The sequence below is a fragment of the Nelumbo lutea genome, chromosome 4 (genome assembly GCF_056320005.1).
Source record: "Nelumbo lutea isolate HS-2025 chromosome 4, American lotus-T2T, whole genome shotgun sequence".
NCBI lineage: Eukaryota > Viridiplantae > Streptophyta > Magnoliopsida > Proteales > Nelumbonaceae > Nelumbo > Nelumbo lutea.
In genome coordinates this window covers 79,711,524-79,855,702 of record NC_142687.1, presented here as the reverse complement: position 1 = coordinate 79,855,702, position 144,179 = coordinate 79,711,524, and the positions used below count along the sequence as shown (strand labels likewise).

At 37.8% G+C, this 144,179-nt stretch overlaps 5 protein-coding genes and 2 pseudogenes across 16 annotated transcripts; 3 read left to right on the top strand and 4 right to left on the bottom strand.

Moving 5' to 3' along the window:
• Positions 1 to 3,221: 3,221 nt before the first annotated feature.
• LOC148861245 (3'-5' exonuclease-like) lies at positions 3,222 to 3,864 on the bottom strand. The gene is made up of 2 exons (XM_088985026.1): positions 3,511 to 3,864; positions 3,222 to 3,302 (listed from the first exon to the last, which is right to left on the bottom strand). Exons 1-2 carry the CDS (start codon positions 3,862 to 3,864, stop codon positions 3,222 to 3,224), a joined length of 435 nt encoding a protein of 144 aa, XP_088841152.1.
• A 32,847-nt stretch (positions 3,865 to 36,711) lies between these two features.
• On the top strand, positions 36,712 to 45,181 carry LOC148861244 (Zinc knuckle (CCHC-type) family protein). Of its 3 annotated transcripts, none has more exons than XM_088985163.1 (6): positions 36,712 to 37,125; positions 38,552 to 38,891; positions 40,531 to 40,978; positions 41,353 to 41,651; positions 44,157 to 44,518; positions 44,896 to 45,181. In XM_088985163.1, exons 2-5 carry the CDS (start codon positions 38,589 to 38,591, stop codon positions 44,496 to 44,498), a joined length of 1,392 nt encoding a protein of 463 aa, XP_088841289.1. In that variant the 5' UTR covers positions 36,712 to 37,125; positions 38,552 to 38,588; the 3' UTR covers positions 44,499 to 44,518; positions 44,896 to 45,181. The 3 variants fall into 3 exon arrangements, with proteins under 3 accessions (XP_088841289.1, XP_088841287.1, XP_088841288.1); XM_088985161.1 differs by having other exon boundaries at positions 36,742 to 37,125; positions 38,527 to 38,891; XM_088985162.1 differs by having other exon boundaries at positions 36,822 to 37,125; positions 38,543 to 38,891.
• A 26,609-nt stretch (positions 45,182 to 71,790) lies between these two features.
• QQT2 (P-loop containing nucleoside triphosphate hydrolases superfamily protein) lies at positions 71,791 to 83,926 on the top strand. 2 transcript variants are annotated; one of them, XM_088985423.1, is made up of 8 exons: positions 71,840 to 72,009; positions 72,544 to 72,671; positions 72,786 to 72,924; positions 73,047 to 73,273; positions 74,656 to 74,738; positions 74,868 to 74,946; positions 82,362 to 82,567; positions 83,286 to 83,926. In XM_088985423.1, exons 2-8 carry the CDS (start codon positions 72,630 to 72,632, stop codon positions 83,563 to 83,565), a joined length of 1,056 nt encoding a protein of 351 aa, XP_088841549.1. In that variant the 5' UTR covers positions 71,840 to 72,009; positions 72,544 to 72,629; the 3' UTR covers positions 83,566 to 83,926. The 2 variants fall into 2 exon arrangements, with proteins under 2 accessions (XP_088841548.1, XP_088841549.1); XM_088985422.1 differs by having other exon boundaries at positions 71,791 to 72,009; positions 74,656 to 74,946.
• A 2,045-nt stretch (positions 83,927 to 85,971) lies between these two features.
• Positions 85,972 to 92,111, bottom strand: LOC148861242 (cytidine deaminase 1-like; annotated as a pseudogene).
• A 1,938-nt stretch (positions 92,112 to 94,049) lies between these two features.
• LOC148861241 (uncharacterized) lies at positions 94,050 to 104,122 on the top strand. 7 transcript variants are annotated; one of them, XR_016113210.1, is made up of 5 exons: positions 94,053 to 94,363; positions 94,864 to 95,457; positions 103,154 to 103,453; positions 103,548 to 103,645; positions 103,945 to 104,122. XR_016113210.1 is itself a non-coding variant. In XM_088985869.1 (5 exons), exons 2-4 carry the CDS (start codon positions 94,932 to 94,934, stop codon positions 103,603 to 103,605), a joined length of 879 nt encoding a protein of 292 aa, XP_088841995.1. In that variant the 5' UTR covers positions 94,120 to 94,363; positions 94,864 to 94,931; the 3' UTR covers positions 103,606 to 103,645; positions 103,945 to 104,122. The 7 variants fall into 7 exon arrangements, 6 of the variants coding, with proteins under 6 accessions (XP_088841996.1, XP_088842000.1, XP_088841995.1 ...); XM_088985869.1 differs by having other exon boundaries at positions 94,120 to 94,363; positions 103,154 to 103,448; XM_088985870.1 differs by lacking the exon at positions 103,945 to 104,122 and having other exon boundaries at positions 94,050 to 94,363; positions 103,154 to 103,448; positions 103,548 to 103,860.
• A 2,777-nt stretch (positions 104,123 to 106,899) lies between these two features.
• On the bottom strand, positions 106,900 to 127,005 carry LOC148861240 (uncharacterized). Of its 3 annotated transcripts, none has more exons than XR_016094978.1 (3): positions 126,689 to 127,005; positions 126,411 to 126,559; positions 106,900 to 107,124 (listed from the first exon to the last, which is right to left on the bottom strand). XR_016094978.1 is itself a non-coding variant. In XM_088941582.1 (3 exons), exons 1-3 carry the CDS (start codon positions 126,792 to 126,794, stop codon positions 122,440 to 122,442), a joined length of 522 nt encoding a protein of 173 aa, XP_088797708.1. In that variant the 5' UTR covers positions 126,795 to 126,998; the 3' UTR covers positions 122,268 to 122,439. The 3 variants fall into 3 exon arrangements, 1 of the variants encoding a protein (XP_088797708.1); XR_016094979.1 differs by having other exon boundaries at positions 106,900 to 107,192; positions 126,689 to 126,998; XM_088941582.1 differs by lacking the exon at positions 106,900 to 107,124 and adding an exon at positions 122,268 to 122,706 and having other exon boundaries at positions 126,689 to 126,998.
• A 6,587-nt stretch (positions 127,006 to 133,592) lies between these two features.
• LOC148861239 (putative glycerol-3-phosphate acyltransferase 2 pseudogene) lies at positions 133,593 to 141,791 on the bottom strand (annotated as a pseudogene).
• Between the last annotated feature and the right edge of the window lie 2,388 nt (positions 141,792 to 144,179).

Here is a 144,179-nt window from a genome sequence, read left to right as displayed (position 1 = left end):
TTTTGCAGGCGTCTGTTTTCAATGTAAGTTTTACACCAAAAATTTATGTAAACTCCACTCACAGGGGAGTTTTACATCGATAACCGATGTAAAGACTATCGATTTTATTGATGTAATTTTTTCCATGCACTAATCAATTTTTTATACTTTACAACAGCTCACTATTTAAATCAATTGATGCAATTTTACATCGATAAAAACTTTACACCAAAAACAAACACAGCGTTATGGAAAAAAACCAACTTGGATTGTTTTGGGAGCATAGGTAAAAGAATATTGTAAATTATTTTTTAGTCAAGAAGACAAAAAGCAACCTGAGCATGTTTTTCTCAAACAATTAGGAAACAGCCCAGCATGTTTTTTTCCAAACAAATAAAGTTTTTCCAAATCTATGATGGAAAAATTGCTCCATGAATAAAAAATATAAGGAAAAAAAAACTGAAGTAGTATAATGGTTAATGGTATTCTTCACTATTAACATCTTTAATCTTGTTATGAACCGATGAAAAGTCTTTATTCTTTGATAGAAATAATTAAAAACTTTAAATAAAGATGTAATAAGTCCTAAATATTCATTTATGTTATATTGGAACTCCCATACTTTTTCAAAATCTAATATTACATACATACATTCAGCGATTCAATATTCTATGCATGAAAAAGTTTATCCACATCAGCAATTCAATTATCCTGTCTTGTGGTGGATCTCCAGTTCAATCGTCTAGGCTATCACATCTTAAATTATATAATAAAAACATAAATGTAGATAAAATGCAAATAAGAAAAAGGTGCATAAAGTTTTACTGCCCTTCGTATTATATGATCAATAATATTAAAAAAAAATTGTAAAGGAAGATTATTGTTGTTAAAGATGAAGGTGGCTAAAAATAAATATGTAAGCTATGATCCATTAACCAAGCCAATGACTCATGGACTAAATGAACCCATAAACATGGGTTGTTAATGGTATTATTATATGATCAATAATATCGAATTCGAAGATAATGTGAATCGATTCATTGGTTATATATTGCATTTATAATTTATAAAATAATAAACAATTCAAGATAATGAAACGATTTTAAAGCACAAAATGTTTGAAATTATTAATAAAATAAATGTTTTAATAATATATTTCTAATTTGTTTTCAATGTTTAGATTTGACCGCACAAAGGTTTGAATTTATAAATAAAATAAGTAGTTTAATGTGTTTTTATTTATTTTAATATAATTATTTCAATTTGTCGAACTTAACTATCTCTTTAACTATCTATCAAAAAAAGTTTCTCTTTAGACGCAACTTGGGCAGGCTGGCATGGGTTTAAGGCTTAAGTCAATCCCTAACTAAGGGTGTCAATGGATCCATTTTGGACAGGGTTGCGTTCCATCCAAAATCAATTTGGACAGATTGGATGAATCAATAGGGCATATTGGATTGGATCAATCTGGTTCAAAATGTTATTAAATTGGACTGGAGCTGGTCCATCCATAATAAATTTATATTGGATTCAATTGGATTAAACCAATATCCAATCTATTGATATAAGATAAGAATATAAGTGTCAATGAATCAGATTTGAGTTGAAACCAATCTAAATTAAAATGAATTTGAACTGATTGGACAGTCCAGCCATTAAATTGAATGGGTCCAAAATGGTAAAAAATATTCATTGGATTGGATAGGACTTGATCCATTTGTAATGGACTCACATTGGACTGGATCAGATTGGACCAAATCCGATCCAATTGACACCCCTACCCTAGCTAAGCCTGATACATACAACTCAGGCCAGCCAAAAAAAAATTGTCCCATCGATCACAGATAGGGGTGGATTCGAGCCAAGCCGAGCCGAGCCGAATAGTATCAGGTTCAATCTCGGCTCGAGATTGTTCTACAAGGCTTGAACTCGGTTCGAGCCAGAACCTTGAGCTCGATCTCAGCTCGAGTAAAAAATTCATAAGCTCGAGCTCAGCTCGAGTCTTCTCGAGCTCGATTTTTAGAAAAAATGTTTTATGAAAATAAAATTATATATAAAAATATTTTTTATTTGATATTTAAAAATTAAGAATTATAATAATTAATACTTGTAATATTTTTATTATATATATATATATATATATATATATATTCGAGCCAGCTCGCGAGCCGAGCTCTAATAGGCTTGAGCTCAGCACATTTAATAATAGAGCCAATAAATTGGGCTCGAGCTCGAACTTGTTAAAACCAAACCAAGTCAAGCTTTTCATGAACCGAGCTCGAGCATTTTGTGAAAAGCTCGACTAGTTGCCACCCCTAAATTATACCTATTGGTCTCAAAGTATTGAAAAAGTTGTACACTTATTTTACGTCAATAATAGCGATTAGAAAGGAATTTTGTGTAATAATATGTAAGTCCAGCCAGGAATTTTGTGTAGTACAAATTGTTGCGGATTCAGTACAAATTGTAACTTTGTATGTTTGGACTTGGGAAGCACAAATCCTGAAACTTATCCGAACGCACCCTAAGGATCCTTTTGGTTTGTAGGATGGAAGGGAAAATATGGAATATTTATCTCTTCCCATGTTATGTTTGGGATGTCAAGAAATGTAATGGGGAAAAGGTATTGTAGAATGTAGATCCCAATTCTTGGGATGTGAAAACCACCGGGAATGTAGGGGAAAATTTGTTCAAATTTTAAACAACAGAAAACACTAAAGAGTTAATATTAAACTCATGACTCAAAAAAAATTATCAATTATTTAATAGCATATTCATAAAATAATTTAATAAAAATAGTTTATTAATCAATTAACAATAATTTAATAATTAATTAATTCTTCAAAATAAAATATTTAAATTATTAATTAATTCACATGTATTGATAAAATAAAAATAAAAATATTATTATTAATTAATAATAATAAACAAAAAACTAATTAATTAATTCATTATAAACAAAAAAACTAATTAATTAACAATTCATTAATTGATCCTTATTAATAATTTAATTAAAATAAACTAATAAGTAAATAAAAAGAAACAATTAGTGACATAATCGATAAAAAGGAATTTAACGAATTGTTAATAATTAATGGACGTAGAGTATGGTCGTGGGTCGTGGCAACTGGCGAATCCCCAAGATATCAAAATTATCTAATGGATGAAAACCATAACAGAAGTATTACCCCAGAATCGTTCGACAGTATGTATTGTGAAATGATTGAGGAAACCAGTAAACTTTACATCTCTAAATCTTCAGAAGCAACGATGGCTCCAATACCCAAGTAACTCAGAACTGATTGAACCCATAGATGATAGATCTTTAATTCTCCCCAAAAGTTAAAACAAAAACAAAAAGAACAAAAGCTTTTTCTTGGACAGGCAGAACCCACTACAAAAGGCTATCAAGATTTACATTCTAATCCACCAGACAGCAGAAACAAGAAACCCTAATAGTTCCAACCTTCAAGAAAGCAAAACCCTCCCAATCTCGAAAGAAAGAAAAGCATCAGCGGTAGCATAACACACCTGAGCCTCAGTAAGGAAATGAGCATCCCAATTGCTCAAAGTAATATGTACTGGCTTATCAATCTCTACCTTGAGAACCTCCCATGCCAACCGCTTCAACCCCGCATTCCAAAGCTCTGGCATATCAAACCGGTACGCAGCCAAGCTCCGAAGATCTTCCAGAAAACTAAACGAAAAACTGTAGTTCCTGGAAAGCTTCTGCACGTCCTGCTGAATTCCGACTCCGACGAAAGTGAATCTGTGGTCTTCCAAGAAGTTGAAAAGCGAATCAGGAAAGTAGTCTGCATGAATGAGTTGGAAGATGAGGCATCTACGTCCCACGCACAGTTGTAGAATGGCGACTGGATTAGACATACTACGATTGAGGCTCGGTCTCCATTCTACATCGAAGCCCACTATGAGCTTATGAAGTCGCCAACGGTGGATGTAAAGGATACCGCGGATCCATTGATCGACAATGGAGGCCTTGCAGGTAACCGTGGTTTGGATGATTTCGTTGTTGATTCGGACGGTATACAGGGTCATGGTGGTCTTTGTGTTTTCCGATCACGGAGAAAATCGTCTTCTAAGTTTACGGCTTTCGGCTTTAGCGCTGCAGGGCGGATGAGAATGACTGAATCTGAATGAGATAGAGGAATTAGTTTCCTCTCCCGTAAGAAATAATACCGCGCATTTTCTTAAAAATCGAAAATTCTCCGCCAAATAAAATTTGGGTAAAAAACTTTTAAACCTTCCCCAAGATTTCTTCTAAATACTGAAAGGATCCTTCATTTTTTAAATTTAACTTAGAAGTCCTTTATTAGCGGACAAAAACCTCCCATCGTTAACTGTCCGTCTACATCATTAACCATATTACATTATAGGTATTTTGAAAAACCCAACCTTGACGAACTCGGCTTCAGTGCAAGGCCCATTCGAACCTTAATTACCACCCCCTTCGCCTTCCTTTGTCTAGGCTAGGGGTGCAAATGGATGATCCGATCCTATTTTGTCATACTTGAATATTCTCATTTTGAATTTTATACAAAAATCCAATCAGAAAATCGGATTGAATTTGAATCACCCCATTTGATACATATATTTATTTTATAAATTTGTTATATTTTTTTTATAAAAATACATATATATATATATATATATGATGAAAATAATTGAAAAGATATTTATATTTTTTTGTTTTTTTATTTAAATTGTTATATTTTATTATTTTTTAAAAATTAAATCAGATGGGATCAGACCCAAGTATTCCACTTCTTCATCCAATTTGAACTCAAATCCATATTTATAAAATCTGATCAAATCTTTGAATCTGCTCGTAATAGTATCGAATCAGATTTAGATATACCTGATTTGACTCCAAACCAATCTATTTACATCCCTAACTCTAGCGTAGGCAAAAATTCCCCTTTTCCTACAACTTCCTCCACAATATAATATTCCAATTGGTGAGGGTGATCAAGAACAAATGGACAAAAATGATCATGGAGAAGGAGACGATGGTGGCTTTGATGAGGACCAGTCCCATGTTTCATTAATGCTCTGCTAGAGTTCTACCTTAGCAGGGTCTGATAATCTATCAGTTCAAAACTATTTGCAGCTTGCAGTTTGGGGGTGATGTTTGTAAAACTGAAAAGCCAAGTTCCTGTACCATCAAATTGTTGACCCATGATATTGATCATTTCATTTTTCTTGGTTCAGTAATCCACTCCGATCTCGATCTAGTTTTGGAACATTGATTTGGTGAGTAGTGGAAGACAATATTTTTGAAAAACTTTGGAAAATGTATACTGAGATTTACACATTTTTTTATTTAACATAATTGATCTATTGAATTCAATAACCCCTCGCTGAACTAGGGAGTAAAATATTATAAATTTTTGTAAAATACTTAAATCCAAAGACACTTTGATGCCCAGCAAACCTATTCACGGGTCGGGTTTTGCCTTACATTAACAGAATATGTTTAGGCCCGAGCTTGGATCCGGTTTGACCATCAGGCTTAGGCTTAGGTTTTGAGCACGAGTCCAACCAAAAATTTAGAAAAAAATATTTTTTATTTAATTAAAAACTATTTTATTTATATTGAAAGACCTCAAAACCTAAAAAACAATGAAAGATCTCACTATTAATTACTTGAGAAAAAAAGAAGAATAATAAAGAAAAATATTATATATATATATATATTTATTTATTTATTATATAATACATTATCATTCAAGCTTGAATTCAAACTGAACTTTTTTGAAAAAGCTTGAACCCGACCCGAAAAAAGGTCAGGTTTAATGTTTTAAACCAAAGCCCAAACCCACGGGCCTAAAATCCTGTCCAAACCTAACTTGCATTGGGCCAGGCTGGATTGGCCCGTCCATGAAAAGGTCTAATACCCAACTAAAATAGTGTATATCCAAATTCGAACGGTACAGAAATGATCAGATGTTTTATCAATGTCATAGAAAACAATTAATTTAAATAAGTAATTAGAATGGCATCATTCTATATATACATGGAAAAGGTTTTGTCAATGTCACCGGTTCAACTATCATGTCTTATGGTGGATCTCTAATCCAATCGTCTAGGTTATGACAGCTTAAATCATATAACAAAAATCTAAAGTAAATAAAATGCAAAAAAAAAATGTTGAAAGTTTTGTCTATGCCATTAGTATTATATATTCATCAAATTTTGGTAAATGAAGATTATTGTTATTAAAGATGGAAATGACTAAAAATACATACGAAAAGAATTTAATATGTTAATTGTGACCCATCAACCAAGTAAGGTGTCAACTACCTAGTTATGCTTGCAAGGTGCCAATAAGTTGGTTGGTAGGGTTTTGGACAATTGAATTATTTTCAATTCCTATAAATAACCCTATACTCCACACTAGCCCATCATTCTCATCACACCAATTCAACAATTCTCTTCTCAATTCTCATACTTTCTCAGTCTCTCACCTCAATTCTCATACAATCTCATACTATCATACTGTCATACACTTAGGCAATTAGGCACTTAGTAGTTTAGCCATTTAGGAGGCTTCGAGAGGCTTCAACCATTGAAATCAAGTTAAAATTCTGAAACAATAATCCAATTGTCCGAGTAAGTGCAACTAAATTAATTTTTATTTTTTAGAATTAAAAATAATGGTTAGTTCCTCTTCCCGAAATCAATTCCCTAACGGTAAGTTCACTAGCCCGATTTGGAAAATATTTAAAAGAGAAGAGGTTGAGGAGAAGGGAAAAATAGTTGTTTGTCAAAAATGTAGGATTGACTTTAGCTTCAGTAGAAAAGGTGGTACTGGCCACTTGGCCAGAAATTTGCTCTTCCATGAAAAACAAGAAAAATATATCTACTTTAAAGATTTTTTGGATGCTAAAGATAAATTACAAGACAAGAAGGGCATGACATTACTACACCTGATGAACTTAATAATTAACGTCAAGGAAATGGAGTAATTTTTTCAACTTTATTTAAAATATTTGTTATTTTTTCAGCAATGTAACTTTTTATTTTCAATTTTTTATTTTTTATATTTTAAATGAAATAAAATTTATGTTTTTTTTTCAATCTGTTGTCCATTTTGTATTTTGGTAAGTATTCTTTTCATTTCTTTGTTAGATTTTTTATTTTTTCAATTTGTTCCCAAAGCGTGCAAAGTTCAAAGGAAAGTTAGCAATAAAGAAAAAGTCTAGGCCTTTCTGGCCCGGTTCGGCCTAGGCCCAAGGCCTGGCCCGTAGCCTAGCCTGACACAGGCTAGGCCGACGACACGGCCTGGCCCGGCATGGGCCTGCATTGGCTCGGTTCATGGGTCGTGCCGTGCCAACCCCCCAAAGTATCCCAAGGGAGGGAGGCACAGCCCGACTCGACCCACAAGATGGCACGGGATTGCCCGTACTATGATTTTTTCTCATTTTCCTATAACTATGTAAACTACTAAAGTGTGTAAGAAGAAGAAGAAGAAGAAGAAGAAGAAGAAGAAGAAGAAGAACCTCTTGTAATTGTTTAAACTGCGTAATTGTGATGCTAGAATACATTGTAGTTAAAACTATAGCAAAATCTTAAGGGAAGACCCTTCAACTCCATTGATGCTCTATCTCCAACACCGAAGACAATTTGTTCATTTGAATTGAAAGTTGAAACTATAAATTTAAATAAACCATATAGTTCGCACTTGATGTTTTTGTTTTTGTTTTTGTTTTTGTTTAGAAATAAATAAATCTAGAACTCCATTAATGCTCTTGCTTTTGTTTAGAAATAAATAAATCTAGAACTCCATTGATGCTCTTATTTTTGTTTAAAAATAAACAAGTCTGGAACTGAACTACTGTTATTCATTAAATAAGCTTGGAAGTTGGAACAATATGTTATGGATGCATTCGTAGGAAGGACATACCGTCGCCGCCAGCAGCAGCGGTGAGGAGGGGCCACACAACAACTTACTTTATTCAATTCTGTTCTTACTTATCTATTAGAGATAGAGTAAAGTTCTGTTCTTAGTAGGAGTTTGTTTACCTATTAGAAGTAGGAGTTTGATTTAAAGTTGGATTGTCCTAGCTTATCCGAATGGAATAAGGAGTCACCTCTTGTAATCTCCTATTTAAGGAACTGTGAATTGGAATAAAGGCATTCAGTTTTTCAGTTAAGAGAAGAGTGGAAAGAGTTCGGGTGGTCTCTTGGGCAAATCACCCATTCGGTTGCCACAATAGGGTCTACACGCAAGGGAAGGCGCAAGGGGAAGCAAGAGGTTCTCCCCGTGGACCGACCCATGACGAGATCCTACGCCCGGGCCCATACATTCTGGTATCAGAGCCTACCGTCATGGGGGATCAGGAGCCGCTGCCATCCAGGGTCCACGAATGGAGCATAGGCTCATAGAAACCAGCATGGAGGTTCGTGAAGTCAAGGATGATGTCCAGGAGTTGCGACGCCTGCTGGAAACATTCCTCTCCAGCAAAGAAAGAAACTCCGAGGGAACCGCCACCACCAATAGTCGCCGTCTAGACTGGGCAGAGACGTCCAACAAATAGCAGATCGCTGCCCCGACAGTCGTAGTTATCCCCAAGTATAGTCGGCTATAATTTCCGTCTTACAACTGCACCGGAGACCCGTTAGGATGGTTGTATCTCTGCGAACAGTTCTTCCATAATCAGCGCACTGATGACAAAGACAAGGTCAGTCTAGCCGCTTTCCACCTATCGAAAGAGGCACAACTCTAGTTCTACCGTCTAGAGCAGGAAGAACCCGGGCTCAGTTGGGGTCAATTTAAATCCTATTGCCTCCTCAAGTTTGGACCTCCGTTGGCAAGCAACCCGCTAGGCGAGTGAATTAACCTCAAGCAAATTGGAACCGTGGCAGAATACCAACACCAGTTCCAAACCCTTCTCGCCAGAGCAACCTCGATTCGCGCAGATCAGCAAGTCGATATGTTCACCGCAGGGCTAGCAGAACCCCTAAGGGTGGATGTGGAGATGCCACACCCTCCCAACCTGGTCACAGCGATGAACCTCGCACGCGCCTTCGAACGGAAACTACAGCTTACCCACGGAACCCTCAGTGTAGGTCGGCCAACAACGACCTAGGCTCCTTCGAAGGCAACAGGAGTTCCTCCTTCTTCAACCGCCAGCAGGGAGTCAAGGCTTCCTACCGGTAACCCTTCCAGATCGGCATCAAGTATAGGGAGTAGCAGGACAACAACCCCCATTAGACGACTATCCCGAGCCAAGATGGCAGAACAACATGCAAGAGGGCAGTGCTTCAACTGCGATGATCTGTACTCCTCCGGGCGCAAGTGCAAGAAACTATTATGTCTTCTAGTAGATGAACCCAAAGAGGATGAGGATGAACCTGCAGCATCAGACCCCAAGATCTCCCTCCATGCAATCACGGGGATCAAAACCTCACAAACCATGCAACTAAGGGCACTGTAGCAGGGAAACCAGTACGTATTCTCATAGACTCCGGTAGCACCCACAACTTTGTTAGTGAACAGGCTGCCCACCAGTTAGGACTACTGATGGAAATCAGGCCGCAGTTACAGGTAGCCGTGGAAAACGGGGAAAGAGTTCACAGCCCCGGAATCTGCAAGGACACCAAGATTCAAGTCGGATCAGAATCTTTCCTGCTGATTTATTCGTACTCTCCTTGGATGAATTCGACATTGTCCTGGGAGTCAGATAGATGATCACTCTAGGACCAATCCTATGGGATTTCAGCACCCTGACTATGAGGACTATAGAGAGCTTAACAGCCGGATGGTCAAGGGCTATCCCCATCATAGATGAGCTGTTGGGTGAACTCCATGGCGCCCAATACTTCTCAAAATTAGACATCAGGTAAGGTTACTTTCGGGTCCGGATGACTCTCGAAGACATAGAGAAAATGGCCTTCAGGACACATCATGGCCATTTTGAGTTTCTAGTCATGCCATTCGGCCTCAGCAACGCTCCTTCCACGTTCTAGTCATGAATGAAGTATTCCACTCCCACCTCCGCAAATTTGTCTTGGTATTCTTTGACGACATCCTAGTCTATAGCAAGTCGTGGGTAGAACATGTGCAACATCTACAAATCGTTGTTGAACTCCTGCGACAACACCAACTCTTCCTTAAGCGATCCAAATGCTCTTTTGGGGAACGACGGGTCCTTTACTTAGGACATGTGATCAGCGGGCAAGGGGTCACTGTGGATGATTCCAAGATTCAGGCAATCAAGGAATAGCCCAAACTGCAATCCGCCAAGGCTCTCCGGGGATTCCTAGGGTTGATGGGTTACTACTGCAAGTTCGTACAAAATTACGGACTTTTGGCGGCACCACCAACCAATCTGCTCAAGAAGAATGCTTTCCACTGGGATCATATAGCCGATGCAGCCTTTGCGAGTTTAAGAGAAGCCCTCTCCTCCACTCTAGTCCTACAGCTGCCAAACTTTGAGCTCGAGTTCACAGTCGAATGCGATGCATCTGGCACCAGAATCGGCGCCATACAACAGCAACAAGGACATCCAGTCACCTTCTTCAGCCGCAAATTGGCTGACCGCCACCTTAAATTACCCGCCTATGAACGGGAACTGATTGGGCTGGCTAAGTAGTGTAGCACTGGAGGCCATACTTATGGGGAAGGTCCTTCATCATCAAGACAGACCACTATAGCCTCAAATATTTGTTGGAACAACGGCTTACCACTTCGCCGCAATAGCATTTGGTCAGCAAACTACTGGGTTTCAATTTTCGGGTGGACTACAAGGCGGGAACCTTGAACCGTGCAGCAGATGCCTTGTCTCGCTGAGCAAAAGAATACAGTATGCTCCTCCATGTGATCTCCCAACCCCAAGCCACCTTGCTGGAAGACACTCGGAACACGCTGCCACAATCACCAGAGTGGAATGATCTTGTCCAGAAAATACAATCCAGAACGACCAACCCAAACTGGTCCATGCACATCGGGTTAGCACTCTCCAAGGGACGGATATATCTTCCAGCCGACTGTCCCTTAATCCCCTCCGTCATCTCCAGCATACACAACTCCACGCATGAAGGTATCCAGAAAACGTTGCACCGCATCCATGCCGATTTCCACTAGCGGGGCATGAGGGCTTCGGTGCGGAACTTCATTCAGAATTGCTCTATGTGCCAACAACAAAAGTGAGAAAACTTGCTCCCAATAGGCCTTCTCCAACCACTTTCACTCCCAACTTAGATCTGGGCCAATATTTCCATGGATTTCATTGAGGGCCTACCCAAGGTTGGCGGGAAATTGGTCTAATTCATGGTGGTGGACCATTTTTTCCAAGTATGCTCATTTCCTTCTCTTATCCTACCCATATAGCGCGGTCTTAGTCACCCACACCTTCTTCACCCATATTTTCCAACTGCATGGGCTCCCGAATCCATCGCCAGTGACAGGGACCCGGTTTTTACTAGCACCTTCTGGAAGGAGCTATTTCAACTGCAGGTAACAGCCCTAGCCTTCTCCTCCGCCTACCATCCACAAACAGATGACCAAACGAAGCTGGTAAACCAAACAATAGAGATGTACCTCTGTTGTTTTGTCTGAGACCAGCCACGGTGTTGGGTGGAGTACCTCCCGTGGGCCGAATACTGTTACAACACATCTTATCACTCCTCTCTTGGCATGACTCCCTTCCAGGTTGTTTATGGTCAGGACCCTCCCCGTCTAGTGTCTTACAAATTGGGTTTGACACGGTTGGAAGAAGTGGATCGAGGCCTGCAAGACCGTGATGCCATCCTCGCCGAAGTCTCCCTACACTTACAGCAGGCTCAGACATGCATGAAGAACACCTACGATCAGCACCACAGAGAATTAACCTTTGAACCCGGACAGTTTGTATGGTTGAAGCTCCAACCCTATCGGCAGCACTCCCTCAGACGCAGAGTTTCCCCTAAACTAGCCCCCAAATTCTACGGGCCCTTCAAGATTTTACGGCAGATCGAGAAGGTTGCATATCAACTCGAGCTACCAGACCACAACAGACTCCATGATACCTTCCATGTGTCCTTACTCAAGCCATTTACATGGACTCCTCCTGAGAAGATACCTCCCCTACCACCCTTAAAGGATGGCAGACCCATTCTCCAACCTCGGGCTCTTGTCCAGTCCCGCGTCAATCGAGGGACCTTAGAAGTGCTAGTAGAGTGGGACGAACTACCATCAGCTGAGGCCACCTGGATTCCCTAGTCTGATCTTCACAACGCCTATCCAGATCTCGAGTTTGAGGACAAGCTCATTGCCTAGGAGGGGTGTGATGTTATGGATGCATTCGTAGGAAGGACATATTGCCGCCGCCGGCAGCAGTAGTGAGGAGGGGCCACACAACAACTTAAAGTTGGATTGTCCTAGCTTAGCCGAATGGAATAAGGAGTCACATCTTGTAATCTCCTATTTAAGAAGTTGTGAATTGGAATAAAGGCATTCAGTTTTTCAGTTAAGAGAAGAGTGAAGAGAGTTTGGGTGGTCTCTTGGACAAATCACCCATTCGGTTGCCTCAATAGGGTCTGCACGCAAGGGAAGGCGCAAGGGGAAGCAAGAGGTTCTCCCCATGAACCAACCCGTGACGAGATCCTACGCCCGGGCCCATAACACAATAGAACTGGAATAAAAGGAAAAAGAAAGCCAAACGTCCAAGGATGACCAATTGACCATCCCCAAACCAGGCTGACCAAACCGACCCTTCATGATTGAATTACTTGTTTATCAAATTGACCAAACCAGTTCGATTAAGCAATAAACCTACAATTGGCCCAACCTGACCCATGAACACCCCAAGTATTTGGACTCACTAGTAATGATTCATCTTTATGAAGATGGATGAATTATGTTATTAGTATGTTGTAGATCAAATTTTAAGTAAAGATAGCATCTACATATTTCACACAAATAATCCATCTTATGATGAAACTAGAAAAATTTTAAATAGATAAGCTTTTATAGATATAAATTATGTGACATATATTCAAGTTCCTATGCTATGAAATAATGCGTAGTGTCCAAGGCACATAAGGATCTGGTATCTGCAATTTGTTAGGGCCACTGATGTTTAAACACTCCTTACTCATCTTATTCATTTAAATTTTCATATTCAGTTTTTTTTTTCCTTTTTTGACAAATAAAGAAGTATTCATTTACACAAGAAGAGGTTCACTACAACTGGGGGAGTATCCCACCAACACATGAGCAATCTGATTTCCAAGACCTAGTAATAAAACTAAAGTTAAGAACTGAAAAATAAGACTACAACGAGCTAATCAGATCCACCCAAAACATAGATTCCTAGGTGAGCTTAACAGAACAAGAGTTTAAACAGTTAACCGCATTTTGAGAATCTGACAGAATGAGGACTGATTTTTAGATTATTCTCTCACTTCTAATTCCTCTATGCCAAAAAGGAAGAGAGGCACAAGTTCTTGGTAACCCAACGTTGGCTTTAACTTTTAGTTAGGATGGGTTAAGCATGGGACCTAGAATTTAGTGTTGGGCCTCGATTACTTTAATCCTAAGTTCCTAATCCAACCCACTTGAGTTCCATCCCTATTTGTAATAGTCCATCCCCATTCAATACACTCAGTAGTAAAATGGCATGGAGAATAGTGACCCACCATTTTGAAACAATTACTATACTAAAAATAAACAACATATAAACAGAATTTAATCCCAAGCTTTCCCCAAATAAAATGAGTTAGAAGGTTAGATTTGCATATGAGGAAGTTTCAAAATGAAGTTACACATATCCTTTATCAGTTATATAGAAAATATATCAAGAAGAGTGAAGTTTCTTCAAATCAAAAAGGGGAAGCTTTAAGTATAAGGCTATGGATCGAAAGGATGGAATCCTCAAAAACAAAACTTGAGCATTTCGGTAATTCCACTACTATTAGTTTTAATCTGGCTTATATTATGCTGCCACTACTAAAGGCATAGATGGCAACTATTCAAGTTTGTTTTGGAGGGGGGATATTATGTTGGTTTATTCATCTTGACCCACCCAACCCCTATTAGGCAAGTTTTCCATTCCCTTAACTATGTCAAGGGCAGGTAGGTCAGGTTCAGAAAAGACTGATATGCCATTTAGGGGTGAATTTGAGCCGAATTGAGTCAAATATTTGGCTATTCAAGCTCATCTTGATAATAAAATACAAAGCTCGAATTCAAGCTAGAGCTCAATTCAAAGTAGAAATATCGGTTGGAATTTGGCTCAAGTCAAATACTCTTATATTCGAGCTTGGTTCAGCTCGAGCTCAATAATGAACCGAGCCTACTCGAGCTCGAATCTGAGCTCCAAATATTTGCCCAATTGCCCTGCTTGTCTAACAATTAACTTTGTTGTCCTTAATCCTTGACTTAGAACCATCAAACGCCTTTACAAATACTTACACATCCAGACCCCCTATCATAGCTAGTTAGCTACTCTAAGTTCACATACATAAAGCATGTAGGCCCAACATACTATGCGTCTCCTCTTTACAAATATGCATATACAAAGATAAGTCCTACAAATTTTTTTAGGTTAAATTTTAAAGATGGTTGAAGCATTGTAATAAAGGTTCTTGTTTATAAATAAAAAGACAAAAAAAAAAGATAGTTGTCAAATTTTATAGTCTTTCCCTAGTCCCTACAAAACACCCAAAAAAAAAGATGGTTGAAGCATTGTAGTAAGACTTCCTCTACAGCTCCAAATTTAGCTTCACTGGTCCCTACAAAACACCCAACTTCCCACCTTTACCCAACAAAAAATCCTCTACTCTAGTGCTTCCAATTCTATCTTCCTTTCTACATGTCAATCAAAGAGAAACAAAAATTGGATTAGTATAGTCTTTTCTATTTACAAAGAAAAATATGTATTGTGTAAATACATATGAATTTGTATTTGTACTCCTTCCAGTTTGGAAAGAGTATAAATACATATAAAATAATACAAAATATAGGGTTTTGCACTCTACATATTTGCATTTGTATTCCTTCCAAACTGAGCCTAAATGTCATTTTGAAACGGAAAAGGTATACTTGGCACTTAATGTTAGGTATATATCAAACAAGCATGTGCTTAAAAGAAAATAGGTCTTTTGCACAACAATATGCATTTCAAGAAAAATTAAAGTAATAAATTTGATAAAAAAATATAATACCAACAAAATTCAACAAAGATAAGTACCACACTTAATATTCTTTAACATTATGTTCCTAGCAATTAGTTTCAAAAAAGCTTCAAATAATAAATTCCCTTTGTTGGACCAAAACTAATAGTTTTTGTTTCCTTTTGGCATAGGTGGGGTGATAAGAGATGGCAAAGGGAAGGTTGTGGGCCTTGTGGGATTAAATTCCGGGTGATTCTCTAAAAGCTAAAGGCAACCCCTCCGGCAAGGACTGAGATTGGCAAGACAACTAAGTCTCCAAAAGATTGTCAAATGTATATTGTTGCTCAAATTCTTAGTTCTGCAACAATAATATGTAGCAACATAATTGAAATAAATTTCTAACAAAACCAAACAAGGGGAAATTGAAGGTTGAGATTTCAATTATAGACAATAGAATACTCGCATGAAGTTCAATACAAGATAGATCTCTATTATCTGAAATGAATTTAATAGTGATCTTGGGTTTTGTTTCTTCTCCTAATATATATACATATTAGAACTGTTGGTAAAGAAAATAAGCAATTAGCATTTAATAATCAATTGGACTAAGAAATTAAGAAAAAATTAAAAATAAAAATAAAAACTAATAGAAGAATATGGTTTGCTAACCAACAGTCCAATACAACATCATAACGCATCATAAGTAATTTAATTAGTATTCAAACACACTAATAAACTCCTTGTCTACAGTTGAAACCTTGTCAAATTTATTCTTCAATGCAACCACTAGAAAAAGTGGGGAAAGTTGGGTAAGAAACGAGTACATTTCTTGATAAAATAATCCTTGGAAACCATAACTCAACAATGCAAACTGCAGGTATTCTAGCACAATAGCTTTAACACAACAAAACTTATAAATCTAGGAAAGTTTGCATTTCAGGTTTAAGGAATAATGAAAAATAAAGAAGAAATCTGATTCAGACATGTTGTCCCTTGGTAGACAGAATTCATTAAGCTACAATAAATCCAAACTCTCTCATTGAGATGATGAGTAACCAAGAAACAATGCAGCATTTCCATGAAAAAGGGTTACCTATATGCACACTTCCAATTTTAAAACTTGCAAGCCACTATCCAGAAATGGGTAAAATTATCTCAATTTGTTTTTTGTCCACCTGCAAAAGGACAACATTTTAATTAATGATAAATAAATGAAAGTATAAATGAATTACCACTAAGCAATAATAAATAGAAATTAAATGTAGCATCCCTTTTGTTTCTTCATCACCCATGAAGGACATAAATCCAATCCCCTCCACAAATCAAAGCTTGAACAATCTCTGGAGCCAAAGATGCATGATAAAGTTCAATTACCCTACCACCAGCACTAAATGTAGCTTCTGAAGCTACTATGGATATTGGAATGGCAAAAATCTCAGCTATCATCTTTAACAATACTTGATATTTCAAATTATTAGCCTTCCACTATTCCAAATTATTGAAGTCATAATGTAACATTTCTTCCTCACAAATATATACACCATCCTCAAGATACATATCTAACTCTTATTTTGGTGAGGGAATGGTCTCAACTCTCTTCACATATCTCATCAATTTGATCATCCAAAACTGAAAGGATGAGAGATCCATCCCATGGACGCCCAAAGATTGCGGAATAAGGGGCGAATTTCAAAATTTTTTCTCTCCCTTCAACTGGGAATCACATTCCCTATTTAGAAAATCATATTTTCAAAGATCAATCTTGAACCTTAAACTGAACCAAATCTGAACCAAAAGAAATGGGAGAGAATAATACCTGATACGGAGAAGTAATATCTCCCGAAGGTGTTCACGCCCAAGGAAGGATCCAAAGACTGCTCCCACTGAAGATGGCGCAGTGCAGGATGGAGCAGAATCAATAGTGTTCTTCCCCAAGAACTACGTGAGCACAGCTTCCTTTTCAATCCTTTCTCAAAGAACTGATGTCAAGATCCAATCTTGACTTCTCCCACAACTGGAGATCGAACTGGCAAACAGGGCGGCAAGAACAGGGAGGCGGCAAGAGAGTATTCGCAGGGTGCAGAATTATCTCTTCTTGATTTCAGCACTAAAGAGGATTTGATGTGTTTCTTGGTCTCTCTCAAGGCTGCCGCCCCCTCCTTCCTTTTGTTAACTTGAAAAGATCAGCTCCTAATCCCATTAGGAGGTGCTTATCCAAATCATATTTGGATCAGCCTTCTCTTCTAGTGATAAGGTTAAACCCTTATCTTATCTGCAAATTAGATTAGCTTTATCCTAATCCCATTAGGAGGTTTCTAGATCTGAATCACATTCAGATCTGGACTCTCTGAGTGGATAGGATTAAGACCCTATCCTATCTGCTAATCCATCTCAGAATTCGCCCCTTTAATTAACTAAATAAATAGCCCAGTTCGAAATGGGCTTCTGGCCCATCAAGCTTATGTGCTCACTTAACCTTCCTAAATGCTACCCAGTTGGGCTTCCTTGTATGGCGTGGGACCCAAGCATTGATCTAAACATCATCCACATGGGTTCGGCCCAACCTTTGTTACAAGGCCTGGTCGAATACATTGTTAAAGACAGTGCACCCCCTGAAACCCATCGAATGGGCTCTATGGGCCCAACACTTACCCTAAGTGGTCCCTGGGCCAAGCCACCTTGTAACACCCAGGGACTGTGGGCAGATGCAAGATTAGCCCATCAGGTATTATCCTCAATGGTCTTACACTTAACCTCTCAGCCCTTAATGATCATACACTGCCCGACAAGAGAAGACCTCTCTCTCGGCTGCAAGGAACAGTGTTGCACTCTCCACTTATATGGATCCCGGGAATTAAAACCTTTTTGCAAACATTTTAGAAACCATAATGTATATACTTTTATATCTCATATAAAATATACTTTGCAAAACAAATTTCAACGGTTGAAATCGGCTGCCGGCAGTCTTGGTTTCCAACAGTGAGAGTGCATCCTCGATCATTACCTTTGTCCGACAAAGGGGCTGATCCTGTCACTATGATCACCCACTCAGATGAATTCTCGGATTGTCCCAACATACACAGGTTTTGACCCCCGCTAAGGATCTCGCTGATTGGTACATCAAAGACACCCCGATCCGACACCTAGTGCAGTATCATAATCGAGTCTAGGGGTCGGGTGTAACTTTCCAGTTTTGCCCATCAATCTCCAAGGTCCAGGGCAATACTAGAAATCTGGTCCAGTTCAAAGATTCAATTAATCCCACACTATATGTGCCTTGGGTCTCACCCCGGTAGCTGAGACAAGCCACCCCAACCGACTTGATGGCACCACAGTGTCAGCCTTGTCAAGATAGGTCTCCCCAGACCGACCCACTGGCTGTGAACTTTCTAAAGTAACACGAGTCTCAATAAGTGTCCAGTTTAAGGGTATTACATAGAAACATACCAAGGGAACATGAATCAAATATATACTTTTATTCATTTACAATAAACTCATAAAGTACATCAATTTTGATTGAAGCTAAGGGCATACAAAACTGTCTAACAAAAACTTGATAACTGAGAATTATAACTAGAACTTACAAAAGATTTGTGACTATCATTCCCTTTAATAGAGGATTGCTCACTAGTAAAAGCATTATAAACGGCCAATGTTCTTTAGTAGAGGAATTAGAACTCATCATAAAGTTGCCATAAAGCACCTCAAACATGCTCAATGTTCTTTCTATATAGTTTCATCTTCTAGATATATTTTTATAAAACACATTTCAACTAGCATCAATTCGCACTTTGGATCCAAAACGAAAGCTACTATGATTAATAGATTACATTTTCTCCAATATTTATCAAATTTCTCCTTCATTTTCCTAACCATTCGTCGAATGAAATCATTTTAATCCATTGATTTTAAATTCAGAAATTCCTTCACCCTATAGATCTCACTAGTGTTGTGTTTGGTTGCAATGGAATTTTATTTGCACTAGTATAAATGCAAGGGAGTGCAAATGATAAAAATGCAAATTCTTGTTTAATTTCGTTATGAGTTTTAATTTGGCATACTTCATGTATTAATTTACTTTTCATTTATATTGCAATCAAATAAAATAAGCTAAAATTTGAAACAAAAACATGTCATAATTTACACTTAAATCATTTGCATTGTCATAATTTTGCACCAGTGCAAATTTATTTGCATTGTAACCAAACACAACATAAGGTACAAATTAGAAGTAAGGTAATCACTACCAGAAATAATGTCAGTAATTACACTAAAAACTTTAAGTATTTCATACACCATCTTCACCTTTTCAAGATTTGGCAAGTAATCATAGTTTGACTCCCTTTCTTGAAACCTTGCTAACACATCTTTGAATTTCAAATCACATGACAACATCTCAAAAGTTGAATTCCAACGGGTGGGCAATCAATAACCAACTTCTTTGCACTAAGTTGTAATTGTTGTACAATTTCAAAAAGAGTTTGTTTCCTAGCCTCAGATTGGATAATGTACTTTATACTCTCACATACATTTTTTATAGTGTAACCAATCTCATCAAGACTGTCTTGAACCAACAAATTTAGAATATGTGCATAATATTATACAAGAAATAATTTTCCATCAAAAAGCAACTTCCTATTTTTAAAAATATATCTTTCAAAAACCACAAGCATGAATCATTATATGATGCATTATCCACTAAAATTGTAAACACCTTATTCTCAAGGCCTCACTCCTTCAAACACTTGTAAATTGCATCTACTATATCAAACCCTCGACAAGGTAGAGGAACATGAACAAAGCTAAGAACACGCTTCTGTAACCTCCAATTGGCATCTACAAAGTGAATAGTTTTCACCATATATTTTACCCTTTGGTTTTATGACTTCCACAGGTTAGTTGTTATGCTAATTTTGAAAATACTCTTTAAAATATTACTCAATTTCTTCTTTTGGTCCTCATACACAGCCATGCAATTATTTTTTATTATCTTTCAAAAGAATTTTCTCAAAAGAAGGATTTCACATCTTCATCATGAAGTTAAAACATTCTTTTTCCACTATAGTAAATGGATGGTCATGCATAAGCACCCAATGAGCAACCACTTTCCTCATTTTGGAATGATCATACTTGCCAACAATAATAGGATCTAGAAGAGGAGGATCTACAATATCCACATCAACATTTGAATCTACTAGTTGGAAATTCAAAGTCATTTGTTGCTTATACTACTACTTTTCAACAAATAATGCAAGCAATGGGATTCTTTGCATTATTTGTTGTTTGACTGGTCTCATTTTGAGAGGACTCATCAATAGTGTCAACCGTGATGATAAGTGAAGAACTAGACACAAAATGAAAGTGAGGATCCTATAGAGGTAGAGGGAATATTTGTTGATAATATATTGTGATCATAGATTGGGGATGATGGCATTCCTACACAAAAGGAAACCTTGTTATAAAAATTTCTCTAATAAGAATTAATCTATTAAGTGATATAACAAGCATATTACACTATATGTCGGTCTATTCCCCCAATAGTCACATATTAAACATCTAAATAATTAGGACTAACCACTAAATTAATAATAATTTGTGCTGATTTTAAGTTAGAATACTTTTGAATTTTGATAAAATGGACCATCCAACAACATAGAAATACATCGGGTTTTACTTGACATGTAAGTTGAGTTTAATTCTTTTAAGGATATTTTAGCATTCTAAAAATTTTTGAACACCCAAAATTAAATATATCCTTTTTCATAGCTAAGCTACTTCTTTCCTCAAAATTCCATAATAAAGCATTAATCAAATAGAAAAGGCCATCCATAAACATAATTAATGGAAATATTCATTTCAATCCAAATAAAATTTCAATTTTAATAGAATTTTCAGAAATGAATATTTTAGTTCATAATTATTAGATTTGGGCAAGCTATAACAAGAACTAACCATGTTTGAACTAAAAGAACTAAGATTTAGTTCATGTTTGAAAAGAATTTTGAGTTGGCTCGAAGTGGTAATTATGGCCATTAGGTGGGTTAATAAACTACTAATCCACATATCTAAAATATTGTCGATTCCAATAATATTTGTGGGAAATTCCAATATATATATACTAACATATATAAAAGGGACAACAAATACGCTGTCACTTCCTACCTCTTATGCTTGAAAGAAAGCGATCATAGTCAATCGGTCATGTGTTGGGGAAGATGTACAACTCCACAAATTGCACCTTATTCTGCTTCAAATTGGGCAATTTGACTAAATCTATAGCAAAAGAATTGCCTAATGGAATGACAATTGTTAGTTTGGTGAGCACTGACATGCTTGTTTCTTGCTTTGGTAGTTCAGCTTCCTTATACGAGACACTTGAAGCATGGGGCTCCAAAAGCAACTACAATGATACTTAACCTTACAATGGCAGATAATAGGACTTCTCTCACAGTTTGATGACAACAAATGATTAGGAATGGCAACAGGGTGGGGCGGGGATGGGGAGCCCTCTCCATCCCCGCTAACGGGGACAAGGTTATCTCCATTCCCATGGGGATTCCCACTCCCCATGATTTTGTATAATGTTAATCATTTTGTTTTTGTTTTTGTTTTTGTTTTTATTTTATTTAAAAATAAAAATAAAATAATTAAAATTTACAGTCCTAATAGAAAAGATTCAACCATATTTTTAAAAATATTAACATATAGATATATGTTTACATATATACATATATAACATATGAATACATACATACATACATATATCTATATCTATATCTATCTATCTATCTATCTACGAGGGTCGAGATCCTTATAGGACGGGCAATGCTCTCCCGGTCCCCGCTAATGGGGATGAAAACTTCCCCATCCCCGCCCCATTCGGGGGGAATTTCCATAGGGATCGGAGAAATGGGGAAATTTTCCATCCCAATGATCAACATCTCTAATCTTGTATCCACGTATACATGTACAACTAATGCAAGTTTAGTGATAGGCTGAGGGTTTTATTCAATACAAATCATGACAATAGGTTGTGATTAGACCTGTTCATGGATCGGGCCGGGCTTTCACTTGTCACTAAGGGAAATATGCTAGGCCCGAGCCCGAGCCCGAAGCCCAACCTAATAAAAAATAATAATTTTCCCTATTCAAATTAGAATTAAAAATTCATATAGTTTTTTTCCTATTTAAATGAACAAGGGCCTACAAGATGGTTTTTTCCCCTTTCTTTTATATTTTAAAACACAGTTTTACATTCTTAAATCAAAAAATTTATTCAAATGGACATAATCACATTACTCACTTTAAGTCTAATATTAGGTCGGACCGGGCTATTTTGACAAAACCTGAACCCGGCTCAAATTTATTGCAGGCCAGGATTTTTGGCTTGAATTTAAGCTCGTGGGCCTATAACTACATTCAAGCCCGTCCAGGGGTCGGGCCGGGCTGGGCTGGCCCGTCAGGCCACTCGGCCCATGAACAGGTCTAATTGTGAGATACCCTTTCTTGTGAAGACATAAATTATCTTTTCTTATAGATTTTTTTTCTCTAGAAAAACAATAATAATTACAAATATGATATAGTGCTTCTTTTTGAGTCATCAAAGCTTTGTCAAGCTCTTATAGCCTTTGTAATTTCTATAGGAATCACTATTAACTTCTTTCTATGTTGTTAGTTTGGATTTTTGAGCACTTTAAAATTCATGTTTGAAGGAATTCTAAATAGCCAAATCTGAAGTAAACATTTGTCCTATTCATTGAATCTGATGTACTAAAACCACAGTTTAGGGCATTAATGTGAATCTTTGCAATTGAAATGGTTGGGGAAGGAATGGATATTGTATTGAATGGAGGCCTCAGCCTATCACTAAACTTGAACTAAAAAATATTGTTTTCAACATTAAATACCTTTTAATGGTGTGGATGCAAGATGAACTAAAAATCAATGCATAATACCGATCTATAGCTTGACTGAAAGAGTTAAATGTCGATTTGGAGCTTGACTGAATGTGTTTCCTTGTCTTGAACCAAATCAATAATCAATCCAAGTTGGTCCCTAAGAAAACTAGAAGGAACATGAAATCATAAGAAAATTAGAAAAGGAAGAAGAACAACCTAGATCGAAAGGTTGGAATTAGGGGTGTAAATGGATCAAATTCGAATTGAATCAGGCAATATCTGAATTTGAATCCGATTAAAAATTTTGATATTTGAATTCAATTCGCGATATCTAATGGATATTGAAAATTATATTCGAATTTGAATTCAATTAAATATTCAAATATTCAATTTGATTCAAATTCAACCAATTAATTATTTTAGGTTACTAATAAATATATAAAATAAATATTTTATTTATTTAAAATATTTAAATATATTAAATATTTATATAATTTCATTATTATATATATAAATTATATAAAGCATTTAAATATTTTATATATTATATATAAGAAGTAAATAATCGACCGAACTCGTATACTTATTGAATTGAATTATGCCATATCCAAATTTAAATCCAATTAGCTATTCGATATGAATAGGATATTCGAGTTCAACTGATTAGATATTCGAATTATTTGAATTCAATTCAATTACGTTGAATCTTGAATTCAAAATCAGATTTTCGAATACCTTTGGCACCCCTAATTGGAATCGATTTAGAGCTTGACACCTTGATTAAACAACTTGGAATCGATTTGCAGCTTAATGCATTAACCGAACGACCTGGAATCGATTTTTCTAGGGCTTTTCTCATATGAACACTAAACTAAAGCTTCAATGATTTGCAACGACCTAGAATCAATTTGCAACCGAATACCTTTGGCACCCCTAATTGGAATTGATTTAGAGCTTGACACCTTGATTAAACATCTTGGAATCGATTTGCAACTTAATGCATTAACCGAACGACCTAGAATCGATTTTTCTAGGGCTTTTCTCATATGAACACTAAACTAAAGCTTCAGTGATTTGCAACAACCTAGAATCAATTTGCAACTTGCCATTGATCGTTGTTCTCTTCACTCTTCAACTCTTTATGACTCCTCAAACCTCAATTCCTTCAATCGAATGCCCATCCCAATACAACAATATACAATAGGGATCATAGTATAATTGTGTTTATACAAAAAAAAATAAGGGTAAATCTCTTAAACTACCCCTACTATTTACAAAATTGACTAACTCCATCCTACTGATGGTTGCGGCGGTGTCATATGTTGATCATGCGATGCAAGTCATCTCCTGTGTGCCCCAACTGCAAATTCATGCACCCACCAAACCAGACTCCTTCAAGCCAAGGAATAGGTTGTTGTGTTGCAAGGATTAATTAAGCCCTAATTATTCTACTTTCAGCCAGTTGATCGAGCCCAACTTATACAACTTATATATATAGTACCTTCAGTCTTGTCTTTTCGTAATCTCCCCACAAATCTCACCTTTCTCCTGTAAGGAAAAACATAACCAAAACAAAACCAGGCAGAAATTAGAAAGTAGGAGAGAAAGAGAGGGAGAGCATAAGTTCTGACCGGTGATGTAAATTTACAAGCAGAAATGGGTTTTGTGTAAGGATTGATCTAATGTGAAAGAAGGGGTCGGGCCGGTCAAGGGAAGGTGATCGATGGTGCGATGAAGAAGTAGCCAATATTCAATATTTTAGTGGATAAAACTGTGTACTTAGTCTCAATATTAATTAGCAAGTTTGGTTTTAAGAAGATGATCGGTTGTATTGTATTTGTTATTAAAAAAGAGACTCGCAACCTGTGCTTGTTGCGTTCCTAACTGAGTCTGGGTCAGAATCAGACTACACACAGAACCTTGCTAATAGGTTTAGGGCACTAGCCAGGAAATCCATCTTCTTCAATTCCTCGATCCTTACTAACATTACCTTCATGACGGACCTCTGTAATCACGACCATCTTCCATTACTGACTCACTCTGCATTTGAACCTCGGAAGTCGTTCCTTTACACGGGGAGCTGATACCGGAAAAGTTCCAAACAGTCGAGTATGTTGGATAAGCTTGGCTCTTCCGCTCAGGTCGTTTGTGATAATTCTGTTTCCATTGTTCTTTGTGTCTTCATCATCTCCCACGAAGAGCAATGAACCGTTCTACATAGTCAGTTGGGTTTTATTTTAAAACTTTTATGAATAGTGAAGGACAAATTTGGTATTTCATTTTTTCTATTAGTGTTTAATGACGTGTCAATTGTAAAAAAACTTAAGGGTACCGCAAGACAATATATAAACAGTAAAGATACAGTTTGTCAGTTTTGTGAACAGTAGGGATATTTTAAGAGATTTATCCTAAATATACACAAGCTTGAATAGGCTTGCGAGCCTAACAAGCAAAATTTCATAGTATTTGGATTTGGCTCGATTAGTAAATGAGCTTGATACTTAGGCTCGATTTGATTCAAAGCTCGACCTGGCCGTAGCTGAGCTGAGTTTGAAAAGATCGTGAAAAGCTTGATTCGTGTGCATCCCTGTTTTTTTTTTTAACAACAAATAAGATTTTTATTGATTCACTAATACTAATTAAAGTACAATCTTTTTAAAGTATCAGCATTGTAGTGTCCCAAAATACAAACAATGGCTTAGCCCAGAATAATGTAGGTTTATCTATTCCTTGTTTAGCTAGGAAATCCACCAAGCCATTTGTTGTCCTTTTTACCCAACCAAACTAAGAGTTAAACCTCCTCCGCTCGGTGAGTTTCAAGCCTTGTAGGAGAGCCAAAGTTTCAACTTGAATTGATTCACCAATGCCTATTGGTCCTGAGAACAGTGCCACAATTCCCTCTATACATGCTCTTCTTGGGCTACCAAAAGAACTCCCATCTAAGAACATGTTAGTTCTTAGACTGCAAAAAACTATCAAATTAATTGTCAAATCACCAATGGCCACGTATATTATAAATTTATAATTAATAAATAGTGCTTTGGGAGGCATTTTGATCATTTATTTCTAACTCTATGCAAATCAAAGAGAGGGAATCATGCCTCCCTCCCATTCAACATTTTATTTAGTCCTTCCAAATTTATTTTGGAAGAGGTGGGCAAACATAACCAAAGGTCAAGCTACAAAATAGTGCATCAAATCCTATATTTTTCCCATTTCATTGCTAGGTGTTTTTTGTAGCTTTTTATATATTTGTCTCACCATTGGTTAATTATATGCTTATTTCCTTGCTAAGTTTTTCCCTCTCTATTTGCAATGAAACTAGGAAGATTATTAATGGTTATTATTCAAAATGGTTTTGTAATTCAATCCCTAAATTTCCCCAGATGAGAAAACTTGAATTGGATGATGGTAAACCAACCTTGACCCTACAATTACAAGTGCTTGTGTGACAATAGAAGAACATTTGTTTTTTGAAAGTGTCACATTGAGTAGATGCTCTATTGATTGATAAATCTTTACTAAACAAAGAGAAGTAAAAGGTACATCGAACCATATATATCAGTAGTTGTGAGCCCTATTGGTGAGTCATTGAGAAAATTAGAAGGTATAGTTTTGCTAAGCTGAAAGGTGGGTGCACAATTAATAATATCATAATGCACTTAAAATCTTTCCCATGGATCCACGGTTGCCAGGTTTATAAACATATCTACACGTTTCATGAATTGATTCACATCAATAGTTTTGAAGTTCATGAACTGGTTTATTGGTTGGAAATTTGGGGCTTCCAAGATTTTTCAAAAGATGTAAAATTCTTGGCAATCAGATATAGGATCAATGCAATCTAACTTGCCACAACTGCAAACTTTGCCATCGCAAGGACAAATTGTTTTAACTATTGAGCCATCGCAGAGATCTTGCAGACTAGCTTCATAGCTATAATGATGATCCTTTCGGTTTGCTGGTAACACCATGGCTGGAGATCAAAGTCAGCTTTTAGTACGGGTTAGTGTTTTCTTCTTTTTTTGAATACTCTTTTGTCTTCTATGAATCTGTGTTGCAATCACATGTTGATGCATGCCACATATTTAATAACACCCATCTAGTGGAATCTGATTTCGGCAATTATATAGAGAGAAAAACACGTGTTTAACCCTAGTTTTAGAGTTTGCCCATCTCATGTATGGTTTATATGCTTGGTTTTAAGCATGCAAACCTCCATTCATGATTGAAACCATAGTTATGTGGGATGCTAGACAACTTGACAGCATGAACGATGACCTAAGTTGGTCTTTCAGGCCCTTTTTATCTTCGATGGACAGAGGCCTATGGCAAGAACTCCAGAGTGCACATTAAAGGCAATTGTATACAAATGATAATCAAGGAAGAAGATCACCCGATCCTTTTTTTCTATATGATGACCATAGTAGACCATTTGATCACTTAGTGCATAATAATGATGGTGCATTCTTTAATCTTAATCGTGCATAGTAACCTTGTATACCATCCAATTGTCGACCTTCATGAATAGTTCCTTGTATTAATCCCTTTATCTCGTTAGGCTAAGTAAGCTAGTAGCATGACAAAAAGGAGCTTATCTAGGGTCTTTAAATAACATTGAGAGAAAAAAAAAAGTCTTTTGTCTGGTCGGCATGAGCCTAAACTATGAACGAAAAAAAAAATCTTTTGCATTGTAGTGCTCCTTACCTGCATGAGCCTAAATTATGAACGGCTTAAAATAAATTTAAACATAAAGGTTTCTTTTTTTTTTAAATATAGAAAAAGGGAACTCTAACTTTATTACTCAACTACACCATTTACAATGCAAAAAGGAATGGGGAATTGTTTCTCTTAAATATTCTATTGCTTGGGACCTTGGTGAATCCAATATGCTTTCGAGAAAGCCTTGAATGCCTCTAAAAGTTCAGCCCTCATCTGGTCTATGTCCTGCACTTTTTCTTTATTTGTAACATTCGCTTGCTTCATCTCATCATATCAAGCCTTTGCAGCTACAAGTGCCACCTCAGCCTCTCGTTGGTCTTGGGCAAGAATACTATCTCAAGATAATAAGGAAGAATATTTCTCCTCTATATTTTGCCTCTCATCCTCAAATGCTTGTAACTTTGCCTCGATTTGACATTGTGCATCTTCAGCAATGGCAATGTATGCTTTAATCTGATTCCTTTGATTACTAATAAAAGATGTGTTCGACTCATGTGCAGCCACCTTTGCAAATAAAATTGATAATTCCTTCTCCTTTTGCTTTTCGGTTAGAGCATTCTTAATGTTATCTCTCTGAGTAAGGTATTCCTCTACATGTGATAACAATTAATGAATTGACTTCTCGAATCAAGAGAGAAGTATTAAGGTGGAAAACATCCTCAAGGGCCTCTACAATCGAAGGAAACTTGGTTGTCTACCAGCCCTTCATGTAATTGAAACATTTCTTGCGTACATGCTCCAATTCCCACTATATTCTCTATAGAATCTATGCCGGTAGTGTCGTTATAAGTAGGGTTGTTCATAAGAAGGCCCAACTCGACCAAACCGACCAACCTGGACCGACCCAACCCGAGTCGTCCGGGTTTTCATCAGCACGGGTTGGTTTCGGGTTGTGCGAATTCCTAAACCGATTATTCGGGTCGGTTTCGATTTTCACACAAGAAAACCGAAATCGACCCAAACCGAACTGACTTGTTCCTAGTTCAAACATGAAGTTCCAAAGCCCATTAGGCCACCTAGTTTTTGAATAGTTGCAAGAAACTTTGGATTAGTGAATAGTGATTAATGAACAACTTTTGTGATTAACTTTTCATTTAAATTTTATCATAGGAGATGGATGAAATGATGTTCAATTTATGACAGTTTTTAAAATTAGAAAGATTTTATCATAGGGATGAACTTAGAACCGAAACCGACCCAAACCGATCCAGCTCGACTCAAACCGACCAGCTCGGTTTTGCTTAACATTGGGTCGGTTTTGGTTTCTATGTCAAGTAACCCGACCAGGTCGGGTCGATTGGAAAAACCGTAATAAATCGACCCAACCCAACCCGTGAACAACCCTAGTTATAAGGTATCTCTGGGAATGGCTCCAAGTGATGATCCTTCGGCACAAGAAGAAAGATTGCAAGATAGAGAGGCTACATTAGTGAAAAAACTAAGGAAACAAAAACAAAATCAAAATATAAAGTATAGATCTTACCATTAGCAATGGTACGAGGGGACAAATCTAAGGGAGGAGATGAAATTAGAGAAGGCGGACTAATCACTGATGACTGGTTAGTTACTGCATCAATAGGATCCTTACCTTTCTCTTTGGCTCCCTGAAGAATGTTGGAGAGACTACGCTCCAATGACTTAGCTTGTTGGCGGGATTGATTAATACCTGCTTCAGTCTTCTTGTCACAGGTTGCTAGTAGATGAAAAGCTTCTCTACTTTCTAGATTCTAAGAAGCATCAACATCCGTGACTATATGTTTTTGGGATGTTCTTGATGTTGGTACCTCTTTGGGATCGCCATCAAATTCAATTACATTTTGGGACCATGAGAATGGTGCCTTAGGTCCATGTATCTTCACTAATTTCTGCCGATGATGTTTGATGGGTGTCGAATCCAAACAAAGATAAATGTCCTTCTCAAATTAAATATTTTTGTAGATAGTGATGAGCAAAGTCGTCTCCACAGGGATTGGGTGGATTTATTTTCAATAGAAAATAAAATAGAGGGTTGTTATAAAAGCAAAGAAAAGAAAATAAAATAAAATAAAGCAAGGATTAAATCGATGGGGAGATAGCTTCTGGTTGAAGGGACAAGTTCAGCCTTGATTCTTATCATTGATCATCGATGCAAGGATAAATTCGTATGTTTAGGAATAAATTGGTTATAGCCATTAACAAGTTCTAACAGCCAGCCTCTACTCGTATTTCTCGGCAACCAAAATAAGATCTTTGATTGCTTATCTTATTAATAGATAGTCTTAAACAAGCTCTTAGGATTTAATCTATTAATAGCATTAAGAGGGGAGAGACCCAATTCTGGTTAACAATTTCACAAGCTCAGACCATTTAAACTAGATCATATATCCTCCTAACATAAATCGAAAACTTTTCCATAATCAATTTATGTTAATTGCCACCATGATTAAACCTACTAATCATATATGAAATTGGAGGTTCAATCGGCCATAGATTATTTTCATTGAATGAGCAAGGGATCCTTTTTGCTTAATCAATAAAAATAATTCTCACAAGAAATCGTAGAAAACATATGAATACCCATAAACAATGAACTGAAATAAAAATCAATTAGATCTCACAATGTTTAAGAATCAAATCTTCTCTAACCTTTCAACCAGAAATCAAAAGATTACACACACTTCATGTAGAAATCGCAGCTTCCAGATGAGGGGGGCGTATTCTGCTTCTTTTTTCCCTTCTTTCTGAATTCTTGTTTCCAAGATTTTATGATTGAGTGATGCCTCCTTGCTAGTCCGCCCCCCTTTTTATAGCCTTAGGGGGAGGAGTTGCTTCCAACTACTCTTAGGAGTTCCTTCTCAAAAATAGAAAGTCGTATCTTCTAATGGGATAAGGCTTAATTCAGATCTAATCTTATCCTTATCTCTAAATAGAAACTCTTAACTAAGTTGGACTCTAACTCTTTTCTTTCTTTAAGATTACAATAAAAATCAGATCTAATTATGACTCTTAGTTGAATTCTATTAGGAATGATGAGTGGGCCCTACTAATGCATGCCGAATTGGGTTGGTCTTCTCCAGCAAACTTGGGCTTCTCTACAAATTGGGCTTTGTTGCAATCTGGGGCTCTTTGCGAATTGGGCTTCTCTACGAATTTGTAGAGACTTTGGGCCCAATTTTGACCTTGATGCAGTTCGAATCTATCAAAACTCAAAACATGAAAGTTATAAAGTTTTTCCTTATCTTTCCATCTTGAATCATCTCAATCGGAGTCCGGAAGGAAGAGTTATGCCCAAATTACCACAAGGCACCGAAATTGTGCAAAAATACCCGATTAACCTTATTTTTCACCTAACGCCTCCTTTCATACCCTAAATCAAAACATAAGAATAGTGAGTCCAATTAGGCACTAAATAAGTATAAAAGACGAAATATTAAGGGATAAAGATATGATAATTTTCATTCTCATCAATGTTCATTGTTAGGAAGGGAAGTGGCAATAGGGTCATATTATCATGACCTCTCTTTAAAGGATGACCAAGAGGTTGTTTGTTTGGATTTATTGTCTTTCCTATCCCTGCAATCTTTTTAGGCACCTATACAACTTTACTTTGTTCTATTGTTCCACTTAATTCACTCAAATATAAGGTCTTCATAACAATGTCCTCTAACACGTTTCCTGCACTTTGCATCCACCAACTAAAATAATTAGGGTCGCACTGGCGATTAATATGTCCAATAAGCCCTGGCATATAAAATGTAGCCCTGGTATTCACTTGAGTAAGGGATAACAACAAGCTATAGAGCTGGTGGGGACTGGCATTATAAAATAAGTGCTTTAGAGACCTCTAAAGCTTTGATGGAAACCTTGTTGACGAGTAAACATGTGTCGGCTATACATTTCCAAGCAACATTGAGACCCTTGACACAACATCACATAGCCCGGGCGAATGCTGAACATAAATTCTCTAGACTCTGTGGAGCAAGAATCATCATCTAAATGATTTCCAGTATTTTGAACATTATATTGCAATTTTCTGGGTCTCCAACTAAAGTCATTCTCTGACATGGCTCCATGAAGGAGGTTTCAAGCTGACTTGGTTTCTGCCTCATAGAAGAAGTAGGCATTCAAGAGTGCTTGAAACATCTCAATGAGAGGTCATCCATAAGTCGACAGAACATCAGCGAAGACACCTCTAACAAAGTATAGTCCAACCCAAGCATACAGGTAATGTCCAACAAATGCAAACGTCGATGCCCCAAGGAAGTTAGATGACCCCTTTACTTGCACATAAGTGTTTGAAAGACCTTAATAAATGCTTTCTAACACAGGAGAAAACAAGCTATATGTAGTGTCATGAGCCATTCGTGATGCTACCTTAAATGTTCTAGGACGAAGAATGTTGAAGTCATTTGAGGGCAAAACAAAGCGACACAACCACAAAGCTAAGTAGGCTACTATCTAGGCTTAATTCTTAACTACTTGATCCCTAGGAAATCCTAACCTGACAAATGTATTTTCTTTGCACCTCTTAGAGCTGACCTTCTTTCCTCTCATTTGCAAAGGCCTATCAATTTTCCTAAGTGCATAATGTTCCTTGATCATTTTGTTGAAATCATGTCCAAACTTGGCATCTCTGTAATCCTAGAGAAAGTGAGGATTCAAAATCCTTTCATTTGTTGTATACCAGAACTCAAGCCAATCTACATGAGTAATTTGGTCAAATCTTTTTTAGAAGGCAAGTTGAGCATAGGCTTTGAACAAATTTCTAGCATGCTCGGTGCGAAGGAAGACAAATTAAAAAAAAATTGCAATAAAAAAAATACAAGGGAGTTGAACTCTCTTTGATTTCTGCTCGATGACGTGAGCAACCTCTAATTAATGGACGGATTTGGTGAAGACAAGGGTCGTTAGCGTGTTTCACGTACTTATTGAAGTATTGATGTAGATTCCTTGATTTTGGTGCTTTGGCTTAAATATTCACATGTCTATAGCATGATAATAAACAGAGTAGGAATACTTAACACTGGCATTTCGGTGCAACAATGATCAGAGGAGTAGGGGTGAGTGGTACAAGAATAGTAGTAATGGCGAGCTCACATGCAATTGTAAAAGAAAAAGAGTTTGTATTAGGGTAAAACATAAAACATGGGATCAGTGCTAAAGAGTTAAAATGGTGTAGCGTAGATGGGTCCACAAGAAAAACCCGTGGACAAGAAAATGGGTTATGGTGTGGACTGGTTTACGAGATAGCGCGGATCAATCCACACCGCACCACAACCGAACGCACTATACAGGACTGGTGTGGATTGAAACGCAAAATGTCGTGGCCCATCCACACCACCTAACACCACCTAAGTTTATACTTGATTGTCGTTAATCATCCATTGGTTCAAATACCTTGTGCATAAGACGGGCCATTCTACTAGTCTTGTCTAAATTTTTTTTTTTATTTCACCACTACCTTATTCTATAAAAACTGGATGTCGTATCTCCGCCCTCCTCACCAAGAACTCAACACTATGCCTTAGCGGTTCACTATAACAAATCAACAATTCGACACCATCATCTACTAGTTTGACAGTGTGCCAATATACCTTTATAAATACTTGTCTTTTAAGGTTACAATGGGTTCCCTTCTTGAGTATACAACAAAGATTACAACTCAAACTATCTTAAATAGTGGCACACAAGTAATGAAGCTTATCTCCATTCTTCCTTAATCTATTGGTTTCTAGTTTTAATGCACTTTCACACTTTTTATCTTCTTTTTCTTTGTTATGATTTCCAATTAAGCTCTTATTTCATATTGTTACTATTCTCAAGTTTAACTTTTTATATTGAAGAGAAAATATAATTATTTGAATCACTTGGCTTTTATCCATTTTTTTGGGTTAATTCTTTTTCTAAGACAAAATGCTAAAACAACTTTGAATATCCCTATAATCTTTCATATTTTATGTTTAACTTTTGAATCTCACTTTTTGCATTTTGGATAAAAATTTAATAGAGTCAAAAGGCATTAAGCATTCAACATGTTTATTGTACCATCATTATAAGGCACATTAAATAATCAACATGCTTGTTATACTATTCTTAGAAGAAGCATTAAATGTTTATCATGTCTTTTTGGACAACCTTATAAGAAGGCATCAAATGTATTGTACAAACTTCATAATGTCAAAACATCCAAGGGGTGTCTAATGTACTCATGGGATGTCTCTTGTGTTCCACTTCCTTAGAATGAGATGTCCCTACAATGGGATTGTTTCTATGGTTCACATTTGTCCTTTTGGGATTGCTCCTACATTGGGATGATTTTCAAGGGATGTTTCCTGCCATTGAATCTCATATTTGTCCTTTTGGCTTTAGTTAAGTTGGTTTATTAAGTTTTGAGCCAAACTAAATTTGGAGCTCATTATTTGTGCCATGTATTAAGTTCACATAAATCTTGATTCAATACTCGAAGCTCATCATATTTAAGTTGCATAGGTTTCCTTCTTTAGGGAATTTTCCAAACTGTAGCTTTGGGAAGTTTGTATTAACATGTTTTGACATTCCTTTGATCGAGATAATTTAACTGATCATGTTGCAATACTCAATTCCAAATTATTACTTATAATGTGTTTGTTATCAGCAATGTATAAAATTGTGGCTATTGAAAACAATGTCAATGGATTCGAAGAATGAGAAAGGGCATTTTTCACAAGTATCTTACTCATTACCACCTCTAACTTCAACTTAGGGTTTGAGGATCTTGATTGAAGGAAGGCTCAACAAACAGTTCATTTAACTAATCCATTATGGAAGTGACTCCCTAAAAAATTCTACATACATCTTAGAAATATACAATTTTCTTATATTAGAGAGAGTACCACAAGTCAAGGTTCAAAGTATTGTTACATCTTTGTGTATCAATACTTTAAACCATACTCTTTTTAGTTTTTTTTTTCAGGTTCTAGCTTTAAACATATTTTTATATCTATTATTTAAAAATGGGTCCTCATAAACACTTGTAAACAGATGCATCAAGGACCATCATATCGATATTTTGAACCATGACGCAAGTGTTAAAATTCCAAATCTTGTATAAAATATAGATGGAATTTAAAACTAGATTATTTTCCATTTTCAATTAAATTGGACTGTATTGGATTTTTAGGGCTGTAAAAAAATATTCAATTGCCTTGTTTGATTTTGAATTCATTCAAATTCGAATTCAATCACATTAAGAGAGATCCAAATTTGATCTATTTATAATTGGGCCGAATATATATCCACCCTATTAAAATCAATAATCCAATTTGAATTAATTAAAATTTATATTATATATAATATATAATTAAAATTTATATTGTTTTTTATTTAATGCAAATTTGAATTAATGTTTTTCATAAAATATAATATCAAAGTCACTTTTTAATTCATTTTATTAAAACTATATTATCTTATGGTATCATAAAAGGTTCCTACAATTGGATATTGAATGGTATAAACAAATTAAACTAGTCTGGATCTACTAACCACAAAACATTGCTAGCCACGTTCACCGGTCATACATTGGGAACGTTTCTTATACTTTATATTACATATATATACGATGCGTGGCTAGATGAACACAATCAAATGTTTTTTTTTTGGTACTTAATACAACAAACACCAACTTCAACGTAGATGATAATAGCAGGATTCGAATCCACGTCTCTACTGAGCCTACCTAGCTAACATGCCAACCAAGCCATCACTTAGGGGGTGTTCTTTAGTGTGGATGAGAAATTGGTGGGTGTGGATTAGTCCACACCACACCCTGTGGCAGGTACACCACACCACACCTTGTGACAAATACACCACACCACAATCCACAATTGTTTTAAATTGTTGATAGATTGTATGGATTGGACCAATCCACACCCACGATGGCGTTTTTGTAGGTGTGGTGTGGATTGGTCCACACCATACTTTTTGATTCCATGTATATCATGTACATTTTATAGGAGATTTGCATAGTCGATTATAAATGTCTAATTTTTGCATTTTACATGATAAATAAATTAAAAAAAAACATCAATATGTAGACAACAATTGTATTTTTTTAAATAATTAAAAAATATTATTGTAAATAAAAAAAATAAATTTTCTTTTATTGATAAAAATATTAAAAAAATAATATTTAAATAATAAAAAATAATTGGGAAGGAGAACCATTAGACTTGTTTTTGAATTAACATTAAAAATTATTATTTTATTGATAAATTATTAAAATTTAAAATTTATTAAAAGATTAAATAAAATAAGAGTAATTGGACCAATATAACCCATGTGCGTTACACTAAAATCTTCCCATAAATTGTCCACATAATAGTGTGCACCATCCATAAGAAAATAATGTGGATGATAAATTGGAGCATGGTCCATTCCTGTCAATGCTATTTTGTAGACAAGGACTGTCTACACATAACAAAACACCATATCTTATCGTGGACAAGACAAAAACAGTCACGTCCATGCTATTTACACACTATGCCACCTAAATTGGTAGTAACCAACAATGTGTCGTCTAGTGGATCCGAACTCAAATTAAAGCAAGGGATATTGATGGATACCCGTGATTGATCATCTTTTTTATGATACCGGTTGATAGGTCATACAATTTTCCGGTATCATGTCTTCTTGAATTTGGATTCTACGCTTTTTCTATTTAGCCAAGTCCACAACTTTTGGGTAAGTTTGGAAGAAGTACAAATGCAAATTTATATATGTATAATGCAAATATATACAAAATAATACAAAATACAAGGCTTTGCACTCTTCCAAGCTCATCATTTGAGCGAGGCCTGTCTAGAAATGATCACCTACTCAATCTTTCTCCCGTTCAAAAAATATATATATATATATATTTTTTTTTCAAATTTTTATTATTGATTAATTATTTCAGGGAAACCGGTTCAATCAGTTCCTAAAATACGTGCCAGTAACTCAACTGCACCAACTGGCCCAGCAGATCGCGACTCCTTCCAATGATTCAAGGGTTGCAGACCATTCACTCCTTGGATTACGTAGCTCAGAGATTCGGTGACACTCGCATGACCAATTGATGTATAGGATAACCCTAGTCCCTAAATTTTCAATTTTTCATTCAAAAAAGGGACGGGAGAAATAGATACGGGACAAACCCAAAAGGCCAAACCACACGCTAACTCGCAACAGGAGAGGAGAGCAGCGACGCCCTACTTGGCTTCAAAATTAGGGCTTTACCAGATACTAAACTTGGGTTGGGGCTAGCTTTTCAGAAAAGATACTGGATAGCCAGACGGACGACTAAGAACTCTCTGCGTGATTTGGGTAAAGCACACCATATCGGAAGACAGGGATTAAGGAGAAATGGGGATAAATTAGTGGTATTCGTTAAGACCAATCATCGTAGAACGAGAAGGTTAGTTCAGTTCCTTTCATTTATGCATTGTTTTTTCTCCTTATGTTTCTTCTTTTTTCATCCATCAAGAATCATATCTTTTTAGGGTTTCGTAATCTCTTCACGCTAAATGGCCGTTTTCATGTTCTGTGCTTTTTGTATGAATTGGGTTTTGGTTGTTTTACCGTTCTGTTAATGCATCGAAGGTTGATTTTTTGGATGGATTTTCTCACTATAACAGGATGCATGTCTGGTGCCCTTTTGATTAATTTTTCGCTGTGAAGATCTTGCTGCAACAAATCGTGTTAACTTGTTTATTCTTTCTCTGCCACTGGTTTTGTGCTTGTTTGCTTTCTCTGCACAGAAGCTCCTCTTTCTATATGGCTGGCGTTCTGAATTAGGGATTAACATTTTGTAATATGAGTTCTGACTGCGATGGAATTCTTCCTTTTTGTACATTATCCTTTTCCAGATGGTTCACTGGTTTTGGTTATTTACATGCGGGGAGCTGAAATAGGGGTCTTTACTGCTATATTTCAACTAGCTCGCATGTGTTTTGCTTTCAAGTCCATAAACAGGGACTTGGTTATGTAATTACCTTCTAGAATTTCAAATCTGTTTTAATTGGCTTTTATTTTAGGTTGTGAAAAGTTATGTTAGCCTTGTTTTAGTGCTGCATAGACACGGACACGAGAATCAGAATCCAATGCGTGTCCGGGAGTCTGTCTTGGCAAGATATGGACTCGCGGACATGTCTATTGGCAAGTTTAAACTATTAAAATACTCCTCATTTTGTTGAATTTTAACGTTATAGTCCTTGAAAAAAGTTCTTAAAACTTTTGTTGATAATCAATATGTACATTATTTCATTTCCATCAAATAAACAATTGGAGAAAGAAGATGTCATGTAGAAGATACTAATAACTCCTTCACTTGTCAATATATTTACACACACACACACACACAAAAATGAAAATTTCACATAGAAGTGTCCCAAGAATCCATCAAGTGTCGGTGTTCATGCATGTCTGACAGACACCTTATCCATTTTGAAGAGTCCATGCAACACTATTAGAGCCCTTACTTTCTGGTTTGTTGCATGATAGTTCCATTTGCATCTTTCTCTTCCATCTCTAATTTAAGGGTGGATGGTGTTTATTGGGGGGCGCAAATACATTTCTGAGGTGGACTGAACTCTAAAAAGGCCTTCGAATTTTAACAATTTCTCAACCCGAGCCCAACCAAGTCATACCCCTACTCTTAGTGTACTCTATATTTTTTAGCATCTTGCAATTTCCTTGTTAATGGAAAATTTACTGAATTACATTCTACTTACTAATAATTAACTGGTACCCAACATGTATGAACTCTAGCTGATTTTTTTTTTTTGATAATTAACTCTAGCTGAATTTTCTATTATAGACTTCTATACTTGAAGGTGATGCAGGTGTGAATCTCTCTACTCATAGTAGGATTTTTTCAAAATGGCAAGGACTCCCTCATCTGATATAGATGATGACTTCAATGAAATTTATAAAGAGTATACTGGTCCACCTGTGTCAAACGTCACTAGTGTGCAAGATAAAACAAAAGGAAACAAACGGCCTCAAGTAAGTTCTGATGAGGAAGAGGAGCCACGTGATCCAAATGCTGTCCCAACTGATTTTACTAGCCGAGAAGCTAAGGTATGGGAGGCTAAATCTAAGGCCACTGAGAGGAACTGGAAAAAGAGAAAAGAAGAAGAAATGATATGCAAAATATGTGGAGAATCAGGTCATTTTACACAGGTATGGTATATTCATTTTGCTAATTTAATCATAGTTATTATCTCATAGGATGTTTATTTGTTTTTTTTTTCCTTCTATATTTTCTTTTCTTATATATTAGCTCCTGTTGTATTTGTTTTTGGGTAGGTAAATGTATATTTTGTTATTCCAAGGAGGTAAGGACAATTAAAAAGAATTATGTTTTTTTTTTTCAATTTTCTTTTAGTTCAAGATTTTCCAATTTATATTTTTTTAACCAAATTGATGGAAAACTCTTGTCCTTATCCTTTTCTAGGGCTGGATAATGTTTCCTATGATATTAGCTAGGAAGGAAGGTTCTTTTCAGAAATTTACTAGCAATGTATTATGAATGGTAAAAGCATCATATGCATAATACTTATGAGTACATGAAAGGATGTCAAGTGACATACAATAGTATGGACAAACAACAAGAAAGTCGAGTTTTTAATGTTAGCATGCATGGCCTTTCATTATTATAATCTCTTAATCGTGACAAGAATGATACTGCTAAAAAATGTGATAATTCTTTCAGTTTCTTAACTTTCTAGTTCGTTGTGTGCTGTAAACTCTACTTTTTCGTGTAGAGAGTTTTTCAATTTTGTAATTCATAAAATTTCTTGAAGTGATTAGCTCCAAGTGGACTATTTTGGGGAAAGGATCTCAAGGACTTGTGCCTTTGAAGGACTTAGTTATTAGTAAACTTTCATAATTGAGAAATCCAACACATCAAGTAAAATTTTAATTTGGAATTTTTACTTGCTTGAAATAGCTTATTAGCTATTATCTCGGGTAAGTTTCTATACTATTTCTCTTATGTGGGATCTGACCATTCAAACGAGTATCATACTTGGAAAATCTGGTATCTGTTAAATACCGGAATGGGTTGTGCTATGTAAAATACATGACTGCTAAAAAGGATTATTTTATTGAAAGATAAAAGTGCACAACTGAGTTAAATAAAAGGGGTGGAAATTATATGAAGTATTCAGGGAAGCAATGGAAAACCACCAATTTGATTGCATGCTTCAATCAGAAAATTGAATTGGGGCCTTAGACATGTAGATTAACTACTCCGGTCCTGCATCTGAATCTGATACTAAAAAAATCTCAACTGGTTAACTCCAATTCTGGATGTGCAAGTAATATGTTACTAACGTTTGCAATAACAGATTCACAATCTTCATTGAATATTTTTTTCCATTTTGGTAAAAGAAAGACGAGACCCAAATATTAGTGTGCCAATTTTGTTTTGGTTTCTTAGGAAAGATTCTCATTTACCTTTTATATGTTCTAAGATTATTATCATCAAGCCTTATCCAAACCATATGGGAAAATTCTTTTCCAACTTTTTCACTAACCATACTAGTGCCATTTAGTGGTAATCAAGTGATAACCTTGTTGACTTGTTGCTTATTATCTTGGCAGTGGGGGAAATGTTATAGCTTGGCCACCACTTGCCTAGGGCATAATCTAACTGAGGTCTAGGCTAGGTGAAGGAGTGACCATAGCTATGCAATATCTTCACCTAGGTTACCATTTGTGACCATTAACGTCTTGATTTCCACTATTTTTATTTTATTTTAGTTTTTTTAAATGGTTTATTTATCTTGTTCTTCAACATAGGCAACATATTTTGCAGGGGTGTCCATCCACTCTTGGAGCAAATAGAAAATCTCAAGATTTCTTTGAAAGAGTACCTGCAAGAGAAAAACATGTAAAGGCACTATTCACAGAGAAAGTGATCCAGAAGATTGAAAAGGACATTGGTTGCAAAATTAAAATGGAGGAGAAGTTTATTATTGTCAGTGGAAAAGATAGGTTATGCTTGGCAAAAGGTGTGGATGCTGTGCACAAAGTGATTAAGGAAGAGGGTAACAAAAATGGTTCTTCTAGTTCCCATAGGACCAGATCTAGGTCACCTGAAAAAAGCCCTGTTGGTTCGCGTGTGGGACGTTCTGAATTGCATAGGTCTCTTTCTAGTCCACGAAATGGATCAGGGTTCCAAAGAAAATTTGGAAGGCAAGAAAAGGTTGTGGAGGACCGTCTACGGGAGGATCTGAAACAGGTGTCAAGGGGTTCTCCACAAGGTAGGGACAGGATACTATTTGTTTACAGCATCCATGTAAAGCTGGTAAACCCATTTTTGCTGATATTAGGTCTACTGAATTTATTTTGTTTTTTGTCTTATTGAGTACCTGATATTGTTGTTTGTTGCTTGTCATTGTGTTTGCAGCAAGAGGTAAGTTCGTAATTCAAGCATTGTATGTTCGAATGTGAAGTAATTTGGGGTGGGTCTGAACTGGTTGGATTGTCGTTAAATGAAATCATTTTACTGAAAGAATACCTGGCCTTGTTTACGTTGGATGGATTTGAATATAAGATAGAATATATACTTACGCTACCACGTTAGACATCTGGAATGAAGTGGAATTTCACTTAACATGTTCTTCATTTCGTGAAGCTTATGGTAGTGATGGAGCTAGAGGTCGACCAAGCCGTTCGAAATCTCCCGCAAGGCCTGCTTTTGCTAGCAGTTTGTATAATTCATACAATGATCATAATCAGAGTATTGGGGCTCAGAAAGGTGATGGATGGGATGCTGAGGGACATGGGCCTGACTTGCATTCTGGCCTTAAGTTTGACCACCCTGGTTACCCACAAGCATTGGAGGAATTAGAATTGGAATATAAAAGGGAGGCAATGGAACTTGGAAGAATTCGGGACAAGGAAGAAGATGAAGAGAATTACAAGCATCGTGAGGTATGTTTATTTATTTTAGCATGTTCTAATTTAGTTCAAGTGTTAAGCGTCTGACTGCAAAGGAGTTATAGTTTTCTTATTGCCATCCAGTCTACCCCTCCTAAACTTACCAAAAAAGTCCAGTCTAACCCTCCTTAGACTTCAGATAGCTGGGACCAAACATTGGATCGGTCTTTTATGTGCAAGTTTGTATATTAATAATAACTTGTTTTGCTATTTTCTTGCCCATGACTTTAACAACTGCCATTACAAATAGTTACTTCTTGGTCATCTTACTCGTTAAGCATTGGGTGTTTGCCTTTCTTGGAATTCAATCAACCCTGTTTTACTTCTGTCATTGCAGATCTGGGGAGATTATGTTGATCCAACATACATAGTTTTCTCTTGTCAATTGAGGTTTTGGACTTCGATTTTTTTGGTCTGAAATTCCATATGTAGAATTAGATAGTGAAAGATAATGGAAGTTTATGAAACATTGTAAGCTTCTCTGGGTCTGTGGATGTATCATGAAATTGTCAGAAATCTATGATAGAATCATACAAAAAGAGTAGGCATCAACATACACCTACTTGAGTAAATGGTTTGGAACTAATGTGCCAGTTTTATAGTCTATTTTTTTTTCTTAATTTCCAAGTTGAAGGATCTTTCTCCCCCCCCCCCCCCCTCAAGTGGCTGAGCATCTCATCAGCCTGACATGGACCATCAAGTTAGGCATTTGGAGGTGTTGATTGGTAATCTAGCACCCTGTCTGAACCTTATTCTGGACAGTCTTGTCATGCCTCAATGCCTAAACTAGGTAGGTTAGTTTATGTGATTATTCTATGTTCTATCAATAGCAGAATTTTGTTAATGAGAACAGCATGACTCAACTCAATAAGGTATTAATGCCAACTTTGTGGGTTGACCACATGAATGCTGTCTCTCTATTGCATTGCTAAGATCTTGCATGTCCTGTGTTTTGGGAAATTTAAAAGGGCATTACTCAATGCTATTTTCAGCTAATCTGGTTGTTGAGGGGTAGACTGGATATTGACTTTCCCTCGTATCAATTGTATTCCTATGTGTTTGCTCTCAGAATTGAACATATATTCTGAACTGGTCAACTCTAGATTTTACCATCACACCAAGAGATAGCCCTTCAAGTCTGTATGTTTAATAGGAGAATAAATAAAAGAATAATGTTGGATTCGAATAAAAGTGAAAAACTAAAATTCAAAAGAATGAAATCTTCCTTTGCCCCAAGTATAAAGTAGCTAACAACTCATCATGACAATCAATTCCTACTTCCTGAAACTTTTTCCACATTCTAGAATTACCTACTATAGAGATTGTAACTTAAAAAATTATTAAAAATTACCCATGAATAGAAAGTATCCAGTTTATGCATTTGTAAGAAAATTATAATTCTACCCTTAGATTCCAAAATTGGAGAAAGCAAATTTCTCTTTCAGCTTTAAGAATCTACTGTTATTTTAGGCATCACCCCCAAGGTTTTTAAAGTACTTTTTCCTTCTCCAGAATCATCTGCACATGTTGAGATTCCTCTGGAGCTATAACAGGCTCAACACCATTTCAACTATTGACACGTTAACTGTGATTTCAAAATGTCAATTGATTTATATCTGTTGCTCTTTTTTCTTGCTCCATTCTTGTATGGGTATGCTACGTGTATAAAAACTGATTGCATCTTGGAAACAATAGCTTGCATTTCATTCTGTACCTGTGGGACATTAATCAAGAGTAGGTCTTTGTTGATGGCTAACAAATACCTTTAGGTTTGGTCTTTGTTGATGGCTAACAAATACCTTTAGGTTTGTCTTTCAATATCATAAGAATGATATAAGGGAACTAAATAAAATATTGAGCAGGAGAATTCAAGAAATTGAAAATAGCCTCTAATTCTAAACAAAGTGTGCAAGTTAAAGAGTTAGATTTTGTTCTTAATCTAAGCATATCTAGCTTGATACAAAGGTCCCGTTCGCCTTTTGGATTCTGAAGGGGCAGGGGGGAGTCGGTCAATGGGATTGTGGTTCCTATTGACCGCTTTTCCCATTTTTTTATTTCACGTTCATTTTGGACCCATGGAAAAATCACTGTCCCTAGATTTCACTTACTTGCACAAGTGATGCCCATCTCCCAGGTGGGTAACTTTTACATCTGGAGAAAAGTTGACAAGATGTGTAGAGACAACTTTGCCCATTCTAACAATGATTTTTTATGGATAAAAGAGCCATTGTATAATTTACCTCAGAATCAAAAGAACACAGGTAAATTCACTTACCCAGGTAAGTGTTTCTCAGGTAAATAGCTTTATGAAAAACGAACAAGGCCAAAACCAGGTGTGCGTTTTTTAGGAAAAACTTTCCCTTTTACTCATAGTGTTTATTTGTATTAAACTTTTTCTTTGCTAACGAAGTTTGCACAACTTTTCTGCATTCATGAAGTTGTGTGATTGTTGGTATAATATTTCTTCTCCTGAAAAAACTTTATTTTTTCTATTTACAGGCCATCAGAGAATTAAGGGAAAACTACATGAAGAAACTAGCTATCCAAAGGGGCATGCATGCCAAGCAGTGGGAGGAGTTTCTTGAATTTGATGTCCAAAGGCGTCAACGGGCTCGACAGCATATGTCTGCATCAGGGTTTGGTAGTTATAATCACCCTGGTTATTCTGACTATGATCGGCCATCAGGCAATCTGTCCTATACAGGGGCCAATATACCTATCGATTCAAGGGGTAGGTATCCATATCCTCTTGAAAATTATCCGACTAGGCCTCATGATACTTACGGGGAGTTCCAGCGTCAGAGACATGAAGATTTTGGGAAAGCATACAACCGATACTAGATAAAATTGTTAAGAGTTCGGTGAGTTATCTAACCCCATTTTGTATCCAACTTTTAAATCTAGATTTGTTCTAGTAAAATCTATGGTCACAAAGCACCTGTTGTCCCGCAATGTATCTATCCCACATTTGGTCGAAGTTCACATGATGTGGACGGGTCTTGGATAGATGGGAAGAAGAAAGTGATGAGACTGCCTTGCATAAAGGCATTCCTAGATCCCAACGAGCAGTATTAGTTTGCTGAAGTATGCAGTCTAAGTAGTTTGGTTGGTTTCTAGTGGGATGTTCATTTTGTTTAAGGGTGGGGTGGATTTAAAGATGAGGGGAAACATATTTGGGTATCAAAGGATTCTTTCTTTTTCAGCTTTCAGCTTAAAATTTTGTTCCAAAAATTTTCAGGGCCCAAATGTCGATTGGCTATGGTTGTGCAGGGAGCCTGAACTCTGGGTAAGTGCATAAATTATCGATTCTGATAAAAAATCAATGTTTGGCTCATGGACTTGGGAGCACTACGATATTTACTACGTTCTTTTTACATTTCAGACTGGTTATGGTTCTGCATTATTGCAGATCTTTGTTGGTAAACAGAAGCTTACATATGTTTTGGTTTAAAGATTAGGAGCAATGCTACATGGTTATGGATTTTTACTCTTAAAAAAAAAGCCAAGGATTGCTTGCAGATAAATTTCTTAGGTTATGACTTTGTTGCTTCAACATTTCGTACATGTTCTTCTAAAACCGAACAGGTTAGAATGGCTGACGTCTTTACCGGTGAGGGTACAACTAGCAGAGCACGGAGCACTACCATGCAAACTTGTGTGTTTGGTATAGCTTATTAACATTTGTACTAGATTTGTCTTTAAAACCAAGTATTTGATAATCGGAACAACTAGGTGCCATTAGGCGTCAGTGAATAAACGCTTAACCATTGAGGGAATCGTTAAAATGCAGGGCCTGTTTGGTATGTCTTTTTGTGTCATCTTTTAGTTGTTTGCAAGCTGAGAAGACCGAAAATCAGTCTATTTTTGTTTGGTACCCAGAAGATTTAGCTGCCAAAAGACGGGACACAGAAATGACATGAGAAGTCCATTTTTGGTGGATTTTGAGGAGCTTCAAATGAAGCTTCTTGCGTTTTTCTTGTTTTAATCTCGTGCAGAAAGATTTGAAACAATGTGCAAAAAGATGCATATCTACCAAACGATTTTCGGGCTGCTCGGATCTTGTGTCAAAAGTTCAACGTCTTTTGAGTATCATAGCTACAAGATCTTCTCAAAAAGACTTTCTAAACGGGCCTAAAGATTTTTCCAGTGGTTAGTGTGTGCATAAATCAGGGCCACCTTTTATCTTTTCTGATGCGCATGCTGATTTGGCAATGATATCACTGTTTATCAAATAAATGGAATCTATACCAAATACTGCTTTAGTCAAGCTTGTTTGACGTTTGTGGGATATATATGGTATTTGATTAAAAAAATGTCTTTTAACCAGGGGCGGACGTCGTATTTAACTATTTGCTTGCACTCTTCTGCTCTGACTAGTGGCAACCTAATCGTTTAGGTCATTTCTTCATAACTACTAAGCACTGATTTTACGAGGGTATTATTATAAAGTATTAACTATTACGAGAAGAATGATAAGCCGCTGGTCTGCTCAATCCGGAGCAAGATTGAACTTAGGCAGTTGCGATTAAAAAGACTAAAATTGATGTTGTACGAAATTTCACAGCCTACACTCATATTGTGAATCATGATGAAGTGATGAACTATAATATTATATGTGAAAAACTTGAGCAAATCAAGACTTGAAAAAAAAAAATCAAAGAAATCTTTTATCTAAATCAATCATTCAAGTGAGTTGTGTCAAAGAATGCCTGATGTGCGGTTTCTTCATGGTACATAAAACATCTGAATTTGAAGCTAGTCTCCCACTCAGATGCCCGGGTTCCTTGGGGGCTTGGGGAAGATGGACACCATTATAGATGTACCACTAGGCAAACCTGGATTTTTCACATTTGGTGAAATCTGAAGCATCCTTGAAAAGCTATTCAAACAGACTCGTTTTCTCATCCAAAATCTCTGAGCAAGAAAACTATTACTACGTAGCAGGATCAAGACCAGGAGGATAGTCCTCTTTGTCCTGTTGACTGTTGTGGTAGAGAAGAAGAAGTGGGAGAAAGTGGGAGGGGAGGAATGAGAGAGAGAGAGAGAGAGAACATTAGGTTTGGTTGTTGCAATGTTTTAAAAACTGATATGGAGGCTGAATCGTTTTTGCCTCCATGTTGTGGGGCATTGGTATCTAAGTTGAATGTGATACATCGTTGCATGTCATCAATTGTACTTTTAGAGGAGTACCATGTGTATTTATTAAAATATTTTATCTTTAATGATAGAACATTGACATTTGGGGTGCAAATGGACCAGATCATCTGATCTGAGATCCGTTTCTATTTGGTCGGGTTCATATCACCCCTGTTTGGATTTTCAGTTTGGATCATACTAGGTTATGGGAACCGATCAGATTTGGATCACTCCCCTATTTGATCTGAAAAGATTCGATCCGATATATGTTATATATTTATATAAATATAAATAATATATTTATATTATTTATATAAATAAAAAATAGATTTATATATATATATGATATTTATTTATTTATAAATATATTATTTATATTATATTTTTTGTGAATTTGTCATATTATTTGCTTTTTATAAAAAATATGTATATATATGATGAAAATAATTTAAAAATGCTTATATTTTTTGTTTTTATTTAAATTGGTATATTTTATTTTTCTTTTAATAATTTATTAATTTTTAAGGAAAACATATCAAATTGGATTACATTTGAATATCCGACTTTCCGATCGGATTCAAATTTAGATCCTTACCTATCAAATTCGATTGGATCGGATTCGAATATGCCCTGATTTCAATCTGATCTGATCTGTTTGCATCCCTAATTGACATGGGGCTCAATTGAGATTTTGAAAAGTTATGGTGAATCTAAAAGAAATGTACAATCGTCATGGTACATTTTAGATAATATCTTTTTTTTTTTAGTTGAAGTTCACTCGTTAATGTTATTAGAATTGGGCAAAAGCAACTTTTGAATTTGAATAACAAATCGAGTTAAATCTATCACAATATTAAAATATCAAGCTTATGTCGATGATCAAGATCGAGAAGAAGATCAATATTCTATAGAGACTTGGAGCCATTTTGAAAGAATGCGACAAGCTTGTAGAGAAGCTAGATCTTGGAACTGCGTACTTTCATGACCGCGAAGCAAACTAGGATGCGGATTGGATGGTGCATAAAGCTTTGAAAGCAAACTCCCCTATCAGTTTCAATCCTTTCTCCCTTCTTAGTCATTTAGAATTCATTTGTTGGTGTGACCTTTAGGGCTGAGCTACCCCCAGGTTTGTGTAGCTTCTTCTTTATCTACCCAAAAAAAAAACTTGTCACTTGCCACTCTGTTGTAATATGATGTGATCATTTCATATTTTGATTAAATCTTTGTAAAATCAAACCCATCACTCATTTGCTGTCTCCCAAATTCATTATTCATTAAGAAGATTGTCCTTAATGGGTTTTCTAAGATTTACTGCAGATTGGAAGTTACTACATCTCCCATGGCCATGTTTAAATCAGTAATTTGATAATAATGGCTCTTGCTCCCAACTCTGTATTTGAGAAGTTCTCCAAAGGTAATATGAATAACAAGGATATTTCTTACAAGGACTTTCTATCACTAATGGTCTTCGGCACAAACACCTTCGTGTGTGTTTGGTAAGATTTTATCAGAAAAAAATCTGGGTAGAGTTAACGCTGAATTGATGGAGTCCATCCATTTCAAAACTTCAACAAGTTGCTAGACTCTTGCTTCTTATTGTGTTCAACAAGATTGGACATAATTTTGTGACCCATCATTTTTAAGGTGTGGCCCTTAGATAACATAGTTGATGGTGCATTGCTCCTTGGAGGAAGATTGTTCTTGTTAAATATCATACATGTATTTTATCCCAAAAGAGAGAGAGAGAGAGTAGCTTTAATCTTTATATCCTTTTTCTCTCTCTTCACATTCCTAGTCTCTCCTTAGTTTCAACCTTGAGAAGAGGTTGTTGGTGAAAAAAATATTATAATAATAACAATAATTAATAAAGAAGTGAAAAATATATGATGCCAAAAGACATGGTAACGAAAGAGTTTGGACCAATTAAAATCTACTTGTGAATTTTGATAAACACCATCTAATTGGTAAATACATTTATGATACCAGTTGATTGGTCACAGGTTTTTCGATATATGTCGTTTCGGTACTATAGTTAAACCCATATAGTAAAGGCTACAAATAAATAAAAGAGGGAGAATTTATGGATTTACCCAGTGATTTGGAGATAATGAAACTAAGGATTCAAGCTTTTGCTTGCAATAAAGAGTTACCTCTTTTCAGATTCCAACCCTTAAGTTCAATTGTTAGCAATTTTGTTAGTGAAGTAGCAAAAAGATTTGCAAGTGATGTCATGTGCATATTTAAATATCTCAAACTTTCAAAAACACCATTTGCATAATTTTTTAGACTGTTTTACCCTCCTTCATTGAGCCTCTAAAACCCTACTTCTTAACCTTTACTATATGCTTTCAACACTTGAACGATTATAATTCCTTGGGTCTCTAGTAATAATCAGATTGCACAGGTTGTCCTGAATTATTATGAGGATTTGTTCATTATTCAGGGATGTGATGAGCTTGAGGATGTTAGAAACCTTTTTACCCTAGTTATTTATGATCAAGAGAATTCTTGGCTTACTAGCATACCTATGGAGGATGAAATTCGAGAAGGAAATCTCAAGGCCCCTTGTCCTGATGGTTATCCATCAGTTTTCTTTAAATCTTTTTGGGACCTATTAAAATTATATATAATTTTGCTTTTCCAAGAGTATTTTGCTAATAGAAAATTTGTTAGGTCTTTGAATGCAACTTATAAAATTATTTTCAAAATTTTGGCAAATTGCCTCATGCCTCTTTTGGACAAATTTGTCCCCCTTTTCAAAATGTTTTTGTCACAGGCCATCAAATCTTGAATAATATTGTTATCACTCATGAATCTTTCATCATATAAAATATATAGGAGGACACTTGGGATCTTGAAAGGTTATGATAGGATTGAGTGGAATTATATCATTGAGGTCCTAAAGGCCTTGGGCTTTTCTAATCATTGATGTAGCTTCATTTATTTTGTATTTCTTCTCTCTTTCTTTTCTTGTTAATGGGGTAGCTATGGAGTGGATTAACCAGCGCGGGCAGGGCCCCCTCTAGGGGTTTGAGGCAAAGGGATCCACTATCCCCTTACCTTTTTTATTCTGACCATGGAGGATCTACCTTACATGCTTTTTTAAGTAGAAAATCAAAATCTAATCTAGGGAATTAAAATATGCAAAAAATGCCCCCAACTTCTTTTCTCTCTCTCTCTCTCTCTCTCTCTCTCTCTCTCTCTCTGGTGGATGAGAGATTGTAGCAAGCCTTTTAGATGTTTTGAATAAATTCTAAAACATGCCTAGGCAAGTAATCAATTGTGGAAAATCTTTTTTTTTCCTTGGTAGTAGAAGTGCAAATCATAAAGGGGCTAAGTTGCTAAGGAGGCAACTTAAGATGGGAAATCTAGATTCCTAATTTGGAAAAAGAGCATAGTCCAATCAGTTAATTATGTTCTAGAATATTTGGCCCCAAAACTTAATTATTGGAAAGCTTAAACTTTGTCTCAAGTTGGGAGGTTGGTTCTTACCAAATCTATTCTCCAAGTTGTCTTTAATCATGTTATATTTGTCTTTAAACTTCTGAACAGCTTTAATAAGAACATTGATAAAATCTAGAGAGATTATTTGTGGAACCAAAAAAACTAAATATTTCCATTGGGCTAATTGGGATGTTATCTGCTCCCTAAAAACTTGGGTGGCATGGGATTAAGAAGGGCTAAAGAAGTAAACATAGTTTTTCAGTGGAAATTGGCTTGGACCTTTCTTAATAAAAAGGACTCTCTTTGGGCTACGCTAATTAAAAGCAAGTATCTGAAGAATAATGAACTCTTCCCTTCTACAGCCCCCTAAAAAAAACTTGTTTCTTTTGGAAGAATCTTGCTAAAGCCCTAATTGAAAATTTTCTTTTTCTTGGTTATAAAGTAGGGTTGTTAGGAGAAGCCCCTTTATGGGACATTCCTTGGATCATCAACCAAGAAGGATTTTCTACTTCCATGGGACCTCCTTCGAGTGGTGAAGCTTGCATAACCATTAGAAAAGTCCTAAATGGGTATAGGACCTGGAATAAAGGCAAACTAATTCATCTCTTTGATGAGGGGTGGATTGCTCTGGTTAATCAAACCCATGTCTTTAGATCTAATATCAGAGATCATTTCTATTAGACCTTAAGCCCGAAAGGAAAATTTTCTCGTAGGTCAACAATTCAAGAAATGGTCTCTAAAAGGACTCATGGATTGAGTCAACATCATATATCTTTAATTCACAAAGTTTGGCCCCTTCCTGGTCTTCACAGATATAAATTGTTTCGTTGGTCTTACCTACACTTCTATATATGTTTTCTATAATGCTAATGTGGAAACCATTTCACACCCATTCTTTTCTTGCCCCTTTGCAAGAGCTATCTGATTTGCTTCCCCAATTGGGCATATATCAAGGAGAATTCATCCGTCGGTTATTAACTTTGTGATCTCTATAATTGGGGGATTGACTGATAAACAATATCATACTAGATTCCTGGTTTGGCTCTTTGTAAAAGTTTATCATGTTTGGTGGTTCAAAAATAATATGGTTTTTAGAAACAAAACTTGGACTTCCTCCAAGGCAGTGGCTCAAAGTCAAAGAGCAATGAATGAGTTGATGATTGTGATGCCTCCCCAAGATAAAGACAAGGAACATAACAAACCTATAAATCCCCCTAACCCCCATTGGAGGAATTTATCCCAGGGGGTAAACTATATTGTATTTTGCGATGGTAGTATACTTCCTAATAGTCATAAAGCTTTTGCCTTTGTCTATTTATCTCATTTGGGTTATTTTGTGATAGTTAGGGATGGCAGTTTCTACCCTACCTAGTGGGTGCCCGCCTCGACAGGGTTTCTTTTTGCTTGAAGATCGGGTTTTGGGATTCTACAACCCATACAGGTATGGGTAGGATAGGATATTAGGCTAAACCTGATCCTCCCGACCCACATATTGTTGGAAAGCATACAAATTTTATGTACTAGGTGTTAAATTTAATACTATTTTGAATTTTATGTGAAGGATAATTGATTGTTTATGTGTGTTTTATATGCATTAATCAAATAATTGAAAAGTTTGTTATTTATTTATGTTATTTTACTTATTTATTGCTTATATATACCAATAAGTAATGGCAAATTAGATGCAAGTTCTAAACACACCCCGCCCCTACCCTTGAATGCGGGGAGGATTTGGATTCTCAAAATCCAACACGCTATGGGTTTTTGGGTGGGTACAAGTTGGAAGGTTTAAGAAGGTGGGTAGGGTTTAGAATTTACAAAATCCTCCCTGAACCCCATCCCTAATGGCAGTTGTGGGTAGGTATCAGGTTGCATGTTTTGTTCTAGAGATGGAGTTGAGTGCAATCAAGGCAGCTATTGATTTTGTCCTCGAAAGGAATCTTTAAAATGTTTTAGTCCTTTTTGATAGTCTTCTTGCCGTAAATATTATGAATTTTGGCAATCTGGAGGTTATCCTAGATTTGTGGCATTTGGTGTGTATGTATGTATGTGTGTGTATATATATATATATATATATATATATGATGAAGGGTAATTTGGCATGACCTAGTAAGTAGAGGTCACGTGGACGCGATCTGCCAGTTGGATGACAACTCAGCAAGAGGAGCCTAGTCAGCTTTTAGAGCTCGGGTGTTTGGTCACCTTAGTACAAAGGCACCTTGGCACTTAAGCCAGTTTGGGGCCCAGGGACCGAAGTGACACGTAATCGACTCCAAAAGCTTCTCAGTGGACTCTAAACCACCTAGGATCACACTGTGTAATGGCAGGCCTTATCCTCTCCCCGCCCGGATCGGGTGGTAATGATAGACTTCATTGACTGGTACGTTACTCCCTGTCTAAAGCAGAAACAGATTTCATCTACTCGGGCCGAAGATCCTGGAACCATTTCGTGAGACCCATGGCAGCTCAACTATATAAGCATCAGAGCAACCTCACCGGGTCATCCATCCCGGTCTCTCTGATCTCTGTTTTGCAGTTTGATCCAGCTCGCCATGTGAGCAACGTCTAGGCAACCTTCCAGCTATGAGCTTCCAGATCGCACATCATCAATTGACGTCGTCCGTGGGAAACGATTGAAAGGTCATCCCAATCTTAGTCACAATCTCAATCCCAATCTCAACCTCAATGGCATCTTCCAGCCACAACGGAAAGAGCAACATGAACGTCACTGGGGGGCAAGAGCAACAAACATTCACTCCCCAGGGTTCCTCGGTGACCATCGGCCAGTTCACCATCCCCCTGACTGTCTCTGGGGTACCATCGTTGTCCATGCCGCACACTACCTAACATGTGAGTGTCCTGCTCCCCCAAGTAAGCACCACATTCTTGAAGCCTTCCGTGATTCCCCCTGGCATCCGGACGATGCTTATTCAAATGCAACAGATCCACTAATTCCAGTAGTTTCAGCTGTACTATTTCTATCAACAGTACCAAGAGCAATTCCCACCACTGCAATCAAACCAGCCGACAAATAATCATTAAGGGCAGACTCAAAACCAGAATCAGCAATACCAACAGCAGTTTCCACCACTTTGCAAGTACCGGTCCCTCCTTCGGGACAGACCCCACCGCGGGGTATAGTAGGCGACCGATGTACTCCCCTGCTTTCTAAAGAGAGAGCTCGAGGGATAGGCTCGAATCCAGCCAACCTGAGAGGCGCAATCAACAATTTCCACATCAAGATAATGTAGATCGTTAGCTCAGGGCCTGAGGCACAGGCTCGAGAGGGGACCCCTTAGTTCCCCGTGACAGCCAGCACCGGTCACATGGTGAAGAAGAAGCGGCGAGAAGAACCCCTGAACCACCTCGCCCTACCATTCGGAGCAAGATCGAGATACCTGACAACACTAAGGCTGGTAGTACAAACGTTGCACCACCAAAGAAGCAGTAGTAGTGACGTCGCAAGACTCGCCGTTCCTCAACAAGGAATAATCCACCAGGGAAGCCCAACCATCTAGTAGATCAAGGTTTAGAAAGAGATAAGGTAAGATCAGTGGCCACGAGAACAGTGCTTGCTCTGTTGAGCCGGCCATCCCCCTATCACCTGAGCTATTGGCGGCCCCAATGACGAAAGATTTCAAGGTACCACCGCTAGACAAGTATGATTGGTCCTTTGACCCCAATGATCACGTAGACGCATTCCAGTCCTAGATGCATCTCGTCGGGGCCAACGGGGCGCATGGCTTTCTCCACCACATTCAGAGGAGTAGTTCGGACTTGGTATAAAAACCTCATCCCGGGTTCCATCAAAAGCTGGGTGTAGTTCGCAGACATGTTTATAGCCCACTTCATCACCATTAAGAATTGCTCGAAGTCACAGGAGAGCCTTCTGAACATGGTGTAGAGGGAAGGAGAATCAATTAAAATCTACATCAAGCGCTTCAACGAGACATGCTTGCAAATATCAGACCTTGATCCAGTAGTACATTTCACCACAACATGAAAATGAATTATTCACAAAGAGTTTAAGTGCCATGTCGTGGCAAACAAGCCAAAGAACATCACCGAGTTCCTCAAGTTGGCCGATTAGTTCATTAGTACAAAAGAGGAAATAAACTAGAAGACCAACAACCAGAAAGTTGAGAAGAGGAAGAGAGAGGAAGAAGGAACGAGCAACAAGCTAAAAAGGAAAAAGAGCAAGTCCTCGAGCTCGAGGAGTAAGTCCCCCTCACGAAGTTACAGGTCGGGTCGACATTCCAAAACCCCGCCAGTGGAGAGAACCAACTATACTCCCCTTAACGCGAAGCGAGGAGAGATCTTGATGGCCATTAAAGATTCCTCCATCATCAGATGGCCATCCAGGCTTTGGGGAGACCCAACGACCAGGAACCCGAATGTTTATTGTCACTTTCATCGGGACCATGGTCATAGCATAGAGAACTATAGAAACCTCCGTGACGAGATCGAAGAACTCATCCATTGAGGGTACTTGAAGAAATACATTTTGCATGAGGAAAAATGACATGGGGACTGGCAGGGAGATTGGAAGAAAGATGTCTTGGAGAGCAGCAGGTAAAACGAGCAGACACCTCGCCCGCTACTAGAAGAAAGACTGATCCGCGGGGTGATCAATATGATAACTGGAGGATCCATTGTAGCGGGGTGCACAGCAGCAGCAGGAAAAACTTCAGTCCGAGAACTGAAGCACGAGGCAGAGAACCCACCCAAGCGACTTTGGATTGAAGAAACCATTTATTTTACCGAGGACGATGCCCGTGGGATTCAATATCCTCATGATGATGCCCTACTTGTAAAGATGACCATCAATGACTTTGAAGTGAAGCGGATCTTGGTGGACTCAGGCGGTTAAGCTGATATCCTCTTCAAAGGAACATTTGACAAGTTGCAACTACATCAGAGCGATCCAAAACCAGTAGATGCCCTACTAGTAAGGTTCAACGGAGAGGAAGTCAAGCCTATAGGTTGGGTCACAATACCAGTGGAGGCGGGCACGTGGCCGACTATTTGGTGGTCACGACTCCATCCCTCTACAACGCAATCATAGGTTGCCCTATTACACATGTCTTACGCGCAATAGTGTCAACTTACTATCTCGCGATGAAGTTTCCGACAGATTATGGAGTAGGGGTCATACGAGGTGATTAGCTCGAATCCCGAAAGTGCTATGTGGTTTCCCTCAAGGGAAAAGCAAAATTGGCAAAAGACTTTGAACTAGAGCAACCCACAAACTACATCGAGGAGCAAGCTGCCCCGATGGAAGAGACGGCCCACATATCGATTTCTAAGACCGAACCGACCAAGACTCTCCAGATCAATGCACTAATAAGCGAACCGCTGCGAACACAACTTGTAACTTTCTTACTTAACAATTTAGATGTTTTTCGCCTGGTCCGCGGCAGAAATGCCCAAAATTGACCCTAGTATGATAACTCATAAACTTAATGTGGACCCTTTAGTCAGGCCAGTTAGACAAAAAAAACGCAACCTCACACCGGAGCGGTGGAAGGTAGTCAATGAGGAGGTCGGGAAGCTCCTCACCGTAGACTTTGTCAGGGAGGTCCATTACCCGAGCTGGGTCGCCAACCCCGTGTTTGTGAAGAAAGCTAATGGCAAATGGTGCATGTGCATCGACTGCACCAACCTGAACAGAGCCTACCCAAAAGATTGCTTCCCCCTGCCTAGAATTGACTGCCTAGTAGATGCAACCTCAGGGCATGAGTTGTTGAGTTTCATGGACACCTACTCTGACTACAATCAAATTAGGATGGACACAGCTGCCAAGACAAATCTGCTTTTGTTACCGAACTCGGGTTGTACTATTATAAAGTTATGCCCTTTGGTTTAAAAAATGCTGGAGCAACTTTCCAGTGACTTGTAAACAAAATTTTTGAGCCTTTTCTTGACAATAAAGTGGAATGTTATGCTGATGACATGGTCATGAAGACCCAGTTTTCTAGATCTTTAATTGATGATTTAGATATTGATTTTTAAATTTTAAGGAAATACAATATGAAGTAAAATCCAAATAAGTGTCTTCAAGGTCACATCGGGCAAATTTCTTGGTTACATAGTGAACCGATGTGGCATCGAAGCAAACCCAGACAAAATCAAGGCAATCTTAGAAATGCAACCACCCTAGAAAATTAAGGAGGTACAACGACTAACTGATCGGGTAGCTGCCCTAAACCGATTTATGTCTAAATCGACAGGTTGATGCCTCCCCTTTTTAAAGCAATTAAAAAGAATGAAACTTTTGAATGGATTGAAGAGTGCTACCTCGCGTTTGATGAGCTGAAAATGTACTTAAGTACTGCCACAGTTTTAACCCGACCTGAGGAAGGTGATGAGTTAAAGCTATACCTCTCCGCGAGTGACGAGGTGGTCAGCTCGGTAAAGTATTGCAGGATGCGGAAACCAGATACCTCAATGTTGAGAAGCTGGCGTACGTGCTAATAGAAGCAGCTCAGAAATTACGTCCATACTTCCAAGCCCATACCATTGTTGTCCTTACTGATAGACCTCTGAGACACATCCTACTTAAGCCCGAGGTGTCCAGAAGATTGACGAAGTGGTCCATCAAGCTTTACGAGTACGACATTCAGTTCAAGCCACAGTCAACAGTCAAAGCCCAAGTCTTTGTGGACTTTGTAGCATAATGCACATTCAGCACACCGGCCCCTAAATTGACTAAGCCCGCTAACGCGTCAGAGGCGTTAACTAGTGTGGCACCGGTCTCGGCCAGAGCAATATTGACCTGGAACGAGGAGCCCTGGATCCTCCATGTAGACGTCTTGTTTAACCAGTGAGAAAGCTGTGCGGGACTGATATTGTATGACCCAAGCAAGGTGAAGTTGGAGTACGTTCTCCGATTCAGATTCGAGGCATCGAACAACGAGGCGGAGTATGAAGCACCAACTGTTGGGCTAAACTTAGCAAAAGAAATGGGAACAGAACATCTCATGTGTAGCGATTCTCAACTGGTGGTTAACTAAGTCAATGGCGACTACGAAGCACGCGACTCGACCATGGTGACCTACTTAACCAAAGTCAGGGAGATTCTACCAAGCTTCAGCTCTTGTTTCATTAGGCAATTTTCGAGGTCCGACAACGCTGAGGCCGATGCCTTATCACGACTAACAAGTACCAGTGGCAACACTATGCGAACTGTGTACATAGAGGATCTGCCTCAGCCTAGCATTCTTAGGGGGGCAAAAGAGATCACTCCCATGTTGCAAGCGGAACCGAGCTAGATTGACCCACTTGTTGATTATCTGCTCCACAGGACCCTAGTTGCAAAATGCAATGCAGCTCTAAGGGTAGAGTTTGAATATATTCCTAGATATAGGAATTAAAGGTTGTTTTTTTATTACCCTCCCTATTTTCTATTTGACTTGTATAACAATTTTTTGGTTGAATGGTAAGTTTTAGTTTTATAAAAAAAGTAAACAAATACACAAACATAATATAAAATAAACCAAATAATCATAAATAGTCTAAGAATATAATAAGGAATGAAGTATAAAAAGAATTGTTTAAATACATGCAGTATGAGGATATAGACAACCACGAATGGGCATTTTGACACATTTACTCTCCCCATAGCATCATTGAACAAACTTTGATTTTAATGTTGGAATTTCAAAGTATAGGGTAGTTCCTTGTTGCACGCGAAAGTTTGGGCCCTTGAGTGTCATTACCCCTAAAGTATGATAGTTTCCTATACTTTTTCAATAAAATATAATTTTTAAGCACAATTAAAGTAAACAATTGAAACTTCAACTCTAATTTTCTACTACAGTTTTTTGGTAAATTCAAAGAAGATAAATACAAACTTGGCATTGTTGTTAATTTTAGTTTAAAAATGTTCAGTACATAATCCTCGCTCTTAAAAAATAATTTTAGTTTATGTCAAGTTGGTTTCTTAAAAAATAAATGAGGAATGAAAAGTGATAAAATGGTTCTCAAGGGATTTCATAAAACATCTTAAAGAATTTTCCACAAATTTCCCTTTCTCAATTATTTTATCCTACATAAACCAAATGCAACTTTAGCTCTTCGACACTGCCATGCTTATTCACAAGTCGCAACTCACATTGGACCGAGGAGGTCGGTTAGGGATGGCAATTTCTACCCTACCGGGTGGGTACCCACACTACCCACTCTGACGGTGTGGTGTTTTTGCTTGAAGGATGGGTTTTGGGGTAGGGTGGATTTAGGGTATACCTGATCCTTCTTGACACATATATTGTTGGAAGGCATATAAATTTTATGTACTAGGTGTTAAATTTAATAATATTTTGAATTTTATATGAAGTATAATTGATTCTTTATATGTTTTTTATATGCATTAATCAAATAATTGAAAATTGTGTTATTTATTTATGTTATTTTACTTATTTATTGCTTATATTTAACAAGAAATAATAGGAATTTAGATATAGGTTCTAAACCCAACCCGCCCTACCCTTAAATGCGGGGAGGGTAGGGTCAGGGAGGGTTTTGTATTTTTATATGTGGGGAGGATTTGGATTATCAAAATACAACTTGATACGAGCTTTGGGTGGGTATGGGTTTGAAGGTTTAGGGAGATGGATAGGGTCTAGAATTTACAAAACACTCGCTACACTCCCTAGACCTGCTCCATTGCCATCCCTAAGGTTAGTAGAGTGGTGTTATAAATTAGGGCTGTTTATCAAACTGTGAAACCAACAACCTAATTCAACTCAAGCCAAGATGGTCGATTTTTTAATAATTTCGGTCGACTTCGATTCAACTATTATGCTAACTCGAGAAGTTGGATTGGTTTTGATTTGGCCATTTCTAAATTGATAAAAACTAATCCAACCATAAATACATATTAATATTTTAAATATAAAATTTTTTAATATAAAAAAATAGACAATTTCCCATATTTTCTAATTTAAAACATTTTATATTATAAAAATATTTTTAATTTACTTTTTAATAACACTGTTACATTTTTTAAAACTTAAATCTTTTGAACTGATCAATCAAACCAAAAACTAATCCAAATCGGTATAATTCGAATTAGCCAATTTTCGCTAATGAACGATCGATAACCAATTCTCCAACCCGACAAATCGGTTCAATTGATGAAATAGCCTTCAACTGAACCACACCGACTCGTGAACACAAAACAACCACCAACTTCTGATCAAGGCATCATTCTCAGTATCTATATTTTAACAAGGAACTCTATAAATTTTCTCCTTTTTTTTTGAATTTTTAATTTTTTAATCCATGTTATTTTTGAAACTACCAATTAGAAACTCTACTTTCCGCATAAAAATCTTCCTAAAATCTCTCTCTCTCTCTCTCTCCCCCACACTTCCAATAACCTAAATAATCTACTATCCTAAAATTTCTCCTAAACAACCTCCCCCACTATCCCAAACCTTCTCTTAAGTTATTTATAATTTAGTAGAGAGTTTCTCTCCTAGATTATCTCTAACTCTTATTTATCTTGTCCCCCACTTTTTATCTACATCTATGTAAAGAAAGATTGAATTAAAAAATTAAGAGTTATTTAAATATTCTAATAAAATTATATAATAACTTTAAAATATTTATTAAAAAGACAAAAATAATTATAATCGATTTAACAATATTCATACTATTAATAATGATATATTTTTACAAAACTCATCATGAAATTAAAAATTTATTTGGATTATTATGATTTTTGGGATTATTCAACATAAATATTATTCAAATATATCTAACATTAAAAAATTAAATATTATTTAAATATTTCAACAACTAAATATCTTAAATAACAAAAAAAATTAAAATTAATATTCTAAATCAATTAAAAATATATTTTAAATAGTTATTGAATAATTTTCAATTATAATAACTAGATTAAGATATTAAATATTTAGTTAAATAACTAAATATTTTAAACAATGAAATACTTAACATAATTTGGTTTTAGATAGTGATGAAGGGTGATTTGGCCCAACCTCGCAGCATGGGTACACGTGGGCGTGACCTTGCTCAAACAGTGACTCAGCATGACAGCGCAACGAGCGTGAGCACAACTTAGAGGGAAAGTCCCATCGAGTTCAGCTCGGCAACTCTGCAGGTAAACTACTCGCCGGAAGCCGCCTTACCCGCACCTCCTCCTTGGGGTTAAGGCACTTCGGAGGGTCCCGAGTTCGGGGCGCCCTGACCCCTTTTAAGACCTGAGCTCCTCCCAATGGACCTCGGGCCACTCCCAGGCAAGAATGCACCAATCCTTCTCCAGACACCCCGAGGCACAGACACCTCGGGTCAGCTAGCTTGGCATAACCAGCTACAGGTGGCCCGTCACTCAAAGGATAGCCTGGCTCAGAGTAATTTCCGGGAGGGTAGTTTGGTATACCACAGGAGGGCTTCCTGCTTGACTGTCGTACCCGACAAATCTGTGGACAGCAGGCATGTCCCTCTCGTTGTGCCTGCCACCTTTAGAAAGGTGTCCCGCACCTGACAGACACATACCCTGCAACGACGGCCCCGCGCGTGCCACCTCAGCCTTGCCTGTAACGGCTATGGCAGACTGACAGTGGCGGTTATACCTGCCCTATCAGAAGTCAGAGAGCCTGAAGCAACGGAATTCAATTATAAGGGGCTTATTCTCAAGGAACAAGGTATCTTCAAATCATCTGTGCAACCTGCACTCTTAGCCTTCGTTTTCCTTTTGCTTCTTACACACAATACTAACTTAAGCATCAGAGCGTTCTCGCCGGGAAACCCCCCAGGAGTTCTTCCTCTTTCCTCTCGTCTCAGGTACCTCTCAAGAGCCATGCGAGCACCAGCTAGGAGTTACCGAATTTCGCTACATCATTTGGTGTCGTCTATGGGAAACGCTTCAAAAGGCCTTTCTCTCTAAACTCTTTTAGTTCTTTTTCTCCTTGAAACAATCCAATGCTCATGGCTTCCTCTAGCAACGTCAGACGAAGCACAAAAATGGATAACTCCAGGGAACAACCCCAACTTCCTACTGTCTATATCGGACAGTTCACCGTCCCCCTCTCAGTGGACGAAATCCCTAGCTTGAATGTGCCTCTCACAGTGGCACCTGTCATCACCCCACTCCTTGCTACAGTCGAAGCGACATTCACCGAACCTTCGGTCGTGCCCCCAGCGACCAGGCCAAACCAACTGGAGGACTTGATGTTGTGCATGCGAGCCATGCAAGCCCAAATGCAACAGCTCCAGCAACTTCAGCTCTATCAACAACACGTACTGCACTAGGTCTCCCAGTATCAGTATCAGCAGTAGTTCCCCCAGCTGCCTCAACCTCAACTTCAGCAGCCGCAGTTCCTGCCTCAACACTCAGCCTTGCAGCAAGCTAAGTCTCGTCGCCAGGACGAGCGCCCTTCTAGCCAAGGAGAGGCCCCCCAAAATCTCTCAAAAAACTAGGCCTCCCCCTGCGGCAGTCGAGAGAGACCGGCTACCCCAATCTCGCCATGGGCGAATAGGTCGAGAGGACCCCAGCTCGCTAGGTCTACATCTCCTCAGAAGTCGAAGTTTGGAACCCCGATCCTTGAAAACCGGTTCGAGATCCTAGCAACAGACTCCAAGCAAGACCCCTCTGTCCACAACCATCACCAGCAGACCAGGCTACTTCTTCTGCAAACCATTCTGAACAACGCAGAGGTGAGCAGCACGAACGCCGAGCCCACCAAGAGGCAGAGACGCCGCCGCCGAGCTCGTTGATCCATCACACGTGATTTGCTCGAGCTCATGGACAAAGAAGAGGTAAGCTCGGCCAAGGTCAAAGTTCCCCTCCTCTCGGTTCCATCCCCCCTATCTTCCGAACTCCTGGCAGTCCCGATGCCCAAAGACTTCAAACTCCCCCTCTTAACAAGTATGACGGGTTGTTTGACCCGAATGATCATGTAGATGCCTTTTAGTCACAGATGCACCTGGCGAGAGCCAGTGAGTTGTGCATGTGCGTGGCCTTCTCCACTACTTTTAGAGGAGCAACCCGCACGTGGTACCGGAATTTGGCCCCTGAGTCGATAAGAAGTTGGGTGCAGTTCGCACAAGCCTTCACATCTCACTTCGTCACTAGCAAACGGTGCCCGCGAACTGAAGAAAGCCTCTTCAGCATAGTGTAGAGAGAGGAACAAGCCGCGCCTATAGAAGAAACTGTCACAATCCCGACCTCAACGGCAGACCTAGCTCGGATGCTTCAAATCGACGCTTCCGTCCAAGAACCTTTACGATCTGAACAGGTAAGCTTCTTACTTCAAAATTTAGATATTTTTGCATGGTCTGCGGTAGAGATGCCCGGTATAGACCCCAAACTCATAACTCACAAGCTGAACACTGATCCTATAATTAGGCCCATTAGATAGAAGAAACACAACCTAGCCCCTGAGTGGTGGAAACAGTCGACGAGGAGGTCGAAAAGCTCCTCGCGGCTGACTTCATTAGAGAAGTCCACTACCCGAGCTAGGTAGCCAATCCCGTCCTGGTAAAGAAGGCCAACGACAAGTGGCGCATGTGCGTCGACTACACCGACCTGAACTGGACTCACCTAAAAGACTGCTTCCCGCTCCCCAGAAATGACCGCTTGGTGGATGTGACCTCGGGGCACGAGTTGCTAAGTTTCTTGGATGCATATTCGGGATATAACCAGATCAAGATGGACCCGACGGACGAAGAAAAGACTGCCTTCATCACAGAATTCAGCCTATACTGTTACAAGGTTATGCCCTTCGGGTTGAAAAATGCAGGGGGCAACCTTTCAAAGGCTTGTAAATAAGTTGTTTGTGCCGTTAATCGACAGAAAATTAGAATGCTATGTAGACGACATGGTTGTCAAAACTCAATTCTCACATGAATTAATACAAGATTTGCATTCTGCTTTTGAAATTCTGCATAAGTTTAACATGAGACTGAACCCAAACAAGTGTTTGGTGTGACCTCGGGCAAGTTCCTAGGATACATCGTTAACCGGCGTGGCATCGAAGCCAACCCGGATAAGATTAAGGCCATTTTAGATATGAGACCACCCCGAAAGTTGAAGGAGGTTCAGAGGTTGAATGGCCGCATAGCCGCCCTGGGCCGCTTCATGTCTAAATCGGCAGACCGATGTCTGCCATTTTTTAAGGAAATTAAGAGCAAAGGGTTCAAATGGACCCAAGACTGCCAACTCGCGTTCGACGAGCTCAAGAAATACCTCGCTAGCGTGCTGATCTTAACCCGACCCGAGAAGCGATGTTTTAGAATTGTACCTCTCGGTGAGCGACAAAGTGGTCAGTTCGGTACTAATAAAGGAAGTAGATCGGGTCCAACAACCCATCTATTATGTCAGCAAAGTATTGCAGGGAGCAGAGACGAGATACTTGGAGATGGAAAAGCTAGCATACGCACTGATAATCGCAGCTCGGAAGCTTCGCCCGTGCTTCCAAGCCCATATTGTTATCGTCCTCATCAACAAACCTCTGAGGCAAGTCTTACTTAAGCCCGAGGTCTTTGGTCGGTTGACGAAGTGGGTTGTTAAGCTTAGAGAGTATGACCTCCAGTACAAGCCGCGAACTACCATTAAGGCCCAAGCCTTAGCAGATTTCATCATCGAGTGCACGTTCAGATCTGAAGCTCCTAGGCCGGTTGAGCACGAGGCCCCCAGTTTGGGTGAACTCGAAGCTCCCAGGCCGGTTTAGTCCGAGCCCCGTGAGGTAGCATCCAGTGTGGCATCTCTCCTAGCTAGGCCAAGCGCAAGCTGGGATGAGGAGCCCTGGATCCTTCATATAGATAGCTCCTCGAACCAACAGGACAACGATGCCAAAATAGTTATGCACGGCCCAAGCGGTACGAAACTGGAATACGTGCTATGCTTCGAGTTCGCAGCGTTTAACAATGAAGTAGAGTACGAGGCGTTGATAGCTGGACTAGCCTTAGCCAGAGAAGTAAAAGCCAAACACATTGTTATCTGCAGCGACTCTCAGCTCATGGTCAACCAGGTCACTGGCGAGTACGAAGTTAGAGAGGACCTGCTCAACTTCCAGTCACACTTCATCAGACAAATCCCTAGGTCGAAGAACGCTGAGGTCGACACCCTGTCCAGGTTAGCCAGCACCAGCGACATCACCATGAGAACCGTGTACATAGAGGACCTGTCTCAGCCTAGCATTCTCAGGGGGCAGAGGAGGTCGCTCCCGTCATTCAAGCAGAGTCGAGCTGGATTGACCCGCTCATGAGCTTCTTGCTACACGGGACCTTCCTTGCAGATCGCAATGCAGATAGAAGGGTGCAGCGCCAGGCAGCCAAATATGTCATGATAGATGAACGACTAACCGGAGATCTTACACGCTCCCCTACCTGCGTTGCTTGCGACCTACCGAAGCCGAGCTCGTACTCCACGACACCCATGAGGGTCTGTGCGGCGGGCACTTGGGAGGTAGGGCCCTCGCCCAAAAGGCACTTCAACAAAGGTATTATTGGCCAACAATGAAGGCAGACGGTATTGAGCTCGTCAGAAAATGTAACAAATGCCAGAGACATGCCAATATTCACCACCAACCCGCTACCGACCTCAAGTATCTCACCAGCCCGTGGCCCTTTGCGCAGTGAGGCATCGATCTACTCGGGCAATTCCCGCCAGCAATGGGTGGAAGGAAGTTCTTAGTAGTAGTAGTAGTGGACTATTTTACCAAGTGGGTAGAAGCCAAACCCCTCGTGACGATCACAACCCGAAATGTTTAAAACTTCTTTTGGAAGAACATCGTGTGCCACTTTGGATTATCTCGGGTATTGATTTCCGACAATGGTAAGCAGTTCGAGGACATCAAATTTCAAGACTGGTGCTGAGACATGGGAATTTGACATAACTTTGTTTCAGTCGCACACCCTCAAGCAAACAGTTAGGCAGAACTCACAAACAGAGCCATCCTCCGCGGATTAAAGGCACGGTTGGACCGGGCTAAAGGATTGTGGGTAGATGAACTACCCAGTGTTCTATGGGCATACCGGACCACGGAGAAGACCACCATGGGAGAAACACCCTTCAATCTCACCTACGACACCGAAGTAGTGATTCCCGCAGAGATCGAAGTGCCTACGCTACGATTAGAGGCATACAGTGATCAGACAAACGAAGATGAGCTACGTACCAACCTCGATCTACTCGACAAAGTAAGGGACCTCGCGTGCATCAGGATAGCAGCCTACCAGCAGAGAGTAGCTCGGTACTATAATGCCAAGGTCAAGAAGCAGAATCTCCGCGTTGGCGACCTGGTCCTTCGTAAAGTTATGGTGACTGAGCCCGGTGTTGGCAAGCTCGGGTCCAACTGGGAAGGCCCTTACCGAGTGAAACGAGTGCTCGGGGAAGGAACATACGAGCTCGAAACCCTTGAAGGGAAACAAATACCTCGGGCATGGAATATTGTCAACCTAAGACAATACTATCTGTAAGAATCGAGTAGCCCATGAGCCACTCCCAAAGCCTAAGGGCTAGAATATCGAGCTAATATGACCTCGGCACAACAAGATCCAGTCGCCTCTACGACATGGGCAGACTCTGAGAGTGAGCCATGAGCCACTCCTCCAGCCTAAGAGCTGAAACGCCGAGCTAATGAAGAAACCTCAGCAGCACACAAAATTGAGTCACCCCATCAGCATGAACCAAGTACTTGCAGCGCCTGAGGTGCAGGCGGCTCAGGCATGAACCTTACAACAAATAGCCTGCCATGGCGTGCAAAGAGTTAGACCCACTGAGGATAATAGATGGCAACCTACCTCAGGTGCAGACAGGTCGGGCATGCGCCCTACTATGTCCCTCACCCCGACGTACATGAGGCTACCCCTACTAAATAGTTTGGGGCCACGATGGCCATTAAGGAACACCCACTTCCGAAGTCCAACTCGACAGGTTGACAGCTTGGGGTGAGATAACCGTTTCGACAAAATGAATTGTGCAAACTTTGCACAAAAGGAAAAAAATTCTTCATTTTAGAAAATTCGTTACATGAATTTCATTAAGAACGCCTTGATTACAAAAAAGAAAAAGGGAAAAGATTATGTTACAAATATAAAGAGCAAACTACTTCGGGAGCTCGTCGCCTCTATCAAGGACCCCCTCGGGGACAGTATTTTTACTAGCATCCTCTGCTTCATCTTCAGCGTCCTCATCTTTAGAATCATGATCATCTTTTGATTGGCGCACGATGTCGTCTGTAATCTGCGAAGTAGTGATGGCGCTCGTGTCCAGCTCGGGGTAGAGGTGCCTGATCAGCCACCGACTGAGCTTGAAGCCCTTACGGTAGGCCTCCATCATCACATCATCGAATCTTGAAGAGTTGACGTAGTCAATGACGGCCTGAGTCTTGGCCTCCTCGAGAGCACCCTCAAAGATTGCAGTATTCTCCCTTATGTCCTCTTGGAGGTACCCCACTTCATGCTCCAGCTTCCCCTTTGCCTCCTTGAGACCTTGCACCTCGAGCTTCAAGGCATCCTGCTCATCCTTGAGGATGCTCACCTCGAGCCCTAAGGCCTCTTGGCTGACCTTGAGGCCATTCACCTCGGCCCTCAACTTGTCTTTGTCTCGGGCTAGCTCCCCCTTCTCTTCCATTAACACCTCGATGAAGCTCTTTTGAGCCGAGGCGTACTCTCCAGACGGTGAACCTGACAATGAGCTGCCCTCAACTCAGTATGGGCTGCGCGAGATGACTTCTCAACCTCCAGAGCTCGCCTCAGGTGCCAACCTGATTGAAGGATCAAGGCCCGAATGGCGGTGGTTCACCTACAAAAGGGAAACCGGTCAAAAAAAAGAGAGAAGACAAAGAAGAAAGACCCACCACCATAGTATGAGTGGTAGCTCGGGCATCGAGCTGACCAGGAGTGAGTTCGGCCCAATCGCTGACCTCCCCCGAGTATGCAGCCAGCTTGCTCTTCTTCAGGCTGCACTGGGGGTTCAAGACGGTTTGGCTCCCCTCACCCTCCGAGCTGGAAGTCGTCATCTCCACATCACGAGTGGAACTCTCAGAGGCATCGGCGGCAACTTTGGTAGGATGAGCCCCGACAACAGCAACGTTGGTCTCGGCAACGCTTTCTCCAACATTTCTGGTGGGCTTGGCAGCAGGCTTGGTGGGATTAACGGCAGGTTCCGCCATCACCTCGGGCCCCTTAGGCATGACCCCTTCTTCCAAGTCGACGATGGGCGCGGCTACCACCTCGGGCCCCGAGGTAGAAGTCTACGGAGGTTGGGGCTCGACTGAAGCTTGCGGGGACTCAACGCGCACCTTCTTGGCTACACATTTCTTTCTCTTCATCTGGTGGAAGTGCTTCTAGTTGTCTATTCTCTCTGCCTCCATGGGACCTGTAGTGAAACAATACATCAGCAACCCAAAGCAAACATATAAATGGAAAGCCGAAGTGGGGGAAAACCTACCCAGGCTCAAGCTCGCCTGGACGAGGTTCTCATCAGAAGTGAAGTCTTTATAATTCAACCCGAGCTGAGCCAGTGACTGGAGCACCTTCTTGATCTTCCCGTCTAGGATGACACCAGGGTCTTGAACGGCTACCCTCCAATCGGTGGGGAAGGGTCACCCCGTACTACTCCAGACTACAAAGTAGTCCCGCTTCCAAGCTGGAACTTTGCTTAGGAGCTTGTGCATGAGTTTGAAACCCGGGCAGGGGGACAGGTAATAGGACTGCCTATGCCCGGGGAGAGCGCCCGAAGCGCTCTTCTTTATAGCCAAAATTGTACTGAGAACATTTAAATCTATAGAGAGGGAGCGATCGAAGCAAAGAGAGATGGACCCCACAACATTCCGTATGGAGTTTGGGTGGAATTGGTCCAGGGTGATGTAGAAGTGTACCAACACCTCAACAATTAGAGGGTGAAGAGGAAGTCGGAGCCCAGCTATCAATTGTTCCTTGAAGATCACAATCTCGTTGGGACCATGCTCCCATGGGAAGTTGCCAGTGGGAAGGTTATATGAGTATTCCTTAGGGAGGCGGAATCTCTGTATGAGGTTCTGAAGCCTCTCCAAAGTCATTATGGAAGGCCCGAATTGATCTGGTTCCCGACCTCAGTGGGAGGTGGATACCAGATGACCCGAAGCCACTCATACTTCAGATGGCTGGGCAGTAGAGGAGACACCCCGAGCCGAGGTACCTACCTCGGGCTCGTTGATAAGACTGTCTACATTAGACGATATAGCGAACTAAAAGGAAGAAACAAAGTGAAAAGGGGAAGGAAGCTCAGGGAGACTCACCAAAGGAAACGCGATCGGACTGGGAGAACAGGACGAACTGGAAGACCTAAGCTAAGAGACCTTCGACGCAAGCTCAAACGATAATGATGAGAGCTTGGTGGCGAAGAAAATGGCCAAGGGTCCCCCTATTTATAGCCAAGGCTGGGGGTTCCTCGAAGCAAAAACGGTTGAGCGCGTTTTTGATGTCCACAAAGTCCAAATTGCGTGAGATCTGCGCGTAACCTAGACGTGATTCGAGTCTTTTCTTATTAAACCGGGCGCTAGACCGGTCCAGCTGGACAGAGCGCGCAACAAAGCGGCATGAATACCGACGCCAAATCTACCCGGCGCGTCATGACCTCCCCGCGTTGGGTCACCGCCGCTAGCGCAGGGAGTGAAGGGCAATTGATGAAGGGTGATTTGGCCCAACCTCGCAGCATGGGTACACGTGGGCGTGACCTTGCTCAAACAGTGACTCAGCATGATAGCGCAACGAGCGTGAGCACAACTCAGAGGGAAAGTCCCACCAAGTTCATCTCGACAATTCGGCAGGTAAACTACTTGCTGGAAGCCGCCTTACCCGCACCTCCTCCTCGGGGTTAAGGCACTTCGGGGGGTCCCGAGTTTGGGGTGCCTGACCCCTTTTAAGACCCGAGCTCCTCTCAATGGACCTTGGGCCACTCCTAGGCAAGAACGCACTGGTCCTTCTCCGGACACCCCGAGGCACAGACACCTCGGGTCAACTAGCTCGGCATAACCGACTACAGGCGGCCCGTCACTCAAAGGACAACCGAGCTCAGGGTAATTCGTGGGAGGGTAGTTCGGTATACCACAGGAGGGCTTCCTGCTCGACCGTCGTACCCGAAAAATCTGTGGACAGCAGGCCCCGATCGTGCCACCTCAGCCTTGCCTATAACGGCTGTGGCAGACTGATAGTGGCGGTTATACCTACCCTGTCAGAAGTCAGAGGGCCTGAAGCAATATAATTCAGTTATAAGGGGCTTATTCTCAAGGAACAAGTTATCTTCGAATCATCTGCACAACCTGCACTCATGGCCTTTGTTTTCCTTTTGCTTCTTACACACAATACTAACTTAAGCATCGGAGCGTTCCCGCCGGGAAACCCCCCAGGAGTTCTTCCTCTTTCCTCTTGTCTCAGGTACCTCTTAGGAGCCACGCGAGCGCTAGCTAGGAGTGACCGGATTGCGCTACATCAAATAGTTAAAATAACAAAATTATGTATTAATAGTACTATAATTTTATGGATTATTAAATTCAACAAGTAATTAATATTTTAAAATTAAATAATGATATTATTTCTATAAATTAATAATATTGTAAATACCTAATTTCATATATACCAATTAATAATTCTAGAAAATAACTTTCAAAAAATTTAATGTTTATTAATAATAATTTAAAATACTTAATCTATATTTATTATATATTTATATATACTAAAATTAATATTTATTATATTTTAGTAATTATTTATTGTTTTTTATAATTATATTTTCAATAATTATGTATAAATATTTTTTTTTTCATTTTGTTATTTAATAGAAAATTTTCAATAATTATTGGAGTTTAAACTATTGCTATTTAGATTTTTAAATTTAATTTATTGTGTATTTTTTGTATAAATTTTTAATAATTATTGGAGATTAAACTATTGTTCACAGGTTGGTTCGATTCAGTCGTAGGTTGTTTGGCCATCCAAATCAACGTGGTCATGTTGGGGAATTGGTCACTTAGGTTATATTGGTTTGGGTCAATTTTTGATTTAGCGGTCAATTCAAAAGATTTAAAAATTAAGTTTAAATTAAAAAAAAAATACAATGGCATTGTTAAAAAATACATTTAAAAATTAAATTTATGATATAAAATATTTTAGCTTAAGAAATATTGGAATTTTTCCACTTTCGTGTATTAAAAAATATATTTAAAATATAAAATATTAATATATATCCATCGTTGGGTCATTCGATTTTAGTTAGTTTACAAATGGCCAAAGCAAAACCGATCCAACTCAGTTGAGTTGGGAAATTCTTGAACCAAAGCTGATTGAAAATACTAAAAATCAGGTTGGTCAGTTTCATTAGTTTGATTAGGAATGGCAATGTGGCGGGGTGGGGATGAGGAGCCTCTCCCCATCCCCGTCCCCATGAAAATCCCTTCCCCTCTAATGGGGAAAAAGTTATCCCCATCCCCGTCTCCATGGGGATTCCCATCCCCGCAGGGGTCCCTACTCCTTGTGATTCTTTATAATGTCAATCGTTATGTTTTTTATTTTTTAGTTTATTTAAAAATATAAATAAAATAATTAAAATTTACAATCCTATTAGAAAAGATTTAAACATATTCAACCATATTTTTAAAAATATTAACATATAGATGTATGTGTATATATTTACATATATAAACGTATGCGTATATATACATATATATTAGCGGGGATCCCATGGGATGGGGATTGGGCTTCCTGTGGGTAGGGAGTGCTCTCCCTGTCCCCACACCGTCCTCGCCAATAGGGATGAAAATTTTCCTATCTCCATTCCCGCCCCATTCAGGCAGATTCTACGAGGAGGGAAATAGGGAAAATTCCTAAATTTGATAAATAGCCATATTTAAATTTATTATTATTATTTTTATATTATAAAAAATTATTAATAATAGTATATGAAATATAAATAATTATTAATTATTATATAAAACAATTATATACTCTTACATGTTTATATTGTTTATTTTTTAACTTAACAAATCCCCGCTAATATAACGGTATAGTTAGGAGTGTCAATGGACCGGTTTTGGGTTGGACTCCATCCAAATCAAAATCCATTTGGACGGATTGGATGGACCAATAAGACATATTAAATTTGGATGGACTGGACGGACCAATATGACATTTTGGATTGGACCTGGTCCGTCCATAATGAATTTATATTGGATTGAGCCAATATCTGGTCCCTTGATAGAAGATAAGAACATAGGTGTCAATAGACCAGTCCATAATGAATTTATATTGGACTGAGCCAATATCTGGTCCCTTGATAGAAGATAAGAACATAGGTGTCAATAGACCAGGTTTGAGTTGAAACCAATCTAAATTAACAGTAATTTGAACAGATTGGACAGTCTCTGGACCGATCCAAAATAGTCCAAAATATTCATTGGACTGAATTGGACCGTGTCCATTTATAATCAGCTCACATGGGACCGGATCGGATTGGACCAAATCCAGTCCAAGTATAACCCACCTTTCACTAGCGGTATCGTCCACCTTTCACCAAAGCCCCATATGATATCAAGCAGATCGGGCGGCTGGGAGCTCTTGCGCGGACGAGTCAGATTCTCTTAACAACATCACTCGAAACATCCTCAATTCTCAAGGTAGAACGAGGCTAGGCTACGGCTTTCGACTTTCGAGTTTCGACCTTATTTCCTTCCGTCGTTTCCCCAGTCGGACACCGCCATAATAACTCGCCGGAAAAACCGCGATTCACTGGCTGGATAGAAACTTGAAACTTGAAACTTGAAAGGTTAGCTCTCTCTCTCGTTCGTTTTTTCCCCTAGGCTTTTCACTACTTGTTTCGTTCTAGTACTTCAGAACCGAAGTTCAAGAAGGAGAATCGAGCAACCATCTATCTTATACCCTACTCTGTCTGTTACTGCTGTTGTCCAATAGGACGGTATTTTTTAACACTCCTAACACTCAGCATTCAAATCTATCGCTAGGAGTAATCCCTCATAGTCTCGCTGCCTCTCCGGTTCAAAGGAGACCTTACCTTCTCTTGCATCACTTCTTTCTGTACTTGCCTGTAGGAGTTGAAGTACAATGATTTGGATATATTCTTTAGCTTCTTCAAGCCGAATAATCTTATCAGTGAAACCTCGAAATTTCTCCTTGGTTTCTTTTGTTTGTTGAAAGAACAACTTCCTGTGTTGGAATGTTTGGTTTCTTATTTATTTTCTGACAAGTAAGATGAACAAGCTATTCTCCTTTTAACAAATGCTGTTGGTGTTTTTTCTATTAGAAATCCTAATGGAAATTTTATTGGTTTTTTCCTTGTCAGCTTTCAGAAAGTCTTCAATGGCACTTCATTGCTGATAACTGGACATTGATACTAATTCCTGCAATTCGGATTGAAAACGGCTAGGCATGGCAGCGCAAATGGATTCCCAGGAACCTTCGAGCATCCAAGTACCTACTTTTTCCTTTTCTTATGAAACTTTAATTCTTATTTGTTGTGTTAAGTTGTATTACGCGAGTTAGAACTTACTCCAAATGTTCTTTATAATTTTTCTTATTTTTAAGTCAAAGGGAAAAGAGAAATATGATCTTGCCAAGTCGATGGAGAAACTACAAATTGAGGAATCTTCCTCTGGTCAAGCGGGCAGTTTGTCAACTAATTTTAAACGGAAACCAGTTATTGTCATTGTTGTTGGAATGGCAGGCACGTCATTTACATTTCTTAACTTCTAATTCTCTCCCGAATTTATGACACCGATGGAGTTTATTAAATAACCGTATTATTTAGTGCTAAAAGAGTTGAGCATGGATTTGGGGTTATTTCAGGGAGTGGAAAAACGACTTTTCTTCATCGGTTGGTTTGCCATATACAAGCTTCAAATCTTCGGGGATACGTATTAAACCTTGACCCTGCTGTTATGACACTTCCTTTTGGTGCAAACATTGATATAAGAGACACTGTTCGGTACAAGGAAGTAATGAAGCAGTTCAATCTTGGACCTAATGGGGGAATACTCACATCGTTAAACTTGTTTTCTACCAAGTTTGATGAGGTAGGGCTTTGCTAATATGAGGTTTTATTCTGTTCTATAATATTTCTTTCTTTAGGTCAATAGGCTTCTTTCTAATCTTGATCAGGCTCAACTCTGCCATACTTGTAGTACTCATTTTTTTTGTGCTATTTTTATGCGCCTATATAGAAGATTTCTTGCATCAAAACTTGACACCTAGGCAACAAGGCACACTTTGAGGCTTGCCTCACCTAATCACCGATCTGTTTTGTACTTTCCATTATAAAATACTTTTTTGTTCTTTATGTTTTGAGATTTAATTATAAAATAGACATTATTAAACTAAAATATTCATTTTGTGTGTTTATATACTAATTTCTTTTCATTATTTTCTTATTTGTTAGGGTTTAATCAACACAAACATTGCTAACTGTTTTGTCTAATCAACCCCCAAAGACTTCATAACCTGAACCAATAAGGAAGAACTTAAAATTTTTGTCTAATCAACACATTTTCTTCTTCCATATATTCTTCTTCTTCTTCTACATTTTCTTTTTCTTTTTTCTTTTCCTCTAACAAAAATAAGGGTTGAGCTTCTGTATTTTTTTGAATTTTATTTTCCTTCTTTTTCTTCTCATGAATATGTTGATTTTCTATACTTTAACATGAACTTTCTAATTTTCTTATGAAAATTATGAATAATTATTAAGGAAATATAATTATGGTACCTAGGGAACTACCGTAGGACCTATGTTTTTTACATAAAAAATCCATTGGCGATGCCGAGTCACCCACCTAGGTGACTTAGGTGCTCCACATTGCCTAGCCTCACCTTGGTGCCTTGAAAACTATGTGGTGCATCCATTTTATCAGGAAAAAGAGATTTTGATAGATGTTTATATAGTGAGAATGGGCCTTAGTGTTCTTTATTTCTTTTAAGTAGTATTTAAAAATTATGTTTCTTAGTTATGGGCCTTCTTTTATTTTCTTTAATCATTTCTTAGTGCTGGCCGCCCCATTAAGGGCATCCAAGTAATTGTACTGACTTAGAATTATTAATAAAAGTGATGAAAGGGGCTAGAGAGAGAGGTTCAAATTCTTCTTTTCTCTCTTCCCTTCTTTTATTCTTCCACAACCTATTGTTGAAACTTCTTTCTTCTTCTCTCTTTTTCTTCTTTTCTTGCATTATCTGAATTACTGTAGGTGTAATTTTCAACTGTTTGAAATGAGATCTTTAGATTGGATACTATAGAAGCACTGGGGGTTTTAGAATTTTGGTACAAGAGATCCATCTGTCTGGGTTCTAACACTACATCCTTGTCAAAACCATTGGGTCAAGACAGAAGCTGTGTGGAATTCCTAATGCATATTTCTATCCCTTGCAAAAATGTGTTTAAGTTTTATTAGTGAGTGTCTAATTTCAGGTTATATCAGTTATTGAGAAGCGAGCAGATCAGCTTGATTACGTTCTTGTGGACACTCCTGGTCAAATTGAGATTTTCACATGGTCAGCTTCTGGAGCAATAATTACTGAGGCTTTTGCTTCAACTTTTCCTACAGTTATTACATATGTGGTTGATACCCCTCGTTCAGCAAGCCCGGTTACTTTCATGAGTAACATGCTTTATGCATGCAGCATACTCTACAAAACACGTTTGCCTCTGATTTTGGCTTTTAACAAGACAGACATTGCCAAACATGAGTTTGCTCTGGAGGTATGGCTTGCTTAATAATTTGATTGAATATGTCTAATGCTAATTTATCATCTACTGAGCACCAACTGTGGCAACAGAAAGCATCATGGTTATATGTTTGTGGTTATTGACCCTGGAAATGTTCTTTCATAGGCATAATTTGATGATTATATATATGTATATTTCTGATAATTGGTGAAGAGATGTATCATGTTTTTATATCACATAAAATATAGGGGACATGCCCCAAAATAGAAAAGGCATTGCATGAACAATAAGTTAGAAGAACAAGTCACAGAGATATTACACAAATACACCTATACTCCCTATGCATCAGAAGATGAACTAAGCAAAATATCCTCCTGTCTCTAAAATGATAGAATGAAAAGCCTTCAAAGTCCTTGGGGGGTTAGCATCCATTGTCAACATCCTAATAATCCTACTCCTACCAATAAAGATACCAGTTACAACTCTGTTCTCTTTAAGAAATGTGAGATTTTAGTTCTTAACAAATGCACCAACATAAGGCAAAAGGAAGTTCTAGAGAATAGGTCCCCTAGCACAAAAAAATCCCACACTAGCCATGATGAAATTAGCTTGGAATATCCATGGGGCATCTGTTTTATCCTAAACAAAATGAGACTAGATGAAAAGAGTGTGTTGGCATTGCAAAGGGAGATAACAAATTGATTTCTCTTCCTGTTAAGAAAACCAATGTACCAACCCTTCAATGATTAACATTTCGTTGGAGACATGGTATGCAAACCACATTATTGTTATGACAATCTTTGATTGTGGCAACCTGATACTAAGCAATGTTGAGAAGTCTTGGCAATTTAAGGTGCAAAAATCAGTCCCCTACCCAGCAAACAAAAGAAAATTTGGGAGATTTCAGATGGCGCAATTTGTTTGATAAAGTCATCTCTAAGACTCTTAACCTGCATGATACCTTTCCAAACATCTGTCTCATAAGACATTGACTGGTAATGGCTCACAATCAAGTGTAGATCTCCATATTTTCTGCATATCGGGATGTGATGCAGGAGCTGAAGAGTCAAAATTGGAATTTTATGAAAATTTATGTATTTCTGTATTTTTGGACAGTAGGGGTATTTTTTGTCATTTTGTAATTTTCTGTGGGGTCCATTGATAGGGTTTAATTTGTATAGTTATAGTTTGTTTATGTTTAAAATATCAAAGTCACTGCATAAGTAGGACTAGAGTTATTGAGTCTTCTTTGAATTGAAATAGGATATGACAACTTAGTTTGAGTCCTACTAGGATTATTGAGTCTAATAGTTTGACTCCTAAGACTATTATGAGTCTAACAGTTTGACTCCTAGGATTATTATAAGTTTAGAGTATAAATGTGTATGGACGTTTTACACAAAGGCAATGAAGTTTATTGAGTTTTCTTCAGATTATGCTAGCTATGGTGAGTGATTCCCATGCCCTAGAGTGATTCTAGGCACCCTGTGAGTGATTCCAGGTATTTTCTCTCTTCTTTCTCTCCCTATTTTCTCTCTTATTCCTTCAATAAACCATTACAGCCATCAACAGCCATAAAATTCTGATCCAAGAAGACCGTTCACATTCTCTAAGGACTAGAACTGAGCTGGTCCTACAGCAGGATGTGTTAAATGTTCTCAAGTCCAGACCTCTCTCTCTCTCTCTCTCTATCTCTCTCTCTTATTTTCTGTACACAATTGTGAGGAGAACATCATCTGGTGACATGTCCTCAAATGTTTACAGAAAAGGAGAGAGGTTTTGTTGGATTGAGACCCGTTTACCTAATATTGCCCTAGAATCAACCCTTGCACCACTTTTATTTTCAAAGGAAAACCTTATAATACTAAAGTTCCCACTTATCCATCAGGGGACATTCCTAGACATTTCAAATTGCTTCAAGTTCCATCTGAGAATATGCCTTGAGGTTATTCTGATAGGGCCACAGACACTAAATTGTATCCAATTGTTCTGATCTTCTATGGTATTACGCAGCATAATCACCACCCCCCCCCAAAAAAAAAAAAAAAAAAGCTCCAAATTTTCAATTGGATACCTCCAGAACCAGCTTGCATCATAAAAGTCTCCCATGGGTTCCAATTGAATGTAGAACTATCCATCTAAAGTACTTTTTCTCCCAACTGAAAAAAAAGTACCTTTTCTTCCACAGTACCTATTGCAGACCTCCCTTTTTGTTTCTTGTCGGCAATGTTGCATGGAGTCTCTGTGTCTGTTTCAGACATGTGTCTGGTTCCGACACTTCATGGATTCTTCAATGACACTTTTGTCACTTTATCCTTGCTTATTCAACACAAGTTAGCAGCTAATAGACACAATTAATGTCATCTTTTTTCTATTAAATGTTATTAACAAAGATAATCAAAGAGAATGTCGAGGTTTGGTCTCCCCCAATAAATGGTTGGAAGAAACTGAATTTTGATAGGAGCTGTTTGGGTAACCCAGGTCCCTCAGGTATTGGGGGGGTCATTAGGTATGAAGCAGGAAGATAATTGCTTTATACTCTGGCCCTGTGGAGCAGGGTGATGTGGCAAGATCAGAGTTTTTGGCTGCAGTGTTTGGGGTTGAGAAGGCAAAAGAACTGGGTATTAGTGGCTGGTTAAAAAGGAGGGGGTGGCATGGCATTTGAGGAATGATTTCAGAATATACAAGTGGTTGCCACAGGACATGTTAATCTGAGTGAAATGGGTGAGGAAATAGCTTGGCAAGTAGCTTAGCCAAGCAAAGGGTACATAGAGCACATATGTTTTGGCCTTTTGGGCTCAAATGTAGTACTGAACTGGGACAGCTTCTATAGCTGGTTTATTTTACAACTTCTTGTTGTAATCATGTTTTTCTCATAATTAATGAAATCTTTTCTGTGTTGCTGATAAAAAAAAAGTTTATGGCTTTTCTAGGGTTGGGTGCTACCACCTCACCCACATTTACTTTTTTTTTTCTTATTTTGATCAATAAAATTCTTTTTTTTTTTCTACTGTTAAAAATGACTTTCATATTGATGAGTAACATGATTTGATATACTCCAGCATGAGCTACTCTCTCCCCTTTCCTGCAAGGTCCACTCCAGTTGATGTATCTCATTTACCTTCTTGGATTTCATTGTTCAGGAGTAGCTGTTGCCTCCACTCTGCCACGTGTATTCCTCATCTTGATTTCCATAAATAAAACCATGGCTCCTTTTGTGTGCCCATAAAGGATATTCCTAACAACTTGCCAACCACCAAAATGTTTTCTCAATCCAGGCTGAGGCCACCACTCTTTCATCAACTGCAGTAGAATTCTGCAGTTCAACCTCCTCTGCCCATATTCTGGTTGTTTTTTCTTTTTCTTTTCTTTTTTTGATGAACGAGGTGAGCTTTTATTAAATTTCAAGAAAAGGCTTTACAAGCATCCCTTAAAGAGGCACGAGATGCTACCTCTCTGTAAAAGCAAAGAAATTACAATGGATCCCAAAACAATAAATCCTTATTTACCCCTTGCTTAGCCAAAGCATCCGCCATCCCATTTGCAGATCTCCTCACCCATTGTATCCTGAGATTTTATGTTCCTAGTAAGCCACTTAAACTTCTTCATTTCATTCCTGTAGCACCAGATTTTAGAGTCCGGGTTCTTTAGCCACCTCACCACCACTTCTGAATCCCCTTCTATCACCACATTTGCTAGATGTAACTCATTGGCAATCTGCACCCCTTGTAATGCTGCCAACAACTCTGCTTTGAGAGAGGCACCCAAACCCACAGGGCCGGAAAACAAAGCTGTAAGTTTATCTTCCGAATCTCTTAATACCCCTCCTATACCAGTGGGGCCTGGATTACCTTGACTGCTCCCATCAAAGTTCAGTTTAACAAAGCCTTCTGTTGGAGGTAACCAAGGAATCACCACACTTAACTTTCTTGAAGAACTTTTGGCAATTAATTCCCATTTCCTGTAGACATCATCAAAGGAGAATTGGGAGAACAACTCCAAAGTCTTATCCAATGGATTACCCTGACCATTGCACAATTCCTAACAGCTTCTTTGCTTCTCTTTTTCTGAGAATACTCTAGCATTCCTCTCTTCCCATATAGTCCACACCAAGGTTTCTCTAACACATCTCCACATTATTCTTCCCCTTTTTTGGGCCACGTAAGCAAGGAGGGGTCGGATAGCATATTAACCTCTGATGGTGAGGTCCATCTGCACCCAAACAAAGAGAAAAACTAAAGCCAAATCTCTACAACAAAAGGGCAAGAGATCAGTAAGTGATGGCAACTCTCATTATTGGATTTACACAACATACACCAGTTAGGAGAGAGACAAGAATTAGGCCTTTTGATTGTTCTCTCATTTTCAGTAGCATCTTCTGTTTGGAGTGCAAGGAACAATGCCCTATGGTTTCCAAGCATTGACTGCAGTAAAATAAATTAAACCTCTTCTTCCACCAAACCTCTTCATACACTAGTACACTGCCGGTGCCTCTGAGTTTCCATTCCCATTTGGTACTTATCCTTTTCTGGGATCTTCATCACTGTTGTTGGATCAGACACTTTATCACCCGTTTGCAACACTTCAATCTCTCTCATTCTTTCCTGATTACACCATATAAAGAACCAATTTAGAAGATTCAGGGAGTTATCTGAAACATGCAGGATTTTCACAAACTTGATGGTCAAAAGACTCTTACGGTGTCTCATCTTCTCTAACCAGCCGCTAGAGTATGGTCTTATGTGGTTCCATTTTTCCTATGGTTTCTTTTGTGTTGAGATTAATTGTTGGGATCAAACATTTTTGAGACATCATCGAGGAACCAACATAATGATCACTACCTACTCATCCTTATGTTTAAACCTAGTATGTCTGACCCTAGGTTGGGGTGAACTGGAGTTGGACTTAGACGGTGGACCATGATCTGGTTCTTTGCTTGAAGGGTATGCCTTCCCTCAAGGTTCATTCTCTGTACAGGATTATACAATTTCCACCTTTTCTTCCACAGTTGCCCTTTACCTTTTCTCCTCGGCCATTAAGTGTCTAATGGTATACTTATCTCATCCAAAAGTTCTCTTATGACTGCCTTCAAACTGTCAATAGATCCTACCTAATGCTGTAATTTGAGTTTTGAAATTTAAATGTCTTGTCAGCTAGCACTTTATGTGCTTTATGGTTTGAAAACGATACTAACCAATCATGCATACAGAACCTCACAAAGATTAAAAATGAAGAAAAAAGGATAAATAAGGAGAACCAATTTCCGCAGCATGCTACTCCTCTTTCATCCATTTAAACAAATAAAAAATCTCAGACTTTGTATTGGGGAATGTGTATCTGAACTCTGCTTAATTTCTTATTACATGGTTTTTTTATCTATTTAAACTAATATTACTTTTCAACTCTCTAAATCTTGAACATATTTTATCAATACTTTGTGATTTTCCTTATTATTTTATAGTTCTTATGGATTTTAAGAAAGTATACTTAAAGTTCATGTGCCCAAATGTTTAAAAGGATCCTGAGCACATGATTGTGAAAATTTGTTTTTTAGGGTATTTGTATGGTTGTACTTCTAGTTCTTGGTTAGAACTCTTGCTGACTATACTTTAGCAAGGAGAAAGAGAGTGAATTCTTTAATGACCACAAGACTGCAAAAGAAGTTTTTCAAGAGGGAATTCTTTTGCATCTGTTGGTATTGTTTCAAAATCTCATGGTATTGATGCCTCAGCTGCTATTTGGCTCCTGTCTGCAACTTCAGTTTATGTGGCACAGTGCAGCAGCCACAAATGTGCGAATGTTAGTTAAGTGCTGTGACATTGTGAAATCAAAGTAAGAATTGAGACTCCCCGGTTTTCTCATGAATCATTACATTTATATGGTTTGACAGTATAAATTGTGTTCCCATTGGAAAAAAAACATCTCTTCCCTGTGTGTAAAGCTAGTAGGGTTATGCATATATCCTTTTATTACCTTTGAGGCTTTGAATATCTTACAGAATCTCTGGAACACATATGTACCATCTTCGTTTGCATCCCAAACTCTGTTAATTAGGCCTTTAAACATTTGTGTAAAAGAGTTTATTTCATTGGGGTTGAACCACCACCCAGGTCCTGAACCAAATCATATAATCCTTGTGAACATTACCTGGATACCTCTTCAAGCCTAGCACACCAGTATTGTATCTTTGACAATAAAAAAAGTGTCATACCTAGTAAGTATTGTACACAATACTGGATGCTGCATGGATACTTCTGGATTTCTCTAAAACATTCACACTTAAAAAATGTAAAGTGGTGTGTTTTAAGTTTTAACAAGTTATATCATAAAAATATCTAAACATGTTAAGACATTTAATTAAATTTGGAAGGAGATGAGTCTTGAAAAATGGAATTAGCTTAAAAAATTAGATATAAAATCATGATGTAAGTGTATTATTACATAGGATACCTGTACCGGTGTACCCATATCTATGTTAAGGATTTTGGGAAGTGGGGAGTCATATACTCATTTCCTGTGTCCATATCCAGGATTCCATGTCTGGGTATCATATTCAGATATTTCAGGAACAGAAAAGGGGGCTAAAGGACTTTATTCAACTTCAATACCATAACATGGACATCTCCTACCTGTTTTCTTTTCTGCTTCGGAATAATCTCTCAACAATTCAAACATCTATCTCTCTTGATCTGAGATATTTTTTGTGTTATTCATGTCTCGTTCTGTAAATTCCCAGCCATCTACAATGGTCTGTTTTTCTTAAGCAACACAGAAACATCTAAATTATTATAAATACAGCAGAATTACATAGGTCAGTATTTAATTATCTTGTGTTCGTGCACCATTCCTATTTCTTCTCTTAAATTTCTGGGGTTATATGCTCCATTTCTATTTCTATTGAGATGAAACATATGCTTTTTTTTTTTTAAGTTTATCACATTATAGGATTTCATTTCAGCCTCAGGTTCAATTATTTATAGAAGTAATAAAGGAAAGGTTGGGACCTTGGTTATTGAAGCAGATTTAAGTAATGCGATTAGGTGGATTAAAATTGCATGTGGGGTCCATTTCCCCTTCCTATTATACTAATGAGATTAGGGAGATCATGGCACCTATCTTGATTACAGATAAGGTAGATGGATCAAACTTGTCAAGTTGCATGCAGAAGGGGCTGTTTCTATATAGCAACAGCTTTATGCCTTTTTCAGTTTTGTGGAGGGGGCTGTTGTATGCATCTGGTCATCAGATTTCTTTAACATATTAATACAGTACAATCTTGTTACCCTCTTCTAGAATAGTAAATTTTCCACTATTTAGTGCGCATACATGGATGCAGGTGGATCTCTCTATTTCTTTTTGTCCTTTTATGTTACTTGTTTTATATGAATAATTGTTTTTTTTTTTCAATTATGTATTATGTTCACCTCAACTGTGGGTTGCGGAAACAGTGGATGGAAGATTTTGAGGTATTTCATGCTGCCTTAGAGTCTGACAACTCATACACATCGACCCTGACAAGGAGCCTCTCTCTTGTGCTTGACGAGTTCTATAAAAATCTCCGTTCTGTTGGAGTTTCTGCAGTTTCAGGTGCTGGAATGGAAGCCTTCTTTAAGGTCATTGAAGCTAGTGCTAACGACTACATGGATACTTACAAGTACTGCCTACAAGACATCTTTCTTTTGCTTCCTCTTTAAAGTTACAACTGTAAATATTTATCATTTTGTCTGAATCTGAATTTGAACCTGATCTGATTAAGGTGATCCAAATTCAATCTGTTTATAATTGGACTGACTATGGTTCCATTGCAATCTGATCTGGTATCTAATCCAATGATATTTGAACATTTATGTTTCTTGTAATTGATACAAAAGAAAAGAAAAAAAAATATTTATCTAGTTGTAAAGCTGGTTTAAATGTTGTATGTTTACTAAAGAGTCATAGGTTAAAGTCTAAAATGGCCATTGCCCAATCTTGGTCCCAGCTTTCGGGGTCTTGGGAGGGAAGGACTTGATATGGACTTAACCTTTGACACTTTGTTTTTTCTCTGTACAAGTATTTTCCTGTCATTGTATCCATGATATGATATCATATTTATTTTTAGTTTAATTTATTAATGATATTTAATATCTGAATCCCATCCAAGAAATATAATGGATCTAACGGTAAGATTTGATTCGAATTCAGTTTCAAATTCAAATATTAATGGATCAAGTTTGGGTCTAGGTACAGCCAAGTCAAATCTGATCCATTTGCAGTTGCAGCCATACTTGGCAGTTAAAATAGGGAATTTGATTTGGATGGGCCTGGCTTCTTTTTCCGTTATCTGATTTTGGATATATTGTGAACTTATTTGGAGTGATCTGTGTTTTCAGGGCTGATCTTGATAAGAGACGGGCAGATAAACAACGGTTAGAAGAAGAGCGGCGGCGAGAAAACATGGATAAACTGAGGAAGGACATGGAGAAGTCTCAAGGACAAACAGTGGTGTTGAGTACAGGTTTGAAGGACAAGGATAGTAGTAAGACCATTTTGGATGAAGATGGGGAAGGAGAAGAGGAAGACGAGGAAGATGATTATGAGAGGTTCACCGAGGAGGAGGAAGATGAAATTGATGAGGGTGAAGATGAAGAGGTCGCCAGGTTCTCCTTCTAACTGCGATTTCCTTGATGTAGCCTCTCGAAGTAACACCTGCACACAAGAACCTTTAAGCAATACTTGATGGTTCAAAGAGTTGGACTATTTGCCCATATTGAGTTGGATTTGATATTTGCTGGATGTTTTTTGTGCTGGCAACTTGTTTATATTGGACATTGATCAGGTGTCTGTATGTTTCCGATGCAAATTTTTCGTTCCATCGTCCATGTTCTTATTGTAAAATCTATGTCATCTTGGAATCCTTTTATGATTGATGATCCCAGAGAGCAGGTTCCTGGGGTCGGTTGGAGTGGCTGGACGAGGAACGCCATCCCTTTCCCCATTCCTGTTTTTAATGAAAATGGGTCTTATGAAACAATAGATTTTGAGGGTGTTTGGTTCCGTTAATTCATTAAACATTTTGTACTTGTGTGATTGTAAAACCGAGAAGAATAATTAATGAAAGCGTTTGTGACACATAAGCGTCATTAGGCACCACATCAACGCTTACCTGTTTCAGGAATCTCTAAAATGAACATACACAAATGCAATTAATGAGGCATTTGCTGATGGGGCGCCTGTGTGGTATGATCAATAGACTGCGGCAAGTTTTAATATAGTTCTTAGATTTCTGGAGGAATGCATCTAGAATTAAGGTTTCATTTGGATAAGTTTCAGGGTTTATGCTTTTAAAGCAGAAAAGTCCAAAAGGACAAGCCTAAGAAGCCTTGTTTTGGTGCTTTAGAGTTTAGAGTTTAGATTGTTATGTTTTTGAAGGCAACTCTTATAAAACTAACGGTGCGCTTCTTTGGCTCATATTTATTTTCCACATCCCAAAGCTCAAAAGCAAAGGTTTGTCCAAATACCATAAAATACTATGCTCTTGAGTTTCTCTCCGTCTATATAATGTGGGCAAAAAAAAGAAAACCCATTTAAGAACATAAGTGGAGATAAATCTGGTCGTCTTTCTCTTGTCAATAAGCTGAGTTGATCGTGTCTTATTCTCTCCATGTTTGTTATTTGCTGTTTGTCTCGCTTTTTTGGGTAATGGAATGGTGTAATAAAATAGTTGTTTGGAGTCTTTGGACTGTTGCAGCTAATTCAGTAGTCATGATAATGAAAACGAGAAAAGATTTCCTGCGAGTCTGCGACCATGGTTGCATGCAACCCCGTTGAAATGTGAGCATAACCAAACATCAGTTGATATATGTTTTATTTTTTCTTTTCTTTCAAACACTGGCATGATTTCATTATTGATGGTTTTTGGATGGTTGCAGGAAATGTTTCATCGTAATGGGTGTCAATGGATTGGTTTTGGGTTGGATCCGTCAAAGCAAAATCAATTTGGAAGGATTGGAGGGATAATAAGACATTAAATTGGATAAATTCAGACTTAATGCTCTAAAGTATTTATTGGATTGAATTGGACCTGGCTCATTTACAATAGATTTATATTGGATTGTGTTGGATTGAATCAATATATGGTCCATTAAGAATAAAGTTGTCAATGGATCAGGTTTGGGTTGAAACCAATTTGAACAGATTAAATGGTCCAGATATTGAATTGGATCAATCCAAAATAGTCAAAAGTATTCATCAGATTGGATTGGACCTGATCCATTTATAATAGACTCATATTCGACCGGACCTACTATCGGGTGATAAAGACCTTTAATGTACACAACATCATCTGTGCATTTTCTGTCTTTGGATGTATCAATTTTGACCATGAGATCAATTCTATACCAATCAAATGGCCTCCACTCTGAGTTCAAATCTGGTCCCAACAGCCATTGCAGATGTGCATCGATAATATCTCTGTTGCCTTTTCCTGGGACCCTGTCTCTGTTCAAACATCTGATTGACTGGGGAATGAGGCTAGGCTAGTTCTTTGGAAGCTGGCATCCGATTCCAATGTTCAGATTACATTACTCCAGTCTCCAGCGATGATGCGGTAGGTATCAGTGCCGAAAGATTTAACTCATTTAAGAGCCATCAAGAGTCAGATTTCAATTCCAACCAAATCGCGTTCTGTGCACTCATGGGTGCACTGGACGAGTGCACCCTCGAATGAGAGGCGAATATTTCATCTCATCCGTCTTAACTGTGAATTAACAAAAACTTTCTCATTATCAGTCGTTCGGTTGGTTGAACTGGCCATTTTTTAATCTCCTCCACCGAACTCAAGCATTCATCGGCGATTCACTGTACACCGGTGTCATGAATGCATACTCGGTCCATTCTTCTGAAAGACTCCGTCAGGTTTTCGCTGGGAGTTGTTCCAATTCGGCACATTCTCTGTATTTACTGGAAATAACGCAGAAGGAGAAGTTGGAGAGAGAGGTAAAGGTCAGGAAGAGCCTAAGCAATCAGATTGAGGAGACGTTGCCTAAGTGGAGAGATAAGTTTCTTTGGTACAACGAATTGAAGATAATCGATCCGAAATGATTTCATCCCTCCAAAATCAATAATGCTAACGCTATCTTCAAATCGATCAATAACACATTAACATGGCTTTTTATATTTTGAGGGAGGGAGCTGAATTGCACTGGAATACGACAAAATCACATCGTGGCGATACAGATTGTAGCAACAGCCATTGTCGTGCCTTCCTGTCCCACCATTGCTCCTTTCTTCTCCACCAATGCCCCTACCATGATCTTCTCGTACCCGCCACCGCCACCACCGCCAGCCACCACATATGCCACCAGCGCCGCCTGAACTGCCCCAGGCTTGGATTATAAGCCGCCAATTCCAATAAGAACCTTTGTAGACCTTTCCCTCGGTGTCCATTAGAGCCACCCTAGATGGGCATCCACTGTACGGCGCGTGGGATTTGTTCGCCGCTTCAAGTGCTGCATACTTCAGTTTCTTCCTATAATCCAATACAACTCTACCGTTGCTACAACATCGATTGGCCTTGCTGTTAATCTTAACTACACCGTCATCATGGTCGTTGTTGCTGGAGGTCATGCCGTTGTGATGGGGCTCCATGGCACATCCTTGTCCAGTAGATCGTTGGGACCAAATCTTTGGGACAGGAAATGGGACTGAATCTCTGGGGTAACGTCTCCTATCGGACGGGATAATGGAGGGGAGGGAGAGCGGGGGGACGGTGGATTTTTTTTTCCGCTGCCGGTGGTTTATGCATTCATGACGCCGGTGTGTAGTGAGTTGCCGATGGATGCTTAGATTCGAGTGACCGGTAACAAAGAAAGTTTCCCTTAATTCACAATTAACACCGATGAGATGACAGATTCAGTCCCCGATAAGCAATATCGGGCGAATTGATGCTCCTTTTGGTGTTTTTTTTTTTTCAAGAGGAGTCGATTTAGGTATTGGCCACACCCTGAACTGGTCAGACCACCGATACACCCATTGTAGGGGCATATCCGTGGGGTGCCGGTCAAAATGAGTCGATAGGTGTCGATACTTTGAATCTTAAACTCAACTAATTCCTATGTATATCTCATCAGTTGAACTTCATTCACAGAGAGGCATGGGTCTTTTCAATACTGGGGTCCTCACACTTAAAAAGATTGTAGCATTTATGTCATCGAGTTGCACACGTGGACCTTCATATTAAATTGTAAATGGTTTGAAGTCGTCCCACAATAGCAAGGTCGCAACCCTGCAACTCAGTTTTGCAAGCAACACTTGCCTCCATGGTTTTCAAAACCGGATCGGATTGGATGGTTGGACTAGAAAATCAGGAATCACAAAGGTGATCAGTTTCGGTTTTCCCAAAAAATGGAAATTTGCCCAAAACCATTGATTTTGGTCAACAAGCTGCTGACCCGGGAGGTTAACCGTTCGAATGATTTTGATCATTTTTTTTGTTAGAATGGACTATTCGTCCGATTCGAATGGTCCAACCATTCGACCCGATAACCGGACCCTTGACAGGTTCGGTCTCCGAGTCGTTTTTAAAAACCATGCCTGTCTCATCATTCGACTCCTTCACTTAGACTCGATTCCTCAATCGCTTAAGAATTTTTTTGCAGACCCTAATAAAACTTTTGTGGGTGTTGGCATCACTCAAGATGTTGCCAGGCTTAAAAAGAGATTACGGGCTTGAATGTATGAATGCCCTTGAATTGGGCCCCTTAGCTGCAAGCCGTCTCAATAAGCCTGAACTTATGCAAGCGGGTATGGCTCAATTAGTTAGTCCGTGTGGTTGCTGGTAGTAATATGGAAAAACCTTTGGTTTTTTTTTTATTTTTTTATTTTGAGAGGGAGGAAAGTTGGTCAATAGGATTTTGGTCCCATTGACCAAGAATATCATGTTCTTTTTTCAGATTAATGTGGGGATCAGGGAAAGTTTATTTTCCTTAGTATACTCATCTCCTAATTCAACACTTAAATCAGACAAAAATGCCCCATTTAATAATGGATTTTTATAGTTAAAATGGTTATTTTCTTTTTTACTTGGGAAATAAAAAAACATGGATAAATACAGTTACCTGGGTAAGTATTTCCCAACCCAGATAACAACATTTACCTGGGTAAATAACTTATCGAAAAGGCGAAAGAAACTTTAAGTGAAGTTCACTCCAATTGTGATTCTTAGGATACATCCCTGGTCATCTGTTGAAGTATGCTGCTGTTGATGCGACGGACACTGCTGCTGATGCAATGAAGGTGGGAAACTTTAGATATATTGGGTAGTGGCTGTTTTGATTTTCGAGTTAATTAGTTTTGTATACTCATGGATGCCTTTCTTATAATTATTATTCTCGTGTTTGTTTTAGGTTTTTAGTTTTATGGACTGTAGATGGTTTAATGCTGAATGGGAATTGAGAATTTCATTACATGTCATTAATGGATGTTGCTACTTCCTATGTCATTAATCAACGCTAATGCTGCAACCCTTTCTTCTTTTGTCAACTTTTGTGAACTGAAATCGAAAATTGTAGATAGTATCCGCTTATATATGGCCCTTTGCCAACCCAACTGTGGTTCTTGAATTGCAGAAAGATATATCGACATTTCATACATTTTTCAATGGCTAAATACGAATTTCCTATCCATCTTTTCTTCACCATAGAACTAGTTTCTGGAGTCGGATCTCAAATGTTAAGTATATCCAATTTTTTGTTTACCAACCTTATTCATGCTGGATCCCTAGTCATTGTTTTTTTTTTCTTTTTTTCTTTTTTTCTTTTGAGTTATACTAACGTGTGGGAGCACTGTTAATTCTGTAGGGTATATAATTTTTTTTATAATATAGCCCATAACCCTCAACCCGGTTATCTTTCTTAGATTTAAAAGTTAGAATAGGATGTGAATGGGGCCATGCCCCACCAATAACATTCTTTCCATATAGGGTATATATATTTTTTATAATATAGCACATAACCCCCCCAACCCAGTTATCTTTCTTAGATTTAAAAGTTAGAATATGATGTGAATGGGCCATGATACATTTGTATCCCCACCAATAACACTCTTTCCATATAGGGTAATATATATTTTTATAATATATCCCATAACACGCCAACCCAGTTATCTTTCTTAGATTTAAAAGTTAGAATAGGATGTGAATGGGGCCATGATACATCTATATCCCCACCATTAACATTCTTTCCAGAAGTATAATATATGTACAAATATTATTAGAGCTTGAATTCGAATCGAAGCTCGAGTTGGTCCAAGCCGAGTTGAGCTTTTCACGAGCCAAGCTCGAATAGCTCATGAAATGCTCGATTCATATCCACCACTAATTGTGCTCTAGCCATCAAGAAGAATTATTCAAGATAAAGGAAGACATGAAAAACATATGAGCATCCCAACTAGAAGAGATAATTGAGTTCAATGCTTTATGCCCTCACCCCAATTTTGACCTTCCTTAGAAGATTAAAATCCTAAAATTTCACAAGTATGATGGATCTAGTTGTCCTAGAGCTCACATCCTTATTTATTGCATAGATATGTTTCAACTTGGATAATGGTAGATTGTTAGCCTAACAATTTTTCAGGAGCCTAAAAGGAAAAACTTTGGATTGGTATACATGGCTCAACTTAGACTCCCAGAAAAAATAGAACAAATTAGTAGAACAATTTATCACGAATTTTGATTTCCAACCATTACCAACATGGGGTGATTTAGAGCACCTTACTCAAGGATCATATGAAAACTTCTCCATGTACTTGAAATGATAGAAAATTATGTCTATCAAAGTGAAGGAACCCTTTCTAGAGGGTGATGCAATTAAAATTTTCATGAAGTCACTTAGAGAACCCTTCTATTCATTAATGATAGGACGAGCTTTTCAAGACTTTCATCAATTGCAAGAGGCTAATGCACATATCTTTTTTTTTCTTTAGAAAAGAAAGAAGTTCAAATAAGCACGAGAAAATCCGCATAGCATCCAAAAATCCACTTAAAGAACCTACTGTAGTTGTTACCATATATCAACATTCCTCTTCAATACAAAAGCATCAAACTTTAATTAATCATTTCAAAACAAGAGTCAAGAGATGATTCACTCCCCTTCCTCCGCAGTCTCAATTATTTATTCAACTAATTGAGAACAGACATCTAACACTTTTGTCACCAAAACCAATTCTTCGTCCTATACTGAAGAACTTCAAGTTAAACGAACATTGCGCTTATCACTAAGGACCGGGGCACTCGACGAACAATTGCACAGTTCTCAAAGGCAACATTCAAGATCTCATCAACGCCGGACGATATCCCTTAAAGCATCACTAAAATATATAACCAAATTTGTAGCCTTTTCGAGAGCTACAACCGGTCTGATTCCTTATAAGGAAATAAACATAAAATCTTAGGACTCTCAAATAAATACTTTTTAGCATCCTCTCCTAAAAACCTAGGCTTTCTACCCAGAAACCCTCTAGGTACGAACCCTTATAGTCTAGGCATTCCATGCATGGCTGCATTTTACCTAAAGTCTAATGCTCCCAATAGGAAAGATGACAACACCTACTAAAGACCGAAGAACTTCAAAAAGCAATGAGCATGTTGACCTTCAAAGTTGATTGGCCAATGTCTCATACAGGAGAAATGCCACTAGTTTTTACACCATCATTTATCTCAAATCCTACACCATTTAAGAAAGAAGTGAAGAAATTCAGCCCGTGATCTTGCCAACATTTCCAACTTTTACCCATCTTGGTCGAGAAATGATACATTCATTTATTGTCTTGAAAACTTCCTACGGGTCCAAGGAATTTCAACCAGAAGGCTTATTGTGCCTATAAGAACCATGAGATGAGACTAATGAATGCTAACAATTGAAATATGCTATCCAACACCTCATTAATGATAGCCAATACAACCCTGAGCTCGAGCTTGTGGGCATGCTACCGCCTAAAACACATTTGCATTGAACTTTGTTCTTTTTTATGCCTTAAATCTCAGTGTACTCAGTTTTTTACTTAATGAAAGTTTGTTTTGTGTTTTTTGTCAACCTATGTTTGTATCCTAATGTTTACTCCCGACAAAACAATATATTTGATTGGGTCCAATTTATCCTTCTAGTATATCTAGATTGATGATCGAAAACTTGTAACAAGTCCCACCAATATGTTCTTGAGAAAAGTTGGTTGTTGAGTGGAAATTCAAAGAATGGGACAACACTAGGTGATAGACATTTAAGGCATAAGGGCAATTGAGTTGACTTGTAGTAGCAACTACTCCTGAGTTAGCATAAATCAAAGGCATCAAACCGCTATCAATTGTTGATTGATTAAAGAAAGGATTGGAGGCCATTTTCAATTGATCATTTCTCTTGGTCCCTCATCAATCATTCAGGTAATAGTCTGTTTGTCTAAAAGCAAAAAAAAAAAAAAAAAAAAAAAAAAAAAAAAACAAACAAACGAGGCAGTTAAACTAGTAAGGCTAAATATCAATTTTTTGATTTCATTTTGCCCCCATCTCATTCTTCACCCCAACGTAAAGTCCTTTTGATCAAGAAAGATGTATGGATCATGGCATTGAAAGACATGAAAAATATTTCTCATCCAAAGGGAATGAAAAGAAAAGAAAAGCCAAACAATATATCATTCTTTCATTGGAATAAATAACATCAAGATTACATATTTCATTGTTTTAGAAACATCAATATACCCCAAGAAAAGCCTACTGGATGCCCAACATACCATGCATCAAACAGTAACCTACTTGCAAAACGACTCATCTAAATTTTGAATCCTAGTTTCAAACAAAGACACTATTCTAGGTTTATTGACTCGAACAAGACCAACAACTTGCCTTTGCAGCTTGGGGTGACATCAACCAATATTTTCATTGTAGTTGTTTGCATCAGCCACATAATTTGGACACATTTCTTCCATATCAACAATATTTTTCCCTTTGTTTCTTTTATCAATAATTTGGGCTTTTGGGGAAGAGAATACTAAGGAATCACTTTTATCCTATTCATCATTTTGAATTTCCCACTACTGATCAAGTAATGCTACAATTGCTTCGCATCTTCCACAAATTTCTCATCATCTTCCTCAATATCATCAATCTCACCATCACCATCATTTCCTTCAATTATTTTCTCATTCTCTGACTTGTCCTCAATGTCCATTACATCAAATACATTTGAATGTTCAAAATCATCAGTGATAGTGATTTGGTTTTTTGCCACTCATTTGAGCTTGACAAGGGAGGTATGGCCTGGCCGTAACATTTTAATTCTGGCTAAAGCTTTGCCTTTATCCACAAGGTCTTTTTCCCTATCTTTGAACCAGGTGAACTTATGTCCCTTTCCCTCGTTCCTCAACTCTAGATTTCTACCAAATTTTGGTCTCTTTGTGGTATACTTTTTTCTCTTCTTTATTTCATTCCAGCCCTCACCAATGATGGTGGGGCAATTATAGGACTTGTGGCCTAGGAACCCACATCCTATGCAAAGGTCATTAATATTCTCATACATGATGTTGATAGTGTGTTCTATCCCTCCTATAGTTATTGGGATTTCCAGAATTAATGGTCGTTTCAAATTTACAATGATACATGCTCTAGGAAATAGAGTTCTATATCTCTTTTAAGTGTTCTCATCCATTTTGAGAACTAGTCCCACTTGTCTGAGAACATTGCCCAATTTTTTCAAAGTCCAACATTCCATAGGGAGGCCTAGGAGCCTAAACCATATATTGGCTTCATCAATGGTGGCAATCAAGAGGTTGAAACCTTTGGAATTGAGTGAGTTCTTGTCTGCTCCTCACAATGCATGCCTCACATCGACCTCATAGCACGTTTCAGCCATGCAATGGGAACATCTTCCCATGAATAAAAATTTACAATTACAAATGTTCTAGATGCATAACTGAAACATACAAGGGGAGGTTTTATGAGGTGCAACCTGTGAGAAGCAAATCCTAACTCGAGTTGAGTAGTGGCTTGGACAATGGACATTTGGAAAGCCCAAGTTGACTTTCTGAATTTTTACTAAATACAACTTTAGTGTTCCTGGGTGGGGCCTAGAAACGCATCCCAAAAGCCCTCTCAAGTGGCCACTTAATCAGGATAAATTCACCAACCTGAAAATTGCCCTGGTTATTAATCAGGACCAATGCTTTAAAAACTGACTCGAAACCGGAACCGCTTTGGCCATTGGCTTTTGGGTCAATGGTTTGATCATCTGGTTGGATTGGACAACCTATCCTAAATTAAAAAATAATTAAAATAGAAAGGCCAAAAATTGTGATCTAGGACTCTGGGTCGGGTAGGTTGATGGTTTGATTGCTCAAACCAATGATCGCTAATCAAGTCAATGGTTTTGGCCAAAAAATGGATTAGGAGTGAAACAGAACCAGTTGCTTAGATGGTTCTCTAGCTGAATGGTCCAAATGTCTGAGTCAACCACGGTTCAAAAACACTGATGATGATAATCAGGTTTGACTTGATTAAAATCAATTATACATAAATAAATAATTAAAATCAATTAATTATTTATGTTTATAAAAAATTGATAATATAGCCTTAATAAATAAAAATGACGATAAAATAGTAAATTGTATTTGTTAATTAATCAAAAATTTTAACCAAGTTATCTTATATATTATTTATTTAAGTTTGCCCTTTTAATTAACACAATAATCGATTTTTTTTAATAATTTAACCGACACAATAATCGATTCTTGTCTTAAAACAGAAAGAACAGGTGCCGATCAGGACAAAATCACGTAACCAACCGATATAATCGGCTCGGTCGGGTAAGACCGACCCGGCACAAGCTTCTATTCTGTTTCTGTCTGAGGACCCAAATATGTACTTTTGTGTTTTGTCGATGTGTTCAAATTACTTACTTTCTAAAATATCTTATTTTGCCACCTGTGATATATGAATGCATCTCATCGATCATGGACTCAACGACAAAAGTATGATTGTAATTGTGGGTCCCACACATAGAAAGGACACACGTAGTGAGCAAACACTTGCACACGTGTAGTGGCACTAGTAACGTTACGTCACCACCAACCACCAGACAAATTTGTATAGACCACGGCGGTGGGACCTACGAGAGGAAACCCTCCATCGACGAGCTATCGAAGGTTCTCCTTAAACCTCGAATGGATATTCCATTTTTTTTTTGGTAGAAAAATGGAAATGGATAATTCTATTTTTAAGCCTTGTACTCTCTGTGTCTGTACGTTCTTTTATTTTTCCTTCTTTCGCTTTTTGATGTTTTTTTTCCTCGTCTTTCTATTTCTATGTGCTGAAGTAGGAAGAGGTATAGCTGTAAAATTTCCCAAAACCTCATTTCATCCTTATCTCCTCGCTCTCATTATAGATGGGGGGGCCCTGGCGATCTAGGGCTTCTTCGTTTTGCTTATGGTACGTGCATCGTATGCTTTCTTCCTACTGGTTTTGTTTTGGGTGATTTTCTGAGTTCTAGTTTTTTTTTGGTTATCTATCAACAAAAAAATAAAAATAAAAAAACTAGGATTGAGGTTTGATCAACAGTTGCTGTATTTCTGTTTTTTTTTTTTCTTTATATCTCTTTTCCTTTTTCTATCCGCGTGGTGTTAGCTTGGCGATTGTCTAAAATAGCTACATTTTGGTTTGCCGGGGTTTGGGAGGGTTTGATTTTAGCCCAGCTTCTTTGTCCTGTGGGGATTCTTTTGAAACTACACTTTAAGCTGGAGCATGTTTTCTAGGGTTTCCAGGCCTATCTGTTCCTCTAAATGCAGGATTTTCTTCCAAGGGTTTGATTAGTTTATGAACGAGATTCCTTGAGTCAAATGTCCTATAAAAGCGACATTCTTAAAAAAAAGGACTTGGAAATCGTTTTATGTGTTTGCTGAAGAATAATGAGCCTTTTGCATTGATCGCAGGGTTGCTTGATTTCATGATTTAGAGAGTGGGAGAACAGCGCGCAAGTAGAATAGATAGGGTATGTTTGATGGATGATATGGCTTTGAGAGACAGAGATCATGCAAGTGATCTTGAAAGTGGTGGTATTACTAGCGAAGAAGGAAGTAAAGAACCTATTTCAGGCATTGGACAAGTAAAGAGGTTGTTGAACAGGGTTTGGAGTGGTTCAGTCAGAGGTGAAGATGGCATGAATGCATGCCTTACTTCGAACTCTGGTGAGTTTTCCACCGAGAATCAGGGGTTTGTGACAGACAAGAATTCTGGAGGGGAAGAATCGGTCGGCCTCCCGGAAAAGAAAGTGGCCAAGGAGAAACGTAAGAAACCAAGGTCTAAAAAACCTCCAAAGCCTCCTCGACCACCCAGAGGTCCATCTTTGGATGCGGCTGATTTGAAACTGATTAAAGAGTTATCGGAGATTGCTATGTTGAAGAGGGCGAGAATTGAACGGATGAAGGCTTTGAAGAAGATGAAAGCAGCTAAGGCTTCATCATCGAATAGCACTTTGTCTGCTATGCTCATCACTGTTCTCTTCTGCATTGTAATTATTTTGCAAGGTAATCCCCTCTTTTAGAATTTCAATTTAACTTATGTACTTCTTCTTCGTCTTATTTTTTGCTTGGGGTAATTTGAGTTCAGTCCCCCTCGGAATTCCTAATGCGTTCGTACAGTGCGGGTCAGTGTTAAAGGGGAGGGGGGGGTGCGTAAATACATTTGAGAAACCAATAAAACAAATCTGAGGGGACTGAACTCTAAAAAAGCTTTACTTTTCTTAATTTCATTTAGTTAGGATTTGACTCTTGACTTGTGATTGCACTGTGGCATTGCTCATAATTGATCTTTACTGTATTTTTCCTACTTTTTGGTTAATCCAAATTTAATATTTAAAGACTTATATACCTGTTGTTTAGCGTTACAGAAAAAAAAAAAAATTGTCCATCTTCTACTATGATTGTGCTGCTGTTACTACTTTTCAACTGTGAATATGATCTGATGTTGCACTTAGTACATGCAATATTGGAGCTATCATACATTTATCAAAAAAAAAAAAGGAAAAAAGAAAACATTGGGGCTATCATATGATTATCCTCGTCTTTGCTGGATATTGTGGTCTGGATCCTGCATGTACTGTTCAAAGCTTGTGGTGTTATTGTTCTGATCACATCCGTTATTCTTACAGATAATATGGATATTATAATTTTCCGTTATGGCCTACTTGATCTACTATGCTTAAGAAACATTAACATGTAACAGTTTTATATTGTATTTTCTTACTATTGACTATTAATAGATGAATTATTTATTAATCAATAAATTATATTTGTATCTAACAATCTTTGTAATTCATCAAAAAAACAATCTTTGTAGTAGCTCTGATTCAATCCTCCATAACCTTCACAAGAGGCCTGCTTATGTATTGCGTGCTCTATTGCAAATTGGTAAGAGTTGTTAGTACATTGTAGTTGTTTTTTTTTTTTTTTTTATCAGTAAAAGTGCTTTTATTAATAAAGAGATATGAAAATTAGTACAGAGATTGAGTAGCCTCGGCTACCCCATTTTCCTTTAAGATTCCATCTAAGATTTGCTTTACATCCTTACAACTGAGCCCAGAAACAGTGTTCCCTATTAGCCCCTTGTTTCGCTAGCTGGTCCACAAATCCATTTGCTTCTCTTGGAGTCCACTGGTATGATAATATCTGCATATCCTTTGTAATATGATTAAGTTTCTTGATCTCGTTTCTGAATACCCAAGGAGTTTTTCCATCTTGCTTTAGCCAACTTATAACTACTTTGGAGTCGCCTTCTACAACCAACTTCCTGATCCCTATTTCCATGGCTTGTTGTATTCCGAAGACCACTGCCTTTAGTTCAGCTGTAATGGGGTCTCCCCAACCAATAGGGCTCGAGTACAGCCCCACTACTGTTCCCCTGTCATCTCTTATGGCCCCATCAATTCCAGCCACCTCTGGGTTGCCAAAGCTGCTCCCATCAAAGTTTAATTTAAGGAGTCCAGATTCATGAGGATCCCAACTTCTTACTTCCTTCTCTTTTGCAGATGACAAGGATGCTACAGTCTTCCAGTTCCTGATTATATCATCCATAGTAAAGTCTGAAAATAAGTCCATGGATTTCACCCATGAAATTACTTTAATCATAATCCCTTCTATCAGTAGATTCTTACACCTTTTCTTCACTTCAAAGATTCTCTGATTTCTTTCCTCCCATAACATCCACAGTACTGCTGCCTGTGTGCATCTCCATAGACTTCTTCCTCTTCTTTTTGGCCATTTGAATGTGGAGGCATCAAACAGTCCCCCCAGGCACACCGGGGTATCCCACCTGCATCCAAAGAGAAAATAAAAAACAATCCCAAATGCTGCTAGCTACAGGACAGGAAACAAATGTATGATGAGTAGTTTCACCATTTGATTCACACAAACAACACCAATTAGGAGAAAGGCACCATCAGGCCTCTTCCTCTGCATCAGATCACAGGTGTTAATTGCACTGTGGTAGACCTCCCAGCAGAAAGCACCCACTTTAGGGGGAATAGGGCAACACCAGACTTCTCAGACTGGGAATTGGACCCCAGGGTGATTAGAGGTCAAAGTTTTGAAAAATGACGCACAACTGAACACTACATTGTAGTTGTTTTTTGGGTGGAATCTTTCAACTGGTTGCTGTTAAATGAAACTCATTATGTTTTTCCCTGGTTTATGACATTATGCAACTTGGGTTTGAAGTTTTCCTATCCAAACTTCTTTGCTTAGATTGCAGTTGACAGGACATTGACATGGTTTGAGCAAATTCTATTTTTTGACAAACCAGGGACAGGAAGAGAGAAGATGCACCCATTTATAGTGATAGATATGAAGAAATAGGGGTACTTTTGTCATTATAAAAATGCACTGATTGATTACTATTAGGAGTATACCCCCTTTATCAAAATTGGGATCTGCCCAAATTACAATCCATTATCATTAACTTTTAATAATGACTACATAAATTTGGGTTTCCTTTTTCCCTAGTTCAAGTGTCTAATGCTAATAGAAGTTTGTGCCCAAATTGCATTGAATGGGTCCTTTTTAGGTGGAATTTGATAACTTCTAAAATAGGTAATAAAGATGAATGCTGATAATATTTCAATTTTAAAATGTGCTATTTGAATGATTATTTTATCCCCAAGGCCTAGTTCCTTTGCCAGGAATGTGTTCACTTGGATAAATGCATTTATCCATGTTCTTTTGTCAGAAAGTTTTCTTGGGTAAGTGAGACAATTTCCCTTACCCATTTTCTTTTGCAGCAACTACTTTCTTGGTTGTTTTTTCTCTGTTACCATTTTTACCCTTGAAGCCAGTTTAATGGGGTAAAATGGGCTCTAGACATCCAATCCCACTACCACTTTTACCCTTGTGCCAACATGAACAGTTTTGGTATTTTTTAAGCCAGTTTAATGGGGTAAATGGGCTCAAATGGGTTCTAGTTATCCAATCTATGCTTAGCCCATGTCAGTGGCACAGTGAAATTCACTGGAGAATGTTTCAACAGTTGCAAATGGATATTGTTTATTAATACTAACCATAATAAATGGTTCTGCTTGTTGTATTTGGGAATGGTTCTGCTCTCTCTTTGGTTGCAGATGGATCTCTCCTGTTAGTTTGGAAAGTCTCTTTAGCCCATCCTTTGTGAGATGCACAAAAAGAAAGGGCAGAATTTTAGGGAAGTGTACGAGAGCTGTGACCATGTGGACCGTTTGGGAGGAAAGGAACTTAAGAATTTTTGAGGACAAAGAAAGAAACAAGGAAATAATCTTGGAGACTATTACTGTTTGTGTTGCTCATTGGGTGAGGACTTTGAAGCTATTCTCTGATTTTTTCAATGGAGGACTTTTTCCGAAACTGGAGGTCGATTGCCTTTTCTTCTTCTAGGAAACAAAAGGTCTTGGGGGTTTGGTCTCCCCCAAAGTGAAGGCTGGATGAAACTTAACTTTGATGGAAGTAGTTTTGTAATCTGGATCCCTCTGAAATTGGAGTAATTGGGGATGGGGGTGGGATCATTTGTGGCTTGTTTTCAGAGCTATTGAGTATTGAGCAGGGTGATTTAGTGAGAGCTGAGCTCTTGGCAGCTATTGTTTGGGTGCAAAAAGCCAAGGAAATAGGGATTACAAGATTAATAGTAGGAGATTCAAAAATAGTCATTGGCTGGCTAAAAAAAGAGAAGGGGTATTATTGCAATACAAAATGATCTCAGGCAGTTCAAGATGCTGTCAAGACATGCAAATCCAGTTCAGTGTTTTAAAAGGTGTGGGAGGCATGCACCTGGAGGCACGCCTCCAGGCGAGGTGCCCCCAAAACGCCCTGAGGCATATGCCAGAGGCGCTGATACCTCTGAGGCGTACGCTCGGGTGCAAGAGGCATACGCCTCATACATATTTTTCATGAGGTGTTCTAGGGGCATACACCACATGCGCCTCATGCACATTAAATATAAAAAGACAAAAAAAAAAAGGAAAGGAAAGGGAAGGGAAAGAAAAAGAAAGAGAATAAACAAAATACAAAAGAAAAGGGAAGAAAAGATAAGGGGAATGAAAGTGGGCCGGGGGAAACTTCATTCTTCTTAATATAAAAGTTTTTTATTAAAAATAAAGAAAAGTGAGATCCTCCTTCCTCCTCATCCCCCTCTTGTTAAGGAGGCTTACGCCTCCTTGTGTTCTTGAGGCCTCTTATGTTCTGAACTACACCTCATGCCTCTAGGTAGTGGAATGCCTCGCGTCACGCCTCTGCATTTTAAAACATTGAATTCCAGTTAAGATGGGTTAGGAGGTCTGCTAATGGTTTGGTGGATGGCTTAGCTAAACAAGGAGTGAATAGACATCATTTGTTTTGGGCTCAATGTTAGTTGGGTAGTGGGACTCTCTGCTGTATTAGGTGTTACTTCTAACAACTTGTTGTCTATTCTTCCTTTTAAGATCTAATAAATCTCTTTAAGTTGCTGATCATATATATATATATATATATATATGATCAGCAACTTAAAGAGATTTATATATATATATATATATATAGTAAGCATAAGAAATTTATATTAGCTGTCTCAATAGATTTTTGAGTTATGAGCACAATATACGTTGCACTGATTTATCTTTGACCATTATATGAGACATCTATTGTTATGTTGAATCATTGGTTGCATGGAAATGAAATTTGCAACTGTGTTTTTATTTTTGTTAACAATTTGACACCACCTAAAACAACAATAGTTCTTCTCGTATCTATTTTTGGTAAGACTTAAACCTTCCTGAAGTTTTCTCATAAATACTGAAACCTCCCCTCACTTTTGAAATTGGACTGATACATCCCTGTCTGATGATGTCATCAGACAAAGACATCTTTAATAATCTGTCCAGATCTGTTAGCATGTGATATTACATGTTGCTAACTTTTTTTTTTAACCCAAAATTTACCCTTTATGCTCAATTAACCATAACTCAAAAAACAACTGTGAAATTTCAATATGATTTGTCTATTTTCTAGAGAAGAAACTTAAATATGGTTTATGTTTCATATGCCACTAGATTGAAGTGAAGTTCAAAACTGTTGGATATTTGGTTTTTGTTATTCTTCTTTCGGTTTTCTGCTCTTAGTTTTCTTCACAGAACCAGACCAGATTCTTTGAATCTTTTCTTGTTTTTATATGAGCTTTTGGTTTAAGCTTAACAAATAGGTCCTATTTCTTTTTCTTCTTTATGCTCACTTTTTAAAACTTAGAAGTTTGCTCCAATTTTCTATTAGCGGGCTTTGCTTAGAACTGGCTTTTGAATTTGGTCTTCTATACTGAATTTTCTCATATTTAAACTAAATATAATTTCGATACTTATTCTAGAAAGGAGATGTTTTTCCTTTCTAGTTATTTTTCTATTTTGATACCATTATTTCTTTTTGTTTACTTTCTTTTTCAAGAAAGCAGTGGATTATGTTTCTTATTCCTTGTTGAGGACTTGCGTCATGATCTTGCTGTAAATTAATCCATCGATTGTATTCTCCTACAATGAGCTAAAGATAATAAGAATTTCAGGGCCATAGAGAATGGCTGATACTTTGTCTTCATTTCTATTTTTTGGGTCCAACTATATGGGGTCATGAATCCTGTTTCTCCGGTTTGTTCTGTTTTCATAGTTTGTGGAGAACGCCCTAGCATGAGCATGAAAAGATAAACTGGGATCCATGTTCATGAGAGTTTAGCAAAAGTTTTAGTGCCTGTTTGGAAGGGCTTTCACATAGCGGCTTCTGGTGTTACATGAGCTAAGAATCCTGGAAAGCCGTTAAGCCATGTTTGGTAAAAAACTGGAAAGCTAAAAATAGGCTTACATGAGCTGAAAATATAGGGATTTCGTATTAAGACATAGAACATCAACATATTCATGAGAAGAAAATTTAGAAAACCAAAGAAAATTCAGAAAATATAGGGTTTGAGTTCCTATTTTAGTCCTAGGGAAAGAAGAAAAGAATGAGTGGATTGAGCCCCTATTATCTGTGTGTTTGTGTCTTGATTGCGCAGAATTTTGCATATTGGTTCATGTTTTGAAGTCTTTGAGGGTTTAGGACAGCATAGACCAACATGTGTGTTGAATCAACTCTAACAATTAAGAAACGTGTGTGTGTCTTGATTGGGCAGAATTTTGCTTATTGGTTCATGTTTAGTTATAATGTCTATTTTGTTATTATAATCCCAAGAAATAAAGAATACAGGAGTATTTTATTGCATCATGTACAAAAAAGGTAAGCAATCAAGTGAGGTGACCCTCCATGAGGGTCCTTATCACCTAATCACCTGACAACTATTCTATTTACTATTTTACTAGTCTTACCAGCATATCAGCCATAAGGTTGGCTGTTTGCTTGTCCAATTGAAAGTTATTCTCAGCTTCTCGGTCAGCCTTTATGCCTCCTTTATTACATGTATTTATATCCATGGGACTAATGTTTTCTTTGAACAAACCCCGTTCGACCTTGGAATCTCCTTCTTCCAAAAAAATTGTCGTAGTATATGGATTTCATTGTCAAATTGATTAGGTAATTGCCTTGAAGGAAAGCTGTCTTCTTGGTGTTTCTCTGTGAAATGTTTGGCAAATGATTGTATGGAAGCATGCGCTCTTAAAGTCCAACTTTTACCTTTATACAAGTCCTGATGGATTTCAAATCCTATATTCTTTTCAACATTAATTTGTGAGAAAATTAGTAGATATTTTAATGTTCTGTCGGAGGTCTGTTGCTTTTTATCATTATATGCGGCTTAGTACATCTTTGTTTAAAGTTGCATTGATATTGCTAGTGGATGTGGAAATGATGCATTCCCAGTTTGTTTTTGTTCACTGTTCCTTTCAGTAATGGCTTTCCCATTCTAAGATGACTATTAATTACTGGGTTTTGGTCTAAGCTTCTTATTGATCTCTAATTGGCCTCTAGCATTTCATTTATTTATTCCTTTACCGTTTGTTTGCTGGTTCTATTTGGATAAAACATAAGTAGACCTATTTTTTGAGGCAACCCCATGCCACCGATTATGATTTATTTTGTTGGTGGAAAATTCATTTTGTGAACTGTGCTAAGGCTAAGTTTGGGAGTGCTTAAAAATAAGTGCTTATTTGAATAAACACTTATTTCGGGCTGGAACCACACCAATAAGCACTTATTTGAGAAGCCCAAATTTTTGGCTTATTTTTAAGTGCATATTTCCTTTCTAGCCTATCCCACCACATCATTTTTAAAATACCTATACTACCCCTGTTTAAAATAAATGCTTTTTCACCAAATGCTCATAAGTGCTTGTTAGAATAAGCACTTATTTTTCAAATAAGCACTTCCAAAATTGGCCTAAATTGAATTGGTGCTTTGTTTGAAGAGTAGCCAGAAAGTCTTGAAGGGGGATCCATTGGTTGTTTAAATACACCAACCATTTTTTTTTTCAAATGGTAGAGAAACATAATCAGCTGAACTTTGCAACCAGTCTAAAGGCTATCCAACCTGAATAATAATTCTAGGAACCTCTTTGTTTTTCTTAATTTGAAGTGTAAGGTTGGATTTCATCATTGTTTTTCTTTCAAGTGTTAAATCGGATTTCATCTTCAGAACTGAAACTTATGTTTCCCCGATCTTAAGCATATTCCAATTCAAGCACCGTCTTACAAACTTAAGGTTAGTTTGAACCACCAAAATCATCCCTTTCCTTGATATTTTATGTTTGATTCAATAGGAATGTGCTCCATAGGCCGTTCAATTTTGAATTTCAATGGATCTCCTACAACAATGGGATTGATTTCGATTCGGCATTACAAGAATCATTCAGCAAGAGGTGCCAATGAAACTCTTCCTGCACCAAATCATTCAGATAGCGTTGCCAATGGAACACTTTCTGCATCAAAGTTTTCAGTGAGTGATGCCAAGGGGATTCTTTCTGCATCAAAGCTTTCAGCAAGTGATGCCAACGGTACTCCTGCCCCAACGCTTGCAACAAGTGATGCTAACAGAACTCTTTCTGCATCTCTCATGTACGGTATAGCTTCTATTTTCCCACTGGTTAAACGTTGATGGGAGCATTTATTTCTTGCATTGCTAACATGGTGGTAATTCATTTCTATCAATTTCAGTTCAGTAGAGGTCGTCTCTGGGTCGGGTCCCCAGGAAAATGCGAGTAGAGTTGCATGATGATATGGAGAACATGTCAAAGAATGTCACTAACGCCCTGGTATATCCGAGGTGCTTGGCTGGTTTCAGTAAATAGACTTGAATCTTCATCTCCTTGTAAATTGATGTCTGTAAAAGTTCATTTTGGTGATTTGGGTTTGTAAATATATAAGAGAATCTGCTTTTTGAAGTTTAAACGCATGAAATGGTTCTTTCCTTGTACAATAACTCATGGTGGGGTAATTACTAATTCAGTGGATTTACATTTCCGTTCCATATTTCCATTTTTTAGGCTATTGTTGAATTGCAAGCTCTCTCTCTCTCTCTCTCTCACGCTATCGTTTTTGATTTCTGTCGCAGGTATTGAAAGTTTTGACTTAGAACCAGCATAATGTGAGTTTCATGTCCAGTTAGTTACCACCGATCCACATTATTCCCGAGTATTAGATTAAATGGTTATTATGATTGGATTTATGTGGATACATCAAGCGTGTTTGCAAATCTCTTTCAAATTATCGACATATTGCATTCGCAGGAAGGGGTGGATTCGAGTCAAGCCGGACCAAATATTTAGTTATTCGAATTTGATTCGCCAATAAACCATTAGGCTCGAGTTCGAGTTAGAGCTTTTGACTAGAATTAGACTTAGACTTCGAATTTGACTCAAGTTTATTGCTTGTGAGTTCGAATTCAGTTCGGTTCGAATTTGACTGTGAACCAAATATTTTATAAAAACAAAAAATATATATATAAAAAATTATGAAGTACAAAAATTGGTTATTATTATATATTTATATATAATAATATAAATATATATATGTATATATGTAAAAGCTCGATTATTTTGTGAGTCTCATGAGCCAAGCTTTATTGGGTTTGAGTTTGGTTTGATTAACAAATGAGAAATGAGTTTATATATTAGGCTCGAGTTTGATTCAAATTTTGGTTTAGATCGAATCGAATCAATTTTTTCATGAGACAAGCTCGAATAGCTTGTTAAAAACTTGATTTTCCAAAGTGCCAGACATTTTTAAGGTTAATTGTACTCAGGCCAATGTTTGAAAATAATATATATAAAAATGTACGAATCAAATACTGATACACCCTTTTGTTTTCTTGGGGTGACTTTGAACCTAAGGTTCAAAGTATCGGCCTGTATCGACCGATAGTATTGTTCTGGGACCCCTACAATGGGTGTATCGGGGGTCTTATTGGTTCAGGGGGTGGAGGAGCTCTAAACTGGCCCCCCTGAACTGGTTGTGAAAAAAAAAATAAAAAATAAAGCAACAAAAAACAGTATTGATTCGCCTGATATGCCCCTACCAGCATATCGGGCATATCGATATTTTGAACCTTGTTTGAACCTTATGAGACCTGACCAGCATTCGAGTAAGATGTTGACGTTTTGTGAGTGAAGAAATGTATTTCTATCATCGAATTTCTTTTGACTAAAGGTCGCTCGAGATAAAATTCTAGTGGTCCACCCCAAGGTTGAAAATATCAATACACCTGATATGCCGGTAGGGACATATCAGGCAAATTGATACTGCTTTTAGTTACATTTTTTTCTATTTTTTTCGCAACCAGTTCAGGGGGGCCGGTTTAGGGCTCCTCCACCCCCTGAACTGGTCAGACCCCCGATACACCCACTGTAGGGGCGTATAAAAAGGGTTCTAAAATGATATATATATTGGCCATTACGGGCCGATATGTATCGTTACTTTGAACCTTGATCCACCCTATCTGTCCCCGAACTGACAAAATAGTACTAAGAGATAAAATTCTTTTCAAATTAAGCCTTTTTTTTTTTGCAAAAATAGTGGCCAAGACTCTTTCAGCTTCACCCCAATCTGAGCACCGAGTGTGAGGTATGGGATGACTGGTTTGAGGTTGACAATGATGGTGTCGGATGACTCGGGATCTGCTCCCCCATGTTCCCACATCCATGCCTACAGATGTGGGTAGCAGATCCGAGCTCGTATCGGATACGTCATACGTCTGCAGTTTGTGGTGTTTATGAATATTGAACTATAATTGAATATGGACCAATTCTCATTCCATATCAACCAAAAAAATTAAAATAATAAATAAACCAATAAATTGATGCTTTGAAATCTTGGTTTGATAACTATCCCCACTATTCTACATTTTTACCATCTTTGAGTGCCAAATGCAACTGTTGGAGAAAAATATACTGCTCAGTAATGTGAATAGCAATTGGCAAATAGATTCGTACTATTTGATTTATTTGTGTTATGTAAAGAAATAAGGATCAAGGTTTAAAACAGCGACATGATTCAGTTTTCCATGGGGTAACAGTAATACAGTTAAAACATTTTTTTACCGGTAGCACAAGTGGAACCGCCCAATTTTCATGCCATGCCATTCCACTTATTTCAAGGTGTACGGTTATATCGGCCCTATATGGGCCAATACTTGATAATATATTCATGACCCTGGTTTAAATCTCTACTAAATTCTCTAATTAATTTGCAATTTACTTCATTTTAACTCTTTTACTTGGTAACATATTCATGACCATAGTTTTAATCTCTATTAAATTCTCTAATTAATTTTGCAATTGACTCTCACGTGACGAACTAAAATTATTATCATTAGACCATACTACATGATCAAATAAAATGGGAAGGGTTTGGGTAGTAAGTGATAAGAAGAGAATTTAGAAAATAAACATTTTGATCAAAAAGTAATTGTATAGGTATTTTGTACATTTCAAAACATTGACCCAAAAACTAATGGCCAAAACAATTCCATTTCCGAGTCGTTTTTTAAAACCATGGTTTTAAGTATTAATTAACCTTTACTAAGACTGGACACAGACCTAACTTTGGCTTTTGGTTTTTTCAATAAATGGCTCAACCCAGCCTCAGAACTAGGTTCTCATGTAGATCAGTCCAAGATTTTACCATGGCATGGCTCCCAATAATTCACTCTTCATATAAGCCATTAAAATGAGTTCATATTTTTGAATCTTATTAATAGCAATTGATCCTTAGATTTAATGTAATTGACACATTTTTGGAGCATTCAAAAAAATACATTTTTTGAAATTCATATTAATTTTCCTGGATCATCATGCATATCTTAATTATTCCACTGTATCCATGCATTTTCAAAGCCATATCCCAATATGTATCTTGAAATTGTCCTCCTAATGATGTTGGCAGAGGATGGATAATGGGAAGCCACACCAACGCATTCTAAAATCTAAATCATCGATTTAGGTGCTATTTGTGAAAGCACAATACAAGGTCTTGTAATTTCACGCACCTTGTATTGTGAAAAACAGAAATCTTGATGAAGAGAAAGTCCATAACAAATCTGTATTCGTTTCTCGAAGTATATTGATATATCACCAAAAAAGAAAAAAAAATTAAAGAAATAAAGAAACCTTTGATAAAACACTATTTTGCTCAAGGTGCTCCATGAGTTTGCTGCTCAAGAAGATTTCACGGTCTCCATTCGTGGCCTCCAGAGTCCCAGTCTATATTTATGGGTATATTTTAAGATGAGCTTCCTCTGCAGCATCAAGAGTGATGTTAGGCTTTGCATACGTTTTCAACAGGAAAGAGTTCATCCAGTCCATCCTTAACCAAAATAGAGAAATCATTGTCATATTTATGGGTGTAAACGGTACTCGAAAATCCAATTCAAGTTTGAGAATTATTATAATCAAATTGAATTTGAACAATTCAAATGTTATAAACGATGGAATTCGAATATGATGCATATATCGTTTAATTATTATAATCAAATTGAATTTGATAAAAATTCGAATTCGAATAGAATAGCATTATAATATATCAATGATTCTAGTTATTACACATGATCTACACATATACCTATATACCTACCAACAAAAAGTAATTAGTGCCCTATACTGCTACTATACCTGTCACTTTTCTTGTAAACAAAACATCATTTCTTTCTTTTTTTTTCTTTTTTTTTTCATCTTGCGAAGAGCTACACAATGGGGGTAGCCCATCCCCAAACCCATAACCCCCCAACCCAGGTGCAGGCGGGATTCAATCCCCACTCTCCACTACAACCAGCATGAGACCTTACCAACCAGTTGATTGGCACCCTGCAAAATGAATGATTGTTTTAGGGGGCATTCCCAGAACAAAATATTATTTCATCCCTTGATAACCACCCCATCCCTTTTACCTCTCGAGTCTTAAGTCTCAAATCTCATCAAATCCCAATTCCCTTGTCTTTCCTCTTTTTATTTCGCGAGGAGCCCACTTTCGTCTATTATTTCTCTCCCATTTTTACCTTCCTCTTTTCCTCTTTGTTGCAGTTGTGGTAAAATTTCATTCTCTTCAATCTTCTATCTCTCATTTTTCTTTCTTTGTCCAAGCATAGCTGTTGCAAGACTCAGAACTGAATCGGAGATAAAGAATAGGGATCGATAGCTCAAACAACGGTTTTGTTGTTGGAACAAGAAGAAGCAAGGAACATATAGAGCACCAACATTTCAAACTCATAGAGGCCATCAACATGTTGGAGAAGATCATAAGTTGGTTGTTCTGGGTTTTTTTATTTTTCTTGTGTTTCCTGTTTTGGTTATTCTTCAACTGTGTAATGGTAGGAGTTCAAGTTGATGGAGGCTTTCGTGGAGGCAGCTAGATGGAAGAGAGCACTGAAAGTTGAAGCTAATGAGTTCCTGTTTGAAGAAATGAGGATCAGAGGGATACTGAGTCTGAAGATTAGGGAGGCAAAGAAGGCTATGGTGCTGCTGGAAGGGCCTGGTGCGATTGAATGGCTTAGGGATTTTGTCCTTGAGGCAAGCTCTAAACGTAAGCTACCTATCTGGAAAGAGTTTGGATCAGAAAGGGGAAAAAGGTATGTGCTAGAATGCAGGCAGAATGCCAAAGGATCATTCATTGCACTGTATGAATATTTTGGTCAAGGTAAGAAGCAGTTGGTGTGCTTCCCGCAAGGAAGGAAGAGCCAAGGGTAGCAGAAAGTTGCTAGCCTGCTTGGTGATTTCTTGCTCCAGTCAAAAGCAACACAAATAAAAACCTCAACAGGCTTGGAGGTAAGTGAGAGAAGTGACAACAATATAGTAAATTCTGATAGAATCTGTAGCAAAATGGAAACTTTGGAGGAAAAAATCTTGACAATGGGGAAGATAGATGGGATGAATAAAGTGATAACTCATGGTGGAGTGGAGAACTGGGAGAAGAAGTTCGTGGTTGATGAAGGGATGAGAGATCCATCATATGGATAGCCGAACCCTGCAGGAAGGTAGGGCGAAATTTCAAAAAATTTCTCTCTCCCATGTGGGAATCACATTCCCTGTTTTAGAAAATCTGCATTTTCAATGATCAATCTTGAACCAAGAACATGACCAAATCTGAAACCAAAAGGTAGGAGAGGGAGGTACTTGATACGAAGAAACAATATCTCCCAATGAAGGTGTTCACACCCAAGGAAAAACTCCAAAGACTGCTCCCACTGAAGATGGCACAGCGTAGGGTGGAGCAGAATTAGTAGGTTCTTCACAAGAACCGAATCTTCAGCAAGAATTCGATGGAAGGTATGTGATCACGACTTCAAATCAGTTTTTCTCCAAAAACTGATATCAAGAACCCTTCTTGATCACTCCTATAGTGGAGAACGAACTGGCAATGGCGGCAACAAGAGGGTGCAAGAGCAGAAGATGGCACAATCCCACTGTAGCTATCTTCTCTCTTTCTATGATATGAGATCTGATAGTTGAGATGAATGGAGGTTCGCCCTCCTCCTTTTATAGCCTTAAAGAGAGCTCCTAATCTCATTAGGAGTTTCCTAATCCAAATCAGTATTTGGATCAGGACTTCTCTTTAAGAGATAAGGATAAGCCCTTATTTTATCTATAGATTAGATCAGCCCTCCTAATCTTATTAGGAGTTTCCAAATCCAAATTTGTATTTGGATCTGGACTCTTAGAGTGGATAGGGATAACTCCCTATCCTATCTACTGATCCAAATCCCGGATCCCCCCCTTCTTTAACTAATCAAATTAAACCAGTTCGATTTTGGCTTTAGGCCCATTAAGTCCATGTGCTCACTAACCTTCCAAACTGATGCCCAGTTGGGTTTCCTTTTATGGTGTGGGACCCAAACCTTGATCTACACATCATCCACATGGGTTCAGCCTAGCCTCTGTTACAAGGCCTGACCGAATTCACTGTTGTGGACAGTGAACCCCTGAGCCCATCACCATGGGCTCTTAATGGGCCCAACACTTACACTAAATGGTCCCTGGGCTAAGCCACCTTATAAAAACCCAGGGACTGTGGGTAGATGCAAGATTAGCCCATCAGGTATTACCCTCAATGGTCTTACACTTAACCTCTCAGCCCATAATGATCAAACACTGCCCCACAAGAGAGGACCTCTCCCTCGGCTGCAAGGAACAGTGTTGCACTCTACTCACATGGATCCCGGGAATTAAAACTTTTTGCAAACATTTTGAAACCATAATATATATGTATATCTTTATATAAATATATTTTGCAAAAACAAATTTCAACGATTGAAATCGGTTGTCGGCAGCTTTGGTTTCTATCAGAGAGAGTGCATCCCCGATCAAAGAGGTTGATCCTGTCACTATGATCACTGACTCAGATGAATTCTTAGACTGTCCCAACATACCCAGGTTTTGACCCCCTCTAAAGATCTCATTGATTGACATAGCAAAGACACCCCAATCCGACACCTAGTGCGGTATCATAATCGAGTCTAGGGGTCAGGTGTAACATTCCAGTTTTGCCCATCAATGTCCAAGGTCTAAGGCAATACTAGAATTCTGGTCCGGTTCAGAGTTTCAAGAAAACCCACATTGCATGTACCTCGGGTCTCACCCTGGCAGCTGAGACAAGCTACCCCAACCAACTTGGCGGCACATCAATGTCAGCCTTATCAGGATAAATCTCCCCAAATCTATCCAATGGGTGTGAACATTCTAAACTAACACGAGTGTCATATGTGTCCAGTTTAAGGGTGTTACACAGAAACACACCATAATAACATGAATCAAATATGTACTTTATTCATTTACATTAAATGTCATAAGGTACATCATTCTGATTGGAGCTAAGGGCATACACTATCTAACAGTTGAAACTTCACAGCCTCCATCTAGTTGGAAGGAAGTTGCAAAAACAATCTTGCGGAGTCTGGAACTGAAGGATTTTGTCATCATCACCCCTTTTGAAAGGTGCAAGGCTTTACTGGAGATGACTATAGCTAAAGGTGTTCTTAATACCTTGAATTTTCAGTTGAATGGATTAGCAATTACAGTGTTGAAATGGTGTCCTCTATCCAACACAACATTTTGGAGTTGTGTTGGGTTTTCCATTTCATCTCTAGAAAGAGGAGATGGTCAAGGTTCTAGCTTCTTTCTGTGAGGCTCGCCTAGATGGTTTCTTTGATTTTGATCTCCACTTTGTTGCCATAAAGTTGAGTGGGGTGAAACCAGAAGATATTCCAAGAAGAGTTCAAATAGTCGTAGAAGTCTACTCCTACTCTATATGGTTGGCGACGTCCATTGAAGCACAACTGTGGAGAGAGGTAGAAGGGAGGAAGACGAAGAGGTGGAGGTGGCAGCTTTATGTGGAGTGCAAGACAAGAGGCATTACACTAATTTAGCTAAATAAATTTTGAAAATCAGAAGGTTGCATTTGTTTCCAGTGTAAATGCACTTTTACACCGATGGAGTTGATATACGATGGTTCGGTGAGAGTGTAAAATACAGACCGACCATTGTGCCCATTTACACTCGTCCTGTTTGGTTAGGTTACCCTGTTTTTTGGTTTGTTGCAGCAGGAGATTTATCAAAGAAAGAGAGAGATGGTGTCTGTCATTGTGTTTTATAACGATAAACGGCGACGACTAACTTGGTTTGAAAGATCCCGCAGAAGACGGGTAGGAGGACTGAAGAGCACTAAGGGCTATGGGAGAGGACACCTTAATGGCAGAGTCGAGGTTATATTTAACTAGCGCGGCGTGAACATTGCGCATCACTGCAACTTGGAACTCAGTTGTATTGTGTGGATCCATGAAGACTTCGTTCCCGACGACAATGGTGTGGATTTTGTGGATGGGTAGTAAGCGGCGATGTTTTTCTGGACCCAAGTGTCGGTATAGGACTGTCACTTGGCAACTGAGGAGAGTTGCTCGCTGGGTAGGGTAACAACGACGCTGATTCCTGAACTGGCAAGGGCCCTGAGAATGGTAGCATCGGTGTCGTAGAGCTTGACTAGATTGAGAACCCAAGACTTGAGAAGCTGAACCACGTTCACTGCCGAAGGAAGGTCGTTAGCTACTCTGCCATAGTTTATCCCGATTGTGCCTGCATTTGCATACGTTTTGGTAGCCTTTTTTACCTGCAAAAGAAACAATGGAGATGATTAATAGGAAGAAAGGAACTGTGAAACGTTCCATGCCCTGGTTCTGTGAGATACAGAGCACAAATGAAGAAGAAGAATAAGAAGAAGAAGAAGAAGAAAAGCGAAAACTTTCTTATGGCTGGTTTTATTCTATTAAACGCTCTGCCTCGGGGAGGGGAGAAGAGGAGGAACAGGTGGGAATGAGTGAGGGTCTCCTCTCAAAGGTGAGTGAAGACTGAAGAGTTCAGTGAGGAGGGCGTCAGGGTGTGGTAGAGACTAGAGAAAACATCGAGGCAGGTGGTAGTGGCAGTGACAGAAAGAGAAAAAAGGGGGGAAGAAGAAGAGGAGAGAGAGAGAGAGCGAGAGGGCGAGCGAGAGAGGAGAAAAGAAGAAGGAAGGAGAAGAGAGAGAGAGAGAGAGAGAGGGAGAGAGAGCAAGAGAGAGAGAGGAGAAGAGAGGAGAAGAGAGAGAGAGGAGAAGAAGAAGAGAGAGAGAGAGAGAGAAGGAGAAGAGAGAGTGAGAGAGCGATGTAATAAATACATCAATAATTTTGATGTATTTATTACATCGATTCTCGATGTAAATTTAAATTAAAATGTAATTTTACACCAATTTCGGTGTAAAATTACATGTTTACCAAACGCTAGTAAAACCGAACCGAGGTGTAAAGTTTACCCCAATTCAATTTTCCACCCCAACAAACATAGCCGAAAGGAAAAGAGGTATGTGGCTATTCAAGTAGCTTGGGTATAGGTCAAGGAAAGAAAGGTGGCATATCTTTTTGTAAGTGGTGATAGAGGGGATACTTGAAGGCAAATGTGTGGGTGAGCTTCAACACATAAATAGTAGGGGGAACAGTGAGGGAGAAAGGCAGGAGGTGGACCGATCCAAGTTTTCAAAATGAGTAAGCATGCCTCAAAGCCCCACACGTGCTTCCTTTAGGAATCACGTGGCAATGGAGATCCGCATAACTATTGTTTCGGGCCAGCCCATTGGGCCCATTACAAAAGAGTCCATGGGCCATTTTTGATGTAGAGGCACATGACACTTTAAACAAGCACGTGACGAGGCAAGGAGTAAATTCAGGAGCACACCGTGGTGAAGCTCTCAAGGAAGGGAAGAACTAGGAGAAAGAACAACCAAATAAGGTGAAGGTCTATAATAGGAAGTGTGAAGAGAAAAAGAAAAAGAAAAGGAAGAAGAGGTCAGAAGTGGAATGACTAAGATCGGATGTTGAGGGTGATTTGGAATTCAGTGGTAGAGGTGAAAGATGAAGAGTTCCAAATTAGGAGACAAACAGTCTTAAGGGGTTTTTCTGGAACCGGTGCTATGAAGATAATTAGTTGGAATGTAAGAGGATTGGGGAGTGCGAGGAAAAGGCAAGCTATAAAAGATTTGTTGAGAAGAGAAAATCCAGACATTGTCATGCTACAAGAAACAAAAATTTCAGAACTAGAAGGACGGTGGATTCAAAGTATTTGGGATTCAAGAAATCTCAGATGGTCTTGTAGTTCTTCTTGTGGGGCCTCTAGAGGAATTTTGACAATTTGGAAAGATGAGGTGGTGGAATCGGTGGAGGAGCTGATTGGAAGGTATTCAGTCTCTATGAAATTCTGGAACATAGGGGATGGCTTTATCTGGGCTCTCATCAATGTCTATGGTCCAAATAGATATCGGAAAAGGAATGAGATGTGGAAGGAGTAAATGCCATTAGGGGCCTTTGGGAGGGGTCGTGGTGTGTGGCTGGGGATTTCAATGTGATTAGGTTCTCCAATGAAACAAATAATCCCAACCAACAGGTGACCACTAGATATGAGAAGATTCAATGAATTTATAGTGTTGAAGGAAGTGACTATCGCAAGCCCGTTTTACTTGGTCCAATTTTCAAGAAACTCCCCACTACTCAAAATTGGATAGATTTCTCTTTAATGAAGCTTGGGAATCACATGAAGGAAATTTGGTGCCTGGAGCAAATTAGGTTCAGACCACTGTCCTATCAAGTTAGGTTCAGAAACCTTTCCAAGAGGCCTCACCCCTTTCAGATTTGAAAACATGTGGCTCACAAACCTAGATTTTCTATGGAAAGTGGAGGGTTGGTGGAGAGAGGATTTAAGGGGGGTGAAGTGGAAAGGAATGGGATTTCATAAGAAACTAAAAAGATTGGGAGAGAAAATTAAGGAATGGAACAAGGATCATTTCGGGAGAATTGAGGAACAAAAGATCATTTTGATGTCCAAGATAGAGGAGTTAGATGAGAAGGAAGCCCAAGGAATCTTGGTGGAGGAGGAAAGAGAATTGAGGTTTAGGATTAAGAAAGATTTGGAAGAAGTTTTATTAAGGGAAGAGATCGGTTGGAGACAAAAGTCAAGGTGCAAGTGGTTGAAAGAAGGTGATGGTAACACAAAATTCTTTCATACTTTGGCAAATGGGAGGAGGAAAAATTTTGTGGCTAGATAGGAGGTAGATGGGCAAGAGATAACAAATCAAGATGAAATTGCCAGGATCTTCGTGGACCACTTCAAAGCAATCTTTAGGAGGCCCTTGGATGATAGATTACGACTGGAAGATGATCTTTGTGAGGTCTTCAATGAATTTGCGGAGAGGTTAATTGTGAGCCAAGGGGTGAATGCAACCTTTCTTGCCCTTATTCCAAAGGGGACTGATGCTAGCCATCCAAAGGACTTTAGACCTATTAGCCTAGTAACAGGAATCTATAAGATTTTGGCTAAAGTTCTATCTTTGGCATTAAAAATAGTACTTCCAGCCATAATCAGTCAAAATCAGGGGGGCCTTTATCCAAGGGAGACAAACAACTGATCAAATTCTTATTGCTAATGAATGTGTGGAGGATATGAAAAGATCAAGGAAGAAAGGTTTCATATGCAAATTGGATATGGATATGATTTGGTAAACTGGAATTTCCTTGATGATGTAATGAAGAATTTTGGGTTTGGGGAGAGATGGTGCAATTGGATTTTTGGTTGCATTAATTCATGTCACTACTCTCTTCTGATTAATGGGGTTGTGAGAGACTTCTTTCCAGCCCGTCGGGGTCTAAGGCAAGGTAATCCTCTATAACCTTTTTTATTCACCCTAGTGTTTAGTAGAATGATCTCAAAGGCTGATAGGGAGAATGTAATAAAAGGGTGGAAGATTGAAAGGGATTTGGTCTCAGTGACACATTTGCAATTTGCAGATGATATCATAATTTTGTGAAGGGGTGAGCAAGGTGTGGGGAGGAATTGAAGGAAGTGGTGAGGAAATTTGAGTTAGCTTCTAATCTGAAAATTAATCTTGAAAAGAGTTGTGTAGCGGGAATCAACTTGAAGGAAGGGGAACTAAACTTTGTTGCCTACACCTTAGATTGTCCCATAGTTAGCTGGCCCTTGACCTACCTTGGCCTCCCTTTAGGAGCAAACCCTAGAGAAAGCAAGTTTTGGAATCCAGTTATTGAGAGGTGTGCAAAAAAGTTGGCTGTTTGGAAGAGAAGTTATGTGTCTTTGGGAGAAAGAATTACTTTGATTAAATCCACTCTTGCCAATCTACCAATTTATTTTTTGTCAGCATTTAGGATTCCCCAAAAGGAGGCTAAAAAAATTGAGAAGGTAACGAGACATTTCCTATGGGATCTAGGTGATGGAAAGAAAGATCATTTGATTAAATGGGAGGTTGTGTGTAGAAGTCTACAAGATGGGTGGCTTAGGCATTGGAAATATAGATAAAAAGAACTCGGCTCTATTAGGAAAATGGATTTGGAGATGGTCGGAGGAAAGAGATAGTTTGTAGCATAAAATAATAGCAAGCATACATGGGAGGTTGGGAAATGGTTGGGATGTAGGAGTATCTAAAAGGGCTACATTGGCCTCTCTATGTAAAGCCATTCATCGGATTTTTCCTTTTCTACTTCGGTTTGTCAGGAAATGATGTTTGCTCTGGGGCTTCTGTTAAATTTTGGGAGGATACTTGGGTTGGCTATAGTCCGTTGAAGGATCTCTTTCCTACCTTATATTTGGTATCCATGTATAAAAATGAATGTGTCTAAATTTATTGTTCCTCCCTTACTCCTTGTGGGCCCCAATTGGTACTTTGGCCTTCGAAGAGGTCTAAGACATGGTGAAGTTTCAACTTGTTTGGATCTTTTACAAATACTTCAAAATGTCAGTTTAGACCTTGATAAACCTGATAAGCATATTTGGGCTTCCCATCCTAAGGGTTTGTTCACTTGTGCCTCTTTGTTTAAGACTTTGTGCATCTCTTCAAACCGTTCGGCTCAGAAACCGTCTAGGCAACCGGTTCTGTTTTACCCCAAACCCGGTCCCTGGCCAAAAACCGTTGAATCAATCAACGACCTGTTAACCCGAACGGTCAAACCATCAACCTATTCAACAGTTTTTGGCCTTTTTATTTTTAATTTATTTTTTATTTTTTATTTTTTGCTAGAACGGGCCGTCCGTTCGAACCGAACAGTCGAACCGTCGACCCAAAAACCGGTGGCTAAAATGGTTCCGTTTCCATGTCGCTTTTTAAACCATCCTTCAGACCCTCCATCCTTTCCCTTTAAAGAATTCAGGTGTAGATCCATTCCTTACAAAGTAAGAGCTTTTTGTTGGGAAGTAGTGCATGGGAAGATTAATATTGTAGATATGTTACAAAAGAAAAGGCCTAATTCTTGTCTCTCTCCTAATTGGTGCATATTGTGTAAATCCAATAATGAGAGTTGCTATCACCTACTGATCTCTTGTCCTCTTGTTGCATAGATTTGGATTTGGTTTTTCTCTTTGTCTGGGTGCAGGTGGGTTTCACCATAGGAGGTCAATATACTATTCAATCCTTCTTTGTTTTCGTGGCCTAAAGAAAGGGGAAGAATAATGTGGAGATGTGTTAGAGCAACTGTGGTGTGGACTATATGGGAAGAAAGTAATGCTAGGATCTTCTTAGGTAAAGTGAGAAGCAAAGAAGCTGTTAGGGATTGTGCAATGGTCAAGGTGGTCCATTAGGTGAGAACTTTGGAGTTGTTCTCCCAATTCTCCATTGATGATGTTTGGAAGAATTGGGAAGTAATTGCAAAAAGCTCTTCAAGAAAGGAACGTGTGGAGATGCAATGGTCACCTCCAATGGAAGGCTTTGCTAAACTGAATTTCAACAGGAGCAGCCAAGGAAATCCAGGCCCCTTGGGTATAGGAGGGGTATTGAGAGATTTAGAAGGTAAACTTATAGCCTTGTTTTCCAGCCCCGTGGACTTGGGTGACTCTCTCAAAGCAGAGTTGCTGGCAGCATTACAGGGGGTGCAGATTGCCAATGAGTTACAGTTAGCAAATTTGGTGATAGAAGGGGATTCAAAAGTGGTGGTGGGCTGGCTAAAGGACCCGGACTCTATAACCTGGTGCTACAGAAATGAAATGAAGAAGTTTAAGTGGCTTTCTAGGAATATGAATCTCAGGATACAGTGGGTGAGATATGCAAATGGGATGGCTGATGCTTTGGCTAAGCAAGGGGTGAATAGGGATGTATTGTTTTGGGCTCCATTGTAATTTTCTTTGCTCTTTGCTTTTTATATAGAGGTAGCATCTCGTGCCTCTCTAAGGGATGCTTGTAAAGTCTTGTCTTAAAGTCTAATAAAAGCTCATCTTATTTATCAAAAAAAAATTGATTTTAACTTGCTTCTCTTCAATATCAACAAACATTTTTATTAATCTATCAATTTGAATCTATTCAAATATTCGATTAAATAATCAAAGTCGAAGTTAGTCACCAGATATTCGTCGGTCGAATTTGAACCACCATTTGTATAATTGAATTTAAATTCGAATATGACTTGATTTGATTCAAATTCGATATGTTTATAGGCCTATCCATAATCATCTAACCCCCCAAAGGTTAGGACCGTCCCTACTCTACCTCTCTCAAGACTCCAAATAGCTCGGACCATGGTTTCAAATGTCGCGAAATGTCGCTAATGTCACCTAATATATGTTGATGTCGAGGCTCACCGACATGAAAATGGATGGTAATATAAAAATTACATTATTTCGGGAAATGTCGACCAAATTGATCCAAATAACCAAAAAAAGACAATTTTTCCTATTATGTCGACAAGATGTCAACTAATGTACATTAATAATATAATATAATAATATATTATTATTATAATACATTATATTAATATGAATTATTCCATTAATAATTTCTATTTAATATTTCAAATAAAATATTTATAAAAAATAATTAACAAAATATAAAAACAAAAGAATAAATTAATTACTTTATAATATAAAACAAAATATTTTTCAAGTAATAAAATATTAACTAGTTAGTATTTTTTAAAATACTTATTAAAATCAGAAAATGTTTATTAAATTTTATAATAAATCATATTCTACATTTAATATAAAAAATAGAATAAATTTATTAAATTTTATGCTAAATCATAATTTATTATAAGTTTAGTATTTCAAATCATAATAAATTCATTAAGTTTTATGAGAAATCAGAATTTATCATGATCTTAATACTACAAAAAGGAGAATCAGTTTATTAAATTTATAATAAAACATAATGTATTATAACTTTAATATTTATAAAATCAGAATAAATGTATTTCTATTTACTAGTCTGAAATAAATATATTAGAATTTATAATAAATCAGAATTAAAAATAAGAAAAGAAAATATCAGATAACCTTGTAAAAACATCAAAATGCATAATAAATCAGTAAATTGTCATTTACTAATTTGTTATTGATCTTAGTTTCTTAACTTTATATAATGGTTGGGAATAAGATAATAGTCTAGAAATATGTATTAATGCTTCTTTTATCATTTTACAAAATGTCATTGCATATTTCCACATATTTCATAATATTTCCACAATGTCTCTAATTTTTACAATATTTCCCCTCGACATTTCCGACGTATGTCCTATATTTTGGTAAGCAACATTTCCATCAACATCGACATTTTAAACCTTGGTTGGGACCAACATTGGGTAATGGCCTTATTATTTCGGTAATCACCTAATCGACTAATCCCCACCTTACTTGAATTTGGCTATTCATTTTTAATTTTACCACTTCATTTATCTACAAGTGTACTATGCATTGATGTTGGAATATGAATAGTGAACAAATCAGCATTTTGTGGTTCCACCATAGACTTAAATACAACACAAATTCTTTTAAAGTTCAAGGAACAGTTTCTATAGGTATTTCAGAGATAATATTTTCATGACAAGATTCTAGGGTTTCAATTACAAATATAGAATCATTATTTATCATCGGAATGGCCTTTCTATTTCCTTTGATAATTGATCATTGGAATGGCCTTTCACACAAAACGAAAGTAAACATATGGAAGTTTGATCTTTTTTTTTTTTTGAAGATAAATAAAAGATAAACAGTAGAAATCTGTTGAATTAAAAAATATGAAAGAAAAATAGTTTCTTGAAGAGATAAGGAAGAGAGAAGGAGAAAAGAAAAAGAGAAGTTGAAAAGAAAAGAGAGCAATAATCTAACCACCCCCTTCACTTATTATTTATACTAAAAATAATAGAATAGTACAAAGACAACTATGCCCTTATAGGGTGGCAAAACATAAAACAGCATATATAACACTCAAAAACATAATAAAATTTGGACTCACATAACTACTATGGTCCCTAGCTCCTATCTAACAACTAACATAAAACATCTACTCAGAAAAACATCATAAAACTGATTAATTTTCAACACTCCCCCTCAAGTTGGGAGTAAATGTCACACATTCCCAACTTGTGTAGGTCACGTTTAAGTTTGTTCTTTGCCACCCCTTTAGTGAGAACATCAACCAGCTGCAACTCTGAAGAGACATAAGGCAAATAAACTTCTCCGGTTGTTACCCTTTCTCTTATAAAGTGCCTATCAACTTCAATGTGTTTTGTCATATCATGTTGAATTGGATTGTGGGCAATATTGATTGCAGCCTGATTGTCACAGTATAACATCATAGGTTCCTCTGCTTTCACCCCAATCTCACTCAAAAGAAATCTAACCCAAAAAAGTTCTAAGACACCATGAGCCATGGATCTATACTCAGCCTCTGCACTTGACCTTGCCACAACCACTTGCTTTTTACTCTTCCAAGAGATAAAGTTTCCACCTACAAAGATACACACTCCTGATGTAGACCTCCCGTCATCTAAGCATCCTACCTAGTCTGCATTTGTATAAGATTATAACTTCAGATTCTCATGATTTGAGAAAAGAATGCCTCTACCAAGGTACTTTTTCAGATATGCAAGTATTCTCTCAATAGCTTCCCAGTGTTGAACCCGAGGTGTATGCATATACTAACTCACAACACTAACAACATAAGAAATATCTGGTCGTGTCATACACAAATATAACAGTCAGCCCACCATTCTTTGATATCTCCCCACATCCTTTACCAACTCACCATCCACACCATTAATTCTGTGATTTGGATCAATAGGAGTGTCTGTTGGTTTGGTCCCCAGCTTCCCAATCTCCTGTAGTAGGTCAAGTACATACTTTCTCTGTAAAATGAAGATCCCATGCTTGGATCTTGCAACTTCAATCCCCAATAAGTATTTGAACTCACCAAGATCTTTGATCTCAAATTCTTCAATGATTTTTTGAGATCAACAATCTCCTCCAGATCATTTCCTGTCACCACTATATCATCCACATACACAATCAGAATTGACACCAGAGCATCTCTCCTCTTCACAAAGAGAGTGTGATCAGACTATTTGTGTGTATCCAAAACAGATGAGTGCCCCTCTGAACCTGTCAAACCAAGCCCTAAGTGATTGTTTCAGTCCATACAGAGATTTTCCGAGTCTGTACACATTTCCATTACCAACATTTTCATAAAATCTTGCTAGAATGTCCATATATACCTCCTCCTGTAAATCACCATTGAGGAAGGCATTTTTTACATCAAGCTGGAACAAGGGCCATGAATAGGTGGCTACTAGAGATAAAAGGATACGAAATGAACTAATCTTAGTTACCGGTGCAAAGATTTCTAGATAATCAACACCATAGGTCTAAGTATACCCTTTTGCTACCAACATTGCCTTGTACCTCTCTATCTTGTCATCGGCCTTATACTTCACTGTAAATACCCATCTACATCCGACTATTTCCTTGTCCGAGGGGAGATCAACTATTTCCCTAGTTTGGCTTTTGACCAAAGCATCCATCTCATCTTGCATGGCTATTTTCCACTCAGGTTTGGAGAGAGCCTCAGTAACATTCTTGGGTATAGACACAGAATCCAAGAAAGAAAAAAAAAGCACGGTAGGAGGGTGATAAGGCATTGTAGGAAAGATGGTGTGAAATGTAGTGGGTTGTACGCTTTCTCTTTCCCTTACGAAGTGCAATGAGAAGATCAAGGTCAGTGGGATCAGCTGCAACAATGGTGTTAGGGATAAGAACATTATCATCAGAAAACATAATAGGCTCAGACTCAAGAAGAATACCTGGAATTGTATCTGTTGAATCTGGAGTTTCAAAATGACTGATAGAGAGTGGTGTGGGTTGAGGATGTGTGGAGTCAACCATCATCTGTCAACACTGATATTTCTGTGAGGCTACCCGTAGTGGCTTAGGTAATGAAACTGTAGGTGCAGGTGTTGGCTGAACTGATAGAGGCACCAAAGAAACAGGAAGAGGAACAGATTGTGAGTTCTCATCTCCAAAACTCCCCCCCTGAGGAGAACCACTCGAGAAGAAGGTGGATTCAAAGAATGTAACATCCATAGTGACAAATTTGCTCCTCAACACTGGATCATAACAGCAATACCCCTTTTGGTTCTAAGCATACCCAAGAAAAACACATTTCTTGGACTTAGGATCAAATTACTTGCGATGAGGGCCAAGAATGTGAACAAAGGAAACACAGCCAAGAACCCTCAGAGGTATATGAAATATCTCCCCATCTGAAAAAAGAAGACTAAATGGCACTTTAAACCACAAAGTCCGTGAAGAAACACAGTTAATCAAATGCACGATTGTAAGAACTGCATCTCCCCAGAACTACACAGGAACCGGAGCACACACCACAAGACTCCTTGCCACCTCCACAATGTGTCTGTTTTTCCTCTCAGCAACTCCATTGTGTTGTGATGTATATGCACAACTACTCTGATGAACTACACCATGTTCTAAGAGATACATAGTTAGGTCCTTCTCCAAGTACTCTCTGGCATTATCTGATCTAAAAGCCTTAGTTCTCATTTCAAATTGTGTGAGAACCATCTGGTGGAACTGTCATACCAAGTTAGGAACCTCATCCCGTGATCTCATCAAATATATCCAAAAATATCGTGTATAATCATCCAAAAACAAAAGAAAGTAACGAAATCCTCCCATGGAAGGGATATGATATGACCCCCATACATCAGTGTGTGAACAATATTAAAAGCAGTACTGCTTTTATTACTTGGTTTAAAAGACTATCTACAATGCTTTCCTAACTGACAACTCTCACACTCCAAAGTAGATAGCTGAACAGACTCAAACAACTTTGGGAAAAGACATTTCAAAGAACTAAAAGAAAGATGTCCCAAGCGATTGTGCCAAAGCATAATCTGCTTCACTAACTCTGACCCACTACTATTGTTGCTGCCAACATGATGGCCCTGATGTCTCAGAATCTCGTCCAGAAGGTAGAATCCATTCACCTCACGACCACTCCCAATCATCTTTTTTGACTCCAGATCCTGCAAAACACAATTACCAAGAAAAAGGTCACGGAACAATTCAATTTTTTTGTCAAAGAACTAACAGATAGTAGGTTGGTACAAAGTTTACAGACATATAAAACGAAAGACAGAGTTAAATCATTGGTCACTCTAACTATCTCCTTCCCAGCAATGGGCATATGTGAACCATCTGCTATAGAGACTCTGTCTTTACCAGAGCACAACTGATAGGAACTAAAAAGGGTAGGGGCATTAGTCATGTGCTTAGATGCTCCTGAGTCTATAATCCAGGGAGGTCCCTCCCTACCTGAAGTGGATGCAAGATTTAAAGTTGCATATGAACTACCTGTATGTGCAAAGGAAGTGGTGTAGCTGGTTCCTGCATTCTGCTGTCCATCTGGAAGGCTAGAGCTAGGTGAATTTTCCTCACTCATAAGTTGTCCAAACCTCTCCAATTCTATTCTCACTACTGCTACTGCAATGGATTCCCAATCAGTTTGGGAAAGAGGGGCTGAAGAGTCTCCTGTAGTGGCTACATTTGCATTTCCCTTCTTGTTTCTTATCCGAGCAGGTATATGATTTGAATGAAGCTTCTCACAAGTGTCTCTGGTATGCTTATTGCAATAATCACACACCAAGTCCTTCTTATCTTCCCTTCTAATCGCACTACTCCCCCCGTCTCCATTCGGCTTAGGTTTTGTTGTACCAACCATAGCCGACTGGTCAATCCCAGGCTGTCTCAGCATTACATTCCTCCTACTCTCCTTTCCAGAGACAAAGGCATAGGCCTAAGAAAGTGTCACACCCTCCCTAAAAAGAATGTGTTGCCTACCAATGTCAAATTCAAGATTCAGCCTTGCCAAGAACTCAAAAACCCTATTCCTCTCTACCAGTCTGTAATAAGTTGTTGCATCATTTACACTTTCCCATACCACAGTTTCTAAGTAATCTATTTCCTGCCATAGGGTTTTCAGCATGGAGAAATACACAAAAAGAGGTTTTTCTCCCTATTTCATACTTATCACCCGATTTCTTAATTGATAGGCTCTGGTTTCATTTTGCTTCTAAGAGTAGGTTTCAGCCACTCCATCCCAAATCTCCTTAGCAGTATTAGCCCATAGGAAATTTTTTGCAATATGAGGTAACATAGAATTACACAGCCAAGACATTACCATGTGATTCTCCTGCACCCATCGAGAAGAGTCAGTATCAGGTTTCTTCTCCTCCCCAGTGAGATACCCTAATTTTCCACGCGCACCAATAGCCATCTTAGCTGATTGTGCCCACTCCAAATAATTTGTACAATCAAGTTTTATTGTAGTAATGATCCCAGACCCAACACCAGTCCCATAGTACTAGTAGATTTCATCTCGGTATTCCAACTCCCCATCTTACTTCAAACAGTTCAACAGTAAGAAAAAATAGATTGAAGACCTTCAAAAAATAATTTAATGTCACACACAGAAACCAACCCTTTCGAAAGAAGAAAACCCTAGCTGGAGAGAAATCTCTCTCCTCCCCACACCTCTCAACAGATTGAAGAGTGAACCGATCACTCCAAAAGGCTCAAAAAATTCCAGAAACCAAACTGCCCTCTTTAGAAAATCAAAAGAAAAGCAACAATACATGGGCGCCCAAGATCAGATAAAAAACAAAGAGTCCAACTTTTCTAGGACTCTTCCCCGTATTCCAGTTCTTCTTGATTTTGATGTCGAACAGTAGATCACCTTCCTGATGACTAGATCCCACCAAAAAATCTAAGAACTGGGCAATCTATAGCAAATCGATCAGCCCTTTACTACTTCATGCAGTCGGCTGATCTAGGGCTGCATGAGAATGCTTCAAGAAACCCTAGTCGATGCTCTGATACCAAGTAAAAATCTGTTGAATTAAAAAATATGAAAGAAAAATAGTTTCTTGAAGAGAGAAGGAGAAGAAGAGAAGTTGAAAAGAAAAGAGAGCAATAATCTAGCCGCCCCCTTCACTTATTATTTATACTAAAAATAATATAATAGTACAAAGACAACTATGCCCTTATAGGGCGGAAAAACATAAAACAGCATATATAACACTCAAAAACATAATAAAATTTGGACTCACATAACTACTATGGTCCCCACCTCCTATCTAACAACTAACATAAAACATCTACTCAGAAAAACATCATAAAACTGATTAATCTTCAACATAAACTTTATAGATGAAGGGAAAAGAGAATACAACAGGGTGATACAGGAGTCACCCAGCAAAACAGACCCAAATATGACAAACCGGCCCTAACAAAATTAACCCTTTAAATAGAAAAACAGCCCTACAAACAATACAAAACACCTTAAAAACAAAACCAGATACAACTACACAAAAACACAAACAAATATCGTAGAGACCCTTTCCACCAATCACTAGAAGAATCAAAAGCAACCAAAAAACTGCAGATCCTGAACCAACCAACCCTTGCCATAAAACACCCTGAGCCCACACAACCCTCTAATGACAAACTTAAACTCAAGCTTTATCCATTTTCTCATCCTGTTTGCTATCTAAAACAGAGATCTCACTTCTCATCTGAGAGACTTTCCTTATCTTCTTCCCCTTCTTCTTTAATCCTGCTCCAAATACTCCCAACTTTAACGTGGCAAAAATTTTTTAGGCTTGCACCGTTTGGTTGGTTTTCTGTCTTCTAAATCTTCTTACTGCATTAGCACCTTTCTCCATCTTCATATCAGCCTCTTTTTTAGCATTGATTCTTTTTAATTCAAAAATTGCATTCTTTTCAAAAAATTGAGCCACACTCAGACCATCCCTCCTAAACTTCCCCTCCTCTACGTCTCCAACAACCTTCAAACTTCCAATCTCCTCAGTTCTCCCAGAACCAGAACCAGCCGCCTTAGCATTTGAGATTGGCATCCCCTTGTTCTTCTCCTTTGACTGGATTTTAGTATTTACATTCACTTACAATCTGATGGATCAAGGCATGGCTCTTGATAAGTTAATAGAGCATAATGGTGGGACAGGATTTGTGTAGTTGAAACAAAATAGTTGGGATTAAGGCTGAATTAAGTTGATATACTCTGATTTATTATCTATTAAAGAAGGTTATGATATCTTAGAGAAAACAATTTGTTGACAGAGATCAAATTTTTCACTCCCATGTATTACACCTATTGGAGCACTAACAGTTGGCGGATTATAATGGTAACAAGCCTGCTAGCTCTACGTCAATTCCTTGCGAGCAGAAGTTCTGGTAAAAATATACCAACAACAGAAAATAGACAGCATAGGGAGAACCTAATGGTGGGAACGATCTTCCCAATTCTACTCTCTGACTGACCCATACACCCATAGAAGTAGAGTTGAAACTCCAAACAACCAAATTTCTGTAACGTGTATGTTGACAAATGGAACAAACCCTGGTACTCAAAATCTCAAACTAACCACGAAAGTTCTGTTAGTGTTGTCCTAAATAGAAGGATTACCAGAGAGGATTTTTTTTTTATTTCTTTTTTCCTTTAGAGCTTGAGGTTGTTTTTAGTAGTGAGATGCAATAATGGACCAAACTTTCATTCCTTATGGTTCCCATCCACCTCTTTCAATGGTAGTTTATACCAATAGAATTCTAAGTTCTTTGCATTATGGGCTCAGCAGAACTAAAATAAGGACAATAAGCAAGCAAACAGATAAATTAATAGCAGACTGGAAATGGAGATTTTAAGAGCTTTTACATGTTTGCAAGGGATGCCAAGTTTTTTTAGCTTGAGAGTACGGGTGACGAGCAGCTTCTGAAAATCACCGATCTCCGCATCAAGCTTTGCTACATGGGTTTCAACTCCTCTTCCCACTCCATTCAAAAACTCTGGAATCCCAACCTTAACTACAAGCAAAAACACGGAAAATCATGTGAGAGAGGGAGGGAGAGAGTAGAGACTTAAAACCCTAACCAGAAGAAGGAACATAACACACTAAAACCCTAGAATAAATTTTCCCTCTTCAATGTACTCACCTAAATAATCGTTAGATTTGGAGAAAAACCTCGAGAACCCAGGAACCAAGTGAGACATAGAAAGTATCTTTCTGTTGGATAGAATTTGCTTCAAAACCATCGCCATGGCCACAACGCACTACTCACAATCCCTGCTCCTCCTTGGTTGCAGTCGTCTACACTACACGATACCAGTTCCGAATTAGGGAGGGAAGAGCTGAGAGGAACTCGGTGGACAAATGTACTACGTTACCCTCGGATGTATAGACATTGAATCGACATTGTGATCAGACGGTCATGAACTCATGATTCAAGTCAAACACAGAAAAAAATCGACCGGTCAGATGGGCTAATGGCCATATATAAAGGTGTTAAAATCAATTTGGACGGATTGTACGGACAAACAAGACATACGGGATTGGATGAATTTAGTCCAAAATATTTATTAGATTGGATTGGACCTAGTCTCAATAATAAATTTATATTAGATTGGGTTGGATTAAGCCAATATTTAATCCATTGATATAAGATAAGAATAAATGTGTTAATGGACTAGGTTTGAATTCAAATTTATCTAAATTAAAAAGAATTCTAACAACGGTCCAAACATTGAATTGGACTGATCCAAATGGTCCAAAATATTCATTGGATTGGATTGGACTTGGTCCATTTGTAATGGATTTACATTGGACTGGATCCGATTGAACCAAATCTAGTCCAATTGACACCCCTAACTAAAGGTGGCTACGTGTCGAGTACATACTTGCGCCCCACATGCACATCAGCGTGCATCGAAAACATTTCCCGTACTTGTCATTAGGAGATATTTTCAATATATGGTTGCGATGTTGTGTAGAGCGTAGATGTGAATTCCTTCACATGTGGCACTTTCACAAAAGGGAGTTCAAATTTGCGCCCCACCGCCATGCACCCCACAAGCATGACTTCATACTTCCCGCGTGTAGGGTGGCAATTGGGCGGGTTTAGGTTGGTTGGGTTTCACCCGCCAACCATTAATGACCCAATTATGAAAAGTTAAATGGGTTGGGTTCAACTCAAACACACTATAACCCAACCCATCAATTTTTCATTCACTAAATGGGACATACAAAGTCTATAAAATGCAAAAAATAAGTGGGACAAGTGGTTAAAGGAGGGAAAATAATCATCTTGTTAAAATAAGACAAGTGGCATCCCCTTATAAATAAGTGGGTCACCTCATAAAAAATTAACTCATATAGATTTATTCTTTTAGGACTTGTTGTTTTATTAAACTGGCTCTACTATAAGCTCATTAAATGCTCATTGCATCACAAATAAGCCCAATTAACTTGGGGCCTGTTGTTCAATAAACTAGATTGCAGATCCCTTTCTTTACTAAAATGTTTCAGACAACCAATAAGACTAATTGGGCTTATAAGAAAACCATTTTTCTTTTTATTATTATTATTATTGAAGCTATGTCTTGGAGTATCTTACTTAACAATGGTAAATTCTCTAGTTGGGCTTGGGGCCCAAACTGTGTCTAAGAATATCTTCAGGGTAAATTACAAATAGGTACCCTATACTTTGGGGGTAGTGACATATAGGTACTTTGAACTTTCAATTGCAACATTTGAGTATCCTAAACTTTAAAAAATAGACACTTGGGTCCATCCGTTAGTATTTTTTCAATTAAACATTACATAATGCCAAAAATACCCATCTCATGTATTTTTGAGATCATTCTATAGAGTTAAATAATCACAAGAGAATGCCGTCATTAGAAAATTTGAATATATTATTTGTTATCCATGTGACAACATCATCGTGAGGAGACGTTTGATTAGTTGAGAATGATCCCATAAAGGTATTTTTGGCATTATGTAATGTTTAACTAATGGATGGACCTAAGTGTCAATTTTTGAGAGTTAAAGGTACTTAAATATTGCAATTGAAAGTTCAGGATAGCTATCTATCACTACCCGCAAAGTACAGGGTACCTATCTGTAATTTGCCCTTTTTTTAACTAAGTCCTATGTGAAGAAGTGTTTAATTTTATCACTAGCGGGGACCCATGGGATGCATGGAATTTATTACGCCAAAGCTAAATAATAGAAATGGTCGTTTATTCAAATACCCTTATAGTTTCATGGATTTACTAAAATCCACCCTATAGTTAGCATTTTACTAAAACACCACTTATAATTTGCAATGGATTTAATCAATATTCCATTAGATGATAGTGGAAAATGATAGTGCTGACCCTAATGCTCACTTAACTAAATTTAATCAAAAGAAAATAAAAGTTAAATTACCATTTTCCCTTAATAAGACATGGGTAACCAAGGTTCAAAATATCAATACACCTGCTACACTGGTAGGGGCATATTGGGTGATATTGATAGTGTTTTTTGCCTTTTTTTTTTTCAAAACTAGTTTAGGGGGGCTAGTTTAAGGCTCCACCCCCATATCGGGAAGCCATCAGCATGATACGTATCAGCCGATATGGGCCGATACGTATCGATACTTTGAACCTTGCGGGCAACCACTCTATTGGCTATATTTGGTCAAATTTCTTTTATGTGCAAAAAAAATTGTTAAAAACATAGGCCTAATAGCAAAACAAAAACTCCTTAATGAAAGGTTGATTAAGTAAATAAGTTGTAAAATATATGAGATGTTTTAGTGAAATGAAAACTATAAGGTATATTTAAGTAAATATGTAAAACTATAAGGTGTGTTATAGTAAATGACCCTAATAGAAACACATAAGAATAGAGTTCACATTTGCGCCCCACAATGTTCCACAACACATCTCCACCGTGTATTGGGAACATCTCCCGATGATAGTACCGGAACCGATGATGTCATCATTAGGAGATGTTTCCAATAAATGACGGGGATATGCTATGGGATGTTGTGGGGCACAAATGTGAACTCTATACAAATGTTTTATATTTTTAAACTTTTTAAATAATTAATAATTAATCATATTTTATATACTACTTTTAATAAATTTTTTATAATACAAAAATAACAATAATTAATTTCAGTTAGGTTTTTTCATCAAACTGATGAAATCAACCAACTCAATCAACACGACCAGAGTTGGTCAATTTTCTAATATTTTAGGTTGGCTTTGATTAAAAAATTTCCCAATTCAACCAAGTTAGATTGATTTCACTTTGGCCATTTGTAAACCAACCAAAATCGAATGACCTAACCATGGACATATATTAATATTTTATATTTTAAATATAATTTTTAATATGGAAAAAATGGAAAATTTCCTATATTTCTTAGTCTAAAATGTTTTATATCATAAATCTAATTTTAAATTTATTTTTTAATAATTGCACTATAATTTTTAAAATTAAATTAATTTTTTTTTAAGTTTAAATCTTTTGAACCAACTGACCAAACCAAAAAATCGACCCAAACTGATACAAGTTGAGTGGGTCTATTTTCACAAAATGTCAATTGGTTGGACAAATAGCCTATGGCCAAACCGAACCAACTCATGAACACTCATAATTTCAACTAAATTAGTAGTCACATCTCTGATAAATAACAATAGTTTGATCTCCAATAATTATTGAAAATTTATAGCAAAAAATATGCAATTACTGAAAATATATTGATAATGAAAAAAACAATAATTACAAAAATACAGTAAGTACTAAAAATATATTAACTTAATCAATAAATAGTATAATATCAAATAATAGTTTAATCTCTTATAAATATTAATCAATAAATTATAACAAAAATACAATAAATACAATAAGTACAATAAATTAAATTTAAAAATTTCAATAATAGTCGTTTAATCTCCTATAATTATTGAAAGTTTTCTGTTAAATAAAAAAAAACAAAATAAATTTGTACATAAGCATTGAAAATACATTTATAAAAAAAACAATAAATATTAATTTTAGTATATATAATTATATAATAAATACAGATTAAGAGTTTAGAATTATTATTAATAAATATTAATTTTTTTGAAAGTTTTTTTCTCAAATTATTACTTGATATAAGTGAAATTAGTTATTTACAATATTATGTGAAAATATTAAATTATTATTAATTTTAATATTATGTTATAATTATTTTTCTACTTTTCAGAATTTTTAAATTTATTACATAATTTCTTTATTTTAACTATTTAAAATCTAGTTATGTTAAACATTTTGTTATTTAAAATATTTAGTTATTTAAATACTTAAATAATATGTAAAATATTTAAATTTAAAAATGTTAATATTTATTGAATTTAACTATCCTTAAAATCATAATTTATACTATTATTACCTAATTTCATTCATTTTATAATATATTAAATTATTATTAATTTCAATATTATTTTATAGTTATTTTTCTACTTTGAAGAAAATTTTTAAATTTATTACTTAATTTTGATATTTTAACTATTTAAAATATAGTTATGTTAAATATTTAAATATTATATAAAATTTTTATATCAATTGGAACTTCATTATTTCCCCCTCTATCCTCTACAACAGGGTGGTTTTGTACCCAATTGTCCATTTGGTTTTAATCGAATAATGCTCACCCATAGTTATGGCTTGCTTAAATAAAAATGAGCTGAAGCACCTAGTATTGGCAAATCTTTGTTATTAAATGGTGGAGTAGATGAACATGGTAATTAATAGTTAGGAAAGTAAGTTTCTATGCTCTTCTCTCCATATTTTTAAAGAGTGTAAATGCATTCTTTTTAAGAGAAAACAAAATATAGAAAAATCTTTTAATTTTCCAATATAGAAAAAAAAAAGAGAAAACAAAAACAATACAAGAATTTTGGTGGAAAAATTCAATAAAATATCATTTAAATCTCAACATATGCTAATATACTTTGGCCTTCATGATGTGTCAATAAGTGAATGACCTAGTGAAAGGTTCCTGCCCCCTTGCCCTCTACTATATACCTGGTTCAAGACATCCACACATAGACTTCGATTTAAAGAAGAGTATGCTTTTATAATACTCCTAGATTGAAAATAGTTTATCTCACTCACTAGCAATGGTAGCAAAGAAGGGTATTCGTTAGATACTATCCCCCAAATATCTATCTATCTATCTAACCTCCCAAATTTTGTTTTGTGACAAGGATCCCCCCCCATACTTTTGGGTTCCAACGTTTTGCTGCCTGCCATCAGAATACCATAGTTAATTAAGTAATTCACACAAGATTATATGAGTGCTTAATCAACTCTTGTGTTATTTTATGAGGTTATTTTGCCTTTTTTGCAAGGGTTTAGAAGAACTATAACCCAAGAGTGAGATCGTGCAAGCCCATTTTTTTTCATTTTGATAGCTTTTGTTCTCAGTTTATTGAATCTTGAATGGACAATTTAGTAATTTTATCATTATCAGCAACTTGTTACATGTTAGTAGAACAAGAGGCAAAGTGATGAAATCCTGAAACCCAAGGGGGCTTTGTCGTGAAAAGTTCAGGGGGCTAAGTGTCACCACACTCTCTCTACAAAGGGAGAATAAAAGAAATAATTAAGCTAAATGCATAATTTCTTTGGTAGAACTTTTTCCAAAGTTCAAATGACCCTTTGTATTTTTTTTGAGAAAATTCAAAGCGTTCATTAATAATTCAAAGTAGAATCATTCAATTAGCCCTTTGTATTTATTTTGGGAAGACTACGGAGTGGGTTTGGGTAGGAGTGTCAATCGACCGGTTTTAGTTAGGATCCAATCCGATCCAAACCTTATTAAATCAGATTTGGACGGTCATTATAATATTATTGGATTGGGTCAATCCAAAATAAATTTGTCCATATTCTTATTGGTTTGGATTATATCTAAACCAAATTTCCAATAATCCCATCATGAGGCCAAATCCTTGTCTAATTTGAAATCAATCAAAACTGAAAACAACATAAAATCACGTTTATGAAAGTACTTTTATGAAAATACTTTTATAAAAGTAATTTTATGAAAAGTATTTTTACGAAAGCACTTTTATAAAAATTCTCTTATGAAAGCATTTTTACAAAAGTACTTTTATGAAAGCACTTTTACAGAAGTAGTTTTATAAAAGTACTTTTATAAAATCACTTTAATAAAAACACTTTTATGAAATCACATTTACTTTTATGAAAGCACTTTTATAAAAATACTTTTACACGGAAGCACTTTTATGAAATCACTTTTACAAAAAAACTTTTATGGAAGTACTTTTACGAAAGCACTTTTATGAAAGAATTATTGCAAAAGTACTTTTATGAACACACTTCTACAAAAGTACTTTTATAAAAATACTTTTACGAAAGTACTTTTATAAAAGTATTTTTACAAAAGTACTTCTACAAAAGTACTTTTATAATAGTCTATGGAAGTACTTTTCAAAAAGCACTTTTCTGAAGTACTTTTAATAAAGTGCTTTTGTAAAAGCACTTTTATGAAAATATTTTTATCAAAGTACTTTTTCAATGCACCTCTAGGTTTAGGGAGGGTTTTGTAAACTCTAGATCCTTTCCACCTCCCTAAATCTCCCAATTCATACCCGCTTCCAAACCCATAGTGGGTTGGATTTTGAGAATCCATACTCTTTTCACACATAAAAATGCAAAACCCTTGATACTACCCTCCCTGCATTTAAGGGTAGGCAGGTTGGGTTTAGAAACCACATTTATTTCCTATTATTTCTTATTATATACAATTAATAATAAACAAGTAAAATAATACAAATAAACAACTAGCTTTCCAATGATTTGATTAAGACATGTAAAAAGCACAAACTGTATATCAATTGTCCATCACACAAACTATATTATTTCTCATTATTTTATCTCTCTTTATTTTATTTCTATATTATTTCTCATTATTTTATCTCTCTTTATTTTCTTTCATTTTTCTTTAAATTCCTTGTTATTATAGTAGGGAGGATCTGTCAATTAACTCAGTCAAATTAAGATTTCTTGCCAACATTAACGACACCCTCGTTACCTACCAGTATCATATATTTATCTTTCCTGGTAAGACTAGTGCACTCGTACCCAAGAAACTCGCCAAGTTGTCTCTGCACTTGATTCGCCACCTCATAACTTGATTTGAAGCTATCCCAAAACATGGAACGACCCTTGGATATCTTGTCGAGCAAATTCACAACGCAATAAGTAAAAGGATTCGAAAGAAAGAATACTAGGTCCAACCATTTAAACCCATTGGTCGTTGTTCCATAAAACATGCTGACATGAACATCCATGGCCACCGGAACTATCTCATCACTCATCTCTGCAAATAAAGGGCTGAACCTTAGCAGATAGGGCTCCCTACAATTGGTCCCTTCAAACTGTAAATCCAAATATATTCCCAAGACATGTTTCTAAACATTCAAAACATAAAACAAAAATATGACTTACCTCCAGCCATTGTCTTTGTTGTTTGGCAAGATAAATTTTCTCACACTTTTCTCTCAATTTTAGATGGTGTGAGTGAGCAAAAGAGATTAGTGAGATGACCAAAACAATAGGCTTATATAGCCGTCTACCATCAAAACGGCTTTTGAAAACGAAACCGTTACCACCCAAACTAAATGTCCCATTATTGCCATTATTGGTACATAAACATTGCACCACAATTATATAACATTTTTTAACGTAAAAACGTTACATTCTCCCACTTGGTGCAAATGTTAACTAATAACCTTCTTGAGAAACAAAATACACGAATCATAGTGACAGGTCCTCTAAATGCAAGTAATATCAACTATGTATTACAATGCTTTTTACTTCCCAAGTTCCTTATGTGGTAACAACACTTAATGAATAAACCTTATGTTTATTCTAGGTCCAGAATAAAGCACATTTTCTCAAATAAATTAAAGTGCACACAAATATGAGAAAACATCTGAATACAAAAGAGTTTCATTAATAGTTTGAATGTATATATACAATTACAAAGTAGAAACAAGTTCCATTCTTTCTACATGATCCTTGAATTTCAATGGTGGAATACCCTTAGTCAAAGGATCAACAATCATCAACTCATTACTGATATGTTCAATGACCACTTTATTTTCTTTAACATGTTTTCTAATGGCTAAGTACTTAATGTCGATATATTTGCTTTGACTCCCACTCTTATTATTCTTATCCAAAAACACAACAATTGAGTTGTCGCAAAAAATCCTTAATGGCCTAGAAATAGAATCCACTACTTTAAGCCCAGAAATGAAACTCTTAAGCCATACACCATGCGAAGTAGCATCAAAACAGGAGACTAACTCGACTTCCTTAGTAGAAGTGGCAGTCAACATTTGCTTAACACTTCTCCATGAGACAGCTCCACCGGCCATAATGAAAATGTACCCAGATGTTGATTTACGAGAATCAACACAATCAACAAAGTCTGCATTAGAATAGTTAACCACATCCAAGCTGTCCGTCTGTCTATACATAAGCATGTAGTTTTTAGTTCCTTGGAGACACCTCATGACTTTCTTTGCAGCTCTCCAGTGGTCTATACCTGAATTACTTTGATATCACCCTAACATTCCAACAACATATGCAATGTCAGGTCTTGTACAAACTTGGGCATACATAAGGCTCCTAACTGTAGAAGCATATGGAATAATTTTCATGGATTCTCTCAAAATCATTTTTCGGGCATTGGTTCAAACTCAACTTATCGCCCTTCACAATGGGAGCAACACTTGGTGTACAATCCTTCATTCGAAATTTCTCCAAAACCTTGTTGATATAGGTTTCCTGTGATAGACCTAGAACACCGCAAGATCTATCTCTGTGGATCTTGATGTCAATAACATAAGATGCCTCACCCATATCTTTCATATCAAAGTTTTTAGAGAGGAATTGTTTCACCTCATGCAGCATGCCCTTATCATTATTTGCTAGCAAAATATCATCCACATATAAAACGAGAAAACAAATTTTACTCCCACTGACCTTCTGGTATATACATTGATTCATGAGGTTTTCAACAAAACCGAATGAAGAAATTACTTCATGGAATTTGAAATACCATTGGCGGGAAGCTTGTTTTAAATTGTATATGGATTTCTTAAGCTTACAAACCAAATGCTCGCCATCACTAGAAGAGAAACCTTCAGGTTGTTTCATGTAAACCTCCCCTTCTAGATCACCGTTAAGAAATGTTGTTTTTACATCCATTTGATGCAACTCAAGGTCGAAATCTGCAACTAATGCCAAAATAATATGAAGAAAATCCTTCTTAGGAGAAAAGGTCTCCATTAATCGATTCCTTCTTTCTGAGTGAACCCCTTAGCAACGAGTCTCGCTTTGCATCTCTCAATGTTTCCTAATGAATCTCTTTTGGTCTTAAAGACCCATTTACAGCCAACGGCCTTCGCTCCATTAGGCAACTCTACAAGATTCCAGACTCCATTGCTTTTCATGGAATTCATTTCTTCCTTCATAGGATCATCCCATGAATCAGACTCTTTGCAACTCATGGCTTGTGAAAATGTTTCAGGATCATTTTTGGCTCCAATGTCAGATTCTTGTAGATACACTATATAATCACTAGGACTGCTGAATTCCTTTCACGAGTAGATTGTCTTAATGTTGGACCATCTTCTCCCTGAGAAGCTTGTGGTTCAACTATTTGTTCAGGAACTTGAGGTAATTCCTGAACTAGTTGATTCATTGGAAGATTCTCAGCAACTTGTGGAACTTCAGCGATTGGCTCTTTAGCATTTATTTGAACTTGAGGAGTGCTATGAACTATTACCAATCTATCTGAAAACGTGGAAGGTTGAGTTTTTGTATGATCATGATCAGGAATTAAGTCCCTGAACCAATCCCTCCCACCGATTATGTCATTTTCAAGAAACTTGGCGTTTCTTGATTCCACAATCCTAGTAGAGTGAGATGGACAGTAAAATTTGTAACCCTTAGACGTTTTAGCATAGCCAATGAAAAAACTACTAATCGTCCTTGGGTCTAGCCTTTTCTCTTGGGACATCCCCAAACACGTATGTGTCGCAAAATCGATTTCCAACCATTCCATAATTCAAAAGGTGTTTTTAGGACAACCTTGGTTGAAACACAATTTAATATATACACAGCCATCTTTAGTGCTTCAATCCACAAAAATTTAGGAAGATTGGAATTATTAAGCATATTCCTCAGCATGTCCATCAGTGTTCGGTTTCTTCTTTCTGCAACACCATTTTGGTTCGGAGATCCAGGCATAGTGTGTTGGGTGACAATCCCATGTTCTTGAAGAAACTTGGCAAAAGGACCAGGTGCTTGTCCACTCTCAGTGTATTTACCATAATATTCACCACCTTTATCAGATCTCACTATTTGTATTTTCTTCCCGGATTGGTTCTCTAATTCAGCCTTAAAGACTTTGAAGGCATTCAATGCTTCATGCTTGTTATGAAGTAAATACACATACATGTATCGTGTGTAATCGTCGATAAAGGTGATGAAATATTTCTAACTAGGCATATCCATGTTTGGATAGCATATGTCAGTATGTATGATTTCTAATATGTTTGAACTCCTTTTGGCACACTTCTTAGACTTGTTTGTCTGCTTACCCTTGGTGCAGTCTATACAAGTCTCGAAATCAGTGTAATCAAGAGTACTAAGTACTCCGTCATTTACTAATCTCTTCATTCTATCTATAGAGATGTGACTTAATTTTTGGTGCCATAACATAGAAGAGTCCTCATTAATATTACACCTCTTAGTGCCAGTATGAACATGCATTGAATATTAGTAGCATCATTTTGTAAGCAAATACGATAAAGACGGTCAAATAAAATACCATTTCCAACACAACTTGATTTATAAAATAAACTAAAAGAGTTGCCTTTAAAAGTAAAGGAAAAACCAAACGATACAAGTCTCGAAATAGAAATCAAGTTTCGTGAGAAACTTGGTACATAAAAGGTCATTTCTAAAACTAAAACAAAACCACACTTTAAGTTAGGGTGCATGTTCCTATAGACTCCACATGCAAGCCCATCTTGTTGCTTGATAAGATGCTCAGCTCACTTCCCATTGGCTTCCTTAGGTTTTGCATACCCTGCAAAGAGTTTGCAATATGGATTTTAGAACCAGAATCAATTCACTAGATGTTAATATTAACATTAACCATATTAGGTTCATAACAAGCAAATGAAGATAGATTACCTTTTTCTTAAGCCACTTCTTAAACTTGGCACAGTCTTTCTTTACGTGTCCCTTCTTTTTGTAGAAGAAACACTTATTCTCCTTCTTAATATCAGCTTGGGCAGTATTTTACCTTTCTCCTTCTGATTAGCCTTAGAAGTGGTGGCCTAAGATTTGTCAGCTTTGTTCTTCCCGTTGACCATGGCCAGCATTGCACTTTCACCAAATTCCGTTACAATTCTCTCATCTTCTTGAACACACATGGTCATTAATTCATTAATAGACCATTTATGCTTATGTGTGTTATAAGAGATCTTAAAAGGCCCGTACTGTTGTGGAAGGGTGTTCAAAACAAAGTGCACCAGGAGGGACTCTGACATATCTACCTCAAGTTTTTTCAGTTGAGCTGCTATGTCCCGCATTTGCATAATGTGCTCACGCACATCCTTAATAGTTGTGAGACAGAGAGAAGAGAATTTCATGATTAGGGTGCTTGCCAAGGCCTTATCTGAAGTGACGAATTGATCATTAATGGCTTTCAGCAAGTTGCGGACTTTGTCATACTGTTCGACAGAACCATGAATACCAGCAATATTTTTTTGTCTTGATGAACACTACGTTGAGCCGATTGGATCTCTCCCATTGCTCATATAGCGCAATTTCAACAGGAGTACTTTGTTTAGTTACAGTTGGTGGTTCGTATTTCCTTATAGCATAATCCATGTCCATCCACCATAAATGAAGGAGAATCATTTCCTTCCATATCTTATAGTTGTCACCCCGAAGTTCAGGAATGTCAAGACGCATATCAGAGTAAGTAGTAGGTTGAGATACTGTAAAAAGTCCAAATGCTTATGTCAGAACTTGAGGTTTACAAAATTTAATTACATGTGTTACCAATGTAAAACTTGCACACAATTAAATCTAATGACATAAAAATTGCCTGTGGGCTAAATTTTTATTCAAATAGATCAATATGTCTTTACAATAGAAATGTCAAATTATTTACTTTTCGAGTACTTTATGAAATAATTTGATTTTCTATTCTCAATGATAAAACTACCAAACTATATTCCAATTCATAATCCCTATGGGTAAATTATGAAAATAATTTGGTATTTTATCCTAATTAATTATATAAATATAACAAAATTTTCCATGGGATAAATTTTATTATATCAAGTATAATTAATCACAATTTTATGTGATATTGACTTAATATATAATTTTAATTAATTAAAGATATTGTGGCTACTCTCCAATTAATCAAAAATTATATTGATCACTAGACAAATTTTCTTATAGTGTTCCAGGCTCTACTTAATGCCTAAGAACTATTATTCTTTATGTGATAAGCATTTATCAAGAATAATCACATAATTCATGCATAAACTTAAACTAAAATTGCATGCATAAAATAAAATTATACATACATATTCACAAAATTTAGGCACGTATATAAAACTAAACACTAAAAGTGTTATTTTCAGGTAACTACCAACATATTGTAACCCAAAACTAAAATCATTTATGCACTAAAAATATTTAATAATATGCATAATGACAATTTAAAATTATACATGCACAGAATATAGTTGTTAGCATATAAACAAGGTGCATACTACAAACGTTTTAATAATATATATATTTTTAATGCCCAAAGAAAACATGTCTTTAGTTTAGTTCATCAAGGAGTCAAATACGATCAGCACCTAAAACATGGACCCACATCATTTGGTGTCGTCTCCTACCTTTAGCCGGATCGTTTTTGATCCGTTTTTTCTAACCCAGTAAATTATGGTTCATATTCATCATCTTATGCGCCATTCTACATAAAATCAATCACAAAATTCATAGAAATCCCAATACAAAAAACGATTCCTAATGATATTTTGCACCAAAAAAAATTTAAAATCAAAGAACCCATATTCAAAAAATATATAGGCACCGAAACTTAACAATTTTGTTTACACGACAAGGCAGAGTCAAAAGCAAGGCTCTAACACCAAATGTAAATCCAAATATATTCCCAAGACATGTTTCTAAACATTCGAAAGATAAAACCTTACCTCCAGCCATTTGTTGCTTGGTAAGATAACTTTTCTCACACTTTTCTCTCAATTTTAGATGGTGTGAGTGAGCAAAAGAGAGTAGTGAGAGGACCAAAACAATAGGCTTATATAGCCGTCTACCATCAAAGCGGCTTTTGAAAATGAAACATTACCACCCAAACTAAATGTTCCATTATTGCCATTATTGATACAAAAACATTGCACCACAATTATATAACGTTTTTTAACGTAAAACCGTTACACAAACAATTAGGTCTCCTTCATTCAATAGTTTCTCTATCATTGCTTCATCTTGTTCTCTACATTTCTTGTTAAAGGGGCGGTTTTGATTGGTGAAATTAGCTCAATCGCTCTAGTAAGGTTGTATGTGACTGCAATAATAGGTCTTTTGAGAATGATGGAAACATAAAGTGGGTCAATAACAGTTCTATGGTTGCATATGTAGAGGACTCCCTTTGATTTTTATTTAGTTGATGATACAGTATTATCTGTTAGGTTTGAAGTAGCAGTGAAGGATTTGGGTTTTGATAGCCTAATCCTCATCCCGTTGAAGGCCAAGATGGAGAGTGCCAACTTGTAGGGTAGGGAGATTCCAACTATGGCTCTAAGGATGAAGAGTAAGAGACCAAATTGGAGCCATAACAACATCACCAACACAGTTTCTAGGGTGGGCCTGAATGCCAATCTGCCATCATGGAAGATCAATGGCTTGGGGTATTCTTTCCTCTATAAAGGATGCTAGGTCCTCTTCTCTATTTCGCTTACCAAGTAAACCCCCTGCCCCAACACAAAGTTTTAACTGGTCAAAGATCCAATTCATCATGCTGGTAATAAGTGTGTGTAGTGTGGTATGAGATCATGATGGTAGAGGGTTGGAATTTATTTTATTGGCAGGTGATCCAGGTGTGGAACTATAACGATCTTTTGCCAATAAAACATATTCCAACCCTCTACCAACATGATCTTACAGCTCCTGTGTGTGTATCTGTGGAGTTAGGATCTTCTGCCAACAAAGCATGTTCCAACCCTCTACCATGTGCGGCATGTGCGGCGTGAGATCATGTTGGTAGAGGGTTGGAACAAGTGATATGGACTTGTGTGTATGAGAGAGATGTGCAGCGTGAGATCATGTTCAGATCTGCACCCCACAACGTCTCACAACACATCCTCGCCATGTATTGAGAAAATCTCCTGATGATATTACCAGAAATGATGATGTCATCATTGGTAAATGTTCCCAATACACGACAGGAATGTGCCGTGGGACATCTTGTGGGGCGCAGATGTAACTCATGAAATACCTTGCAATGAGAAAACAATTGATGATGATGATGTTGGAGTGAATTACTCAAGCTCCTAGTGCCTAGTATAGAGGAAGCGATATTTCCTTGTTGGAAGATGTCAAGTGGAACTAAACTATCTTTCTTGTTATCGTCCATTAAGCCTGTATAATACCCGCAGAACACCTTCAACTCCCTCGGCACAACAAACTCAACATCCAAATAATCCCTCAAGAGCCCTTCAACCATTACTTTAGGCAAAGCACTGACGCCCACCCTTGTCCCACATTTGGCCAAGATATGAAAGCCTTCAGACCCAACATCCTCTAAGAAAAACTTGGGCATAACAACTCTTCCAATTCTAAAACTCTCCCTCTTGATCCGGAAGAAAAGACAAGAATACCATAATCTTTAAGGCCAACCCTTTACCAGACAAGGATAGAAAAGGGTACTAAAGCAATAGAATGAGGGCCCTTAGAAGCCCTCCACCTTCAAAGGCCACAAGCATGATGTAAGGAAACAAAGACGATGATCTAAGGAGAGCTCCCTCCACATCAAAGATCAGGGTTTGGTTTGATAATAACTCTGTTCCATAAAAACCAGAAGAGTATATCTCAAATCTCAACTGTGGTAATCCCTTCCTGGCCATTTTATCAGGCCATTTCTGGTGCATCTTTGGGCAAATTTGTAGGCCTTTTTATAGAGTTGTTTTGCTTTGGATGGGTGGTTGAAGTCTGAACTAAACTCAACCAAGCACCTTATTATGGTGCACAGATGGGAAATTTAATTATAATTAAGGGAGGAACATGCATTTGTATGTGGAAGAAGATGAACTGGTTGTGGGCGTAGGTCCCCATCATTGACTTGGTCAAAAGGTTTTTCGCAATATGAAAGATTAGAGGCCGACCCAAACTATGATCTAGTCATTAGTCTGACCAGTTTGCTCAACAGATTGAAAATGATGGTGTTAGTGCTCGGATTAGCCAAGGGCAACAAGGTAAATTCACTCTCAAGTTTTGAAGGCAGGCCGAAGGCTTTGAAGACGCTGAAGAGGGTAAGCCGAGGTTTGCAGTTCATTAGCTCGGTAACGAAGTTCGTGGAGATCCGAGGCACTGCAAAACAAGAGGTGTCAAAGGCCTCGATTGGAGACCCGAGGCGGAGGCTTCGACGCTCAAGTCAATATGAGATGTAAGGTGGGGGGAGGTGCAGACGAGGCCTCGAAGGTAGTCCTCGGATGCACTAGATTCCCATGAGTAAATGCTAGTGAAGTGAAGTAGGTGCACTGATGTAAACTCGAGGCGTTGGAAGTAAATGAGAGTAGTATCAGGATTCTGGGATCTAGATCCCTTGTCAAGGGAGAGTTACCTCATATTTATACTTGAGTGAGCTAGAGGCAGGTGGAGATGAACGCACCAGATGAGGGCCATACGAAGTCAGGCGACAGGTCATTGCGAGTACACCCAACTACTCAACGGTTGGCTCCGTACGAAGGCAGTAGGGCTTCCCCCCTACTGTGGCTGGTGCTATCAGGCGTTGGTGGGCTAGGCTTGGCTAGCCCACATCAGATGGTAAGCATAGACTTGGGGCTCAAAACAAGTCTCCTAGCTCTCCCCACCCTCACTTTGTGGAGAAAATGTATAGATATTGGTTTGGGTGCCATATATATCATAGTTGTTTCTATTTTGTAAAATAAATCAAATGTATTGGCACCTCAAGTTTCTCTTTCCACTCTCAATTCATAGAAAATTTTAAGGCAAAAACATTTTGCCACGTGTACAACTCTCAATCTCTCTACACCTTGGTCATGACCAAAAGCTATTTGATTTCCCAAACACAAACACATACAAATGCACAATGATGCAAGACATGCAACAACAAACAAACAAATGTTTTCCTCCCTTTTTTGATAATTGTTGTTAGGGCTATTCACGGGTCGAGTTGGATTGGTTTAGTAGTGTTTTTTCAACCGACCCAACCTGGTCGTGTTACCTATAAACCAAACCGAAACTGACCCTCTATTAAGTAAAATTGACCTGGTCAGTTTGGGTCGGTTTGAGTTTCAACCAACTCCAAGCTTGCACAATGCACATGAAGTCAACCGTCAAAATGGTAATCCAAATTTCATTCATTTATAATTAGATTAAGAGTTCAACCACAATGCATTCACTAATATTGGTTGCACATTAAATCTAGATCTCAAACAATCATGTCAAAGTTTGCTCACTTTTCACAAGGTGTACTTACCATCACATTCAACCAATCACATATTTTGCTACATAACGTAGCGGATGCACGATAAATTTTTCCTTAGATCAAATATGAATTCATCCCAATGAAATATAATCAAATGTAGCTCAATTATATTTAGATACATTCACATAAAAGTATTAGTTCAAGCCTCATAAAAGTAATTTTAGCTCACTTTATTCGTGATATATCAATGTAAGGATGTCCACATAATTAGACTTGATTTCTTTTTTTCTTTGGTTTTTTATTTTATTACTTTTAAAATTGAACAAAATAACTTAGGAAATCACTTTTATGCCCTGTTCACTTTTCAATAAGTTACTTACTCGGGTAAGTGCATTTACCCATGTTCTTTTATTTCCCAAATAAATAAGACAATGATCATTTTAGCCATAAAAATCCATTATTAAAAGGGGCATTTTTGTCCCAACTAAGTGTTGATAACTTTCCCCTAGGTGGGAAATTTAGGCCATGTTTGGTTCAACTCTCATTCTTTCTCGTTTTTGCCCAAGATGAAATTCTAAAAAATGAATTCTTTTCAAACTAATAAATGCCTTACGTTGCTCCTTTTCATTCTTAAGAAAAAAATCGGGTTAGCAGTCATAAACCATTGACCTAGTCTCCAAAATCATCAACATAGATGTTTACTGGTAGGACTGTCAATTGGACCAAATTTGATCCAATCCAATATTGGTCCATTTACAAGTCCAATTTAATCCAACTAAAATGCAGATGGACCAGATTGGGTCCAATCCAATCCAATCCAAATTGAATCAAACACCAAAATAAC

What these genes read in the sequence shown, in the direction of transcription:
- LOC148861241 (XM_088985869.1), top strand. Translation starts at nt 94,932, where the DNA reads ATGGATGATATGGCTTTGAGAGACAGAGATCATGCAAGTGATCTTGAA. An exon ending in CATTGTAATTATTTTGCAAG is followed by an intron (nt 95,458 to 103,153) that starts GTAATCCCCTCT and finishes TTGATTCAATAG; the next exon opens with GAATGTGCTCCATAGGCCGT. An exon ending in ACTCTTTCTGCATCTCTCAT is followed by an intron (nt 103,449 to 103,547) that starts GTACGGTATAGC and finishes TATCAATTTCAG; the next exon opens with TTCAGTAGAGGTCGTCTCTG.
- QQT2 (XM_088985422.1), top strand. Translation starts at nt 72,630, where the DNA reads ATGGCAGCGCAAATGGATTCCCAGGAACCTTCGAGCATCCAA. An exon ending in TTTCTACCAAGTTTGATGAG is followed by an intron (nt 73,274 to 74,655) that starts GTAGGGCTTTGC and finishes GTCTAATTTCAG; the next exon opens with GTTATATCAGTTATTGAGAA. An exon ending in GACTACATGGATACTTACAA is followed by an intron (nt 82,568 to 83,285) that starts GTACTGCCTACA and finishes CTGTGTTTTCAG; the next exon opens with GGCTGATCTTGATAAGAGAC.
- LOC148861240 (XM_088941582.1), bottom strand. Translation starts at nt 126,794, where the DNA reads ATGGCGATGGTTTTGAAGCAAATTCTATCCAACAGAAAGATACTTTCT. An exon ending in CAAATCTAACGATTATTTAG is followed by an intron (nt 126,560 to 126,688) that starts GTGAGTACATTG and finishes TTTTGCTTGTAG; the next exon opens with TTAAGGTTGGGATTCCAGAG. An exon ending in TTGGCATCCCTTGCAAACAT is followed by an intron (nt 122,707 to 126,410) that starts GTAAAAGCTCTT and finishes TGTGTTTTGCAG; the next exon opens with GATCTGGAGTCAAAAAAGAT.
- LOC148861244 (XM_088985163.1), top strand. Translation starts at nt 38,589, where the DNA reads ATGGCAAGGACTCCCTCATCTGATATAGATGATGACTTCAATGAAATT. An exon ending in AATCAGGTCATTTTACACAG is followed by an intron (nt 38,892 to 40,530) that starts GTATGGTATATT and finishes CATATTTTGCAG; the next exon opens with GGGTGTCCATCCACTCTTGG. An exon ending in AGAATTACAAGCATCGTGAG is followed by an intron (nt 41,652 to 44,156) that starts GTATGTTTATTT and finishes TTCTATTTACAG; the next exon opens with GCCATCAGAGAATTAAGGGA.
- LOC148861245 (XM_088985026.1), bottom strand. Translation starts at nt 3,864, where the DNA reads ATGTCTAATCCAGTCGCCATTCTACAACTGTGCGTGGGACGTAGATGC. An exon ending in ATTTCCTTACTGAGGCTCAG is followed by an intron (nt 3,303 to 3,510) that starts GTGTGTTATGCT and finishes GGAGAATTAAAG; the next exon opens with ATCTATCATCTATGGGTTCA.